The sequence below is a fragment of the Miniopterus schreibersii genome (assembly GCF_964146895.1).
Source record: "Miniopterus schreibersii genome assembly, chromosome: 19".
NCBI classification, from domain to species: domain Eukaryota; kingdom Metazoa; phylum Chordata; class Mammalia; order Chiroptera; family Miniopteridae; genus Miniopterus; species Miniopterus schreibersii.
This window is the reverse complement of record NC_138119.1, coordinates 15,329,648-15,473,826: the sequence shown is the minus strand read 5'-3', so window position 1 is coordinate 15,473,826 and position 144,179 is coordinate 15,329,648. Positions and strand designations below refer to the sequence as shown.

Here is a 144,179-nt window from a genome sequence, read left to right as displayed (position 1 = left end):
TTTCCTTCGTAGTCTCCATGTGTCTGTCCCAGAAGCTCTGGGCCCAGAGAGAGGTTGGACAACCCGTCACACACACATCAAAGGAAAAATGGATGGGCTCAGTGTTCATGTAACCCAGTTAGGAATCTATGGTTTTGCTGCAAAATGTGAGGCCAAAACAACTTTTTAACTTTAGGGACGAGGGATGGGCAAACTGGAACTCTCGATTTCCTTTTAGAATAACTCTTTCTGACAGTGATCCCCAAAGTCTCTTCCTTTGGCCCCCCTCTAAGCTCTTCCTGTAACGAGTCCTATTGTTCCTATCTTGCTCTCTAAGTCAGGGCCTCCCACATTATCAGATGTTGACCCTGCTTCTTCCTTATTCCCAAATATTATATAAAACTAGCCTTGTTTTCTTAACCCTTACTATGATCCTTTCCTAGACTTTTAGTGTTTATGTTTCCTTTTCACTTTGCCTTATACTCGAACTTTTCCTTGACACGCTCACGTACCTGGAATCCCAGCCCCCCACTCCTCTCCATACTTACTTTCTGTCATCTCAGTTTTCCAGAAGTCCACACAAAAATTCCCAGAGCTTGACACCGGAGTCCTTCCTGTCTGCACTTATGCTGGCCCAGAATCCAGGAAGAAGAGATAAAGGCTGGCTTCACCATCTCCTAGGTTTAAAGTATGTTTATTGCTCTGGATCACAAGGAAAGTCAGCTTGGTTTCCAAAAGAAACCCTCCAGGGTGACTAGTGGACATCGCAGCAGAAGCTCCTTCCTGTGTTGGGGAATTGGGCACCATATAGGTTCTGCTCCCAAAGACCAGATACCTGTTTCTTCCTGTCCCTACATCCTGGGGGAATAACCACCTTTACAGCATAAAACTACAGCCTTGTCATGAAGATACAGGGACTGTTTAGAATCTGCTTTCATGACCATGATGGCAGAATCCAGTGTCCCAGACTGGGCCTGTGGCAGCATCTTCTGGACACTGGGCTTCCCGTCTCAGACCTTGCCCTTTGGTCATTCCATCAACCCAAGAACTACCAGGGACCCTTCCAATCACTTCCTTTTGGCTTACGTTAGCTAATCTACATTTCTTTTGTTTGTAACTAAAAATCCCAGAGTGACACATTTTACCTCTTCCCTTATTTCATTCATGTCATGAAATGGCAGAGTCATTACAGTGAGAGGGACATGGGATAGAATTCTCCCATTTACTTGGTGCCAACCTTGAACAGTTAAGTTGGCATCTCTGAGCCCCAGCCTTCCCATGTGAAACAAGGGAAAAACAACATCAAACTCATAGAATTATTGAAGGAATTAAATGAAACTTTGTGTGGAAAACTCTTGGCCTTTTTAAAATTTTACTGAAACTTGACTCTAACTTTCAGGAACTTACAATGTAGTTGGGAAGCTATGGCATGCACACATATTAATAACAGGCAACGTTTACATGGACACCTAAAAATATCTCGTGCTATTGATGCTGTTGCATTTATTGGCTCACTTCACCTTGGCAATAACTCTGTGTAGTAGGTGTTAGTACTCAGGTTTTATAGTTGAAGAAACTGAAGCTTCTAGAGAGGATAAGAACTAATGAAATATCACACAGGTGGAATTCAAACTCAAAGCAGACCCAGGGACCCATCCCCCAGGGCCTGTGACCCTAACTGGCTCACCCGTATGAGAAGTTTTTCTGCTTCCTGAAGGTCGCATAGAAGGGACGAACAACAGGCGCAGGTGACTCATTCTGCTGAGCCCACAGCACAGAAGAGAGCACTGTCCCACAGGCTTTGTAAGAGAAAGAGGCCACGTTTCTAAGACATCAGGTCACAATGGTACAAGAATCTCAGGCTATTGGACATGATGTTGTCAAGTGTTTTTCTTCTGTCATTTCCTTCCCACCTTCCTTATTTATTCTGAAAACTCACCCAAGCACCAGTCCCTCTGGAAAACCTCTGACTTTCACTGGCTGGGTCAGGCACCTCTTCTAGGTTCACCCATATCCCTACACACACGTCCTGTGAGTAGAGGCTCATTCGTCTGCTTACAGCCAGTAGTCAGTGGGCCCTATGAACACCGGGACCATGTCTGTCTTATTAATCTCTCTACTCACAACATCAAATACAGTACCTGACACCCAGGAAGCTGTCAATCAGTGTTTATTGACTGGATGTGGGGTGAAATCCCCAGCGGAGAAAACCAATGCAGACAAATCTTGCCGAAGATAGACTGTTTGGAGCAAAAATCTTTTGCAGCTTCACCAATGTCAAAATGTCCTGGTCCCTTCCAGAACTTGATTGCAAAAATATAAATGATCAAGATAATTAGAAGGCAGGCCAAAGCAAACTTGGGGGGGGGGTATAAAAGAGATAAGAAAATGAAGTTTTATGAGCATGTTTAATTTAAAAAAAACAAAACAGAAAACTACCACCTTACCTCACTATGATCACAACCAGTCATTTTGAACAGATAGTGGGAATTACAAGCTCCGTGCAGGTGTGTGTGTGTGTGCACATGCGCGTGTGTACACGTGTGGTTATGTGTTTGTACATTCTTCTATGACATTTTGTGATTAATTGTTTTGTAGACAATTGGAATTTCATGCACACTGGTATTTTTGTCCTAAGCTATTCTCCCGAAAGTCTCACACTCATAGAAATAATTTTGGCTCTTTTTTCGACATAACGTTTTGATTACTCTGGCTCCAGCAAGTCTGGGGTTTGTCCTCTATCTGCATGCTTTTTGAGGACAAAGCTTTTTGGTCATGACAGACCAATATATGCACCTGAAACAGTTTTTGAATAATCGAAGTGTTAGACTATGTGGTAAGAAGAAGGATACGGGAAGAGTTATAGGAGTTGAGACAAGGCAGGGCAGCCCTGGCTGGTGTGGCTCAGTTGGTTGGGCATTGTCCTGTCCACCAAAAGCTTGCCTGTTCGATTCCTGGTCAGGGCACATGCCCCAGTTGTGGGCTCCATCCCTGGTAGGGGCATGAAGCAGCTGATAGATATTTTGCTCTCACATTGATGTTTCTCTCTCTCTCCCCCTTTCCCTTCCTCTCTCTGTAAAAAATCAGTGAAAAATTAAAAAAAAAAAAGACATGGCAGGGTAGTGAGCTGGAATTATTAGGAAAGTCCTTCTGGGTAGGAGAGTAGGGGTCATGAGTGCCTTTGGGTAGCAATTTAGTGAGACAGAGAACAACATGCCAAATATTATGGAGCAGGTAGAAGAAGTGGGTGTGGACCACTTTTGGAAGGGATGGCAATGTAGCAACAGAATGGAAAGAACAGGATAGCATTTGGTGACACAGAGGGCCTGGGAGGGTGCTGGTTCTAACATTTTTTTAATTATTAACACAGTAAAACTGACTTTTAAAAAAATCCTCACTGAGGATATTTTTTCCATTGATTTTTAGAGAGAGAAGAAGGGAGGGAGAGGGGGGGAGAGAGAGAGAAACATCGATGTAAGAAATACACATCGATTGGTTGCCTCTTGCATGTACCCTGACCGGAGCTGGGAATCGAACCTGCAACACATATACATGCCCTTGACTGGGAATCGAATCTGCGACCCTTAGGTGCACAGGCCAATGATCCAGCCACTGAACCACACTGGCCAGGGCAGTGAAATTGACTTTTTCATGTACAGTTTTATGAGTGTTCACACATGTGTAGATTCATGTAACCCCCACAACAGTCAGGACAGAGAGCTGTTTCATCACCCCACATACCTCCTTGTGAGATACCACTCTGCACCCACTCCCTCTCCTCATCCCTAGCTCCTGGCAACCACTGATCTGTTCATCACTATACCTTTGTCTTTTCAAGAATATCATAATAATAGGGTCACACAGTCTAAACATCTTGAGACTGGCTTCTTATTAGCATAATGTCTTTGAGATTCACTCAACTCATATATCAATAGTTTATTCCTTTTCATTGCTGAGTAGTATACCATCATATGGATGTGTCTGTCCATTCAGCTGTTAAAGGACAATTGAGCTGTTTCCAGTTTGGGGCAATTATGAATGGAGCTACTACAAACCCTCAGGTACAGGTTTTTGTGTGAACATGTTTCATTCCTCTAAAGTAAAAACCTAGGAGTGAAATTGTTGGGTCATATATGAAGTGTATGTTTAACTTAGTAATAATTGCTAAACTGTTAGTAGCAATTAGAGGGGCTGCACCATTTTGCATTACCAGCAGCAATGAATGAGTTTCAGTTGTTCTGTATCCTTGCTACCTATGTAGTGTTAGCTCATCATAATTTTAATTTGCATTAACCCAGTGGCCAAGCATGTGAAAGCTTCTCTCATGTGTCTATTTGATATCAATGTATCCTCTTTAATGAAGTGTCTGTTCAAACCATTTGTCCGTTTTCAAATTGGGTTGTTAGTGCTTAGACTGTTGAGTTTTTAGAGTTCTTTATATATTCTGGATATTTCCTTTGTCAAATATGTGATTTGCAAATATTTTCTTCCACTCTCTAATTTGTGTTTTCTTTTTACATGTCTTTTGCAAATATTTTAAATTTGATGAAGTCCATTTTACCAATTTTTTTTTTTTAATGGATCATGCATTTAAGTATAAGTTCTAAGAATTTTTCCCCTAATCCTAGGGTACAGAGATTTACTTTTTTACATTTGGATCTATGAAGCAATTTGAGTTCATTTTTTGTAAAAGGTACGAGGCTAAAATTGAAGTTCATTATTGTTTCGCATATGATGTTCAGTTGTTGAAAAGACTATGCTTTCCTCCAATGAATTGCCATTGCACTTAAGTCCAAAAGCCCAAGAACCAGGAGTGCCAATGTCCCAGGGCAGGAGAAGATGGAGGTCTCAGCTCCAGGAGGGGAAGCAAATTCACCCTTCCTCCACCTTTTTGTTTTATTTGGGCCCTCAAGGGATTGGATGATGTCCACCCATTGAGGAGGAACACCTGCTCTACCAAATGCTCATCTCTTCTGGGAACACTGCCACAGCCACACCCAGAAATATTTCCACCAACTATCTGGGCATTCCTTAGTGCAACTTAACCCATAAAATTGACCATCACACTGTATTTTCTTCAGGTTCCACCAGTGCTTCCTGGGCCTTTGAAACAATTTCTTAAAAGATCCAAGTTTTCAAAGTTCTGAGATGGTCTGTGACAAAGCAAGGGTTTTTCTTGTGTTTTCCTCCTTTAGAGGGATGCTAAAGTGGCTTTTTCTTATGACACAAAGTTCTATGAAGAATTTAGCAGCCAGATCTCTCAGTTTTATGCTCTACTTAATTTTTGCTCTAAAGTTCAGTAGAGATTTTAAGTTGGGAGACAATTTGTACTGATGGACACCAAACTCTATTTAGGATTTTTTTCCCCTTTACAATAATCAAGTTTTTATTATCTGATCAAATGTATTACCCCTGGCTACTTCTTCCCTGAGGATGCATTTTCTTCCTAATGTCTCCTCATTTCCCTACAAAGAATATATTGAAATCATCCCACCATTTCCTCAGACATGCCAGAAGATTCTGAAGTACCCAAGCAAGTAGCTTTCTGGTAAATCTCTCTTATCAGTTTGCTAATCATTTTAGACTTCCACTTAGACTCAGCTGAGATATCCTCCAAACAATTTCATACAGTATTTAACATATGCCTGAAACATCTTAGGGAGGAAAATATTAATACTGTTAACTTCCAGGCAAGAAGACTAAAGCTCAAACTCATTAAGTAACTTGCCCAAGGGATTCCTAGACTTAGGATTTAAATGCAGAACTTGTGACTCTAAATACTATTACTCTTTCCATCAAATCATAAACAAAGTCTTGAAAGTCATCCCCCAGTGTATCATCTGCCAACTGGTCTACCAATGCCGGTATGTTCCACCATTCATTCAAGCTCCTCTTGCTCACTGGCATATGACAAAGTCAGAGCAGGTTCTGAATACAGGTCTGCTTGACCACAGTATCAATGCATTTTTTTTTAATATGTCTTTGTTGATTTCAGAGAGAGGAAGGGAGAGGGAGCGAGAAAGTTGAAATATAAATGATGAGAGAGTCGAGTCAGTGATTGGCTGCCTCCTGCACACCCCCTGCTGGGGATCGAGCCCACAATCCAGGCATGTGCCCTGACCGGGAACTGAACCGAGATCTCCTGGATCCTAGGTCGATGCTCAACCTCTGAGCCATGCCCACTGGGCTCAATGCATTTTTATATAGCAAAGAAATTAAGGTCAGGGACATTGTAGCCACAAGGAACCCTATTTAAATTCTACCTCTTTCACTTACTTCAATGGATTTCTTAAACTCTCTAAGCCTCAATTTTTATGCAGGAAATAGGGATAATAAGCAATACCCTATAGAACTGAGTAGGAAAGGAGTCAGCATGCACAGCTTTTAATCCTCTCCCTGAAATGTATCACGCCCTCAATAAATGGCCATTGCTATTGATTTATTAATTACTTATTATTATATTTTGAACATATTAGGTAATATAGTAAGTATATAGTTGAGCATATTAGATAAATTGTATTCAATATATCTTCTCTTTTATGAACAAGAACACATTATCTTGGGTAATAAGTTTCCACAATTCACGTGGTCTCCAACATTTGCAATTAAATCAATTTTGAAAACAGCACTCAGGATAGCTCTAAATTGGAATGCAGGGTAGGATTCAGGAAATGAGACATAAAGAAGAAAGTTTCCTCAAAGAAATGAATTAAAATCTGGTTAGGATTTATGCCATTCAGGGTGTATTGGGAGTGATAGAGGATTAAATCTCAGGCATCCTTACTCCAAAGAAATATATGAAGCAAAAGTTAATTTCAGAAACATTTTCATTTCAAGGGATTATTTAAAGAATTTCATTATGAGCATTCTCACTCTGCTGCTGGTAAGTAAAATAAAACCATCAGCCCTGTCCCTTATCAGCTGTTTGCTCTCTTTAGGCAAATGCTGTAAGTGAAGGCTTTCCCCAGGGCACGTTTCCTTCTTCTTTTCTATTTTTTGGGAAGAAAACAACAGATTAAGAAACAAATATCCCTTTTCCCAATAGTCATATGTAGTGACTATAATCATTATAGAAAGATAATGTTGAAAATCAACCCATAAAGAATTTATCAGGTGAACTCATTCTCTATTGAGCAATATGGTGAATTTAGAACAATATATTACAGAGCATTGCTTGTCTAGTTAAGACAGGACTGGAATGCTTAAAGCAATAATAAGAAGGATTTTCTTTTTAATAAAGCACTAGAGATGAAACATAAAAGTAACACAAACTGATGGCCTCAGACCTCCATGGAGCTAACTTGGAGAGATAGAACCACTCCCTGACCAAGTATAACAAAACACACTCAGGATGCTGTGTTTTTAAAGGGAGAAGATGTCAGTCCGAAGGGATAGTCTGTTGGGTCATTGGCGTCTGAAGGCACAATGGGCTGCATTGGCTTAGGGATCAGGCAACAACACCAAATGGATAACAGATACATTTCCAGTAATGACATCTTTCTCATATGCATGTCTGTATCTCCAGCTCATAGTGCTATACTTGGCTCTGGGTAGATGCTTCTTCCAGGTACTTTAGAAGGCTCTGAGGATACAGAGCTGAACATGAGAGATAAGTTCCAAACTCTCATGGAGCTTAGATAAATAAAGAATATATCAGATAGTGATGAAAGCTATAAAGGGCCATGTTATTAAAAAAAAAAAAGGGGGGGGGGAAGGAAGATGATCAGGGTACTTACTCTGAGCAGATGACAGATGTCCTTACTGAGACCTGAATGACAGAAGAAGCCAGCCAACCAAGGGTCTGGACAAGTGCTACAGGCAACATGAACGCCTAATGTGAAGGCCCTAACAGGGGACGAGTTTGGTGTGGTGGTGGAACGGAAGGAAAGCCACTGTGGATTTAAAATAGACAGCAAGGAATAATATAAAATGGAGTTGGAAGCAGAGCAGGGGCTATATTGCTAGGTCCTTATAAGTTGAAGTAAATTATTCTAAGTGTGCTAAGGCACTGGGCATTAGGCAGTGCCCTGATATTAATATTTTTAAAAGACGACTCTGGCTGATGTCTGGAGAATGAATTATAGATGGACAAAAGAGAAGGTAATTGGACTGTTCAAAGGGAAAGCTGATGGTAACTTGGATAAGGGTGACGATTTGTTGCATAAATGAGGCCCTGAATCTGAGAGATTTAAATGTTGGGGCCCTCAACGCACAGAGATGCTGGTGATTGATGGAGAATATGTAGAAAAACAGGAATGATTTGCAGGATTGGGAGTAGGGCTGAGGAAATAATGAGAGATTCAACTCTGTGTGACTAAACCATAATTCAGGAGGGATGTGGGTAATGGTGCACAAATGTTTTCAAGTTCCCAGCGCCTATGAAGGCATACGATTCAGTGCTTTTAGAGCAATAAATTCAAGCTAATTATTAGGATAAACTTTCTGACAGTGTTATTTGTTTTCTTTGGGAGATAAACTGCTCCTAGCGTGGAGAAATGGGAAAGGTTAAGCCAAATACCAGCAGAGAGAAACACATTCTATAATGGGATAGGAGTGTGTTGTCTAACACACCATCTAATGGCAGGCATGTAGCTCTGAAACCCACATTTACTGTTGGGCTGGTTTTCACATGAACCCCTGGGCATGGCCAGGTTTAGGAGGAAGTAAGGTAACCGTACAACATCCTCCCTGAGTGAGGCCACATCTGTAAAGAGGGAGGAGTAGGTTCTTCTCTGACTCATCATGGGAAGGTCCTCCAGGGAGGCATAAGCTAGGAATGAATGTGGGTGAATGTAGAAGGAATCCATGAGGCAAGAATAGCTTCTTGGAGGCCCAAGATTTTTGGTTGCTTGTGCTTTTGGGTGACATTTTGGTGCCCACTTCCATCTGGCACCCGGATCTCTGAATTTCATGGGGATATTGCATGTCTCCTGTTAACACCTTATTTTTAGATCTTCTCAGGTGGCACTCCTAAGTAGCAGTAGACAGATTTCTGAACACATCTTGGATTTATTTGTCCCTAGCAGCAGTCACAAGTCCAAGTCTTCAGATTCTGCATCCACTGTTATCTTTGTAGCATCTTGGGACTTTTTCTCCATTCCTTGTGCTTAAGAATCTTGGGCTGCCAGTATTGCTTGATTTAGTGTGATATCTTTCTGACCTTCTCTTGGGATATTCCTTTACAAGGACAGATCTTTAATTCCTTTCCTGTATTGTCCAGGCTCAACTATTCCAGATTTCTATAACAATCTCATGTGTTTCCTCATAAGGTTCCTTTACCCATGCAAATCAAGTAAAAAATAGCCTATGTTGGCAGAAATACCCATAGTGAGAACTATCCATTTAAAAAGTGGCAAGTACTTTGGGAAAGTAGGGAAATGGGAGACATGTAGTCTTCTTAGACTATGTTATGGACAAAACCATATACTAGTCATGTAAAGACGAGTAAACAAGTTTTAAATAGACTGTGTCAGTTTAAGTCAACATATACTTCTTGTTTATTAATATACACAGAGGGGCAAAAGTAAGCTTACAGTTGTTCATATGCAAAATAATACAATAATAAATAATAATAAACTCTGTTTCACACACTCACAACTGTAAACCTGCGAGAAAGCCCCTATTTCTTTCCTAAACTCAGCAATGCCTTTAATGATATATCACATGTTGACTTAAATTTCTGTCTAATGTACTCCATGGGTGGTTTCTATAACTCAAATTTCTTGATGGAGAACAGGATACAGGGAAGTCTGCTTTACTGTAATCACTGAGAGAAGGGACTTCTTCTGATTTACCCATTTAGCTCTATTTCAATTCTGCTTTGTTCATTTACTCAAAGAGGTTCACATCTCTTTGTGTCTCTAACTTTGAAATATTACTAATGCTCTTCTCTAAGCAGTGCAATCGGTACATTCTCTCTGATTCTTTAATCCAACTTCAGGCTGTGTCAGCTGATGCAGCCAAGTTAAACTTCACCTTCAAGACCAAGCCATACTGATTGGGACAGGCACTTGACAGTTTATCAGTCCACTAGTATTCTTGGAATTCTACCAACGGTGACTTTTCCTACTTAAAATGTATCCCTTATTGCTCAGAGCTCATTCATTTGATTGGCAACACTCCCCACTGTGACAGTACTCCTTAGTTTTGCTTTGCTTGGCAGAAGCATTCACATTATTTGACACCATATAATCACTAATTTAAAAATTACAGTCAGAGATGACACACAAAGATTTGAATTCTGTAGCAGCAACTCCAGTCATTAGCTTAGATCTTTGTTTCCCTTGGAATTCATCGAGTTCTAAATATTCTGACCAAAAACTTAAAAACAGAAAAAAAAAAATTCTCTGTGGTCTTCTTTGCTTACCAACAGATAAATGTTCATTTTAAATGTGTAAGTTGAATAATAGCTACCAAGCCAACAGTGGAACGAAATCTAAACATGCAGGAAAAATAAAATCCGTGTCTGACCAGCTTGTTATTTGAGACCATGAGAACCTAGATGGTGCCAAATATGAGATTCTTACTAACCTTACCACATACCTGACATCAGAATAAGTCGCTCAGAAAGAGTCTAGCCAACACCATGACTTTCTCTAAACATTTCTTCCATGCATCCTTTAGTGGAAGTTTAAGTTTCACATCTTCAGGCTAAAATGAAATTCCTTAAATCTTTCCTTGCATGACTTGTTTTGAAACACAATAAGCTTTCTCCTGATTGACCAAAATAATTATGCCTGTGTGCACTTTCCAAGATTTAAATTGGAAGTAAATCTTTGCAGGATAAAATGTCTGGCACTGTTCTTTGCTGGGTATTGAGGAGGGGTGGGGTACGTGCTCTTAGAAGATTTTAAAGAGATTTCAATGTCTTGGGCACTGACTGCCCCACCGCCTCTAGAGTGCTTCTGCCATCACTAGCTGGGCATCACTCAGGTTTGAACAATGCCTGAGCATTCCTGTCCCCCCAGCTAGCAGGGGCATTTCATTGACTTCATGCTTTAAAAGACTTTTTTCACTCCCAGATATTTCCTGTACTTTCTAATTTTGTAATGGTTCCCCTTTAAAAAACCCTGATTTGCCCTACCCCTGGTTGACTACTATTTTTACTTTATAGGTATAGAGATTTTTAAAAAGTCAGTAGTTGAGCAGTCAGACTTCTAAGTAACCTACTAACTTACGTCAATCAAAGCCTTTACTAATGAAACAATCTAAGTAACTACCTCAGGGTGCAAGGATGGTTGAAAAAGTCATTTAAGCTCCTTATAAAGTATAAAGTGTTACATTACTGTGAAATAGTTTTAAAAATGGGAAAGCCCTTGTCACCCTCCTCTCTCCATTAAATAAATACACTTCTCATCCCATACTCATGTGTCTATTACCCTAAACCCTTCATTCTCTGCTTTCCAGAGCGTAAAATTCTCCTCAGACCTCCATTTTCATTCCCCAGAGCTTTGTTTTCTGTTAAAATTCTCCAAAGGGGACCTTCACTTCATGTTGTTCTAACCCTTCTCTGATGGGAGGGAAAGACCTGGCTTTGGAGTTGGACAAACCCAGGTTCAGACCTTGGCTCGGTTACTAGTCATGGGTGGCGCTGGATGAATTACATGGGCACCTGGACCCCGCCCCCCGCCCTCCGCCCCCCCGCTGCCCACGGGGGTCTCTGAGACCCAGGAAGATTAGCACTTCTCTGTAATGGGAAGCTGCTGTTTATTGTTGTGCGATTTCGCTTGATCCGTAGGCTTCAGACTCCTGAGGTAAGCTGACAACAGAGATAGAGAATAAACCCGTATTATCAGAGATCCTGGAGTTGGAGGTAGACGAAGTTTGGGGTCGTTCATCTTTGGAGAGAAGATGAATGTATTTTCATTGTGGAATATTTACATAAGTTAGACCAAGGCATTATTGAAAATTTATGTATAGGATTAAAAATGTGGATATCTGGATAGCCAAAGGCATGGAGTATGTGTAAATTTACCGTCTCTTTCGTGTAGCTACTACCCTCCATTTTTTCCTGACAACACTCTTTTACAGTTTGATGGAACCATGGATAAAGATGCTATATGTTCCTCCAGCTGGAAGATAATCAGAGAATCTAAATTAGGTTATTTGGATATAAACTTTCTGGAATTTGAATCTTGAGCTCATTGGCAAAGGCTGAACACTGAATATCATGCATGGAAGGGCCAGGATGCTAGGAGAACCATCCATGGCATCTTGGAGCTGCCCTGATTCCTGCCCTTCCCAAGCCCGGTTCCGCAGCCTTCCCTTTGGTTGATGGGCTGCCCCCATGTTCTCCCAAAGAGTTCAAGTTAGCCAGAACCAGTTTCTATAACTTGCAACAAAGGACCTGCACTCATAGAATCTTTACTTGATAGAAGTGGAAGCTGAAGCTTTAGAGGGGAAGTAACCTGCACAAGGGTTTCACAGCTAGTCCATGGTAGTACCAGGATGTGAACCCACAGTTTAATGCACAGCACTAGCCTCCTTCTGTTGCTGACGCTGGCCACACATGCCACATCTTAGAAATACTTCCTCTCTTTCCTAGACATCCCTTTCTGCAGGATGCTTTTCTAATGTTCAAGTCTCACCTACTACTAAAACTGGAAACAAATCCCTCAACCGAAGGTTCTCCTCCAGCTAGGGACCTTGCTCTTTCTTCCCCTTCACAACGTTGTTCAACATTTGGGTTCTAAACTCTAGTTGGAATTGATCTTGTGTATGCCTTGAGGTAGAGCTATAATTTTATTTTTCTCTTATATGAATTCTAACTATCCCAGCTCCATTTATTAATAGTTGCTCTTTTCCCATGGAATTTGTCATGCCACCCCTATCATGCATTGAATCCTCACAAAGGCCCAATGAGATTGCTGCTATACTGTGTTATAGATAATGATCTGAGGAATAGTTAGATTTAGCAACTTCCCCAAGGTCACACAGCTAGCAAGTGGAGCTGGGATTTGAACCCAGGCAGTCTGGCTGAAAAATGCTTTTGGTTTGAGAGCTTTTTCATGTGAATGCTCTTGCCAGTCTTTGATTTATCTTCCAATCTTTGCTGTGTTTGCATATGTTAATGTGGAACCTCTTCCATTTAGTCTCTTAAAAACCAACTCAGAATTCACTTTATCCTTTGAAACCAAAAGCACAAATGCTAATACTTATTCATTATAAGGTAGAGAAATGCCCCCACACTCTTTTCCATAAATTTGAGCAAGCATGCACACAGCACTGAATTTCCTTCCTAAGTCTCACGACTGGCTAAATATTTTGCAGGGACCACTGAAAAATGCAAACGCAGGGCCCCTTTGTTAAAAAGATTGTGAAGAATTTCTAGGTGTCGACAGCAGAGCACTAAACCAGGCGTGGGACCCTTTCTGAGCCCAGGGCCCTCCGCAGCTGTACAGGAAGCACCCCCACGAGGCCAGCCCTGTGAAGTCTCCTTCCTAAGACACACGGACAACAACCCCTGTCTACAGGTGACAGTCATTTACAATGCTGCTTAGTGTTTCTGTGCGTAAGACTGAAAATTCTGTCCTCTGCTTTAAAACCAGACCTTTACGTTGTTGGAAATGGCAGCCCTCACTACCACTATTACAGCACAGAACCTGGGTAATCGCACTGGGAGCCCAGCACACATAAAGTACCTACGTGATTTACCCATCAAAACGCCTCTTTTGCAACTCATGTGACAGAAATGTGTTCCCATTTTACAGATGAATATACAGACAGAGAGTAATTTCTATAAGGTCACTTAGCTAATAAATTTGAGGAGCTACTAGTGAAGCCCAGAGCCACCTGCCTTCAAAGACCATGTTTTTTCCATTATACCAACTACTACTTTTGCAGCGATGGAAAAAAGGACAACACCCTGTCAAGGATTAAGAAGTTGGATTCTGAGACATTCGTTTTTGCCCTTAGCCAATAGGACCTTCCTCTTATTTGCTCTGTGTATCTTCCCCCTCAATCCCAAGTTCTTCAACTGTGTGCACATATGCACAAGGCAATGTATGATTTTAAAAAAGAGCAAGGCTATCTTCTGAGACTTGGCGAGATCCCTGCTGGGGTGCTGTCGTGGTCACTCGCAAATATCAGGGGCAAATGCAGACTATTAGGAATTACAAGGCCAGCTGTTGTGTTATATCATTAGACTTTTGAAACCAACTGGGAAAAATCTACTTCTGCCAAGAGGCAAGTCTCCAGGCTCTGCAACAAATATCAATTCCAATTTGCTTGAAGTTGTGCAGGGTTATTATTATTTTTTTCCTGTTTCTCATGGTTCCAGGAGTGATTCTCTGCACATTGGTGGAAGCTTAACCTGAAGTATGTCATATTTTTTCATCTAGATTGAAGAGGATGGGCATTTACTCATGCCCTCTAAAACAGTGCTGGGCACACATTTTCCATTTAAATGTCAGAAAATATGTGTTTATTCCTGCCCTCTAAACCACAGCTGGGCATAAAACTTGTTGGGACTTGGAGCCGAGAACAGCGCATAATTTGCAGAACCAATCCTCTGGCCTTAGACAATGGAAAAAAACAATTGTAATTTGTTATTCTCTCTTGCGAACAGTTATATTATCCAGTTAGGGTTATTAGCCATCCAGAAATTCACACGTGGCTCTCCTTGGCAAAACTCGTGTGCGGGTCTGATGGCAACTCTGATGATTTCATAGTGTTTTAGAATCATGAAGTGTTACCATTGGAAAGGATCTTGACGATCACATAATCAAAATACCTCATTTTGCAGATGAAGACCTTGATGTTCAGAGATGTTTCAAGGTGGCTGAAGTAATAAAGCCAGCATCTGAGCTGGTCCTGGAAACCAGAGCTTCGGATCCCACTCAAGTTCTCTTTCCATTACCCCGCAGCTGCCTCAATGGACTTAGTCGAGATGTCAAACTCTATTTTCTTTTACTCTGCCAGCAATTTCCAGTTAAGCGGGGAAACCCTTTGAAATACGAACACGTAAACGAATCAAGTTTTTTTGAGGATATACTTATTTTTTTAATATTAATACAGCATTCAGTATGGTGCCTTGTCTATAAAGAGCCTTTAATTATTCTTCTATTTATGTATTTAGTCAACATATATTTATTGAGCATAAAAAATACCCATAACAAGTGCTTATGAGGATGGAATTCATTGTGCATTTCTAGGAAGGTAAAAAAGATATCCCTGTCCTAAAAGAGCTTACAGTCTAGTGGGACAGAGAATAAGCAATTAATAATTGTTTAATTAATAATAATTACATGAACATATATTCAATAATAAAGACAAGAAAAACACTACAGGAAGAAAGACAAACTTGGCAAAGGCCTTACTGAGTAAATGGTATATGGAGTTGCATAATGTTCCAGTACAATGAGATGTGAAGGATAGCCCTGGAGACAGGAGAACGCATGACCGAAGGCACAGAGCAGGAAGGTCACGCGATGTTCTGGAATCTTGGAGGAGGAGAGGCTGCACAGCAGGTGAGCTGGATGGTTCCATCAAGTTCTAAAATAACTCTGACGTGGCACAGTCGGCATGATCGCCGGACATCTTATCCTAATCCAGTGCCCTTTTAGTCTCCTTTCTCATCTTTCTGTAGAAAATAGAGCTGCTTTTCAAAATTAAACTGGCCACTGCAAGAAGGCATAGCAAAATCTTGAATAATTTGCTATAACTCAAGAGTAAGGGACGTGACTGCTCAGTATAATAAACTATTTTTTTAACAGATTTTTAAGTTCGGGTGGTAATTAACAAAAAATAAGTTTAAAAGGTGTTCAACACTGGTATTTCAGTGGTCTATTTTAATTAGCATGCTATTATTAATTTATAAATACATTACATTGATACATAAATAAGATAGTGTTGCTATTTGAATATTCTTTCTAAAGTAACTAAAAACTGCTTTCTTTCTTAAATTTCAAACCACTTGCATGGGCTCTGATCTGCCTCCTAGTCTAGCAGGTGGGCATTTATGTATGCGTGTGCATGAATTATGTATGTAGTATATGTGTTTATCCCCTGTCTCTGAGCATGCCTGGAATGTGCACTTATTTCCCAGATTCTGACGCTGCCCCGCCTGTGTTTATTTATGGCCATCAGAGCTGTGGAAAAGCTGACCGGTGGTGCTCAGTGGTTAGAGCGCTGGCCTGTGCACCAAGGGGTCTCGGGTTTGATTCCTGGTCAAGGGCACCACCTGGGTTGCAGGTTTGATCCCCGGTGCCCCAGGACCTGTGCAGGAAGCAACCAATCGATGTTTCTTTCTCTCTCCCCCCCCCCGCCACCTCCTACTCTCTCTAAAAACCAATGGAAAAAATACCCTTGAGTGAGGAGTGGCAAAGAAATAAAAGGAAAGGACAAAGGGTCTAGAAAGGAAGGATGCCATTTTAATGCTTCCTTTTTAGTTGAATTTTTGAAAAAAACAATACTGCAGTCATAGGTTTCGAAATGAAAAATATAAGCAAATGTAAACATTCAACAAATATTAAGTATCTGCTATGTATTGGGCACTGTTCACCAATGAACTTATCTTCCTGTCAATGACTCTGAAGTAGTTTTGATCCCAGTTAGGAAACTGAGTCTAATAAGAGCTTTATCCACGGTTTTGCTTTCTGAAGTTTCAGTTATGCGTGGTCAACTGTGGTCGAAAAATAGTAAATGGAAAATGCCAGATATTTTGAGAGAGAGAGAGATCATATTCAACTCATATAACTTTTAATAGAGTGTATTATTATAATTGTTATTGTCATTAATCACTTACTGTGCCTGATATATAAATAAAAAGGTATGTATGTGTAGGAAAAAAACATTATATATATGATTTGATGCTATCTATGGTTTCAGGCATCCAGTGAGGGTCTTGCAATGTATCCCCATGAGTAAGGGGGAACTGCTGTACATATTTTTCCTAAGGTCACACAGTTAACCCTGAGACAGGCTGGTGTCTCCCAGGAGCTCTTTCCCCTGAACTAGCCTGCCTTTCAGAGATGGAGGAGACAGCCCTGTCTTCCATGGATTCACCACCTACTGGGCAAGAAGGACAGCTGAGTAATTACCATACACACCTAGTGCTAGGAGCAGCTACCTACCTAGGGACCATCAGAGAAGGCCCCATAAAATAACCATTCAACATATTTCTTTGAAATATTTAAGAAGCTATTTCTGCTCTTCAGCACATTTTCATTCTTAGCTGCACCTGCTTTTGTGAAATTCTCAGAGCCTTGGAGAAAGGCCTGCCTGGGGGAACTGGCTTAGACGCCTTGTCCTCTCCGTGCAGTTCTCTCCGGAGCCACCGTGTGGTATTGTTGTTCAATTCAAACATCTGCTGCTTCTCGCCATCTGGCCTTTCCCGGGACTGGCTCTAATCTAAGGAGTGTCTTTTCTGAATCATATCTGTCAGTTCTGTATAGGTGCCTATATTTTCCCCCTGAAGTGGGCCTTTTCAGATCTCCTTGTTCTCAAGTTTCTCTGGAAGCCGAGAGAAATGGCTGACCCACTGTGTGTGTTCAAACAAAGCCAGCAGGGCACATTTGCCCATGTCACTGCTTCAAGGAAGGAGGACAGCTCTATACTTGTTGGCTGGTCACCTTTCATCACAGCACCCTTGGGATAGCAGTGCTTGGCTTGTGGTCCTGTCCAGGGCTCCCCATGGCTGGGCCTGGGTAGCACCATGTGGACACACGGTCGAGCTGCTTCCTCAATTCTGTCCAGCTCTTCCTTCGTGACAGCCACATAACAGTGTTTGAAAAATCAGGCCTCACTTGATAACTCCATAAGGCAGAACTACCACTGGGGGAAGGCCATGCAGTAAAAGGAGCATTCTGAGTTTTGGAATTTACATCAAAAGTCCTGGAATCTCCTTGGAAACCTCTGGAATATTTTCAGGCCTTGAATTTTCCACCTGTGCTTGAATGATCACCATTGTTTCCTACCTGCCGCCATCATTACTGTTTATTAAGCTTTTATCGACATAGTATTTTGCTGTTACCTCTGACACCCAGAGGACAGTTGCTCAGATCCCACCTCAGCTTGTTTGTGAAGAGAGCTGACACACGCGTGCACTAAGGCAAATAATAATGCCCTCGTACTCTGGTTTTTCTAGGAGTTTTCCAAGTGCACCTCAAGCATCTTCACAGCAACTCTGCAAGGAAGGTATTGCTAATTACAAACCAGGAAACTGAGCCTCTGAGAAGCTGAATGACTTTTCTCAAAGCACCAAGCGACAGAGGGAAGGTGGAACTCGGGCTTCCGATTGTCAGTGCGCCTCAGCCACACCAAACTAGGAGGCAAAATACTACAAACAAAACTAATATTTCAGATAACGAACAAATGCACATTCAATAAATAGAGTTTGGGATCAAAGACAAAGACATAACAAGGGGTGGGAAATTCGGGAAACAGACTTCCATGAAATGAGTGAGATTTTAATCATCGAAATGTTGTACATGCTTTGAACTTCCTTTAGGCAGAATTCTTATGAACAAACTAGCTTGGAGGCAGCAGGCAAGTTGATTCCACAGCTTTAAAAAAACCTCTCATCCGCTAATGTTTGTCATGATGTCTTTCATTTGAAAATGTGCTTTGCACATGTGAGTGCCTAATAAATGCTGGTTGCTAATGACAATGAAGACTGATGAACTGAAATCACCTTTGGCACCGAACTTGTCAGCTTCCCCGTGAGGAGCACATGAGGAAGACCGCTGCATCCCATTAACAGCTTGCTGAGTGTTCAGGTCTGCAAGAGTCACTTTTTGAACCCACTGCGGTGGGGGTCCGAGGGCTGATAACACAAGGCCATATACGCACCATGCCAATCATTCCAATGAAAACTGAAAAATTCCGTCAGTCATCTGGGGTTTTATCCACATGACGCCGAACATCTGGATGAGTGAGTGTTTCCAGTTTTCACCGGGATGGTGCCATGTCGATGCTGACATCCACTCTCAGAGACCAATAATGCTCCAAGAGAAGCAAACATTTACAGAGCATGGCATGTTAGGGGCCACAAGAGTATACCTCATGCATTCATTCCCTCAGTAAACACGTTGGTAGGAGGGAGTGCCATGAGTCGCCAATCGCTCTGTTGATACAAGAGACCAAATGTGCACAGAGCACTCCCAGTCCAATGGAGGAAGATAGTGATGCCAATACAAGGTCATAAAGGCTGTCACAGAGGCATAAACAAAATGCCAAAGGAATGCAAAGCAGAAACAAACTATCTGTGCCTAAGAGAGTTTGCGAAGCTTCAAAGATGGAATGGCATTCAAACCGGTTGTATGATACTTGACAGAAGTAGGTGTGAGTGTCCTAGGTGAAGGAGAAAGGCAGATAGAGTGATGTACGTGGAGACAAAGAGATACTTAAAAATACTTTCTAGGGGAAAGGAGAAATTAGGAGGGGGTAGAACGAAGAGTATATCTGTTTGAGATCCTGTGCATTACAGGGCCAGGCTTCGGTTTCAACTACACACCTTCCATGAAACAAGAGGTCCATGGGCAAAAGGACATGATCCCCCAGAGCCCCTTTCTCCCTTCCCTTCTCTCCACTTCTGCCCTTCGCAGACCACAGTCCGGTTTCCTAGGATCCAGAATGCCTTGCCCAAATGGCCCCCCAAATATGCTTGAGAACCTACACAGTTCTTGGTCCCCATATCCATCTTCCAAAGGTAGATCGTGCTACTGATGTGAGTTTCACCTACACAGAGTTGAGAGTAGTGAATGAGCTTGAATGTGTGAACTGGAGTCCACAAAGTGTGTATGAGGTCCTTCACACGTGAGCTGGAGCTGGACATAGTGAGGAAAGGGGAGCAGGCTGTGACCTGGGCTGGGAGCCAGCGATCCCCACCCCACCATGAGCAAGAGTGGAATTCCCAGGAGTCCAGGAAAGCTAAATTTGAACCTAGCCTTGCAGATTGTGATAAAGGTGGTATAATCAACATTAGGATTGTACGACATGCATTATTTAACACTTTGTTATCTTGCTTCATAACTTTTAAATATCTAAATATATGGTATGTGAGCCTCTGTTGATACCCTTGACCTGGGTTTTGTAAATTTTAGGGACAGGTTTGTATTTGGGGAAACTGGTTAATGAAGAGGCTGGGGAGAGATGATGACACTAGCGTGGGAAGGGTTTTACAAGATAAGCTCAGCATAGACATTTCCCAAACTAGATATATGAGATTTTACATGGCTCAGATCTTTTCATTTCACGTTCTCTCCAACTGCTCCTGCCCTCAGACATGCCTTTCTTTTCTAAACTACTGTTATAGTTATTGTCCATGACATGTAATTTGGTTCTTAATTATGGAATATCTAATGTATTAATGAATATCATCTTAATTCTCCAACCTGACTATAAGCTCTACTATAAGATAAGAAACATATAACTTTGCCCTGCCGGGCGTGGCTCAGTGGTTGAGCGTCGACCTAGGATCCAGGCAATCGGGGTTCAATTCCTGGTCAGGGCACATGCCTGGGTTGCGGGCTCGATCCCCAGTCAGAGGCAGCCGCTCAATGACTCTCTCATCATTGATGTTTCTATCTCTCTCTCCCTCTCCTTTCCTCTCTCTGAAATCAATAAAGACATATTTTTAAAAAGAAAAAAAAAGAAACATATAACTTTAAAAAGAAGTCTTCCATGCATGTCTTGCATAGTTTTAGGATGGTGGTTTGCTAATAACTGCTTAACAACTCATTGCAAAAAGTTGTTGATGAAAAACAAATTTCAGGGTCAGAGCAGAGCCATGTTACGATGCCAACCCTATTATATTCCTTTATCCCTTCAGGACTGGCTATATAATTTGCAGCACCTGGTGCAAAATGAAAACATGGGGCTTCTTGTCCAAAAAATTATTAAGAATTATCAAGGTGATAGTAGAGCATTAAGTCAAGCCTGGGGCACTTCTGAGAGTGGGATCCTGTGTGACTGACTGCCCGGGTCTGTTTCCCTTTACGCATTTAGGCTTTGTTATTAAACTCGGTTGAAATGATCTTTATAAGTCTTTCCCAAAGGGTGGCCCAGTAGGAGGCGAGATGATTTTTGATGGTATGCAGATGGGCATTTGTTTAGTGTCATAGTTATGTACCAATGTGTTAGGATATATGTAATAGTTATGCAGATGTACTCTGGGGGAATATAATTTGCACATCAATCAATAATTTCATGTTTATTATTGTTTGGGACAGGACTAAGTTAAAAAATGGACTGAATTAAAGAAAAATATTAAGTAAATAAGAGTACGAATGGTATGCAGATGTTGTAGTTGTGCTTGAATCACTGACGTTTGGAAACAGTGGAAAAACTGGATGGTTAAGGTGGCCTAATGACCTGAAGCATTTGCCGTAGTAGCATTCTTGGGCCACATCTGACCTTTGGTTTTCTGTTCTGGCTGATCCCTTTTTTGTGTTTGCCCTTTCAGCTGGCAAGGTGTTTTAGTGTTGAAAAAGAAAGGCCACTGAATTTAGGGCTGGAGAAGTCAGTCACTAGACATCTCCAGGACCTCAAAGCCCATCAGCCGTTTGCCACACCCTTTCCTGATCCTGTTTTGCAGATGGAAAAGACTAGGAGCGGGACACTTGAAACTAGCCACAAAGCTCTCCGTACTGATTTTCCAGGAAGCCCACCACTCCAGTTTTTGCTCTTTCCAATTTTATAGATGTGCATGCAAAATTTAGCAAAGATTATTTGAGATAATTGCCTGAATTTATACCCTTTTAAAAAATCTGAAGTGCATAAAAGGGTACAAAGTGAAATCCTAATTGTATTTGAACTTTTCAACAATCCAATAAAGTATTAGTATATTCATACTGCCAAGTGGCTTGCCCAGGGTTGCTTAGAGAGCAAGCCTCTGAGGGAAGGTTTATACTCAGCTCTTCTAATTCTCAAGTTCAAACCATTTGCACCATTCTTTGCTAGACCACTGAACACCAGGGCCCCATTACTCCATCTGAAAAGGATGTTTCTTCCTAAGTTCATCTAAGACTAGTGCTCCAAATTCCCAACATATATCACTTGTAGGGATTTAGAAACAAGAAGTCAGAATTCCTGGGATATTTTTGGAATTCCCAAAGTCATGTTATTCTTAAAATACTCCCAACATTCTTTATGCTCTTTACTCATTATTATGGATGTCTAAAAAATGTTCGATAAATATATTTATTACCAATTATGAATTTATTATTAAAAAATAATAGATATTAAGTCTGGTAGTACTAAAAAGAACTATAGCCTATGGCAAATATTCAAACACTGGAAAATATCAGAAAACATAATGGGTAATATTTAAATAATGTAACTTTTAGATCTTCTAATAAGGTTTACAGCAGTACACAAAAATCACATGTCAATATTATCAATGTAAAGACTTACTTTGCTTCCAAAATCTGTTATTTTTAGAAACTCTACTCGCACGCAGAATTTGTATAATTCCATGTGATTAAACTTGCTATTATTTATTTTATTTCCAAGAATGACTCACTATTAGCAGCACACAGAGCCACGAGCACACACTCGGCATGGAAATAGCTGCAAGCAGGACTGACAAGGCCGTGGTCTCTCCCATGAGCTCCTGTCCTGGTCTAAAAATGCCCACCTTAGACTCCCACACCACACCACCATTTCCTGCAATTCCTTTGACTCAGCAACTTCTCTGTGTTGTTTATTCATTTTAATTCTCTCGGGAGATAATACTTTTCTCCCCATTTTCCTCATTTCTTAGCTATTTTGCTTGGGATTCAGGATTTAGAAGAGAATATAAAGGTGTGAAAGGAATGCTGGGAAGAAATTTCCACGTGGAAACACGACCTTGGACAGGCAGCGATCTGGGGTCATGAGCATTTGGGTGGAGCAGTCAGGTCAAATTATTTGTGTTCCAACAAAGAGGGGAAACAACTATGTAAGGGTTTTCACAGCACTTCCTCCGTTTTGAAATAAAGAGCCTTTTAAACTTGATATTAGGCAATGAGCATTCTACATGGATTTAAAATTCACTGTCTTCCCAAGAGGAACGATTATTTAGGAGTTAATTGCTGGCTGCTTGTTTAGTCTTTTCTGTGGCTGTCAGATTACTGCTGAGTCCCCACTCACAAACAAGACACTTCTTAGCATGTCTTCTCCCCACCAAACGGACATGTGTTTCCCATTTAAGCATTTCATTGCCCCAACTGAAAACAAATCAGCTGTGTCTTTGGGATCTTACGGGGAGAAGGTTGGGATTTATTCCTGGACAAGCCTGAGGAAAACATTACCCTAATGGATGAAATATGCTTGGACTAGAGGTTTCTTAAAAATGTTCAATGGGTCTTTCCCAACTTGATCTCCTCTTCCTTGAAAAGGCAGAAAAATGCAGAAAAGTCCATTGGTATTATACTAGCTGTGTCCTTAAGTGAGGAGTAATGAGTAAACCTTGCTTTGGTTTAGATAAGCATCAGCAGGACTAGTCACTATCTCTAGAGATTACTCACACACCTTGGACGGCGTGGTCTAGACCTCTGCTCTCTCTTGGCTGGATACAGCAACAGAAACCCACTTCCTGTTTTCCAAAGCCAAATTCCTTCTTCAATTCAATTTTTCCCAAGAAGGCTCTCTCTGATGTCTCAATGCTCAATGTGGTCAGCAAGAAAATTGGTTCTGGAAAAAATATTTGACTTTCTGCATAGAAAATAATGGCCTCCTTAAGACTGCAAGCCCACTGTGGAGAAATTTTGGCTTACTTTATGTTTTGTACCCTGATGGGGCACAGGAAATAGGAAAATAGATTATTTTCCTTGGCACCCCAGGATGTGTTTGGTGTAGCAGTTGGACAATTTTTAGAGCTCAAGCTGGGCAGCAACAACATGAAGCCACTCTCAAAATGGTGTGTCAGGGTCTGAAACATAATTAGGAAAATTCATCAACACTAATGGCTTTATTCTGAAATCTGTATGATAAGAATGCCCAGTGAGCAAAATGTATTGGTGTTGTGTGTGTTTCTTAGTTTGATTTTGCCATAAAATGTTTGGAAACTCCCACTTGAGAGTTGGCATACTCTACAGTGTACCCAAAGAACAGCCAGCTAACCAGACGCTGGCATCTTGCTCATATTGGTGCCATGCCACTCAAGTACTGAAAATACATTGGGATGGTGGGAAAAGTATATTTAAAAATTAACCTCAGATAGATATCTAATTCAAATTTGGAACGAAATGTAGACATCCCTTCTCTGTCGCTCACATTGGTGAGCCTCCATCCAGAAAGAGTACAAGTATACGAGTCATCCTGTTTTTAGGTGCAGCCCTTCAACCAGCCTGTGTCTCTTAGCAAGAACATTTCAACAAAACCATTATTCTGTAGTTTTACCTAAATTATTTTCTAGTTTTCATATTCCATGGTTTGAAATCCTTTTGAATTTTAATTTTTATCCTTTTGAATTTTAATTTTTAAAAGCAAGACCCTAGGTTTCCTTACAATTGTCATTCTGTGATGTCAGGTGACACCTTACTTGACACCATGATTTGCATTCATGTGAAATGTAAGCACGTTATCAAGTTCATTAGCTATTGTCTCAAGGCTGGGTCATTTGAAATTTTGATAAGCATAAAGTTTTTTTCTTTTACCTTTGCACAACTAATTGATTAAAATATTGAGCAAAGTGGACCTACACAAGGTTCTGCAGTATGCTAATGAAGAAAGACAGTCTTTGGCTATGGTTATTCTGTCAAAAATTATAGCCAATGATATTATATTATTACCCGTCTCAGATTCCTCTCTTGCTCTCTCTTTTTCTCTTTTGAGAAATGAGAAACTTATTTAAAAAACCCCTCTTAGACATTTTCAATTTTCCAGCTACCCACCTGAGGATAAAACCATGGAACAGAGTACAGAAGTCCTGCTGTAGTGAGTTTCCTAATTTTTAAAAGGCTTCCAAAAATGAAGATGACTTTGTACTTTAGAATATTGTAATCTACCAGCTTGCTGATCCTGACAATTTAAAGGGCATAATGAACACATCCTATCCTCTTGGGACCATATTCTTTCTCTCTCCTTTTTTTTTCTTCCTTAAAAAGCATCCATTCAGTTGTTTTCTGGGAAGCAAAGTCATACAGGACTTAATTTCAGCAGGGCCTTGGACTAACCAAAAGACCACAGATATTGCTTCAAGCTGGGTTCACTTTTCTAAAGGATCCTTAAGGAAGTTAGTGCTATCAGGATACACATTTTCCAGGACAGATAGAAGGACACATTTCCACACTCTGAGAACCTGTGTAGTCATGGGTTAGACTTATAGCGTCTGAGTGTATGAGGATAACAGCCTTCAGGAAGCCCAGCTGCTCAGGTTCAGTCTTATATAGACCAGAGCAGGCCTGTGCATAGGCTGATCTGAATATTTGCTTGAGATCATCAAACTTATTGTTCTACAATGTATTATACAATATGCTGTATTATTATTATTATCAGGTACAGTTCAGTACAGTACATTCAGGCATCTCCCTCGGCCTCTATGGGTTTACGTGCATTTGGTCCAGGTATGTTCCTGAACTCAGTAAGTGGGGTAAGGACAGGGTCTTCAGTCACTGTTCTGTAGAATTTCCCTCGGGGAAAGGGGCTTCTAAACTCCTGAGGGCCAGTTTTGTATCCAGGCCAAAAAACACACACACAAAAAAAACAGGAAAAACAACAACCAACCCTCAAGTTTAAGAGTAGCCAGGAAACAGGAAAAACATCTTGTGTGTGCTACTCCCGGGAAGCAGGGCCGTCACACACCTGCTACACATTCCTTCTTTTCCATCCTGCATTTTTCCTCCTCTCGTTGCCACACGTCCCTTGCCTTTGAGTTCCTTCTGCTCCAATGCCGCACAGAGAAGCCTGGGTCTCCTGACCTACATCCCAGGTCTCTTCCCAATGCACCTGAGTGGTCCTTTGAGAGCATGGAAGAAAACGGAAACCCACGATGTGATTCAAGTAGTTCGTTCATGCTTTGTGTATGTTGTCTCACTTAATCCCCCATCGGTTTATAGTGTAGGTATCATTTTACAAAAGAAGAAAAAAGATTCACAGGGGATAAGCAACTTCCCAGGATTACCCTGCAGTGACAGTTTAAGCAGGGACTGGAAACAGGGTCCATGCTTTCTTATTACATCACCTTATCCCCTGAAGTGGAGTGCCCTTGTTGTTTGCTACTCTGCAGTGGGACCCCCGTTCCCCACATGCATACTTTTCTTTTGCCCCCAGCTCATTCTTCCCAGCTACATCCTTCCTGTTCCTTCGGGACCAGGCGGGAATGACAATGGCCAGTAATAACTTCAAAGTACCAGTTAGTTACCTGCTGCAGCCCAGGTAGTGGGAGACTCCTGGAAACCCAAACTGTGAAGGCAGGAATTCAGGAGCAGTAGTTAAACACGGGAGATATTTGTGGTAGATGTTTTCTAGCAACATTGCCTCTTCTATGTCTAGAAGCTTGTTTGGTGAGTTAGGTTATAGGCAGGAGTCTTTTCTCTTTTTTTTTTAGTCTTCTTAAAAATGTATTTAACATACTTCCTCCGTCCTTGGCTGTGGTAAAGTCTAGGGTTACACAAACACACCCACCCTGGCCTCACACCGCCCTCTGCTGAGGTTGCAAGGTATACATGCCCGTCCCTCCCCCCCCCCCCCACATTTAACAAATTTTGAAACATAATAAGCACAGAAAAGTACAGAGATAACTATCAGGAACATGCTGTGCTTACTACCCAGCTATTGTCAAACTTTAATATTTGTCATCTTTGCTTCCCATATTTTTATCATTTATCTTCTTTTTCAAAAAAATTTATTTTTTATTGTTGACAGTATTATAGATGTCCCCCATTTTCCCCTCTTTGCCCCCTTCCACTCGACCCCCACCCCTTCCCAGGCCTTCACCGAACTATTGTCTGAGTCCACGGGCTATGCATATATGCATGTAAATTCTTTGGTTAATCTCTTCCTGCCCCACTCTCCCCTCCCTGCCTTCCCTCTGAGGTCCCTCAGTCTGTCCTATGTATCCATGTCTCTGGACCTATTTTGTTCATCAGTTTATTTTGTTCATTAGATTCCACATATAAGTGAGATCATGTGATATTTGTCTTTTTTTGGACTGGCTTATTTTGCTTAGTATATTTTCGCTTCTTATATTTTTAAAGAAATAAACATTTCAGATTTATCTGAAGCACCCAGTGAGCCCCTACCTCGTACCTCCTCACTCAGAAAATTTTTCCCCCTGAAATTATTAATCTGAAATTGTTTTCGTTCCTATTGCATCTTTTTAATATTTGCACTACATAGATGTTTACAAACAATATGTGATATCAGTGTACATTTTCACATTTTATAATAATAGTATGATATATCCTTCTGCAATTTGTGTTTTGTTTTTCCCCTTCAAAGTTATGTTGCTGAGAGGCCTCAAAATGCATGTGTGTGGCCATGCTTCATTTATTCATTTTATAAATTTCTGAATCATGCTCCACTTTATGAACATATCCCAGTTTGTTTATTCTTCAGCTGATGGACATTTTGTTTGTTTCCAATATTTAGTTATTGCAGACCATTCCACAGTGAGCACTTCTGGTCATGTGTTCCTGTGCACATGTGTGAGTTTCCCTAGCTGTCCAGTTTTTCTAGCCTTATTTTACCTCTGCTGAACTGAGTGACACTAAGCAGATAAATATGTGTGACTCCACAACATAGTTTTCAGATGCCTTCATTTTGTAGATGACCTGGCTATCTTTGTTTTAAGGATTCTCTCTTTTTATAACTAGAATAACATTTTGAGCTATTTTGCAGGAACTCTATAGACTGTCAGGCATTAATTTGTTGAAAGTGTTAGTGTATTTATTTATGATAACATTCAATTATAGTACCCATTCACTCTTCTCCGAAGGCTATTTTAGATCCTGGCAGATCTGTTTCTGAAGTTAAAAGAGAAAAGAACCAGCAGTCTCAACCGTACATAACAAAAGACAACATGTGGTATCCTTGATTCTTTTTATTGAAAAGGAATCATTTCTATTCTAGCGCAAACAATGTATATTTTACATCATAAAGCAAGATATAATTTACATATTACATTTCTTATGAGATCTTTATACCTAAAATGTCATTCCCTTTTTTATTCAGTCACCTCTTCTGGTTCCATTTCACCTGCCACATATCCCACAAATCAGGCATCTATCTTGTTTTGGAAGGACTGGGGACACAGACAGTTTGCATGTATTCATCTGTATCTGAGTTTAGTGACAGTGAGGAACTGGGGTATGCCTCTGAACTCTGTGGCCCTGAGGCCCTCTATTGACTAACACGTGGCTCAGGAGCCAGAAGGCTACTCCTCCAAATCACACATGAAACTCCTATTTATGTCAAGTCAGTAATAAATGAACAACACTGAGTGCTTATACCATGGGTATACTTCTCAATCAAGTGCTTAGATAATAGATGCTTGTGGTATACATTCACCAACAATGCCAGTGCCCGTGGCTGACCAATCCTGGTTCCTCTGTGATATTCCCAGACATCACTTGCCCAGGCATTGCATAAAACTGCCCAGTTTCACCTAGCATTCGGGTTATGGGTTCAGACTTTTCTGTTCATCACTGAACATGGATGTGAAGATAGAAGCTGTAAATGACTTTCATATGACCCTCTATCTCTTGGCTGCCTCTTCTAAGATTCCGCCCCTTTTAGCAAATTTTTTCATGTATAATTTCTGTTCCCCGCACTGTAATCCAAATCCTCTTTTAGCCTTTCTCCCCAAACCCCAAACTCCAAAAGTTCACTGATTTCTTGGATTGCACTGACTTCACAAACAATGTTTTAATCTGTCTGGATGTACTGTTCCTTTGAAACTTGATAATCCACAGCAGCTAATGGGACAAAATAATTAGTCCAGGGACTCTTTGGGAAGCAAGTAATGTGTGTTGTTCAGCTAGCCTACGTGAACCATCTGGTAAGAAATGTTTGAATAGTAGGTGAAAAGAACAGGGAATCAGTTGATGAGAGCACAATGCATCAGATGGGCTTCCTTCTTGTTACAGAGAAAAGTAAAGAATCAACACTGGAAATACATTTTCAGATTGGTGGCTGTTTGACTGAAAAGATACCACCGTGAGTTCAACCTGGTATGCCAAGACAAATAACAAATCTGTGCTCAAGGTGCATCTTAAACTCCCAATCCCTTGCCTGTCACCGAAAGTTGACATATTTGGCCAAAATCAATCTAAAGCTTTTTAATCACTGATAACTAAAATTATTAGAACCAAGCTGGTCAGGATGAAAATGTAAGTTGAAAGTGTGCCTTAAATTATTCTTTAGTCAAATGATGTGAATTCTGAGGGGGTCTGTAAATATAAACCCATTTCTCATTTCCAAATGCAAAATTATAAGCATTAAAAGCAAGGTAGCATTTTCTTGCTAGAAAACAAGGCTCCCAGATACGTATCCTCCCATTAGCCTTGACTACTTTTATAGTCCCCTTCCTTTCATGGCTACAAAGTGCTGGAAATACAGAGAATACAGGAAAGAACAAAGGCGCAAATGAATAGGGCCTCACAACACCCCTGTGAGGTAGGTAACTATTGTTAAACCCATTTTACAAAAAGGTAAACTGAGGCACTGCATGGTAATGGGGTTTGGTCAAATCCACCTGGCAAGTTAAAGCACAGCTGGAAACAAAGAGAAACAAACAAAAAAAGGTCAGTCCTGGCTCCCAGCCCTAGTCACTAACCTTTATTTCAAAATATTAAAAAATAAAAAGAGCCCATAATTGCCTTTTTTGAAATTTAGACAAACCTTTAAGTATTCCAATAAGCATGTGTCTTTCAGATTCCTGTTGAGTAGAAAAAGGGCAGATGGCCAAGTGGCTTTTCCTCCCCTCTCTAAGTGTAATTCCCATGATAGATCAGGACGGATCAGCATTCCACCAGAGCTCAGGCTCCAAACTCAAGGACATTCTTACAGCCTCACATTGTTTCTCATTTATTTAAAGCCCTAATGTGAAAACGAGACCTGTTCTCCAACAGCTGCCCTATCAGTTGCTCTGTGGCCTTAATGAGAATTTTGTGGAGCGCAAGAAAGGAAACAAAATCCCCAATAAAAAGTCTCATCACTGCAGAGAGAAGGACAGTGGTGATGGTGTGAAATTTGCTTTTTGTTGTGTTTGAGAAACTGCAAACTCAAGCTTGCAAGGATATTTTATATATATATATATATATATATATAATATATAAATATATACAGTATATATATGTGTGCATCTGATGACCCTTCAGGCACCAACGAGACATAGACAATGCCTTTCATAACTTGGTCTTTGTTTTCTGAGAGAAATTTCTCTACCTCATTCAAATGAAGAAAATATATTTCTTCTACCAAATAGTCCATGATAGCAAATCTTTCAAGAACAACAAATATCTTTAAGTTAAGATGGCTGTTAGGATGGGGGTGATGGTGATGTCGTCTATAGCTTGGAGCTTAAATCTAGAGCTTAGGTCTAGAGCTTATTGCTTAGGACGAGCCAGACACAGCCAATCCCGCTGGATCAGACAGGCCAATGACCAGATGTTGCACATGACTGCCCCCCCCCCCCAATAGCTGATGGAAAAACCTTCCCATGACCAACAGAGATGGAGACAGGGAGAAAGGAATTCATGTCTGGCACAGATTCTTTAGGAAGACTTTGGCTTTTCAGAAGTTCCTCAAGCTTCTACACAGAGAACTGGGAAGAAGGATGGGGCAAGGCACTGAGGTTTCAACACGTCAATGAGGAGACTATAGGCAATTATTTTGAGATATATATATGGTTTCTTTGGCTGCTGTAGACTTTTTAAAAACCCATACAATCAGGGAGGGGGATGTGGGCTGAACCCAACTGAAGAAGCTTGGAGTATATGAAGCAAAGCATGGACAGAAGGAAAAACAAAATGAACACACCCAGAAACAAGTGGTGCTGGAGTCCCAGAGGGAGGAGGAGCGTTTGGTAACTAATTTTCATTTGGCTCCTCTCCTGCTCTTCTCTGCCATGGTCCCAATAGTTTAGTTCTGTTTTTATGGTTTGTTTGTTTTTATTATTATTTTTTTCCAGCAGATGAAGAAATGACAGAACAGGATAGGTGTCTTATGGTTTTTTTGATTTCTTCTTAGGCCTGTTTAATTATTTTTTTCCTCAGTTGACTGTTGGCACTTGGTTCCTCTGTAAACTATATTCCTTGGCCTTCAGTCTCAGGTTGGCAATGCTGTTGGCCATGTTGATGCCCTGTGCAGGGCTATTGTTGGCACATGTGGCAGAATAAGTAGCCATGGCACTGTAGGGACAAAGGAGAGAGCAGGGAGAATACAGGCATTAGTTTCATGAAGCTGCAAGTCTGTGCCCTAGGTGGGTGTGACTCTCAGGACGGGGGCTGGCAGGGGCAGCTGGGTTGGACTAGGTGACCTCTGAGGTCCCTTACAGCCCCAAATTTCCATTAGTCTAAGGCACTTGGAAAAGGGTGGCAGTGTTTGGAAGGGCAGGGGAGAGCAGTGGAGAGTGGACCAAGGGACGGGGGAGGGAGGCATTCGCTGTGTTGGACTCAGTGAGTCACAATTTATTTCTGGGGTGAGAGAGAGAGAGCTGCTTGTGCTGAATAGCAGGTGTGTGATCAGCTGACCAGCTGAAACTGTTTAAGCCCTCTTCCTGCCTACATCCCTGGCACGTGGGAGCAACGAGGAAGGAAAGGAGGCGTTTGAAAAGAAACAGTTTTGCCTTCCTCACTCTAGGAAGCTTTCATTCTAACACATTGTAGATGATCAATAAATATTACCATATTAAATACCATACTTGGAGAATCAGTTAAACAACCAAGATAACTTCTGTGCCGTTCTTCATACCCTAGTTGATAGTACCAAGCATTGCCCAATCAAGAGGGTCCCATCGCGTTTGGTCTTGATTTGATAACTTCTCAAAAGGACGCCAGTAGCTCTGGACACTGCCTCTTTCTTGGGTCAATCATTTTGGACATGTTTAAATCCCCTAGATAAACTAGCAAAGACCTCAGTTGCAGGATTCCCAACCTGTTTCTCACTGTCCACATTGCTGAGAAAAACCTGAAGTTTTGTTTTTCATTGTCTGAGATTGTAATTAAGACCTAGGAATACCACTGGGAAGAAATTTGTAATTGGTGGTTTTTTGTTACTTGCACCCATGAATTTCTGTTAAAGGAAAAAGTAAGGGTTTCTTAGACTTGGATGCAAATTATCCATTACTTTATATAAACAGTTAAAAGGGAACTCGTTTTAATGAAATGAAACTGTTTCTAGTTGTTTCTAAGATTAGCAAAATCCCTCTCAACTGAGATAGACTTACAAATGGAATGACGTGTACTCTTCCACTGCCTACATTCCAATGCAATTTTGTCAGCCACACAGGAGTTTGTGGTTCTGGGGATCAAGTGACAGACCAGAAAGAGAGAAAACTAAAGCTATTGCACAAAAATAGAAAGGCTATATCATTAATACTTATTTGGAACACTGCATCGTCAAGACTTATAGTCAAGACCCACAATAGCCTATTTCAGCTCAGTTACTAGCAATTAACCCAGGACAACTAGGTTGAAGAAGTATAATTAGTCCCAGGTCACTAGGTCTTTCCAGAAATACACATCCTTAATGTAAAGCCTTTATAGCATTGCTGTGTGTGTGTGTGTGTGTGTGTGTGTGTGTGTGTGTCTTACGGCAGAAGGAAGACGATTCAGAGGGTTATAAAAGATTCTTATGTTCTTGTATTTCATTTTCACCTGCTTTGCTCTTATTCATTTCTGGATTGATGATTTTAACCATCTACACAAAATTAGGTTCTCCTGTAGCTCCCTGGATGTTCCCTCTTAGCACTTATTTTAATTCCTCAACTGTAAGTTCCACAGATGAGACACCACACCTGCCTTGTTCACCTCTGTCTCCCCAGGTAGAGTTAACATCCTATCTACCGCACATTTGGCATTTGAGAATGTATTTAATGAATAGACAGGTGACTGAGAAATATCTAGATACAGGATGATTAAACTGATTTCAGCTCAGTGTCACTTTGCTCTGCTGTCATCCTACCGTGAGTAATGATTTCTAAAAATATTTCACCAATATGCTTTTTTTCTTAGGAACTATTCCTCCCTGTTAATTTTGCTATCTTAATAGAATGTACAGAATCAGAAGGGACATGACAAAAGCAGGGGCTGGTGATTACATATCCATAAATCCATCAAAAGTATCTTTTAACAGTAAAAACCTGGACAAATATGAATGCAGGTTAGACTAATAGAATAGACTATCACTTCTACCACTGTCTACCAAAGGCAGAGGCAGAAAAAGAGACCCCAGTTAAGGTAGGTTTCAACTAGGAGTGAGATAAGTGATCAGAGCAACCCATTAAAATCAAATAGGTTTTTTTTTCTTTCCAGTATACCAAGAAATTTCATTTTTCAAATCCATATGTGTATATCCATTTAGTTCCTATATGAATTGCGGGCTTCCATTCAAGAACCTGCCAGAAATATATGTGAATCCATAAATTCTCTATTCAAGGAAGTTCAAGGATACACTGAAATCTAGAATTTCAAAGAAATCAAAGATCTAAGTTGGTAAGAAAAGATGCTTGGATTGGGGAATTAATTGTACCTAAATCACAGATCACAAAATCAACCAAATCAGGCTTTCTCCATCAGATTTCTGTGACAGAATGAAGCCCTGAAGATGGTACAAGGAACCATTTTAAATGCAGAGCAGAGAAGCTGGAATTAAGAGTTATGTGTATTATCTGTTAAGGACTGAGAATGAAGTTGGATGGTTTAAGACTAAAACTTCTTGAGAGAGCACTTATAAAACTGAAATTGCTATAGTTGTGATTTCAATTTTATCTGTTATAGAACCATTTTCACTATAGTTTCTGCATAGTTTACTAATATCATATGACGGTCTTCTCTGAAGACTGACTATGGTAACATGTCTTGGAAATACTGAGAGTCTCTCATGAATGCAGGCCAGGTATTCAAATCCCAAATAAGATGAATATTGATCCACTTCCCATCCCAAAACCAAGTTAGTGGCAATTAGGGTTCTGTCTTGCACAGGAGGGGGGATTTTCACTCAGATGGTTTCCCTTAAATGGCAGCCCTGCTGTCAGGGTTGAGAGCAGCATCTTGCGCGATTGTACTGCGGGCTGTTATAAGGACATCGCTGTATCAATGAGGCCTCAAGCTAGTGGGGTCTGAGGATAAAAAAGCGGTTGATGTTCATGAGTGAGTTTTGCAGTTTCCTAGGAGCTTGGCAAATGATAACATTTGCACTTGATAAATATTCAGGAAAGTTAGAAACTTTCAAAAATTGATCTAAAATTATGCCAGCATTGTATAGCCATAAGAAGTAAACTAAGAGAGACAAGTCTTAATTCAGAGACTCTTGACTCTTAACAAGTGTTTAGACTATCAAACTGTACAAGTAGAGACTATAGTGAGGCTTTGTGTACATATGAAAGGATTATGAGTCTGTTTTCCCTGAGTACTTGGACACAGGTTCAGTTTCTCAACTTGAACTAAAAGTGCCATGTAGGCAAGCAGGGAGCAGTCCTTTGACATGCCAGTCACAAACAGGACTTGTTACAAACCAGAAAAGACAGAATTAGTGAGTGGGTGCTCCAAGAGCAGCTTAGTCATGCTTTAAAAATGTCATTAGAAGTAAGATGGAGAGGACCCGCTTGCAAAAATGACAACAGGTGCAAGAGAACCTTGAGTGGCTGCCAATCGGAGTGTTCACGACCACCTGTTTCCCATGCCATCAAAACTTCTAATGCTCTGTGTTAGGCAAAGAAAGAGAACCCTGAAATGTTTTCTCACAAGACAGGCACCAACGAGGGCAGCAAGCTGTTTTCAACTAAATTTATAGGACCACTTGAACTATGTAAAGTGCCCCATCCTTCCTATGCAGGATTAAGCTTCCTGGGACAAAAAGATGAGATGGAAATGAAATGATTTGCATAGATTAAGCACATGATCACACCAAGAGCCTACTGACCAACACCCAGAGATCCTGCCCCTTGGTCTTGCTTTATCAGTAAGAAGCACGTACTTCCTCTAACATGATATGCCCACATGACCCTGGGACTGGGGGTTCATAGAGTTTGGATCAAGCAACATTTCTATTTTGTTTTTAAGAATGTCAAGTTCCTTGTGTCCATGACTAAGACACTACATTGCCAAATAAAGTGCACTGAAGAATTAGAGATGAAAAGGAAATGCCCGTATCCCATCTGTTGACTCAGCAAGTCTACCCTGAGACTCTCAGAGTAGACACATGGGCGGGAGCCTGATCACTTTCCATCTCCTTATTCGGAGATGCCTGACGGATGGCGCTCAGGCAGACACTGCGGCGTGCTAACCATCATCAGGGGCAGGGTTCCGTTTTCACTGGGGACAGATCATTTTTGATGACTTCAGCCTACCCTGAGAGGTTGTCATGAGGAAAAATGTGTTACAATGGCTGCCAAATGCCAAGGAAGTCCGGGAGATTCTATACATGATATGATTTTAAAGCCGGGAAACTGGAGGGCATCTGCTTCCTGAGCACCCAGAGTGTAAGTCCCACAAGTCACAAAACAGTTGAGAACAGTGCAGGGAACAATAATAACTGACTCAGTTTTCAACTCTAGCTTTGTTTTTCTATTTGGCCCTTTTGGACAAATGATGACAAGTTGTTGAGAATTTCATTCCAAAGACAGATCGGTTAGCCCAAGACGTCCATGTGCTTTCTGAGATCCTAGGGTTTCCCAGCTCAGGAGTTTCCCAAAGGCAGTTTGCACGACTCTGTCTGTGACTTGTAGAGGTTGGAGACCATCTCTTAGGTTTGTTCATTTGTTAGTGAAAGAGCAACGGAGGTCTACATGCTTCAACTAAGAAAATTCAATATGAGTTTTCCTAGGGAAGTTTACTCTTAGAGAGGGACCCATAAATCCTTTGGAAGTGATCTTTTGTGATTTAAATAATCATTTCTAACTTCTGTTTTTAAAATCCAGAAGTAGGTTTTTAAAATTCAGCTCTAAGTGGACACACTTGGACCCTATTTCATTGGTAAGCCTTCAGTTTGCATTGCATGTTCAGGGATCCTTCTGCCATTTTTAACTTTCCTTTCTACAGACGTGTTATGTCGGAACCTTGCATTCTTCCATTGTCTCAACAATTTTGGGACTTCCTTTTTGAAATGCACTTTGCTTACCTATGGGCTCCAAACGCCCTGGGGAGGCAGGTAATAGGAAAACTGTAACTAGCTCCATCTTAGATGCAAGGTTACATAAGAGATAGATGATCCAACTGAGGAGCAGCAAGCGCCAGGACAAGAACGTAGTTCTTCTGACCTCTGCCCCACACCCTTACGGTCACCTAAAGCCTCACTATTCCAATTATGTCCCAAGTGTCAACAGTGTGGCATCACATGAACGCCTATTAGCGCCACAGAATCCAAGTCAGCATTGTAGCATGGTCCCTGGCAATCCATCTACACAGTAATTTTTGAGGAGCCCTGCTCTAGGCTCTCAGACTTCCCTTAACTTTACGGACCCATTTTCTTGCAGCTCCAGTTGGTTTCCAGCGGGATTCCCCACCTAAGGACCTCCCTGCTTTCCTTTCTAGGACTGTCAGCCCCGCTTTCTGAAACACTTACTTCCCACTTAAACCCTACCCCCAGCAGCCACCCTCTTCCCCCTCTGACAAGTTACCTTTTCAGTGTCTTCCGTTAGAATCCGTTATGAAGTCCCTCGTGTAAACAACATCTTGGGAGGGACGAGGCTCTATTTTTGAAAGTGTGAAAGGGAGACATGAGCCAAATGCGTTCAGCAGATGTCAGGCAGCACGGTGACCACGACCAAACGAGGGGGGGAGGAGGAGGAGAAGGTTAGAGGAGGGAAACTGTGGACAAGGGTAGCTGGTCTCCCTTTTACTTGTCATCAGTTCTCTTTGAGGCCCAGCCCTCCCTCTGGAAACGGCCCTCCACACCAACGCTGCAGAGCCAGGCCATTCTCTAGCTCTTGTAGGAAAGGGCATCTCTGGGGAAAGGCTTCTAGACTATTCTATCTAAAACAGCAGCCCAAAGTCCAGGACGTGGTTAATTAGTGCTACCTGAGGCAAAGCACTACAAGATAGCAATACTTAATAGCTCTCGTCCTGGTGCGATTTTCGCCTAAGGAAAACAGTTCTAAGCTAAAGAGTGGGCGGACGTGTGTGCCAAAAACAAGCTCTCTTCCGCTGGCTGCCGCTCGGTGAGGAAGACACCTGCCAGGACAGCGGTGTCCGTGTGAGGGAGTAACCTGGTTGCCTGCCTGACATCACCACCTCTAACATGCTCCAGGGAATGAATGAGGTCACGACATGCTAAAAATAGCTTGAACCATATGTCCCAGTTTGCCAGGGACAATCCCAGTTTAATGCCTGTTATTCTAGTGCTCTTATTAATGGCACTCCCCTTCCACTCTCAGAAGTGTCCCAGTTTGGACAATAAATTATACAGCCACCACTCTAGATATGGAAGACACCCAGAAAGAAATGTGTTGGCTATTTCCCGTCCCATAATCCTGACTATACACACACAGTTGCTTTGATTCTTGGTTTCTCCTCTTTTCTCCAGGGGAGAGCTGTGGAAGTCAGCAAACTGCCCTGTCTGACAAAGCTGTCTGCTCACCGCCCCTGGGTTGCATGGCCAGACCCCATCAGTAATCCCGAGGGGATGTCCACACGCCTCAGAAGGCGGCCTCTGCAGGCGTGCTTCACTGATCTGAGACAGACCTGAATCAAAGGGCGTGTTTGCAGTTTCCCAGTCTTATACTGTTACTATTCTCAATATAATGTTGGGCTTAATTTAAATGAAAATATGGCCATGTGTCCTAATATGTTGGACGGAAACAGGGATCATGCGCACTGGGTCTAATTCTGCTTGCTGAGGCTTAAACTTGGGTGAGTGTTCAGTCTCTTCTTTGGAACCAGAGCAAGGATAGAGCTACCACACCGGAGCGCTCCAAGGATTAACCAAGAGAAATGCCTTTTAATGAAAGTCACATGGGAGATAACTAAAGATATAATAGTACCAACAGATATAGCGAGTTAATTTTCTGTACACAAAAGGTCTATAATTTCCTTTGCTTTTCATCACTTGCTTTTCTTGTATCATTCCTTAACAAGGCTTATATTTCCTACCAAGCTTCAAAATGTGAAATTATAAAGTATTTTGGGTCTAAACATAGCAGAAAAATCTCCAAGGAGCAGAATAGCTTTTGCCACTTTTAGAGATTATTCAAAACAGAAACACTTCAGTCAACATTGGGTCAAAAAACATTATTATTGATTAAATTACTGCTTTAAACCATCATTTTTCTACTTCTATCTGGAGAGTAGCTTATTCTTCATACAGAACATGAACAATCAGAGTCTATGAATTTTTTAATGAATTAGTTTTTACAAACTCTGTAGCTAAGAGAGAAATGATATAAAAGTATACTGTGAAATGAGTAAAAAGTAGTAGGTTATATAATTTTAAGTGAAAAGAGCAGAATACAAAATAATATGTACACTAAGTCTACACTATATAAAATACTGAACTCTAATTGCAAAAGTAAACAAAACTAGTTATGTCAAGATGGTGGAATTATGAGTATTTTTTTTAAATGTATCTAATATTTCTACATAATCTTTCAAGTTAAAGTAGAACATTTTCCAAAAAGGCACACATAAATTGCTTGTTAATGATTTCAGTTAGATGCCCATATACATAATATATTTGATGCTGGCCCTGGGGTTTGAACTTCTGCTTAGGTCCAGGTAATCTAACCCAATATAAATTCAGGAAGGATTTCATCCCCACTCCTGCAGGGGTCTGCCCTCAGCCTCTCACTGGTAAGGACCACTGACAGCCATCTGGATTGTTTAGAGCTGGTGTGAAAAGTTCCTACGTAGGACCCAGGCAGAAAAGGGAGCAGGACTCCCTGGTTGTGACCAAATTCAAACCAGAGACCTTGAAACATCAAGCTTGGAACCACATCCATTTCCTAAGACATTTAGCAAGTCTATGAGCTATCAATATTTATCAGAGAAACAAAGCCGTCTTCTACATATTTAAAAATATTAAAGACCAGGTGATTTCACAGTGGTCTTCAAAATGTGTCTTTAGTAAATTCTATGGGAGAGGAGTCTGAATTTTAAATGGTACACCACGATATGACTAATCTTTTGAAATCAGCAAGGCATACCATGTCGGAGAGCAAGAAGAATTTCCAGTTTCCTATGCAGGGGTTCTCTATGGACTAAGAGCAAAGTAATTCAGGCTAATTTCACAATGGGGGATTCAAAAGAGATTTCCAAATGCATTTCTGGTGTTTCTTTCAAGGAACTGATTTGGAAGAAGAACATTTAGGTGAGGTCTTTCCCTTTGATTAGAGTGGTCAACTTTTGAAACATTTGCACTTCACAAATGTGGCATTTTACATCTGGAGTTCAGCTTCCACTGGGGAATAATCTCCTATAATTAATTTAAAACATCTCCTTTACCCATTAGTTAACTTTAACAATAAAAAGGTAACCAAAGCACAATTAATGAATTTGTAAATAGTTGTTTCTCCACTGCAATCAGCCAGAGATAACCTTGATCTGGTTTCTAAAAGTACCCAGGTTTAGGTCCAAAGAAAGGCACTTATACCGATGACAATGCATTAGGCACTTGCGTCTTAGCTTCCCTCTGGCATTGGCCTGTAGTTCTGAACAGCATAAGAAATGAAGGTTCAAGGCCTCTCCAAGACATTGAAATAGTACTCTGTTATTTACTTCTTTAAAAATATTCGCCTTTTTAATATAAAAGTTTAGGGTAAATTATACATTGCTTTTATACTTCAAAAAACCTACACAAACAAACTGACTTCCGAAGAACTTCAGATAAGTAGATAAGAATTAGCAATAGAATAGGAAGGCATTTGGGATCCTAAGACATCTCCACCTACTTACAAAGAACTGTGGCCCTGAAACTGATCGAAATGATTTTGGATTTTCTTTCTTTCTCACTCTGTGCCTCTCTCCCTTCCTCCCTCTCCTCCTTCCCCTCCTTTCCCTTCCCTCCCTCCCTCCCTCCCTCCCTCCCTCCTTCCCTCCCTCCCTCCCTCCCTCCCTCCCTCCTTCCCTCCCTCCCTCCCTCCCTCCCTCCCTCCCTCCCTTCCTTCCTCCCTTCCTTTTTCTTTTAATTCAAAATCAGTTTTACTGTGAAGTTGGCCCTTGGTCCTGCATTTATAGCCTTAAAAATTCAGTTCCTATTTGAGCATAAAAAAAAAAAAAGGATCTATCTTAAATTTGGAAATGGAGTAAAGTTTTGTTCCAGAATGGTTGCAAGGGGGACTCTGAGCATAGCTTAGTGATCTTTTCTTTTAGATTCTTCCCCATCTTTGAAACCTTTGCAAGAGTTCCTGAGTCCAAGAGGAGATTGCTGATGGCCTGCCCCTCTCTCTTCTGCCCCAAACCCTGCTCCTGGGGCAACTAGTAATCTGTTGTGAAAATCTGGGGATGTCAGCACGTTGAATGTCTCTGAAGAGGTTAACCCAGTAACAAATGTCAACCAGCTGCACAGGCAGCTTTGAACGTGACCGAGCGCTGAGAAACAAGTAGAAGTGGAGCAAGGGGGAGTGGGCCAGTCATTCACCTGTATGGAGAGGCCGTCCCCCAGGAGAAATAATCGGTGGGTCTTGGAGCAGGACGAGGTACGATGGGCTGCTCCACGGCAGTCACGTCTCCTGAGTAGGATTTGAGGAGGGAAGCATTTTTGTTGGCCAGCATGGCTCTCTCGTTCCTGCGGAATTTGGCTCTTCGGTTCTGAAACCACACCTGGAAGATGGTTGGAGGAGAGGAGGGCAGAGGAGGGAGAGGAAGAAACAGAAGAAGAGGTTACACCCATGAAGTCCTGGTGGATTTTACTAGACTGTGCCTTCCTTGGGAAGGTATAGGGAGGCATGGACTTCTCCCGAAAACAACAGAAATATGCCATCATGCTCCCCGGGTGGGCCATGTCAGAGAGCTCTGAAAGGTGGAGACTCATAACACGGCCATGAGGAGCTTCCACTAACCAAGACTCCAGAGGTGAGATCTGTGACTAACCCACAAGATAGCAAAATATGAGTTATAATCCTCATTGTAATTACAATCAAGAGAAAGGAGAAAAATCTCATTAGACGTCTGCCACAGAGATGATGACATTTTTTAAGTTCCTTCAAAATGTGAAAATTTCATCTGCTTTCATAATACTTATTGGCTATGTAAAGAAAATTCTTCATCTTCCCCAAAGTGGGCCCCGGGACAAGGCTTTAAGAAGGAAATGGTTTATTTGGGAAATGCAGGGAACAGTGGTTGGAGAGTGAAGATGTAGCAGAACAGCCATGGAAGGGTGTGCTCAGCACCACGGCACAGTAGGGACTAGCACAGGACACGGACTCCCACTGAGGGACATAGACTGCCACTGAGGGTGAGAGAGCTGAGGATTCGCACACCATCGCCATTGGTTATCAATATTCCAGTGCTTCTGACATGCTGAACACAGGCCGGACAGCCTCCTGAACTTCTAGAGAGAAACATGTGAAACAGCAATGAAGATGCTGAAGGTTGGAAGTTGAATGGAATACATTCTATTGTAGGGTCGGAGGGATATGGGTGGTGCTGACAGCATCATTTATTACGTGCTATCAGGGCTAGGAACATACGTAAGCACATAGCATACATAATTTTTAGTTACGACAATTCCATTTATTAGGCTTCATTTCTATTTCAGAGTTGAGGACACAGGTTCAATGATACAAAGCCATCTGTTGAAGTTCACACAAATAATAAAGGGCTGAATTTTTTATCTCAAGGACATCTGACTCATGATCCTACAATTCTCTGGATGGCCATGGGATTTTATTCATTCATTTACTTATTCAAGAAATCTTTATGTGTTGCAGACTCCGTGCTTAATGCTGGGGACAGAGGGATGAGACTTAAGCAGCTCACAGTCTATTGGAAGAAGGCAGACATGGAAATTTGAAATACTACAAAACAAGAGTTTTAGGTGCAATTACAGAAATGCACAACAAGGTATGGAAGAAAGAAAATTCTATGGTGTAGAGTGGGACATTTGCATAATTCTAGGGAGCAACCTTCACAGAAACTACCATGGGATGGGTGCCCCATGGAAGGCCTGGGTGGAAGTCAGTAAAAGTAGAATCTGGACACATCTTTCTTGGCTGTGCAGACTCCCAGCTCTTTTGTTTCAATGTGCCCTTCACATTGCTAATAGAGCTATCATTTAAATGCACATATAATCGTACTAACACCCTGCTGTATACCATCTACTGGTTCCCCATCACTCAGAATCAACCCAAAGCATCTTGTCATAGAACAAAGACTGTTCGGGAATGAGCTCTCTGCCCACCAATCTAGCCACACCCTGCACAGATCTTCTGCACTGACCCCCTATCTTTCCAACTCCTAGCCCAGACTCACGTCTATTTACATATTCGGTTATTTCCCACCTACATCTATTCACACCCAATGCTCCCTCTGCCTGTAACATTCTTCTCTTTTGTCCAGTGTCAAAAGACATTGTCTTTCAAGGTTCGACTTTAACATTACCTCCTTCGTGAAATGTCATGGAAAGAACATGACTTTAACATCTAACAGAGTTGGATAAAAACATTGGCTATAAGATGTTAAAGATTTGTGCTTGGATATTTATTTAATTTCTCTGATCCTTTGTCACCCAATCAAATGAAGATAATGATACCTGCTCACAGGGTTGTTGTGACAGTTGGCACAGTTTCAGTGTTGAATATATGTGGCTTCTCTCTCCTTTTTTCCCAGGCAGATTTGATCATTCCTTCCTCTGGTCTATCACTAATTTTTTTGTTTTGTTTTATTGCTTTTTTAATCACTAATTCTTTTAAAAAATATTTTTATTGATTTTTAGAGAGAGAGAGGAAGGGAGGGGGAGAGAGAGAAACATCAATGTCAGAGCAATACTTCAATAGGCTACATCCTGCACACCCCCTACTGGAGATCGAGCCTGCAACCCAGGCATGTACCCTGACTGGGAATCAAACCAGCAACCTTTCAGTGCATGAGGCAACTCTCAACCAACTGAGCCACACTAGCCAGGGCTTAATCACTAATTCTTGAACATTTCTTTAGTGTGGGGATTATCTTACTACGTCATAACAGTATAATATGCACATCTGTCTTGTCTACCCCCAGTCTGTGACATCCTGAAGGGAGGCCAGTGTCTTAGTCATCCCCGGAAACCCCAAAACAGTTCCAAGAACATAATAGGTGCTTGATAAATGTCTGGGGTGGGGGGGGGGGGCGGGGGAGTAGAGGAAAAAGATAAATTGTGCTAAGATAAGATATGGCTTCCATCCAAGAAAACATCACAGTCTAGTTGGGGAAGTTGGCTCACATACAATTCAATATAATACATGTCATGTTGTGATACATGCTGTACATATAAAGAAGACCAGAGCGGGAAGGGTGTGGTTCAGAGGGAAAGGGTGAGACTTCCTGGAGGAAGAATAAAGCCGAGGAGGGAGAATTCTGGCCTGCTGGCACAGGAAATGTTTGCAGCTCCAAAAGCCATTAGAATATAGTTGGGTGAGAAAGGAGGAAGAGAAAATAGTTTCTACAGAGAAGAAAGGCATTTAATTATGGGTTTAAGGGGGCAAATGGCTCTCAACCCCAAAAATGGTGCTTTCACTTTGTTTTCCATTTCCAGCATTGCCCTGGCCAGGTTTCTTTATTTAAAATTCAGATCAGCACAGTAAAAGTGGTACTTTCAGGTACTGTGGGTTATGGGTCTAAAGTTATGCGTTATACCATTGCAGGCCAAACCCTGGGCATAAAAGATAGGGAGGTTTGAGGGAGAGAAGGTGTGTGAGAGTAAAAACAGAGCATGTTTGCAGAGCTGTGGTAAGCAGCAGGAGGAAGAGGCTGTGGAAGGCCAACCTCAGAGTTCTGCTTTGAGTGGGAGGCTGGAGAGACACAAACACTGAGTTTTGTCCCCATGATCACTCTCACCTGAGCGACAAGGATTCCTGAGCAGTGCCTCTCTCTAACCTATCCTCCGGGCCACCACGTCGCCCAGGTAACTTTTCCCGTTGTCTCCAACATTGTTTCCCCCTGGAGAGCACTTGTAGGTGAGGTCCCTGTTTCCCACAGGGACAACTCTTGTACCCTTTCTCTTCAGTCTGAAGGGCCTCCAGGACCCTCTCCCTCAACTCAACAGATGTTTCTCACAGTGCACTGTGCTTATGGCTCTTAGGGTCACTTAAGTGCCCAGCAGGCTAGAGGGTTTTTATTTGCAGGAAGAAATCCTTTCAGCCAGACTGAACACAGGTGTACGAACAATAATTTCTGCAGGAAGATAAAACAGATTTGGCCCACCCCCCTGCTCAAAACAGGCCACCTGGAGGATAATAAGACAGTGACTTTGAGCAGAGAGCAAAGTGCTACTTGAAAAAAGCATTTAGTAGGGAGACTTATTTATTCAAAGTTGTGCTTAGAAGCATGAACTTTGGATCTGCATGTCTGGGTTCAAATCCTGGTTCAGCTACTTCCTGTCTGTGTGACGGGCAAAATACTTTCACCTCTCTGTAACTCAGTTTCCTCCCCTGTAAGATGAAGAATACTGGCCAGGTCATTAAGTTAGTGTGGGGATTAAACAGATTTGCTTAGGTAAAGAACTTAGTACGCAGCCTACAAGGGCTCAAGTCCTGTGAGTTCCAGGACCATCATCACTACTAATCGCGGGTGGTGTTCTCGCTTGCCGTGGATGTGTCGTGGCGGCAACGTGAGACTTATTCTCTCCTTCCCTGTCTCACACGCCCTTACCCTTCTGCACGCCCCAGAAACTCGGATCCTCCACTTGACTATGCTCTTCACGCAGGCTCCTAAGCCAAGGTCTCCCTGTGATCACCCCCCTGCCCAGTGTTGTAATCCTGTGTATTCATGGCACGTTTCTGGAAGGTTTGCACATTCCCAGAGTCTGGGGAGGAAAGCTGAGCTGGGGTCAGAGAGTCCATGTCTTTGTCGGCCTTAAAGCTCAAATTGAATCAGGGGTGCAGAGTCAAGGGCTGAGCTGGGTAGTGTTTATATCATGAATCTGAAAGGGTAGGGAATGAGGAGGAGGGAGACCTGTAGCAACTAAAGGCATTGCCCCCCCAAAGGCATAGTCCCCCTCTCCCCACCTAAAAGCTTTGTCGTCCCCCCCCCCCACCTAAAAGCATAATCCTCCTCACCCCACCTAAAGGCAATCAGTTTGATTTTTAAAAATACTATGCTGCCTAAAGAAACACGGGAAACTGCTGCTGCCCTCATGCCGTCCATTTATAACCCTAATTGGTTAGGACAGCCCCGTCTGCCGCCCCCACCCGCGTCCTTCGGCCCCCTCGCGCCTCTGAGGGGAGCGCGGGGCTTACCTGCACTCTGGCCTCGGTGAGGTTCACCCGGCGGGCGAGGTCCTCTCGCACGAAAGCATCGGGGTAGTGGGTCCGCTCGAACACGCGCTCCAGAGCCTGCAGCTGGCTGCTGTTGAAGGTGGTCCGGTTCCTCCGCTGCTTTCTCTTTTTCTTTTCCTCTGAGTTGAGCTGATCATCTGGAAGGAAGACAAAGACACCGATGATAAGGAGCAAAAGTCACATTGGGGGGGTCCCCCTTTACACTTCTTCACTGTGTATCTACAGTGAGATCTTGTTTCCTTTGCTCACAGCTTTACCAAGGTGCTAGAGCCAAACACCACGTCCTCTGTGCAGGTGTGGGCATAGGTGCTCATTAAGGTCCTGTGCCAAGAACCGCGGAGGTTCTGATGCTTGGTTGCAGCTTTGAAATCTGGGACCAGACCTGAGCTGTCAGAGGGACGTTTCTCACATGCTCCGTGAAGCCTGTTTTGTCAAAGAGGCTAAAGGAAAATTTCACTGCTGCCCATGTTCTCTAGAGCTGGGGGAGGAGAGAGTAGATGGCTTTCGACCTTATTTGTCTCAGACAATATTATGTTCATTCATATAGTTTCATAATCAAGGAGACCACCTCTCCCCTGGTTCCCTCTCCTCCACATAGCGACCTAAACAAATTCAGAATTATAGAGGAGACGCCACCTTCAAACTGATTAGAGAGAGGGGTTTCTGTTTTACTGTGCAGTCACTCCTGGAAACAGCCAGTAATCCCCAACTGTATTTGCTCAAGGCTCTGTGCCATTGCTGCAGCCTCAGCCTAGGGCAGGGCTAGTGCGTGCTGCACCGTCGACCTAAGCTGACCGTGGCCTGGGACTTGCCCTGTCATGCTGTGAGAACTCAAGAACAGGGAACAGCACGGAAAGATCTCTCACAGTTTTACCCCCAAATTGAGGTCTAGGGCCCGAAGACCTTAGTGTCCTTTGGAGAATCATGACCCCAAGTTTTCACTGTCCAGTTTCCTCCTTGGTGTCCTCTGAGTTCCTCCAAAAGTACCCCGGCAAGCTGATCATCCATCCCATTTACAGCAACCAGAGTCTCATGTGCTCCTGTCTTGCCACCCCTGCTCAGCCCAGTGGGGTGAACTGAGCGGAAAACCAGCAGTGCTAACACCCCATCAAGCTGTCACTCCAAGGACCATGCCACTCCCGAGTCTGTGCAGCAGAGATGTACAACATGAGCTGCTGGGCCCTGGTCCTGTGCCTGGCCTGATGAACTGGACATCCACTTCCAAAAGCTCTCTCTCCACAAAGAGATCAGCCCAAAGAGAAATGGGTGGGGTAGGAGAGGATAGAGAGAGGAGCTTGGCTACGTGCTCCACATGCCAGAGGAAGGCACTATCGGCTATTTTTCCAACGTGTAAAGTCTCCTGATCCTCTCTGACTGTAAACACACGACACACTCAAGGAGACCACTCGCTCCAGTATGATGTCCCAATAAAATGGCGCCTACCTGAGCTCTGATATTATCCTTATTACAAATCGAGGGAATGCTGTAGATGTGGGTGTGCATTCAGAGTGTAGCTTAAATCCAGGAGCTCCCTAGCCAGGTCTCTCAGTGCCTAACAACTGAGACTTTTAAATCGTTCTGGTCAGAGACCTCTTCCTCCTGCAGGCTGCCCCACGAGCAATGCCCTCAGAGCTTAGAAAAGAGATGGTACATTTCTTAAAGCATCTAGATATAGTAAGTGCTTGAAAATTTGTTTTCAGGGAAAATGAGAAACTTTTCTTGTCTTTGCATACTGTTTCTGCAGGAAAAAAAACCACCTGTATGATCTCAACCACTTTCCTCTCACTCAGCAGCCCCGATAGTCATCTCTTGGCTTCATAGTCGGTCTGGCCCACCACCTCTCTGGTTTCCTTATACCTCAACTAGGAGATCTGCTTTGAAGTCACCACTGTGACACTCAACAGCAGGGTCAGATCGGTGGCATCTTGAGAAAGGAGCCAATTTAATGATCATGATTTCTGGGATCTCTCAAGGCCTGGAATATTTTAACCAACATCCCCAATTACACCACTGTTTAGTTATCAGCAAAATTCATTTACAACAATGTCAACACTAGAATCTAGAATGCCAGCACCTAGGATCAAACACCTGTGAGCAGTTCATTGCATTGCATTTGTATTTTTCTTCCTATTTGCATATTTGGAGTCATTCCTGGTGTTCCCATTCTCTTTCCCAAATTTCTTTGTCTACAGTTCTGTTTGTCTCATACTTCATGCCTCTCTGGGTCATCTGGGCCTTTACGACAACACCACAGCCTGCATTTCATGTTCCCCTAAGACAGAAGTCTGCAAAAAATCCTTAGCTTCCATACCTACCCTAGACTGAGACCAACAAGACCATAGGCTATTGTTTTTAACCGTATAGAGGAAATCCCTTATTAAGCCAATGCCATGATTTGTTTTTTTCCCTCAGAGAAAATGCTTTCTCCGGAATAACCACAAAGTCACAACCCTTTGTGCTGTTGTGTAAGCCCATTTCTCGGGCTGTCAAACTGTGATCGCGAACAAGAGTATTTTATGTTTTGTTCTTAGTTCCACGACCTGCTACAGAATCTCTCGGTAGTTGTTTGACATCTTCCACTGTTCACTCAAATCCCACTGACTGTCCACCGTCAACCACCAGCTCCCCTGAGTGGGAGCCAGGGAAATGGAGAATTAGAGTTTCTGACAGAGAGTAACTAGCTATGATGACCTGAGACCATTCAGGCAAAAGTTTCCCAGCAAATGTTCTTGTCGTTTTTAACAAATGAAAACACCAGTCCAGATCATGTCGAAGGTGAGAAAGACACACAAATGACAGGGGTCCAGGGAGTCTGGGTCTGGCCAATGTCCTTCAAAGTGTGAGTGTAATAGAAAGAAACAGTGAGGGGGCAACAGGGACAGCTTGAGCAGCAGCTCTCGGCTCGTCTGTCTTTGCTCACGAATCATAAAGTGTGAGTCCCCATCTTCCTGCATGAACACACAAGCACAGGGCCCAGCACAGTCTCTGCAGCAGCGTGAGAGGAAACTAAATGCTGTAGAGGTTTACGAATGGGGCATCGTAAGGACCTATGAGAAGCTCATCAGATTCTAGACTGAACATAAGTACTGACGTCCAGTCAGGAAGCAGCTCATTCCTTGGAATTCAGAAGTGGGTAGGATTTGCCCAGCTGCAGAATAACCACAGGGGACATGGGTGCATCTTTACCAGAATCATAATGCTTCAAATCCAACATGTTTATGGATTTTATGGATGATTATGTATGTTACAGATGACAATGAATTGCAAGCATGACCAGGTGCAATAGTGAATCATAAAATACTAGCATGAAATGAAATCAGAGAAATTGTCTAATTCAACCCTGGTGCTTGACAGATGAGGTGAAAAAGACCTAGAAGGATAAAGTGACTTGCCCCAAATAACAATACAAGGTGTGGCTGAGCCAGGACTCCTAATGCCACTCCACTCTCAAGAGCAGATGACAGTGTATGTGCTGCGCATGAGAGGAGCACTAGCTCCAGCCTTGGCTCCAGCATGAAATTCACTCTGGACTCCACATGGGGCTGCCTGAGTCGGTGGAGAAGACAGTGGGAAGTGCCATCCTCATGACTGAGGACCAGGCAGCAAGCCGTGATCCCTACTCAGGAAGGCCTTGCCCTCAACACGTGGGCTTCAGCTAACTCCCCAAGACCCTGACCCTCTTCTGCTCTCTGTCATGTGGGAGGAGCCCTAGACAGTCCAAATTGGGATGCCAAGTATAATTTCAAGGTACAGCAAAAACATATTTTAGGAATAAAATCTGAAGAGCAATGTGTTGTGTGTGCCCAAATCCCGTCAATTTGGGGAGAATTCTGATGCAAGAAGATAAAACGCCAGCTTCAGTAGCAGAAACCAGCGGCCACATCAAAGCTTGTCTCCTGCCTTTTGGTTGAAAACATGGCAGGCGAGCGGATCTAAAGAGCAGCCCGCTGATCATTTTATGGGCATGGAAGAATGTTTTCAAAGGACCTACATTGCACAACAACTACTTACTTTAATGGGATTTGTGTGGTTCAGGCCCTGTAACCTTAAGAAAATTGAAGGGAGGTATAATTGCAAAAGCCACTAAAAACCATTTTAGCTTTTATTGCAAGGCCTATGAAAAGCAGCAAGATAGAGCTGCGGCATCCACTTGCGTTTCTTTGGTTACACTAAGTTTCAGTTGCAATTAGGACATCATCCTTTTAATATGGGCCCCGGTGAGTGGCACGTGGGTCGCCTAACTGGGCTGACTATAGATGGAGCTTAGCGCATCACAGTGACCAAAGCCAAGGTCAGCAGCACATCCATACCTTTCAACAGCACACCTGGCATCGTCCACCACTGAATCCTCGCATCCGTTGAAGGGGGCCAGGTCTCTGCCTGTACAAATACCCAGCTTTGCACCTATTGTCAGCCAAGGGTGCATTATCACCTTATAGGGGCCAGACTCGGAATGTTACGTTATGCTTTTTGATGTGCATATCTTTTTTTTCCTTCTTACTGTCAACTTGGCCTAAACATGGTTTATTTTTAGTCAAGTATTGGTCCTAAACCTTATACAATAGCATTAAAACACCTTAAGTGTAATTTGGGGAACATATTTTCTTGGGAGAATAAAATGCTGTAAAAAGTGCAAAATTAACTATTTTGAATGGTTTTGACCACAAAGATGAGTCAGTAGCTCTGGCTAAAGCTAACACAGTTTTATGTCGATACAGCTCAAAGTTGAGCTCTCTCAGTATAGCCAGCCTTCCCTCGAAACAGAAAACATGGAAGAATGTGAGATAGCGTATTGCGGTTGGCACTATGTTTGAGTTCATCTCACGTTTCCTTCCACCTCTCTAGGACCAATGTGTTCCACAGAGCCAAAGTGTTAGCACAATTCATATCGCCTTTTCCTCTTTAACTCTCTTAAGACATTCTTCTGAAAGGACTCCTAATCAGAAACCCCAGGACCTCCAACAACATACAGCAAGCCTTGCATGCAGTCCTCTCTTAGAGCCCTAACTTTCTTCTGGGGCTGTGCTGATCATTTGCCCCATGCTGGCTTGTTCCATGTGACTCTGTTTTAGACCGTAACTTTAGAGTACAACGTTTATGTTTGTATTTCATCGAAGCTCTTAGCAATGCTCAGTAAATACAGATGAATAATCAGACATAAAATATTCCTATATTGAGATTACTGTCATAGGAGTTCAGTTACTGAACAGACTACCTTCCCTTTTTGATAATCATAAAATTCTGGCTTTAGACATGTAATCTACTCCCAATTGGATAAATCACTTATTGACTCACTTTTCAATTCACTTCTGGAGGTCAAAAAAAGTGAACAATAAGAATGTTTTAATCAGACCCAACTAAACTATAATCGGGGAGGGGAGCACAGTGGAATAAAGTGGAAAGTTAACTGGCTTAGAAATCAGAAGGACCTGTCTTTTCCTACAGACCCTGAACTTACTAGCTGTGTGGTCTTGGGTAAGACACTTTGCTTCTCTGAGCCTCAGTTTTCAAAACAATAAAACAAAAGTAAGACTACCTACTTCCTAGGGTCATTTGAAAGTTTGATGAACACAGCAGGCAAATAGTCTGACACATCATAGGCCTTTGGTCAGAGGTGCTACAATTTCCCCTTGGACATGGACTAGTCAACATCCCTTGTTCCTTGTCTTCCTGTTCACTCTGTTGGTATTTAACTATTCAGTAAGATTCCTATCACAACATACCTGGGGAGAAAGTAAGACAACCATTCAAATATGTTGATATGACAGTTTGGATGGAGAGCATAATTGATATCTAGGGAGCTTGAAAAATGAAAAAAGCTTTAAAAATCAAGAACTGAAACATGGAAAATTGCACATGGAAATTATGCCTAGAAGTTTGTCCAAAAAGCCCCATTTGGGACACTTTTCTGCTGCTAGTCAATCCCTGGCTTTCTGACAAGCCAATTTTTCTTTCTCAATTTAGGTTTTGAAAAGAAACATTCAGAAAGCAGACAGATTCTAGCCCTCGAAAACAGGTAAGCAATTGATGCCTCTAACAAGTAGCCTCACGAGAAATATTTTTTTTTAAAAAAGGCAGGAAAGAGAAAGAAGGCCAAGGGCTAAAACCAGGCTATGAAAATTCAATGATTTCCCAGCCTATTTGCCTTGGGTTGACTAATTTGGTTGCCACATGTGTAAAAACACAAAAGTTGGGTCATATTACTCAATATTTGTTCAGTGAGGGTTTTTTCCCTAAATGTCAGAGTGCTTTGATAAATTCCAAAGGGATACAAAGAAACCCAGGAAGGCAAAGTTCTGGGAAAAGAGTGCATTCTGACCGAGGTTTTAAAAGCTCTCTAAACTTGCTGTGTTCCAGGTGTGTGGTCCCCTCGCAAGTGCCTGGGATTTGAGTAAGATACAGAGCTCTAGATGAGCCATGCAGCACTGCCTTCTTCTGGTAGCGGTTTCCCTTTGTAGTGAGGCTGTTGTCATTTTGTACAAGACATAACATCAGTCTTGACATCAGCAGTAGAAACTGGTGTCTTCATGGGAGGCGACCGCCCTAGGTCATTTTTTTTTTAATGATTCACTTTTAAGTAATAAATTTTAATGTTCTAAAGACAAATCTGATAAAAAACAGATTTTTAACAAAAGAAAACAAAATAAAACTGAAAGCAGATAGCAACGGAGGAGATGTGCTTAATGAGTGAGTAAGCTCAGCTTTCGGGAGGCCAGTGGCGACAGAACAGGACTCTGTTACTCAACTATGAAGACAAGTATGAGGCATCTGAATGCTTGAGAACAGAAGCATGACTTGTGCTTCCTTATACTTCTTCATCTCAAGTTAAAAGGTCGAGATGCCTATAGCAGAGAAAGCCACAGGGAACAGAAATTAGCCTTTCATCACAAGAGGAGATGGAGCCAAGGGAAACTGGAGTAGAAGAGGAGGACTGAAGGGGAAATGAAAGCCCCTCTCAGGTGTTACTCCAGCCTTCTGTAGCAAACTCATATGAAGACAGAAATATGCTCAAATGTGACCATTTTGAAATGTGACGTAAGAAGCTTGGCATTTTAAAAATAATGGTTAAGTGAAAGGAAATTGAAATTCTCTTTCAAGAATAAGAAAAGCTAAAGCTTCAGCCGCAGTTGAAAGCTGGACATTTTTTGAGGAACATACAGCCCTATAACATCTCTGGGTTTCAACTTTCCTGTCTATAAAATGGTTTGCTTTAAGATAGAGACGATACATGGTTTTACAAGTGTAATGACTGGGTATCCACATTTTCTTATTGTTTTGCTTTAAATTCTATTGTGGAACAAATGTGGGAAGAGCTTTGGATTGGCAGTCAGGAGGCGCAGGTTCTCATTGAGAAGGATTATGGACCAAATCTGCAATGTTAGGCCACAGTGGCCTTCCTGGCAAAAATTATAGGTTGGGCTAGGGTGCTAAGATCTCTTTCAAATCCAGCATCATGGTTTTTTAGGATTGTTTTTATGTTTTTTAGCAGAAAACTTTCAATAATTATTTGTTTAACGAAACAACTGAATCATGCCCTTCTGTTGCTATGTTTTTGGTTTTGCTTTGTTTTGTTTTTGTCTTTGTTCTAGAAAACATTTGGCTAGAAAATATATCAGATGAGAACTATACTCTGGAGAACTACACATGCCTGGAGAAAGCTTAGGTGACTGATCTATTCCTTCATGCCCAGAGCATTCTGCACAGATGAGTCTCCAAATTGAAATTAATATGTTTATTTTAAATTAGTTCACATTTAGATGTGTTCATCTAAAAAGCACAATCTAGAGAGAAAGGAAACCAGAGAGGTTTCTAAGAGACAGTAATTCTAACCTTTAAATTGACTAAACAGAAATGGGAATAACTGCTCTTTCTTTGCTTTCTTCAACCAGCCTTGACCTCGTAACCATGGGTTAGGTGACAGTAGTCTTGCTGAGAACACTGTCTATATCAATTAGGCTAGTCCCCAAATTGGTGCCCCTAACAATGGTCACACTCTGTTTCACACCTCTCGCTAACACCTCATTCATCCATTTGAACAAATATTTATTGAGCATCTACTGCATGCCATGCAAGTAGGTGCTCTAGAAATGTGGAGAAATCTTGCATGTAGCCCACCTACATGCAAGGGACTCTATAACTGACTTGGAGAATGAAGTCACAAGCGAGCCCTGGAAAAGCAAAGTAACAATATATTGAGACGAGATATTCCAGTAGATGTGGTGGCCATCAGAGCCGCAGTGAGCGAGGCACCAAAGAGAGTGGGTGGTCAGATGGCATGGCCAGCACGGGCCTCTCTGTCTTACTTGAAGATCAGCGTCCATTTTTCAGCTGCACTGTGACTTGTCACTCCATTCACTCTTCTCTACTTGTGCTACCGATGGTGGTGACAAAAACACATTTTCCTCGTCTTTCATTTATATTCTTCTTTGACCTTGTCTCTTTTTGCCAAACAATACATCCTAGGCCTCACCCCATCCACTCGCTCCTTATATTGATGGCTCCTTCTCCTGCCCCAAGTCTTGGTTTACTAGTCAGCTCTTCATAAGGACCTTCTCTGGTCACCGACCAAAAGCAGCCTCCCCCTCATTACTCTCCTTCCAGCAGTGGAACCTTCTGCTTTATAACACATGTGAATCTGTAATTATTGATATTGTCTCACATTAGAGTATGTGTTTCATGAGGGCGGGAACCTTTTCTGACTTGTTAACGGTGGTATCCAGCATCTAGCATTAGTGCCCAGCCTCCTTCAGGCACCTTTCTGTGAATGACGAAATGGATGTGTTAACTGTGCTTGGTGAAAATTCCTATTGTTCACACCCTGGTCATTCACACTCAGCCACCAAACCTGGCAGTGCTTTCAGGGATGCATTCCTGTAAAGTCTCAGCACACAAGTGTCCCTGTTATAAAGACCTACTGCATTCTCTCTAAGGCATGTAAGTTCCAGAAGCATGTGTTACCCAGGTCTCTCATGCACTTTTCCTTGTGCATGACTTTGCACCAGTAATTACCTCCCCAATGAGAGGGTAAACCTTGAAGCCAGGTGAGCAATGTATGTGCAATAGAACCCTGTTCATCTTAGTAGCACCCAATACATCTGACTTTGATAATGATGACGCATATGGAATTACTGGCCATTTAGACATGACCTAGTACAGTTATTTCTGTTCCAAAAAATATAGGTTTAGCTTTAGGTTGTATCATCTTCTAGTGAGTCATTTCTAGTCACTGAGTCTTCTATCCCCTTTCATTGCCGTAGGAGCTTGGGTAAAAGCTGGCTAATTCGTTCTCCAACATACAGGAACATTACTGCCTGTCAACCACACCTAAACCTTAATCATATGGTGATTTCCTCTCCAGGGATATGTGACTGTGTAAACTAGCAAGGAAGATGATGCACTAAAGTCATATGAGAAAAACAGTTTTTGGGCAAAACATCCAAAAGTCCATCCATATTCCACTGAATCATGTCCCCTGTTGCTGAAGAGCCCTGAAGAACTCCTTGTTAGTAGGTGATTCTGTCTGCCTGGAGTGGAAACCTATGAGTAATCTGTGTGTCACTGTGACTCATGTCATGGCCTCCACTTCCAACTCCCATCATCTGAAAGTTGGCATGAAGAATTCATACTGCTCAATTCATAACAGGAAGCAGCCAGGATGGAGGAAAGACCTAATATGTTTTATTGATGAAAAAGAAGATTTAACTAGAAAAGTTAACCAAAGATAAGACCAATGGCTTTTTAGTCACCACCTAAATCATTCTTATCCTTGGCATCTGTTTCTAACGTGCCTTGAACATCAATACAGGTGTTCTTCCCCTGCATCTTTGCTCAGATGTCCACTATTCTAAATTTTTTCCAACTTTTAAATTACTTTCAAGAAAGGACTTTGATGGCAATATGTCAAACCAGGAGGAAGAACAAACTGGGACAAGCTAGTCTTTGATTTCACTTCCCAACCATTCCCCAACCATCAATAGGACTTTCATTTGCCAGCCTTCTCCTCGCTTCTTCTCTGCCTCTGCAACTCCAATTAAAATGGCACAGTATTTGATGACATGGTTATTAACCTACTGGAAGTCAGCACCTTTAGCACAAAGTATCTTAGGAATAGTCTAGACAATTTTACAAATTCAGGAACTCATAAAAATCATCTACTGATTGGGTGTGTAGGTAGAAGAAGAGATTTTAGAAATGAGATTTTATAAACACAGTGTTGCCATAAATTGGTTAAAGAAAGTGTGTGTATGGTAACTGATTTGGGAAAAAGTGAGGGACATGGTAAGCTGCAGTTAAAATTTTTTTATTTTACCAAAGAGGAAGTTACCTAGAAGGAAAGCTGCCCCCTTGCAGCTATTCAGATGTATTTTGAAGACCCCTGCTGCAGTCCCTTCACTTTGTTCTATGTGGTTACTTCCATACTAAGGTTTTCTAGGGGTAGTAGTCAAACTACCCTTGATAGCATCATTAAGTTGCTTTCTCTACTACAGATCTGTTAGTTTGGGGCAAATCTTCTTGGCTAGAGGATTATTATGATTTTCTTTCCTGGAGACTTCCAGTTTCAGCACCATTTCTAGCTCTTCTCAAAGCCAACAGGCACTAGGTTTGGTGGCCAAGTGATGTCAGTATGGTTAACATCTTGACTTGGGAGAACCCTTTTTTTTTTATATCAAAGACTATCTCTAATTCGTCAAAAGCCACAGATCAGATTTACATAATAGTGATTTTATGCTCTTTCCTACATTTTCAACAATCCAGTGTTTATAAAAGTTTTTTTCATAGAATTTTATCATAAAGAAAACTTTATATAATGGTGGGGAGAAAAACAAACTCCAGTGGATTAGAAGTCAAACAGCCTGGGTTCTCACTCTGTCTAGACCTAAAAAGTCACGTGATTTCTCCCCTTCCCCCAGTAATGTGATTTTAAGCATATAACTTTGCCAATCTGGGTTTCCATTTCTATGGCTGTAAAATGGGGCATGGTATTAGAATGTTTTTAGTATCTCTTTCTGATTTTCAATTATAAATTCCTCTTCAAATACTTGACCAGTGAATAATCTGTGCACTCACAGAGGGATATACTAAAAAATAATGTATTTATTTACTAATTATCTCTTATTTAGAATATATGAATTTAACAATGGATTAACTATGGATATGCATTTCTGTAGTTAAATCTGCAGTGTTCTTAATGCTTTAAATAATATTACTAATTATCTTTGTGGATATCAGGGTATTTCAATATTGCATGGATGCTTATTTTCTTTGAGGTAATTTTTAAAGAAAACGTTCAGATTTAGCAGGTTTCAAACAATGGAGAAGGAGCAAAGATGAAAACTGTTTTATAAAGTTCTGGAATTTTAAAATAATCTAACATTTAAAGATGGGAGACATATTTCTCCTAAAACGTTTGTGTATATGTGATGATGTGGATGTGTGGATATGTGTCTCTGTGGGTGTACATGTGACTCAGCTCAGAGAATCCCGGGTTGAACTGTAACAGTGCTATAAACATGAGAACTAGAAGCAGATCTGATTGCCCACAGTGGAAAAGACCAACCCATGGCATTGGGAAACATTTCACTTGTTTGGGCTTTCTGTATAGCCCACTAAAAGTGCTGAGACATATCATCATTACCTAGTCTCATGCCAACTTTATCTGGTAACTCACTTTGACATATTAGTTTCTAGGTAGGAGCTTCCAGACAAATACTCATGTGATATTGGTGCCAGCTGGACTCAGCTGTAAACAAAAAATAAAAAGTATTTTAAATAGATATTTCAGATGTTTAAAATTTAAATAAACCAAAGCAGAGTGTAAGGTTCCAAGTGAAGTTGTGCTGGTTGGTACAACCAAGAACTATATCAGTGGGGTCTTAAATTGCAGCATAATGCAGACATGGAGGAGGGAAAGTGGCAAAAAAATTTAAAAAAGGAACAGGGGCATTAAAGATGAATCACTAGGATGGTCTTCATACATTGACACCAGCCCACTAGGACCCAAGTAATATATGAGACTTTGGAACAATTACAGTATATGTTTCAAAGTCCAGAGCAAAGCCACTGGGTAAGTTTTATGAGTCTCTCTACAAAAGCAGCTTCTTGTCAGAGCTGGAAAAATAATGTTACTGAGGATCCAGTAACAACAGAATCTAGGCCTGTTCATTAGATTCCAAGTTGATGCCTCTTCCAAAAGGAGAACATCCAGAAAAACAATTTATTTCCCAGAGCCAGAGAGAACGTCTAATATCAAGGATTGGGAGAAGTCTGGTGTATAGTCTATTAGCCACAGGCTGCAGATCTGCTGGGGCAAATCTGTCTACCATTTGTTTCAACAAAGACATCACGAAGGTGAGTTTCTCCAAGATCATTCCTTGTGGGAGCTCAAGACAGGAGACAGGAAGATATATGCCACTGGCTTTCCAAAATCTCTCTTGCATCTCCAGGTCCTTTAAGGATATAGCACAGCTGAGAAGGCAAGTTAGCATCCAGTCCTAGACAATGACTGCAGTGATCAATGGCCTATAAATCAGTTACATCTTATGTACCCTCCTTAACCTTTGGACATGATGAATATTTGGAGTGTGTTTTTTGTGGGTTCAAGCCAAAAGTTAACCACAGCCTACAGATTTTTGAACCTCAGGGAAAGAACTAGAAACCTATGTCCTCTACTTTATTCTCAGGGCAGTTGGAAGGAACTGAATTCTATTAGCCAGAGACAATGCAATTGAGTTAATAACTTCTGAGGGTTGAGAGGTTGCATTTCTAAGGTGCCTTTCTTCCAAAGATCATAAAACACCTCACATATGCTATTTCATTTATATTCCAAATGTCTTTATGGTATAAGAGAAAAGCACTTAATACAATTTTATGATTTAATAGTTTAGCAAAACTAAGGAAAGCAACTTTTATCTAATTCAGTGTAAGGGGAAACCGATGTTGAGTAACATTTTATTTTTAATTAAAATTTTATTTTACTTTCCCCAGCTTCTCTAGATCACATTAATTATTCTAATAATTAAATAACTAATTGCCTCAGGTGCTTGATTTTTATAACTTAGCTCATTGTTATACACGGTTATGCTGTCGTCTTTGTTTTCTATGTATTTCAGTCTCAATAGCTACCCAGAGGGAGAGAGTGGCATGTATTAGAGATGAAAGTAGGTAGGAGACAGAGCCCTGATACAGTCCCATTTCTGTCACTCACTGTCAGCAAACTCACACATCGTTCTTAAGCTCCAGTTTCTTTACTAACAAATGAATAAACAAAGTCCTAAATGTCTTATAGGATTGTTATGAGATGATATAATGATTTTTCTAAAAATGCTATGCATAGAAATAAGACATTATTAGATAATTGTTATAGAATTCTATTATATGATTCATATTATATGCTTATATAATTATCATATAATGTCATAACTCTGTGAAGGCAGAGACAATATTTTGTACCTTTCTTGTGTACTTTTCATCAACCATGATGTTAGGTTGACGTGATTTCCCAAGTTAAGTACTTAAGTATTTTTAATAAAACAATTTCTGAGTACTTCCTATTTGCCAGAAACCACTGTTAGGTGTTTATTTCATATTTCACTATCCTGAAAGGTCATGCTATTTATCATCCCCATAATGCAGATGAAGAAACTGAGGCTGGGAGAGGTTGAGCAGCCTGTCCAAGGGCACACAACTGACACGTGGCTCCCGTTCATTTGGCTACAGAGGCCAAGTTCTGAAAAGCTTTACTCTAGTTGCTTTTCATAGAACCAGAGATCCTGAGAAAATGTAGAGATTATGAAATTTCCTTCCTAAAACTATTAAAAAAATGGAGGAGTGTGTTGGGTATAATTTTAAAGCAGAAATTGAAATAGATAAGTAGACCAACTTCTCGATATGATTGGGTTGCATTCACGTGATTTTTCACGGTTAGTTTGGAGACACACTTCTGAGCATTCAATTTAGCAAAAAATTGAGATTTGAACTTATAGCCCACAAGATATTTATATTCTTCTACTGATCAACTAGTTATAAAACCCTCCCAGAATGGTGGGAGCATAAATCCGATTGTGCATAAGGTCAATGGGAACAAGATAATTGTGTAGATCTAGGACCCATCTGATACACTCAGCGTCATCAATCACTAAGCTGCCACAGCCTCAGCTTTCAGGAATCCCTGAGTTGTTTAAAATACTCTACTATTGCCATTTATGGAAAAGCCACATTATATTGTCTTTGCTTAAGTGCTATCAAAATAAGTAAAATTTAAATTTGAGTGTTATCCTTCAGAGGGTGCTCATGGGTCAGACCAATGGAAAACACGAGAAAACAAATCAAAATGTGATGTCTTCCAACATGAACTCAGGCAACCACATCAGTGTAAAGAACTGGTTAGCCCCATTAAGAAACTAAGTTGGGTAGTTCTCTTTTTAGTCCTTTTGCGATGGAAATTACATTTGTTAGCAGAAATGTGAGTCTGCTTTACACTCACACACACTTACACACACACACCCCAACTCCATAGGGGGAGTCCGACAAACGTGTAATTCTTGAACGAAGCAAGCAAAGCATCTGGCCTGAGTAGAGATGGAAGAGTCAGATGCCCACAAATTAAACTGTGACTTCATGCTCAGGGCTTATATGAGACTTTAGACTGTGGGATTCAAATGACGAATCAATTCAGATCTCCTGTCTTGTGTTTTCTTTCTATTCATGCAACATATGTTTATTGAACACCTACTGGTTGGTGTGTATGAAAGGTCGATGGCCTCCACCTCCCCAAGTCGCTCACTGTTTAGTGAGAAAACCAGGTATACAAACGAGTAACTTCAGAAAAGAATGAGCTAAGTCAAATAACAGGGCAAACACTGTAAAAAGTGGCACAAAGGAGGGATCAGCTATATTTTAATACGTGAGAAAAGAGTCACAGAAAAGGAATACCTAATTGTGCTGGATTTGGGGGGAAAAACCACAAACCATACATTTTGGGGAAAAGGCTGTTAGTAATGGATGGAGTAGAGAGATAGAAAGCAGAATTACTCGTTGCCAATAGGGGATTTTCACCTCACTTATTCCTCACTTCAGCCCCATGAAGGAGCATGTCACTGTGCTAATTTTAAAGGTTTGGAAAAGTAGACATCTCAGCATTGCAGGGCTGGTAAGTGAAATGATCTTGACCCTCCTGTGCTGCTGCAGCTGAGTATTTGGGAGCCTTGAAAAAAGAAAGACGAAGCCATGAGGAAAGCAGGGCCAGGTAGGGAAGGGCCTCTTACAACACGCACTTGGACTTCATCTTTTCACGCAGGGGAGTCAGGAATGGAGTTTTTCAGCAGAGGAGTGGGTGTCTGGAGCAGTTTTGCCTTTCAGATAGCATCCTGGTAATTGCATGGAGCTTGGTTTTGGCTGGGCATGAGACAAACCATGCTTTATAGACTCGGAAGGTCAGTGCTAATAATGTGGCCCTGCCTGCTACTTTTCATGGTCAGGATGCCGGGGCTGCTCTGATTCTTAAGACTTCCACCCTAATATCTCTGTCCATCATCTCCCACTATCTCCTCTGTCTGGGCCTGTTTTTAACTTTCCTCATTTTTTTCAATCTATGAAGTATATGTGTATCCAAGTTACTAAAGATACAAAGTGCAAATTCAGAACATAAAGAAGTATGATTTTTTTTTTTTAATGTATAGGAGAGCTCTGAAGGACTTTCCAAGTGGGCCAAATAAACACCCAAAAAGTCCAGGCACCTCTCTGTGAGGAACCTGCAGTCACTCAGCCCACCAAAGACTTTCTGCTGAACTCCCCAGGCTCCTGAGAAGCATCACTTTAAGCAACCTGATGCATAAGAAAGGAAAATTTCCAAAAACATAATACCAGATAGGACCCCAAAAACTGACCTTAGGATATTTAAAAATTGCTAACTCCACTGGTACATTTAACATATAATTACATACATACAAAACTCCCAGAAACGCATCCATTTGTACTTTGAGGCAAACTGGTATTTCCCACCGTCTTTCTGTGTTGCTTTGTTTCATTTTTAAAGTCAGTCACCCCAATTCAAATCCAAGCCAGCCTGCCCCCTTTGGAGTCCACAGGAACCCTTGTTTCTGTCCTGTTGGCCGTTTTCCAGCCCCGTTCACTGTAGTTTTCCCTTCAGTCTTGAAGTGGGCGGCCCCCTCCTGACCCTCTTCCCCAGTCCTATTGCTCATCATACAGTTTTCTGCAAACTGCCGAGAGTCCGCTTCTCACCGTGTAGCTGGAGAAGCTGCGTGCAGACCAGAGCTCCACAATGGAACAGAGAAAGAAACGAGACACAGTTAAAAACTCAAAGAATCCCTCACATGTCCAGAAACCAAGCATCTACCTCTCTGAAAGAGTTTTGTAAAAGAATAAAAATTAAAAGCACAACATAAAAAAACCCACACACAACCTTATTAATGTTTGCTGGAGAAACAGGAAAGCTTTTTCCACCAGAAAAGTCCTTTCTGTACGAAACTTGGCAGCCAGACGGCCTGAGCATTTATCTCCTGCACAGAAAGTGCTCTGTCAGGCAGGCTGTGACTAACAATAAGCTGAAAAACACGCCACAGACTTCCACTGTATTTTATTTGGCACAGAGGAATTATTCCTCAGCACAAAGTATTTGCAACTGGCATCGGTTAAACAAGAAATTACAACCTTTAAAAGGCCTATTTATCATTAGCTGCAAAAGTGCAGACTTCACCGTCAATTACTCTGACAAAGGATTACAGAGCGTCAACACCGCGCACAGGATAACAGCAGCCTTGGCGGCCAGCGGGCCCCTCTGAGGGGCGGATTAGAAAGTTAACGGCCTGGAGCCCCTTCTCCAGAGACCCCCTCCATCCTTCTTCGCCCACCCTGTCCCCCTACAGACGGACTCTTCCAGCTCGAGTACTCTCCCTGCGTTCAGCTCGGCCAGCAGAGGCGGGTGGGCCAGCCAGCTTTCGGCAGAACGCGGGTCATGGTCGTGCAAGTCGTTGCTTAAGAATCACCGGCCAGATCGAGTCAGCGGCTACGCTGCCCCAATCCTGCTCTGAATGTGTTCTGTTGATAAAAATGGAAATGCCAAGATTGATTTCTGAAAGCTAAAGAATAATACAGTGTTCTTTCTCCCAGTTGCTTCATTTAGAGGCTAAATGGTCAGAAAAATCGTGATTTTAATAAGCCAAAGGCCTCCGCTGTGATTGTATAACACCCACCCAAACCCTGAATGGTGCCTGTGTGTCCTGGAAGAAGCCTTTTTGCATTTCACCGAGCCATTAACCCATCTTTAAATGATTGCTTTCTTCAAGAACACAAAAAGCCATGCTTTGTTTCCCAGACATTAAAATAAAAATTTAGAAAGTATGTTCAAATGCTTATGTAAGTTATAAGACATATATATGGATCTGTATATATATTCTTACTTAGTTTTAATTTTTCAGAGAAGTATGAGGTCATTATCCATGTTACTACCACCTTGATACCAGTTAATTAAAGAGTTGAAGTTTGTCTCAGAGGTTTATGAATTAATATTACTAGTCTCTTCAATATTGTGGTTTAATTGGCTGTATTAATCTCAGTGTACAAACATCTCTCATGTGAATGAAGTAAAATAACATAAATCTGTGTACACCACTTAGACATGGTTCCTAGTGTTCAACAAATGATGATAACACTCAATATAATGTTGATAAAGATGATGGGGGAATGTGTGTTATTAAAAGTTATGTTTTATAAAGATTTTTTAATGATATGAAAGAACACTTGTGAATATATATGCCCACATATATATGAATGCAAGTTATACATATGGTATGTTCTTAACTATATAAAACAATATTGAGCAAAGAAAGACCTGAAGGAAAGAAATCAAAATGTTAAGAGCGTTCACCTCTGAGTGATGCAATAATGGATTATTTTCCTCTTACGGTTTTTTGAGACTCTTGAGCTTGTCTTACATTATTCTGAGAAAAAAATAGAAAAGATACAAGCAAGGAAAAACCAAGACTACAATATTATATGTGTAAAGTGACTGTGGATGTGTAAACTTTCTCACATCCAATATGATAACCCAAGGGAGGCAGTCGTTTCCATTTCCAATAAAGTAACCGAGCTTCAGAGAGATTAAGTGATTGGAATGGAAACAGGTTAGGTGCCAGGACACAAACCAAGTCTCAGCTTATTTTACTTCTAGGCCTCTGCTTTTCCTTCGTGATTGCGGCTTCCTGGACTGGTGTGTGTGTGTGTGTGTGTGTGTGTGTGTGTGTGTGTGTGAGAGAGAGAGAGAGAGAGGTTAATGCATGCTTAAGAAGTGGGTCTATTCATATATGAGGCTCCTGCTCTCTCCAATCAAAGGATGTTCCTTCACATTGGGTCTGCTAGGTTCATAAAAACAAGCGCAGGGCTATCGCTTGTGGGTGACCTCCAGAAATTACAGGAGCTTGCACAGCTTTATTTAGCTCTATTAGGTTCAAAGAATGTGCCAGGCAGATTCTCAGTCCAAAAATAATCTCCTTTTATTGGTGCTCCAAATGAACTCACGGAGGAGTGAGCTGAGCTAAATTAAAGCCTTCGTGCCGCCAGGCCCAGGGCTTTTTACTGAGTGGCGGACGTTTGCTCCCTCTGTGAGAACTTTACTGTTTCCTTCCTCTGAAAGAGGCTGTGCTTAGATGCAAAGAAAGTCGCTCAGAGCAGATCTTCCAGGAGTCATTTTATTTGACAAAGACGCTTAGTTTAAGCCCCCGGTGTGGAACATTTAAAATTTTTATAGGTTTTTCCTAGCTTTTAAAGCAATTTGCATTTAAGTCAAGAGATACTAATCTCTAGTGCAAATTGCAAAATGTGTTCTTTGCCCTTTTTTTAACTGGAAAATCTGGATTCATAAGAGTCACTGGGTGAGGTAATTTTCCCTATAAAAGACTTCTAATAGCTTGACAAATCTTAACCACATCCCTCCTGGACTCTGAGCTACACCTTATGTTATCTTTTCCTGACTATTGCAATACTCCTCTCTGGGAGCTGAACACTAGGAAATAGGTTACGTAAGATATATGAACTTGAGATTCAAGATGGCCCCTTTGTGTCTTAACATGACACCGCTGGTCATGGCTAGTGATACACTTACTATCATTTCTGCGGTGTGGGAGGAACCCCCACTGAATTTTCCAAAACCATAGATGAGCATGTCTTACTGCCCTAGACCCTGGAATTTCATGTCACTCCCTCCTTTGCTCCTGCCCACCTTGCACCTTGAATAAGGGACCAGGTGCAGGCGTGAGATGTAGGTCCTCTCTGTCTATCCAACTGTGGCTGAGAATCTCACACATGCACATAGTTCCAGCATGAGAGAATGACCTCTCCACCCAAGGACATAAGAACAGACAGATGACACTAGCATCAAATATATTCCATAAAGGTTTTGCTATAAAAAGGGGGGAGGGGAGGAGAGCACAACTGATTAAATGCTTAGGTGCGTAGAACTTACATAGCATCTTCATTTGAATGGTGACAACCACAATGCAGGTGTGGGAAAGCCGCTGGTGGAAGGTAATGAGCATTAAATGGGAGCTCACGTCTTAGTCACAGTTGTGCAACTAGCGAGCTGATCTTGTGCAAATCACCCTTGTTTACTCATTTTGCAAACAAGAGGTTCCAAAGGACACCCTCTCTAGCCCCTTCCAGCTCTAATTGTCTATCGGGTGCAGTTATCACCCTGAGCCATTCCAATATCAGATATGGGGTAAGTCAGACATCCGGAGACCTCCCAGTGGGTGTACTGGGCCCTTCCATTGCAAGTTCTTACAACTACATGCAAGGTCAGAGCGCCTGGGGAACTCCTCCAGTGACAGGATTGTTGGGTCCTGCCAGCTTCCCAATTTATTGCATGAACAGGCTGAATGATAAATTAGAAGAACTGACGCCTTTAGCTACCTCTTAGTTCCTACAGTCATTGTTATTCTAACAGCAAAAGATTCTCAGATGCTATCATACTTTAATTTGTATCTATAGAAACACTTCAAGTACAGCTGTTACTCATTAGACTCCAGTACTACAGGAAAAGGAAAAATAAATGGGTAAAGTTTTATTTACAGTCAGCTCTCATTGTGAAACAGAAGTCCCTGAATCAATAAGAAGATGTGCTTGGTACTAAAAGCATAAATATGCTTTCTTAATACAGTGCTAAATACGGTGGGCATGTTTCCCGGGTCGTAAGTACTATTCCAATTTTCTTATTTTCCCCATAAGTATGCTCACTCTTCTTAGCCCATGGGACTGGCTTTTGAATAAGAAAATGCAGTTACACAGGGACTAGGCCTCTTCTAAATGGGCATGTGTAGTATACATGCACATCAGCATATGCATGCATGGAATTTTCGTATACATTTTATAAAGATAATTTCCACCTTGCGAAAGCAGCTGTTCTGTGAGACAGTGCACTGCCTATCTGTGAAAATCTTTAAGCAAGCCTGCGTTCTGTCTGCCAGGAATACCGGAGGAGGAATTCCAGATCCCAGAACAGGTCTGATGCCATCACTTAGAAGCTCTCTTTCAACTCTGAATTCAATGATTGTGTGCATTACTGTTTCCGCCCCCCCCCCCCCCAATTCATTTAAAGAATTGACTCTACGTTTCTACTGTGTTTCATGTGTTGGCAGGTACTTTAGCAAACAAGAGAGAGAAACCGAATGACAAGTGAGAAGGTTTGCGGTGCTGACATTTGGATACATTTACACCTGGGATTTTGGACACGCTTGCACCTGGAAACCAAAGTCTCTGGTAATAAAATCCTTCGTGGCAGTGACTGTGCTTTGAGAAAACTGCACATGCTTTGGAAAACTAAAACTGTTTGCCTCATGGAATTTCTGTGTGGTGAGCAATCCTGTTCCCACTCCTCACAGGCAGAATACATGAAAATTAGCAAGCCAGTGTTTGTAAATAAGATGGAATTAGTGCTCCCAACCATTTGACTTTGTAGGCAAAAACCCAACCTGAGTTTTATACTCTGTAGACTCGTTGCTTAGTTACTAGTTCCTACCTTCCTCTGGTAAAATCGGATTTCTCAGAGAATCGAGTTTCCTTCATCCCCTGTCTCAACTCAACATTTAGTTCAATTCAGGACTTGAGTTCCTCATCATTTTTTTAAAAAAATATATCTTTATTGATTTCAGAGAGAGGAAAGGAGAGAGAGAGAGAGAGAGAGAGAGAGAAACATCAATGATGAGAGAGTCATTGATCGAGCCCGCAACCCGGGCATGTGCCCTGACCGGGAATCGAACCCCGATTGCCTGGATCCTAGGTTGAAGCTCAACCGCTGAGCCACGCCCAGCTGGGCCCAGTTCTTCATCATTTTTATTCAATTTCCAGGAAATAGCAAGGAATAAATTGCCCTGTCAGCCCCATTGCTCTTCCTACATCATACTAGGAGCAGTGTCAGGCTCCTTGTTCCTAGAAGTTTTCATCTTCAGAGCCTGGCTGAGCAGAGTTTACCTAGCAACACAAAATTTCAAAATTGTTTATGATGGTGAATGTGGAGTTTAGTGGGGGCGGGAGACAGGGGAAGAGGTGATTGCAGCCCAGCAAGCAAGTCCACGGTTGTTCTTTCTTGGTCCCCTTCATAGGGAAGGCAGTTCTGCTGCACTGAATATCCTGTTTCCTGAAATCCGGCCTCTGAGATCAGTATGCTCAGGAAATAACATCATCGCAGAATTCGTTCACACTGACCCTAGGTGCACCCATATTCCAGCATGTGCCCTCTAACCCCACCTCCTTAATCACATTTGCATGCTGTCTCCACTCTTTTTAGTAATATTTAGAACCTTTCTGCTGCATATTCCAATTTGCAAGTCATTTATCAATGCTAATTCATCTCTTCTCACCTTTATTCCTTTGAGGTAAGGCCCTGTGATTAGTAATAATAACAAAACCATGGTATTTGGCTTTTCTATAGCTTCTGTCTCCTGAGAATGCTACAAATATTAACAGCACACAGCGGTGTCCCGGCACGGCTCAGGTCACAGAAGGAGGGGGAAGAGAATGCAGTGACTCGCCAGAGTGAGGTAAATTGAAGGTTGGGTTGGAGCTGAATCAAGATGCCGGTGTTAATACGCCTGGCTATTCAGGAAAAGTTCCAGGATTTCTTAATGATGAAAGCAATAAGGCTGTCAAAATTTGCCTGGAATATATATGGGATTAGACCAGCTCCTAAAATTTTCCATGGTGCCTTGGGGTCAAGGGCTTTCTGCAGAAAGTAAGCCTTTTTTTGATGATATAAAAATTCCAATAGCCCCAGATACGGAAAAATGCAAGATCGGTAGGTGTACACGTGGGGGGGGGGGAGGGGAGAGAAAGAGTTAGTTTGTTCCATGAAGGTTCTCTTTTGCACCCATTTCAATACTCAATAGTTGGTATCTTGAGAAAATCATGATTCTACAACCAAGACAAATCTGACTGTCACTCACACAAAAGTAGGGAAGGAAAAAGGGGGGAAGTGGGGAGGAGGAAGGGGGAGAAAGGAAAGGGAAAGAAGGGAACAGAGGAAAACACCATAATTCAATGTTCCTGAAATAAAAACAGATGCATGCAAAAGAAGGAAAGGAGAAAAGGAGAGATGGAAGGAGGGATGGAAGAAGGGAGGAAGGGAGGAAGGAAGTTAATTTCTTCTCAATAATGCCAGAATCCACTTGAGGAGCAACTCTGTAAAAACTAGTTGGTTCTCATGACTTATGTGAGTTTGGCCTGATTAAATCCATCAGCAGCTTCTAAAAGACATTACTTTATATTCACTCCTAGGTTGGCTAATAAACATTTTAACCCAAGTTTTGCTTTCTGGCTGGCACCCAACCCATCTGCTTTATTTCATTTATACATTCAAAAGATACTCTTAGCAATGACTTTCCAGATCTGTGATTGGTACTAAAAAACAGTACCCAACAAAACACATCTTACCCTACTCTCTCCAGTCACCTGAACACCCAAATTAATTCTATCATCCATCCCCAAATTTTATCAAGCAAGCACCTTTTCTTCTTTAAAAAACACACACTTTTATTGATTTTTAGAGAGAGAGGAAGGGGGAGGGGGAGAGAGAAACATCAATGTGGGAGTGTAACATCGATCAGCTGCCCCCTGCAGGCCCCCTACTGGGGATCTGCCTGCATCCGGGCATGTGTCCTGACCAGGAATCGAACCAGCAACCCTTTGGTGCACAGGACGACACCAAACCAACTAAGCCATGTCGGCCAGGGCAAGCAAGCACCTTTTCATCACATTATCTTCTTTAGACTCTGCCTAAACAAAACCATCAGGATCTTCTCCCTGAAACCAAGCCTTTTCTAATGGACAACCTCTGATCAACTCATGCAGTCCCTTGTTCTGATGCTGATGGCAGTGCCTGCATCCAGCCAAGCTTCTACTCTCCCCCTAGGCTCTTACATTTCCATCTCTCCAAATAGTTTCTAAAATTGTATTTTATTCATACTCTTTCCAGGATCACACTTTCAGGACCTCTTGGGAACATGATCCACGTAGCCCATATCTAATCTTGACCCAATAAAAACATTTGAATATTTAAAGTCCAATTTACATTATAATTACTCTTATCACACAAATTCTTATATATAAGGAGTGGTGAGGAAGTCAGGTTTCCCCAAATGTATATTCTCTTGAATTTTCACATTCAAACACTAGGCTACTAATGGTAACTACTGATTGTTTTGGATATATGACTATAAATCAAAGCTAAGACCCAACCCACCTTTCTCATCCATACCACACACAGTTGAATTGTTCTTGGTGGCAAAAATGACTATTAGAATAATTCCCCTTCCCCAATCTATTCACTGTTCAGCTCAAAGTTCATGGCTCCCACTGGTGTGGCAACTCCATCCTTTGTGACTCTTCTTTATCTTGCCCTGATCATGACTCCATTCTGGAACCCATAATGCGTTGCTGACTTAGGATTCACATGTCTGCTTCTAGCATATTTCTATGCTTATTACAGTGCATAGAACAGTAGGTTCTCTGCAAATGTTGAATGAATGGAAGGAATGAGAGGAGGGAGAATCTTATATATAATGAAATACTAAGCAAAAATGGCTTGCAGGAGCTAGATACCTCCTGGTAGCTCCTGAATTTTCCAAGTGAAAAATACCTTCTGGAATCAGGTGAGAAAGGTGTTTCACTCAGGTGATGAATGCCAACCTGCTCTTTCTCAGCCACATGTAACCACAGCTTCCCCTTTTTGGATCTCTCTCTCTCTCTCTCTCTCTCTCTCTCTCTCTCTCTCTCTCTCTCTCTCACACACACACACACACACACACACACACACAGTATTCAATCTGATCACTTTGTTCTCCAGCTCTCCACATGCTTCCTCTTTTGCTAGGACCAAATCCAACCTCAGTGCCCCAAGCTCCCCACACCTCGCCCCATATCGCCACCTGGCGTCCAAAAGCAAGAAAAGTACCTAGGAAATGAAGATGATTTTTTTCTTTATTTTTAAAATTTTTCAATTACAGTTGACATACATTATATTAGTTTCAGGTGTACAACACAGTGATTACACATTTCTATGCCTTACAAAGTGATCACCCCGATAAATCTAGTACCTACCTGGCACCATATATAGTTATTACAATACCCACTACATTCCCTATGCTGTACTGTACATCCCCGTGACTATTTTATAACTGCCAATTTATACTTCTTAATCCCCTCACCTTTTTAAGCTAGTAAGTATCAGGACCCTGGGACCATACACTGAAAGTTTTTTGGTATATATTTCTGGTCACAAACATAAAGATGAAATGTATAAACCTTCCTCAAAGCACAGCCTTATTTCCACTCACATCTTCATAAAAAAAAAAAAAAAACCAAAATGAATGTTCTCAATCTTTACAGCTCCATGGACTGCCTTCCTCCATAGATTCCATTTTTTAAAACCTTTCCTACCAAATAAACTATATTTTGTCATTTGCATTAGGTAAATTCTGATAGCCAGGGATGGCATCATTCACTCATGCATTCATTATGCTCTTTAATCAATTTGTTCTATGTTCCAAGAGCTCTAGAATCACCCTAGATTAATATCAATCCAATAAAAATATCTTAAAGTTTCTTTGTCTATAGACAATAAATATTCATTAGGCTTTTGAAAAAACAGAAAATAGTAAAGGTTCGCTATTACTGCCCCTAAGAAGTTGAGGAATCTGAGGTTTGGGTACCAATGGATTAGGGGAAAAGTCTCCTGATGGATTCAGTACAACTTCAAATCAGTAATTCCTGGGGGAGGGGAAAGCTCTCAGATGACTTTGTTTAGCTCAGATTATTCTTCATCTGGTTTGAAATGTGCACCGAGGATAATTTTATTGTCACAGAACTAAGAACCAAAACATGCGAAGCTAAAGAGTAATGTGGATTTTACTTGAACTTGAGTCAACACAAAATCATCAGAATAGTTTCAGTGATAAAATCAGCCAATTATACAGTGAAGCTATAGGAGGCCAAAAAACCCCTCAATCAGAGATTACCAACAAAGTCAGAGTTTTCAGGTTCCAATATAAAATGGGGGAAAATAAGTACAACACAGTGAGGTTTTCATAAGTTAAATGCACCCATTTGCTTAATTTGAGATTGCAGTCATTTTATTATTGTGGTGTTCTACTGTCCTTTCCTTTACGAAACGACATAGTCAGAAAATGGTAGGAGGTTTTTTAAATAAATTGGCTAAATAAATAAGAGTACCAGATTTTTTTTAAAAATAAAATTTTATTAGCAAATACATTACCAAAGCCTGGGTAACCCTGAGAAAGACTCTGAAATTAATTTTAAAGGGCTAAAGCTGGAAACCCTTGAAACATACCTGACTTCATATTATCTTGAAGATCAAATTTTAAAACCCAATTTCTTTTTCAAATGGATCGGTTAAATAAAAGCAATTTTTAAGAAAAATAGAAAAAAAAAAAAATCAAGTACCTTAATTTTGCCACAAGTATATCCCGGTTCCAGAGATATCTACCAGTACCCGGTAACAGTACATTTTAGTGACCCACATTGTACTTTGAGTATTATTGTTTCCTTTAATTCTTAATTTACACTGTTCTCTAGGCCCAAAGTCAGTAGGAGTTCTAGGTTTTATCTCCAATGATCTCTAGGTTAATAAAGTTAGTACCAATAATTATAATCATAATTCATTTTTAGAGAGTTATCACAATGGATCTAGAGGTCATTCTGCAAATAAATGGATGTAGAGCCTAGGTGCTTTGACTTCTAAACCACAGAGTAAGCAACATGTTGCTTCTCAAACAAAATATTCTTTAGCTTTAAGCAAAACCTATTTCTCTCCCACCCTTTCTCTTTTTCTCTCTTTTCCCTTTTCTCTCACCACAAAGCTTTCGGGATTGAGTAGAAGTATTTGGTCACTTGCTCTTTGACCCCAGAGTCTCCTGAGACTATATATTCATTTTAAGACTGAGTCCCTTTAGTTACCTAAAGTGTCCTCAGACTAAATCGCTTCCAGATGTTTACAAATATTTCAAGGGCATAGCCACACAGTTTTTATGGGTGAGTGAGAAAGGACTCCGCAGTGTCTGGTCAACTGTAAAATAAGGATCAAGTACTTATTATAAAATAACTTCCATTTGGTATTTGCTACATGCCAGGCCCAGTGCCAACCACCTTGGATACATTATCTCATCAAACGCTCACCATAACCCTAGATGGGCAGTGTTGTGACCCTCATTTTAGAGGGAAGGAAGGTGAGGCTTTTCGCAGGACAAGCAAGCGAGAGAAGGGGTGGCTATGCCTAGTCCACGCTCTCGGTCCCTGGGTCCTGCCCCTGTTTCAGCAAAGCTCTTCTACTGTTGTCTTAGAAGACTCAAGAAAGCAAAGAACTCACCGAAGTTGTGGGGCAACCCTAGGCATCCAAAGAAATTTCCTTTGAGAGATGAGGGAGGGAAGTCTGGAGTTTCACCCAGTGCCTCCAATGGACTCGCTCACTGAAAGTGACTTCCACAGACTGGAAATGTCCGATGCCCAGATTTTCTCATTACTTAAAACCAGCTTTCACATAGGGCATTTCAAATTTGCCTGTTTAGTGCTGGTACTGCTCCTTACACTATTCTAAATGGTCAGGGTGACCTTAAAAAATAAAAAAAGGCTCTCCCTATCATAGAAATCATGCTTTTTGTTTAATGCTCTGTGACTCTGAGAAGCTACTGTTAGTAAGAAAAGGTACATGGCTTGCATTGGGGGTGGGGATGGGGAAGGGCCCAACCAATTCCTGATTATTCTCCCTAATGGAGAGAAGCAAGCCATAACCATTTATAAGGTATTCAGGCAGTGTGAGCTCCATTCCCCAGACCACAAGGTAGTCAAAAAGCCGCCTTTCTGTATCTGTGCTTGGGAAATAGCCTACAGTTTCTTTGTTTCCATTTACCCAGGAGACAGACATTTCTAAGGAGCTTTTCCTGGGCTTACTTTCCACTGGAGTCCCTCTGATACTGAAGTGAGGGGACTCTCCAGTGTGCAAGTTAGAGGTGCCAAGTGCAGATTTTAAAAGAATCCACCAAGTGGGAGCTCCATGTGCAGGCAATTAAGAGGTGACTGTTCTGGACATGTCTCCCTGGAGTGGACTGAGCAAGCTGCTGCCGCCGCAGTCCCCTCCCGATGTTAAATGTCATCTACCCATGCCACCTCTTCCTCTGTTCTCATCACACAGCTACCTCCCTAAGGCTAAAATTTGAATGAGTGTCAGAAATTGCTGACCTTGGAAAGTTACATTTTCCTCAGTTCTCTCCCCAAGGCACCACAGAACTCTCAGACTTTTGACCTTGCTGAAAACCATGGGATTGTTTGAATGAGAAATTCTCTTCCCCACTTCTCTTTCTTCCCCTTCTGCTCCCCAGCCCCCACCACAGGCTCTTTTAAAGAAAAAAAGCTGGCTATAAAACACAGAGCTGCCCGCCTCGCCCTCTTGGTCTTCCAAGCCAGCATTTTTTCCAAGTTGCCATTCTCCACTCACCAGACCTTATATATATGTGCATATATAAATATATATATATCTGGAACACAAATAGCAACTTGTATTTTGTACCCTTGACTAAAAATCAACCAGTTCTGTTGTTTTTTTAACTACGTCATGTTGTTTCAAATCATTTTTAAGTGAGTTTAATGCTGGTGAAAGGTGCCAGATTGACAGCCTGGAGGCGGAGGTCCATGTTTTTAACTTGTAACAGAGTGAAGCAAAGTCAACTCTGGCCAAGGAAATTCACAGGCGTCCCCGTCCTGCTTGGAAGGGCTCTTGTGGATTGGGCAGGTACACGTCCATTTGACATTTGCTTGCTTACTGTTTATATTGTTATTAACTCACACTAATTTGATGTGTAAAAATAGAAGTTCAAGTCTCGTTCAAATGGGGCCTCTTCCCCGAAGCTCTTCCTCGTGTATGAGCTTCCTGCTCAGTATGAAAACACCACCCTCCAAAATTCCTACTATTTTATTATCCTCTTACAGAGTTTTATAGTCGGGTTGATCAGACCTCAAAGCATACACATCCTTTTTCCATGTTCTGCCCCCTGCAGACCACATGATTGACAAAAAGATCAGCCCGGCTGGCTTGGCTCAGAGGCTGAGCATCAACCTAGGATCCAGGAGATGGTAGTTCGATTCCCAGTCAGGGCACATGCCCGGGCTGCGGGCTTGATCCACAGTTGGAGGCGTGCAGGAGGCAGCCGATCAATGACTCTCTCATCATTGATGTTTCTATCTCTCCCTCTCCCTTCCTCTCTCTGAAATCAATAAAATCATATATATAAAAAAAAAAGATCAACAGGGCAATATCATTCCACTTTATAGACAGGTGACAGATGCCCAGAGTGGCACACATAGGCAGAAATAGAGACAGAGTGGAAATCTCTGGTTCTCTGATTCCAAATTCCAAATTCTTTTAGTTTCCACCTATGAAAACAAATATTTTTAAAACTTGCTCATCTGGGTCAAATCACTGTAATTCCCAAATTACCTTCCCTCTAAGTGTCTCGTGGATTACCTTCACAGCTCCCCTGGCTGGGAGTCAGCCTGCGGAGGGCTGCTGAGCTGTGCCCAAGTCCATGGCTGGGCCAGACGTGAATCACCCTGTGACAGGACTTCCCAAGCCCAAGCTGACCATGACGGTGCTTACCCACCTCTGTGTCCCCTGCATCGGGACATGTGCCTGGCTGGTGGTTCCAGCCACAGTTGGTGTAAACTGGTTTATCCTCACCCTGTTTCCTCTGCTCTGTTTTTCTGATTCTTAATGAAGACATTAGTAGAAGCTCAGAAAAACAGGTAAGCCTAATAAAACTTTAAGTAAGTCCTATGGTAAAGCCAATATTTCAGCCCTGGGAGAAATATTGATTAAATCCCGTGTGCTAAGAAATTAATAAGCTGATTGTCTCCAAGTTGGAGTCTGGAAGTCAGGGGACTGTCGTTTCGTTCCAAGATTCATTTTCTATGAAGTCTAGTTTTTCTTGTTGAATACTGAAGTTTTCTGCATGAGCTGCTTAATCAATTGCATAATTATAAGTTTATGCTGACTTGAACTTATCATTTGCCAAATTTCTTGAAATATCATGAAAAATGTTGGAATAGTTAGAATGCTGAGAAAGAAGAGCTAGTAAGGAATTAACTCTCGTGGTGCTGCAAGCTTCAAGAATCTGGGGTTTGAAATCTTTAAAAGCAGGAGGTATATTTTCAAAGTTTCTTCTGATAGTTTTCCAACGAGTGGTTTCTAACAGGTGAGGAACTCCTCCTACAGGCTGGAAGGGGTCGTAGAAATTTCCATCTGTAAGGAGCTACAGGGAAGGACCAGGCGCTTGTGAGACAGCATGTCCTAGAGGCAGGCCTGCAGAATGAAAGATGGGAGGGGTTGGGGTTGGGGTTGCTGTTTCAGTTTTGAGCTGGTTCCACCCGGTAGCTTGAGGTACCATTGAATGACAGGTTTGGAGTGTCAATGATATCAGGATTGGACATGTTAAAATTATACTGGTGGTGAGCTATGTGAGGGTTGGGAGTCATCTCACCAGTTCGGTGATTGGTTCTTTTGGCAAGAGCCTGTGGCAGAGGCTTCTTAGTGTTACCCAGGATGTTTGGCACATGCTGATCACAATATTTGTCAATCCAGTGATCGGTGTAGGTAGAATATTCTGATTTCCACTCATGAGGTATGATGACTGTTTCATAGTTTGGAGAGAAGACCTTTGGCTGTGACACGCATACGGGGAGGTACTGAGAACTAGGAAATACACAAATCACTTCTCAAGGCCTTTCCATTACCCAAGTCTTCACAGAGCTGAATTGTAGTCGTTAGCAAAGCTGCCTTCCGATGTTTTGCTAAATTACAAAGAGGCCGCTTTTGCAGAACTTAAAACAGAACCCTTCCTTTCTGGGCAAATTATAGGCAGTACCTGAATTACAGGCTCTATCTCTTCAAATAACAAACTCAAGAAAAAATTGCTCCCATCTCACACCCTGCTCCATCCACCCAACTCCCTCTCCTTCGGCAGCTGCTTCCAGGGACCCGGCCAGGGAAAGACTGAGTTTGAGAGAAAACCCGGGTACAGAAACACAGAAAAGATGAGGCTAAGAAAAGTTAAGTGTCCTCAGCCAGTCCTCTAGGCAAGGCCTCTTTCATCTACCAATGCAGCTCCCATCCCCTGCTGTCACACTGAGTATATAAGCCCAGCTCCTCACTGGCCCCTCTATATCTCTCTGACCTCATCTCCCAAACTGCTGTCACTTGCTATCTTCCAGTCACACTGACCTTCTTTCTTGGACATATCAGCTGTGTTCCTGCCTCAGGGCCTTTGCACTTGCTGTTCATGCTGCTGCCCGAAAGGCTCTTCACCCTTATATCCTTCTTTTCCATTCATATCCCTGCTCAGATAAGCCTGTTTCATCTCCTTTATGGAACTCATCATTATTTATAATTGAATTATTTATTTAGTTGCTTGTATATTTTCTTGTTTACGGCCTCTCTGTCCCAGGAGAATGTATGGTTTATGAGAAGCAGTTTGTGGAATTCAAGGAAGCCGGAGTGGCCACTGGCACACAGCAGGGATTCAATCCATATTTGTCAAACTTATAAACGAATGAGTGAGAGAAAGGGACTGGAATGGGAGTCTGTCCTGCGATCACAGCAGACCCAAACCAAAGTCTCCAACTGTGTTTATCAGCAAATCCCAGAAGATGGGGCCTTGGGGTGCCTAAGGTTTATTGAGGGTTTGTCCAGATGATGACAATTCAGTAGTACACTGTTTTCCATTCAGCTATTGTTCCAAGTATTTATCTTCCTCACTGGGACCTCTAGGAAGAGGGCTGAGTAGGATGCTCAAGGCACCAAAACCTCAGTGGCATCTTTAAGAAACCGTGCAACATGACCATGGCACAAAGGGACGTGAGAACACACGGGAGGAGTGCCAGATTCAGACATTAGTGGCGGGGGGGGGAGGGGGGGGTTGAAGAAGGTTGCCCAGAGATTAATTTCATCTAGTTCTAAATTTTTCTCTGCACTGGTCCTATACCAATAAAGAGGAAAAGACATCCCTGTCCTCCTATTGAGCCACTTCTAGGATTCAACACTCTGGCTGCTTCCATTGTCACTAGAGTTCACCTATATCATATGTTTCCTTGTCTTTTGGAGGCTTCCTGGGACTCTAATCAGCACTTATAACGTTGCATTTGGAAAAATGAATTTCCTGTTCTGAACAACCAAATCAGACTTTCTGATTTAACCTTTAACAGGCTTATCGAAAATATATTGTTGTTTTTCCAATTTCATAGGACGATTGAGTAGGGGCCTGGGTGACATGCCAAAGGCCAGAGCCATGATCAGAATTAACTGCCTATCTTCAGGAGAGCTTTCTGGCCCACCTAGTTTCTTCTCCAGGACTACTTCCAACTCACTCTTCCATTCAAGTTCACCGAGCCCTGTAATTAACCTCAATTTTGCTGCTTAGCTGTTGCTGAGTACCCAGTGCCATCGGGGCTTTTCTTGGCAAAGGTATAATTTTCTGAAGGATTATTTGCATTCTTTTCATTTGTAATCCCAACACTACAGTCACAGGAGTCCTGTGCTCCACGGAATATACATCACAGAAAAACTATTCAACTCAATCACTCCTTCCAGTTAGTTTTCTAGCCACCAGAGGGTAAATGAGAGGATAACAGAATAGGGGGTAACAGAGCGCTGAAGACAACTTCTGCTTTTGTCTGTACTAACTTTGAGGCTTCAGGCAAGTTGCTGAGCCTCCTCTGAATCTCAAAGCCCAATTTGTAAATGGGGGGAAAGGGTACCCAGCACTAAGCATTCTTGTGAAAATTTAAACAACGTAGGTAGTAGAAATTACCCAGCACAGTACCTGATCATGATGGGTACTCGATACATCTTAATTTCTCTCTTTAGCTCCTTTTCCCATTGAAAGACCCAAGGGCATTAGATAAGTAAGGTCATCTCTGAGCTTCAGGGCCAAACAAAAAATATGGAGACCAATCCCGATTCCCTTTGCTAGCCTAGAAACCTTCGCTGTTATCTGATGTGTTTTAGACATTCCTCCGGGTTGACAGGAACAGAACCACGCTTCACAGTTACACTATAGAAGTCGACACCACATGGGGAATGATCTTTCTATGCAAGCATTATGATTACTTACTTCGAGACTGTATTTAAACTAGGAAGCCCCACTGTCTTTGGTAACTGTTCCCCCAAAAGGAAAACTCACTGAAAAGGTGAGCCGGCTGGGATAAGTTTAGGACCATCCCCACCAAGGCCAGCATCTGCAAGGCCTGAACGTGGGATGTTATGACACTTGGTGAACTACTTCTGACGTACTCAATTTTGCAACAACAAGATTTGCAGGAGCATAACCACAAAGCTCCCCTGGGTACGCTGCCAGTGTGCTCCACAAATGATTAAATACAAAATAAACAACAGCTAACTGTGAATTATGCAGTTGTAATTCCACCAAGGGGGTCCCAGTGATGTCATAAACCGCCCGAGCAAAGATCATGTCGCAGAAGGATCCCAGAAGGACCTGGAGGCCTGTAGCTCGGCAGTGGTCTCTGCCGCAGACGTGGCTCCGGGAAAGCATTTTCCCACGGGCTTGGCCCCCTCTCATCTCTGGGAAGGCCTTCCTTTCTGTTCTTTCCCTCTGGGCTTTCCAAAATCACACTAGCCCTTCTTTCTTAAATGGAGCTCCTTTCTAATTAGTTACATCGCCTGTCATTTAACAGGCTAGCCCCAGCCCAGTCCCATGCACTCTTTGGACAGCAATCTAGGAATTGCATATACTTCATTTAAAAAAAGAAAAAAGAAAAAAAAAAAGTCTGTTATTTAATAGAAAACCCATTTAGGACAAAAACCCTGGAACATACTTTAAAAGGAGATATTTGCGGTGCAGCATTAGCATGCGCCAAGCCTAGTACCCCACTCACGGCATAAATGTGCCTTTAAACATGGCCAACTTGGAAAGGTTAGGCTGAGATCCCAAATACAACCTCCCCCAGTCTGTGTCTGAACGGGAGGGGATTAAAACCTGGCTCTCTCAGACCACGTAGGAGATAAGTCAACCAAATACTGAACTTGAATTTCCTAAATGAGGCATACTTCCATCTGAAGGCTCACTTAAAACTAAAGGTCAACTGCAAATATTCATACCTGTGTGACGACTGCCCCTCCTTTGGCACGTGCGTTTCTTCTAGAATAAGGGCTGAGATAATGATTACCTGAAATTAGTCATAGGATTTTTACAATCACACATGTGCCTCTCCGCCCTGGTCTCCACAACCTTACGCCTCTGGTGGAAGAGAGAAGAATGCTTGGGGGGGCTGACGGTGGTGCGCAGGAGGTACAGCGGAGGGCACGAGGAGATGCATCCCTCGGTACCAGTTCCGACGTGAGCACGCCGTCTGTGAGGATGTTTCCCAACTGTTCAGGATGTAAACATCATCTGGGATATTTTAAATGCACGTGGGTTGGGAGATTCTGAATCACCCACTATGGGTGGGACCCTGGAATCTGCATTTTAAGACACTTCGTTCTGATGCAGGGGAACTAGGCATCCCACTTTGAGATATACAAGATCAGACTATAAGCACATCAGAGAAAGAGTCAGTTTGTTTGTCATTTCTTTTTATCAGCTTATTTCTTTTTATGACGTTTCACAGTTGTCAGAAATGAACCACGTGTGGGAGAAACATAGGAAGAAGTGAAGGCAATAATGACCAAGGGAAAGCTTTCCTAGATCAGAAGGACTCCATGCTCTCTAAAGAGTCACCCAGAGTAATCAACACCCCCAATGTAGAGACCCTCCAGAATCTTTTAAAATACACACAGCATTTTTAGCAAACATACACTTTCCCATACGTCAGAACTCATCTTCCCAATAAAGCTGTGCCTCTAATCTCTGACTAATATCCACTGGCCATGTTTAAGAGATGACCTGACTCTCTCTTGACACATAAGACACATGGTAAACTGTTTCTCTAGACACGAATGCACTAGTCCTGCAGTAAACACGGTGATCCATTTCCTTCACATGTACCACAAGTGTTAGGCATGCTGACTGATGACCAAAGAATGCCAGGGAGATTTAACTGTTAATTGCTTGGCAAAAAAAAAAAAAAAAAAAATTATAATAGAGCCCCAGATGCTTCACAATATAGAAATGCAGTCTGTATGTCTCCCAGGTTTATCAGATTTCAAAGCCATACATATGAAAGCAGGTCACATGTCAGACTGAGGATAGAATGTTTATCTTACTCAACTGGCTAGGAAATTTAAGTTGGCAAAACAATGGCAACTTTATGTATAATCACAGTTAACATGGTGAGTATTATTCATGTACAAAAAATTAAGCAAACCACACAGAAATCCCAGAAGAGTGGTGAGACAGCGCAGTGTTAGAAACATTCTACTATGGAGGAAAGTGAACGGGGTTGGTCTCCTAGAAACTTGCTGGCTGTGTCAGGTGTGGGATAAGAGGTCTTGACACCTGATGTCCTAAGCACAGGCCATATATCCTCCACTAAATTCAGTGACTAAATTGGGGGAGGACATTTGTCTTCAGTCACTGTCGAGTCCATAGTTATGGATGAAGCAAGTGGAAATACAACAGGTTGGTGCCATCTCAAAGTTTTATAAGATGTGCATCACTTTTCATGCTGAAGAGGGGAAGGGGAACCTGAAAGATGATCATAGCCAGGAAGTTCTGGGCCAGACTCCTGGCTCTGCTGGGCACTTATGTGTGGCCTTATGAGTGTCACTAAAAAAATCACAAGGCATGAGGTTCTAATCATAGATGAAAAAATGGACATCTACTCTGTCACTCAGTGAGTGACACGCTCTAAGAGTGTGACTTTTGGAGTATGAGAATATTCTCAATTTTAGTAACATTAAGTGGCATTAAACATCGGTTGGGAAACCACATTGAATATATATCGGAGCCTGGAATAAGTGATCCTTGTCAGAGATGTGGCGGCAATGGGGCAGGAAAAGGGGAAGCATCTATCTGAGTGCCTTCAATGGGAAGGAAAATAGGGTACTGAAGTCTTTGTTTATATTATCTAATTATTCCAAACAACAGATCTGTCTAAAGTCAACCAGCAAATATAATAGCCCCCCCTTCTCCACAGGCAATACGTTCCAAGACCCTCAGTGAATGCCTAAAACCATGGATAGTAGCGAACCCTATACAAACTATGTTTTCCCTACACCTACATACCTTTTCACGTAAAGGAAGCACTTTCAAGCTCTGGTTGGCACATTCAAGTGGCCAGCATCACTATTCTTGTGCTTGGGACTATTAGTAAGTAAAATAAGGGAGAGTTGAACACCAGCACTGTGATACCAAGGCAGTGGATCTGATCACCGGGACAGCTGCTAGGTGACTAACAGGTAGTAACATTGACAGTATGGAGCTTGACAAAGGGATGTTTCATGTCCCAGGGGCACAGAGCAGGACTGGTGGGATTTCATCCAGCTGCTCAGAATGGCATACGATTTAAAATGCATGAGAACATTTTCGGACCACAGTTGACCACGGAGAACTGAAACTAAAAAGTGAAACCGTGGATAAGGGGGTCTACTGTATATTGCACAACCATAAATTCACACAGAATTCTCTGAATAGAAAGTGAAGTGCTTTGAAACTCCTAAGGCCCTTAAATCTAAACTAAAGAATCTTGCTTTTTGAGGGCTGGGGATACATTTATTGAAATGTATTCTTGGGTTTTAATCTTTATGTGATAATTTAGAAAAGTCTCTATTTGGTTCCTTATGGTAGAAAAACGTACACAAATTCAGTCCTTTATTTCTCAGATATTTCTACAGATGCACTATCTTTGTGGTCTCCTCCATTCCCATGAGGAAGCTAGACAGAGCAGTGACATGCCCACTTATAACCAAGGATACGAGCTAGAGGCTTTAAAAGAGATTGTGTAGCACGGCCATGTGTTGTGAAGCAGCAGGCTGGTCTCCCTCTTCTCAACTCCATATTGTTTCACTGGACTCTAACATTTAAAAGAACTGGGCTGACAGCAAAGACAGTGGGATACAATAAAAAAAGTTAAAGTGGGATCAGGAGAGAAAGACTAAAGTCACCTAACGGTAAGCTCTATAAAATCCTCCAAGCCACAGTATTCTTATCTGCCAAGTGAAAATAATCATGCCATCCCTACTGGCTTCTTAAAATTGGCCTTTTAAAACATAATAGCGTCGGTAGGTGTTCTTAGAGTTTGTGAAGCAATTTCATATTTAATCTCACATTGCCATTCATACTATTATTATTAATCCTTTAAGACAAAGTAATGCATCAATTTATGCCAAAAAAAAAAAAAAAATCAGGGAAAAGAATTAAAGAAACCAGCAGTGAGTGTATTAATTCAGCTAAAATGATTGTACTTAAGGCCTACCCAAACACTGCTGGAAATTCCTGGCTGTTCAAGGTAGCCCTGAATCTCCAAACCAAAAAAACAAAACAAAACAAACAACAGCCCTGAAACATTGCAGACAACAGATGCTCTCACCACCCTGGGAAAGAAGAATGTTGGAGTGGAGAAAACAGAAAAGAAGATATAAATGTAAATAGCGCTCCATATATTCTGAGTTAAAATGACCACACCCGGGAAAACCTCCTTCCCCGAGAGGCGCTGAGAACAGACGGGGCAGTCAAAGGCGCAGCGAGATTATTGTCTTTCTCTTGTCAGAGGGAGTCAGCCTTTGAAATGTGTGTAGCAGCACTGCGGATTTCAGTTTTCGTGATTAATGAACTAAATTACGTTTTATTTCTAAAATGTGTTGAGGATTCGCCCCGTGGTCTTTCCTCGAACTTGGGGATTAGAGCACTGAGCGGCACATCTGGGTATAAGCAAACAGCTCGCTGGGTGGTTCTTGCTTCCCTTAGAGACAGGCGGTGTGGGGACCGGCAGGAACTTTGATTGGGCAAGTGTGGTTTTTAATCCTCAAAAATGCTGATTACCCTCTCTGCTTCCCCTTTCTCATGAGAAGGAGAAAGATGAATTATTATGATACATCTAATTCATCATTTAAATTTTCTTTCTACATGATTTCATACCACTTGTTAATACTTTTCCCTAAAGAAAATATTTGCATTCATCAAGCAGATGTTTTAACCTCAACTAATAACAAATTATATTTTCTCCATAATTATCGTGTTACCTAAGGGCTGGGCCACTACAGATTTTCGTATCTGGATAAATGCATTGCCTTTGATTTTTATAAGTGCTCCTTCCTCCGTGAAAACATACTTCTGCATCCTGGAATCTGTCACTGTCCTACCTGATCACCATTCTACCAGGAACAGAGAAAAACATGTCGTTACACATTTGAATATTTTCTTAATAATAAGTTTGGGGGAAACACAAACTTTGAAAATGGGATTAAAAATTCCCCCCAATGATTAAAGAAAAATCAGGAATTGAGAATGTTAATACAAAAATTAGTAAAATTCAAAAGAAAACATTTTAGCACCAAACTATTAACTGTGTCTACCACAGTTGAGATATAGATGTCATAACTTCCATATTTAAACTTTAAAATGTAAAATAATACAATTCCTAAAATGAACAGTATTGCACTTTGGTATTACTCTAATATTCAAAAAATTACTTGCAGCTGGAAATTGCAAAAACAGCACAACCAGACGATACCAAAAAATTCTGTTTATTTGCTTACTGCAGCTGTGCTATACACACTATAAATACGCATCCCCCTGCCCCAATAAAAGTCTCTAATCTTAAGAAATTCTCAAGATAAATGAATAACCATAGATATTTAGAAAACAATTGAGCAGTACCTGTCGACATGGGGGATATTTCTACAGAAAGCACTGAGAAAGGGATTTGCGTGGTCTGGGATGAAGCAGGTGAGGGAGTGCATTAGGAACAGGTCTCATGGATAAGTTTGCAGAAGGGGCAGGGAGCAAGGACATTTCAGATCAGAAGTCAGAGAAGCAGAGAGGAGACTGGAGCCTCAGGAGCATACGAGGGCAAATAGGGAAAGAGCTGGATCTCGCACGTGTGTGTGAACAGGCAGGTTACTGGGGCAGGGATGGAAACATAGACAATAAAAGGTGATTTAAAAAAAACAAAAGAACAGGACTAATAATTTGGTCTTGTTGTAGGAAAGAATGAAAAGCAATTGTGAGTTCTAAAGAAGGGGAGAGCAATGGATTTTTAAAAGTGTGTTTGTAAAAGAACATGCCGGCATTCTTCATTCATTCATTCAGCAAATACTCTTTGAGGCCCTAATATCCTCTCTGTTCACTACCTTCACGCAGAGGAGGGAGAGCATGGATGCAGGGAGACCCAGCTAGTGAGGAGGCTGGTACAGCAGTGCAGGTGAGATATCGTGGAGGTTTAGAAAGGAGATGGATTCAAGTGATTTCAGAAAATAAACTTGGGATCGGGGGATGGATTGGACAGAGGCAAAAAGGGCCGAGGCCAAGGATGAAATTCTGAGTTTTACGCCCACATGGGGTGGTGCAGGAAGACAGGGAAAGCTGTAAGTGGGTCAGGTTGGGGAAAGGGAGCTCATTTAGTGGCGTGTTTTCTTGTTTTTGAGGTCAAAGCACTTTTACAATGTTCAAATGGAAATGTTGCATAGGTAGGTAGCTGCGTATATGAATCTGCAATTCTAAGGGGACCTTGAAGCTATAACCTGGGAGTCGTCAACATAGAGATGGTTATCGACATGGGCGGCCCTGCGGAGATCTCCGAGGCAAAGGGTATGAAGTGGAAAGGGGAGGGGGCCTAGAACTCAGGCTAGATTGGAAAGGGGGTCCACTGAAGATAGGAGCTTGTTCTGTCCCTAGCTGAGCACGTACTGACACAGACAAAAGGTTGGCTGCTGTCCCAGCAGTATGTGACTGCTGTAATTCAGACCAGGATTTAGGGAAAGAGCACTGGTAAAAATGGAAAGAAAAGTCACAATGTACATAGTTATTTAAAGCCCCCTCCCAGTGTGGATTAATGGTGATATGTGTCAACGCCCAGGTATAAAGGTTTTGATTCAACACCTATTTCCTTTGGAACTTTCCACTTCATATATTTATGAGTTACCTGGAAAACAAATAGAACGGCAACCGGGTCCCCAGACCTCAATTCAATTCCCAAGAAGTCGCTAACTAGGCTATTATAAAATGAATTATCAGAGAGGAAAAGTATGTGAAAAGACCTGGTACATGACATGTCATTGAGCTCAACAGCCTTCTCCTTTCCTGAGGACTCTGCAAAACAGTATTTACGGGACTTCTGCGGCCTCCAGGCACCAATTTCTCTGCAACACAGAGGCCTTGGACAGCCATTTGGGGCACAGAGAATGCAAAAAAGAAGGGGACAGGAGACAAGAACAGGAGGCTAGGACATTGAGTCCCCTACCACCTGCCAGGCCCAAGCCAGTTCTACCAAGCTCTTTGCAGACTAGCATGAATTTATGTGGGTAAATACAATGGAAACTTGAGAAAATGTGGTTCTCTCTGCATATCTGAAGTGCTGGCTAGCCCTTTCCCTTTGCCCATAGCAAGCTGATTAAAGTTAGCATATCCTGGCTTCAATTTTGATTGACTTGGGCCCCTTAGCCTTGAAGTTGTATATCTGAATCCCCTTTGAAAAGATTTGGCCTCCCCATATATATTTAGAGTACTGGGAGAGTGCCGGTCTGTTTTTATGCTTATTTATAACTATACCACCTTCCAGCACTGTGAGGTCCTTTAAAATATAATGACATGACTAATGATGAGAAATTAAGTGACGGGGGTGAATGTTTTTACTCCCAGACAAATGTTTGTGGGAAGGCAATTTCCTTTACCATCCTGGCCTCCCGCTTCTGTTTCTAGTGAGCACCAAACTCAGATTATCTCGGAAGGTCTGTAGTAACCACCACCTACACTAAGAAGACAGAATTTTCATTTGGCCACTTTGCTGCTCCCAGGGATGCCTTGTTTCGCTGACCTCCAGTGTCAAGGAGTGGGAAGAAGAGAAGTAGAACATTTCAAGATTTACAGACAGGGATTAAGAATTTACCCCCATATGACCTTTGGGACTTTTGAAACTCTTTCCCCAAAAGGGAGGATCAGTGGAGGCCAGGAGTCAGATTTGGAGTTTGCAAGTGGCTTTGGGTGCCCAACTTGGCACAGCCTATTTTTCTTCCTTTGAGGGAAAGAGGGTTACCCTAATCCCAAGGATCATCTCTAGGGGGCTGGTGTTCTGCCTCATCTGAGACTCCTGGTGCTGTGAGAGCTTCAGTGGAAGTTGGGCAGCATCTCACTAATACTGCCAGCTCTCCATTTCTCAAATCTGCCCACTTTCTTCAAACACTGGGAGTTCATGTGCAGAAATGTCTACCTACCTCCTCAGCGACAAGCCCTCTCCTTCCCCATGGAACCCAGGCACCAGCCCTAGCACCCACTGAACAAGGGTGGTCTGTTGCCACTCCCCTCCTGCCCCTTCCAGCTCACCCTGGAATCCTGACCACCCTCATTTCAAAGAGGAAGGCAGAACGCCTACCAGCTATCTCCACGTCTCTGTAGCGTCTATTTATGCTGGAGTGTCTGCACAATATTGATATTTCCCATCTTTTGCTACTTGTGTAGAGTGTGGTCTTCCAGCATGCCTCTCATTCTCCTTCCTGGGGGAATCCAAGGGTTTTTGAAGGCAGGATCATCCCAGCCCGGCCTGGGAGGAATGCGCCCCCTGTAGGCAGGAGAAGGCAAGAAGAGGCGTGCCTGGCCAGGTTCGGGGTACATCCCACCCACAGAGAGCTGTGCCCCAGTGCCCTTGGAACTGGGAAGCCAAGGGCCAAGGGCAGAGGTGGGCTAGGGATGCTTGCATCTTTTCCCTTCCGACATGGAGATAATTAAAATCTAAGATACTGTGGGCTCTGTTTTAAAAGTTAAATTCACTAAATTACTGAATTAATTTCCCCTTGCCCTATTTTACTTCCTTCCCCTATCCCACTCCCCAAAATGGTGAGATTCGAAAAGGCCCGCTGTTCAGGCCCCAGAGATCTCTATTCCTGCCTGGGAGTTTCTGTGTAGTCTCCCGGTGCTGCCAGCCCTTAAGAAAATTTCCAATCCCTTGCAAATAACTCCATGGAAGCAGACAAAATAGGAACCAGAGGACCTGTCCTTGTCCTTTCTCATAGCTCGGATCTTGGGGATTCAAATGAATACACATTTTTCAAATCTACTTCCCGTTTGGAGCTTTGTCTGGGGAAATCACTGATGGTAAAGATAAGCCCCAAAGTTCTTAGGAATTACAGCTCCCTCACTACTTGGTGTAGCACAGGGGCTGGGACACCCTATACCCAGGGCTGCATTCTGGGCATAACTCAGACCCCTATTCCTATATGTCCTATACGTGAGAACTTCGGGAATGACAGAATCCTTCAGAGTCCGGGTGTCCTCAGACTCTTCTGAGAAGTCACATGTGTGTGTGATTGATTTGTTCTGACATGTTTTCTTTATTTTCTTACATAAAATTTCCCTCGCTGACCACCCTTTGTGCCATGGTTCCCCTCCTGTCCCCATGGAGTGGCCACCACCCCTGTAATCAGCTTCCCAGGTATTTTTTTCATCAAGAAAAGTGGTTCCAGGACGAGTGAAACGTAGTGATTTTTTAAGCCTTAAACTTAAAATCGATAGCCCATAATTCTCTGTAAGACTACCTCCTCGGGGCTGCCTCACTAGATTAGACAAATGACACCAAGAAATGACTAAGATTAAGACCACTGTGGAGACTTCTTACTCAAAAACTTCTACACATGGAAAACAAACCGCTGACCCCGAACACTGAACACCGATGACTGTCCCTCCTCAGATGTCTCCTCGATGTGTCTCCGTATTGATTGATTTAATAAGAAACAGCATGTGTAGAGAAAGGGACGCCGTAGCCCTTTGTTGATACTATTGCTGTTTGAGACTTGGTTTTTAATTGAGTGTTGTTAGCTTGCTCTCCGAACTATTCGATTTTGCAAGAATCCAAATTCTTGAGGACAAATAATAATGTTGTTGACAAATGCATCCTTTTAGTATTGTTGAAAAGGTAGCTAAATGACACCTACACGATGGGAGTGGTACTGGGCCCCCGCATCAAATTAAAACGCGGAATTCGCAACCAAGAGCGCAGAGAGCGCCCAGTGATTGCAACGAAGGCCGGCGTGCGCCACAGGTAAATATTTGGACACCAAGAGGCCTCAAGGAGTTGTCCCCTTATCAAATAGTTCCTATAAATGCCTAATCTCTAGCTCGGCGGAATACTCCGAGGATCCTGTTGGTTGAATTTACGAATGCCTTGGAGGATGCTGAGCCCCCGTTTCACTTTTTCTTCCCGGGAGATTCTTTCCCCAAACACTCTTCTCCCTTCAAAAAAATAGGCAAAACGCAAACCTTATCTCCTCTACGAACAGACTGCCCCGATTTCTAAAAGTTGTACCTCCTAAGGCTTCTGCTGACTCCATCCCTCTGAAAGGGTAAAAGGGAGTTTGTATTCTGCGAACCGTTCCGCCGGCAGCATAGGCCGGCGGGGGTCGCGGCGCGCAAGCCGACTGGCAGCCTCGCGGTACCCTCGGGCCCCGCGCGCCTCTTCGATGGAGAAGGTTTTCCGGGAGCTGGGGGTCTGCTTTGGTGGGGTGCCCTGCTGAAGGAGGGGAGGAATTGTAAAAGAAACAATGTCTTTTAAAGTATGAATCAAACTGGTCTAGGGATCCTCCTGGTTGAAAACCTACTGATGCCATTTAAATGTGAAAAAGCATCCCGGAGGCGGCTGCCGGCGAACGGCGTTCAGAACTCAGATCTGAGCCAGTGGGGTAGGAAGATAAGTTTCTGAAGTTGTTGGGGATTTTTCACGCGGGGTGGGGTGGAGTGGGCGCGTGACATGTTGTTGGTTTGGAGATGATTTATCTACTCGGGTTGTAAAATCTAAAGTGAGGCCCTGGGAAGATGAAGAAACGGCAGGGACCCGTGTGACCCGCGGCTGCCCGCCCGACGCCGCTGCGCTCTGACCTGAGCGCGCGGGGGAAGGCCGAGGTCGCTCGGCCAGAGCGCCGGCTTCGCGACGCCTGAACTGCGGGACAGGCGCTCCAGAGGCTTGGGAAGGCCCTCAGCGGAGAAACGAACGTGGAGACAGTGACTGTCTCTTAGAGTCGGGGGATCTGGAGCAGGGTGTCTTGGCAGCCCGGGGCCTCGGACTTTACAGGCCCACCTTCCCGACGCTGCAAGCTCCACGCGGTCCTTGGCTCCAAAGCGGTGGGAGTCACCAGACTGTCAGTTTTCCAAAATTAATTAAGAGACAGAGGCCATCCAGCCCCTGCCCTTGCATGTAAGATAAACAGGATTCACCACCTCTTTTCTGAACTTGACTTTGGACTTTGGGGACTCAGTGACACCCCACCATCACCATCCTGGATTTCACTACCTCCTCTAAAGAGAATTTTTTTCCCAAGCTACCCTTAAAACGATGTATTTTCTTGACTCCCCCTTGAGCCGAGATAATGAAAGCCCAAATTCAGAGTGCCACACCCGCTCTAGGGCCCCAGGGTGGTGCCCCCTAAGAAAATTTCTGGCGCCGTAGGCGTCGCAAACGCGGAGACTCCAGGGAAACTGATACTCTGGTGCGAATTCCGACTAGGGAGCGCCTGGAGAAGGTTCCCGCTCCCCTGGGCGTTTATCTCGAGACAAATATAGTTGGCGGAGGGGGGCCCCCTGGGTGTGTGGCGGGTGGCGGTGGGGGTTGGGCGGGCGATTCCTCTGCACCGCGTTTACACCTCTCCTTTGTGACAAATCAATTTCCCGGGCCTCTGTGCTGCATTTGCATCCGCCCCGGCCGGGCCCCAGCTGGGCCCCGCGCACACTTAGCGCCGGCCTGTGAGTGTGTACGTGTGCGCGCGCGTGTCTAATTGACTTTCCGTCTACCTTTTTATGACTACATGTGTTTCCAACAAAAGGTCTTATTAGGACAATCTGGTTTCACTAATTTAGAGGCTGGGAACGTGGAAGGCAGGCTTTTTTTTTTTTTTTTCTTTTAAAGAGTTTGCAGAAGTTCAGATTAAGAAATGACAGCGGGATGCACCGTCCTCCTAGGAGTAGGTCTGCCTGTTTTATGACCTGTTCCTCTTTCCTTTCCGTGACTGCCCCCGATCTAACACCACCCCCCCTTCACACTCCACACTCCTCCACTAGCCACTGCATTCCTAACAGTGTTAAAGAACCGTTTCTTTAAACCCTTAAGGTATTTGAACCTAGAAGTCTGAGAAATTTACGGGCTGGGAGAATCGGTAGTGGAGAAAAGTCGTTTTACAGAGAGGCAAGTGGAGAGAATCTCAACCAACCTGGAAACAGACTTTCAGGGAGTGGGGGTGCGGAAGATCAGCGGAAGACCTCACTTTGGACAGGATACTTAGTTCCTCTTTGCCAAGGTTGGCCCAGGTAGTAATTAGAAAATTTGCAGTATTAATGATCTGAAATTGCAAGTGTAAATGGAGTCTGTTTTACTAATTTCAGCCCCAAAGAAAATTTTGGAAGGAGCTGTTTCCACACAGCTGGAAGAGTAAAAGGTGCCTCAGAGGTTCCCCATTTCTCCGGAGATTATCTTTGGTTCCCACTCTGGAGTAGACCCCCAGCAGGCTGCAAGGCGCGCCTGACTCCGTGAGGCCTCTGCTCCTGGCGCACTCAAAGCCCACGCGCTCAAAGCCCAGCTCTAGTCCTCTGCCTAGAGACTTCTCTCGTCTCTGATTCACCGTCTCCAGCGGACTGGAGCCCAGCCGGTGCTGGCTGCCAGGTAGCCTACCACAATTTCCTGGGCAACTCCTGATGGAGGCCCGAGAGCCCAGGGCAAGGGTCCTCTTGGACACTTGCTATTGCCCAACTTACCAGACCCTCCAATTCTCCAGAGATGGGAAAGGGGGACCAGGGAACGTTATTTCTAAAAGCAACAACTACTCGTTAGAACAGGCCCCTCGCCATCTCTGGGAAACCAGGCCTGTCACATGTGATGTGCGTGTGTTTTCTCAGCTACTTTCCCAGCCCCAGGTGACGGTCATTTTGTCCCAATCACATCGCTCTGCTTTCTGCAACCTCCTTCTGTAACTGTCGACCATCCTTCCTCAACGTCCTCTCCCTGGCTGGCCTCCGAACTTCCATTTCTTTTTGGGGTCCACTCCCCACTAAGCCTGGTTACTCCTTGAAACTCTGAGGTGTGCTCAGTTATCAAGTGGGCAGGTTGCTGTTCTCATCGCTTTCCCTCACGACACACTGTCCCTAATTAAGCCCTCTGCCTTTTGCATGTCCTCATGCCCCTGGCAGATGCCATGTGCACAGCAGCGAAGCCTGAGCAGCGCCAGGCCTGGGTCTCAGGAGCTGTTCCTGGGTCACTTTCTGCCACCTTGAGGGCTGCCTCCACCTGGGTGTGGGAGTGCTTCCCAGCCAGCTTCCTTGGCCCAGCCTTGCTCTGTAACCACTAGAAGGCCACCAGGAATCCGAGCTCCCTTCTTGTGGCATCTGCTGGGAACCAAACCAGGGGAATAACCGGCATCCCTTCAGCCCTGTAGCACACTGCACTGGGGCGCTGCTGCTGGCCTGGGCCCTGAGCTCGCTGTGGCCACAGGTCTTAGGCCTGCTCATCAAGCCCTCCCCTAGCTCTTGGGGCTGGTCTCTCCGGCCCCACCCTGCTCTTCTACGCAGCAGTTTCTTCAGGGCTCTGTTTTCTGTTGTGGGTCCAGCCTCCAAGGCTAGGAATAGTGGTAACTGTTGCGATTGATCATTAGCTGTGGGGGAAAACGGCGGAATGTGCAGAATCGGTGAAGCTGGGCGATAGGCACATGGACATGTGGAATATTCTTCTCCCTACTCTTCAATCGGTGAAGCTGGGCGATAGGCACATGGACATGCGGAATATTACTCTCCCTACTCTTCGTGTGTTTAAATTTTCCCTAGTAGAATCTTTAAAAAGAATATTTCACAGTGCATTTTCTTGGAGCTAAAAGTGTCTACACAGGCAATTAATTCTGCTGCCGGTGCACGCAGCAAGAGCAGCCCCCAGCACCAAAACCTGAGACAAGGAAGCCCCTGCCTCTGTGCCTAGCCCTTGCAAACACTTGGGGACACCGGGTGTTCATTCCTCAGAGTTGGCCATCTTTCCCTAGTGACAGGCCAGGCCAGACTTCCCTTCGCCCTCTGCCTCTGCAAGTACATAGGTCCCAGTTTGATTTTGGCTAAAATACACATTGGGGAGCCCAGGCCTGGACCAAGGAAGAGGGCGAGGGCAGGCTTCCTGCGGCCTGCTTTAGCCTCTCGGGGCTCCCACCACCACTTTGCCCAGGCCTTGCCGCTAGCTGTTTCTGGGTCTGGTTACTTTGTCTATTTTCTGAGCATCTGACATTGGCTATGTTTTTGAAAATCACAGAATGCCTGGTTCCACAAGTTCCAAATTTGAAGACAAAATAGCAGCCGGCAAATAGTGACCCATAAAGAGATCAGCCTCATTTTTAAACTTCCAGTAAAGTTTAGGCTCGTGTAGACCTCAAGGAGGAAATATCCAGCCCCATGTCACCTGGGATGAGCTGAGTGACAGGTCTGGTGCAGACTCAGGGACGCGGGCATACACCTGGAGTCCCGTGTTAAGGCATGGTTAACGCCAGGAAAAGTTCCTGAGGGCGCGCTACCAGTCGGGAAGGGTGAGGAAGCCAGACCGTGCGTGGAGTTTTCTGGAGGTTTTGGTGCCAATAGAGACAGCTCTTCCAAAGTGACACCGGGCTGGACACTGGAGCCCACGCTTGCCCTGCGCGTCTCGTGCGGGATCATGCGGGCCAGGAGCTGGGTTTCACCCCACTGAGGCCTTTGACTTTGCCAGGGTCTCCAACCCATTTGCAGGTGGAGGGGGCAGAGGGCAGCTCAGGAGGCTGGCCGGGCGCTCCAGCGCAGCCCGCGCCGCACGCCAGGCCTCCGGAGCCCGCGCGCCCTGCGCCACCAGAGGCGTGCAGGTCCCGTTCCCCCTGCGCTGCGCCCTTCGCCGCCTCTGTCCCTTCTGCCCCCGAACCGGCCCGCGCCGCCCGGAGAAGCCCCGCGGCTCTGCTCGCAGCGTCTTTAACCCGCTGCCTTCCCAAGCAGGGCGGGCTGCTCGAGTTTGCGCCCCTCTAAAACCCCTTCCCAGCCCTGCCGCCTGCGAGCCGGGAGATCTGGCCGCCGTGCCCGCCCCGGACGGAGGGACAGCCCAGGCGGCCTCAGCGACAGCCCGCGGCAGCAGAGTCCCTGACCCCGACAGCAGGGCCTCGGAGTCTCCCTCCAGCGTCCACCCTGGCGACACCCTCCGCCGAGCCCTCTTCTCATCGCCCTTCCCGTCTGTGACCGGCCCTTCCTCCGGCCACTGCCACCGCCTCTCCTCGCCCCCTACTTTCTCCCCCTGGCCCCGGGTGGGCTCCAGCCGCCCAGCCCGGACCCCCGCCCTTGGTCCGGGATACACAGCCCGGGGGGGGGGGGCTGCGCCCCTCACTCACTGTCCTGCTGCGGGGTGTCGCTGCCGCTGGTGAGTCCCGGCGACTCCAGCAGGCTCCGGCCCGCCTCGCCCACGCTCTCGTCCGCCTGCGCCGCCACCATGTCCCCGGCTTCCTCCAGGTCTAGCAGGTGACTGACCGAGAAGTTCTTTTTCGCCTGCAGGGTGTCGAGGTTGCCGGGGCTGTCCAAGCGGCCGCCCAGCGCCGGCTGCCGCTCCAGAACGTGCCCGTAGCTGGAGGTCATGGTCTCCCCCTCCGATCCCACCCACCCCCCTCTTCCCGCTCGAATCAACACCAAACGCTGTGGGCGCGAGGGGGGAGAGGAGCCGAGTGGGGAAGAGAGCGGGGGGAGTGGGGAGAGAGGAGAGAGGGAGAGAGAAAGGCAAAAAAACGTGGAAAGAGGGCGGGGGGACCCCCTTGTGCGGAGCTCAGCGTCCTCCCGCCGCAGCCTCTGACAGCCTCGGTTGCTTTCCTGAGGCCAAGTCCGGCGCGATCCAAAGAGATAATCCACACCAAAAAATAAAGTCAAAAAGTCACCCTACGTTCAAGTCAGGAGGAAAAAAAAAAAAAAAATTCCTTCCACCTCCCTCTCCAGAAGCGTCCACACGCACACACTAAAAATAATAGTCAGGGGGAGAGAGGCGAGGGGAGGCCAGCAGGGCGGGGGAGCCAGGCAAACACGGGAGAGAGAAGGGGTGGGAGACAAGAATCAAAGTGGGTTTTTTTAAGGTTAAAAAAGTTATTCCCAGGCAAGAGTTCAAGCACCAACAGAAGAAGGCTTGTTCCAGCTTTAAAACATCTTCAAGAAAACGTGTTCCCCCTCTCGGCACTCCTGTGGATTCTCAGGAGTGACTAAAGTTTCAGGAGGAGAGGGTGATGTCTTGCAGATGTACTGGAGAGCAGGATTCTCACTTTACTTTTCGTTAGGAGGGGAACAAAAAAAAAAGTAGGGCTTCGAGAGTCCGAAGGAGGGTGGTGGCGGTGGGTTTCCCCCCTTTCCCTTCTCGCTCCCCCTCTTCTTGCCGCCCAGCGCCTTTTCCTTCTCAGTTGGATCAAGAAGCTCTCTGGCACTTCAAAAGGCACAAACTGGCATGCAGAGGACGCTTTGTGCGGAATACAAGAAAATTGGAGACCCCTGGGAGGGCAGATCTCGACTTAATAGGAGCCTGTAATTACGTGGCAAAGCCTTTGTGCGGTGCCTGACGATTTACAGACCCCCTTTCTCCATCACAATCTCCTTCCTCCTTTCCCTCGGACCCAAAAGCAGTCTGATTAAGAAAAACCCCTTTGCCAACATCTGAGCTAGAGAGAGAGAGAGAGAGAGAGAGAGAGAGAGAGAGAGAGAGAGAGAGAGAGAGAGAGGGAGGGAGAGAGGGAGGGAGTGAGCGAAGAGAAAGCAGAGAGCCCCTTTGGATTTTTCAAGTAAAGGTCTAATTATCATTCCCCTGCAATAGTATCACAGGGAGAACCGGCAAACTGAAACCCGCAGTCACTTCAAACAGGCAGATTATTTTGCCTCGGCGTTAGCTCCTCCAGATTTAAGATCCTGTTGGAAAATCTCATTTGCATGTTTTGATAACAGCTGCAGGGAAACTTGTTGGAGAAAATCCACCACTATCTCAATCAAATTTTCTTCTCTCTCTCTGCCTTAAAAAAAAAAAAAATTTTTTTTAACGTTTCCTGCAGTTCCGACAGTTTTGGGGGTGGGGGTGGAGTAGCGGCTAAGAGAGCACGCGGGAGAGAGCAAAGCATAGGAAGGCTGCGTTTGGCTCTGCAGAGACAGCCTATTAAATAATGTAACAAAATAGCAGGAGCGATCCTAATGGGACTCTCCCACGCCTCTTCCGCGGACTAGGGCAGATTGGGGGCGATCTAGAAGGAGCCGAATCCATCCGAGTCTCTCGGCGCAGCTAGGGATGCCCCCTGCCCGGGCGGTAGGAAATTTACATATTTATTTAGCTGGAGGAAAGGATTCTAGGAGTCTATCATAATTGCTCCCCCGCTCCCCCCCCCCAATCTGGCCAATTTCGTAACCTTTTTGGTGCGGCCAAGGTCGCTCCCCCAGGCGGGGACGGTAAACCGAGAGGGTCGCGCTGCCCAGATGCGGGGCAGGCAGCGCGCTCCAGGGCCGGGGCTCCAGCGCCCGGCGCAGTCCAGCCGCGTGCCTCGCGCCTTGGGGGAGGGGAGGGGAGGGGGGCCGGGGAGGGGAGAGGCCCCCACCTAAGTCGTCGGATAATGCTCTGCCGTCTGTCTGCTGAGCCCTAACTTGACAGAGGACAGGGAGGTGCTGAGCGATTTTTTCATGTCCTGCTGGAATTTGGTAACAGCTTTAATAGTCTCATTAGAAATGAGTTACTATATGACGAGTAAGTAAAATATTAAGTGCTTATTTGTGGCGTTTTATGTTCTTTAAACGTACACACACACACACACACACACACACACACCCTCACTCGTAATCAACGAGACTTTTTTTCTTTCTTTTTCTGCTGCAGCCGAGAGGCTCGACCGGAGAGAAAGAAGGCTCCTAGTGTGCGTAAATGGTTTCTGGGCTCCAAACGGCCATAGTTAGCCCAGAACTTCCAGCCCTGATCTGGGAAAAGAACATTTGATGCCATCAAAGGGCTGCAGATTGAAACCAGATGTGCTCGCCTCGGTTCTTTCCATGCATTTAATTAAGGAGCCGGGATGGAGGAGACTTTTTCATCATTAGTCCACCCACTCCCCCCTCCTCTTTCCATCCCCTCGCCCTTCCCCCCCGGCCCGCTCGCACCCCCGACCGGGAGCCCAGAGCCCCGCCAGCGCCGAGCGGTGCGCCTTGCCCGTCGCTGTGTCTCCCCAGCGGTCGGGGCTCCGAGCAGTAAACATCTGTCAGCCGCCGCGGGGCCGGGCGAGCGGGATGCTGGTGGGAGGTGGACGCGCACCCGGTGGGCCGGAGCCGCGTAGGAGCGTGGGGAGGAGGGGGCTTCCGCGGGGATTTCCACCGCCGAGCCTAAGCCGAGCGTCCCACGTGTCAGTGCCACCGGCTCCAAGAGACGCGACTTAATCGCGCGGAGAGGTTTTCGCGGGGCGCCCTGCCGCGTGAGCCTGGGTGGAAGGCCGGAGGGCCGCTCTTCCCTCCCCTCCGCGCGCCGGGCGCTGCGGGGCTTGTCCCCAGAACCCGAGCAGGCCCTAGCCAGTCTCTCTCTCCTCCTCCACCCCCGTCCACACAGTTGCATTGTAACGTTTCTTTGCGTCCCGAACACTGCCCGCTGTGATAAAGGTCTGGGTAAGGGGCCAGGGGCTTCTGACACCCGGGGTGTGCTGCTTCCCCTGGACACCCAGCCACCTTCCCAGTTGGGAGGAGATGGCCATTCGGAGCAAGTTGCCTTGTCCCGGGTGGGCCGTCAGCCGGGTGGGTGACCGAGAGGTAGCGCCAGGGAATTCAGGTCGGAGACGCACGGGTGCAAACAGAAGCGGACGTCGCCACTTAGATTGCGCCGCGTTCTCGGGAGGAATCGGGCGCAGCCTGAGCACCATCCACTTGTCACTCACATAACACCACCACCAACCGATCTTATCAATACCACCTAGGATGCCAGCGGTTTCAACAGAAACACCAGACACGGCTGCTTGATCATTGTCGACCAGATATGTCCATGTCTACAAGTGATTATAAATTTCTTTGCACAGTATTTTCCCTAAACTTCTCTTGGACTGAAAGCTCAAATACCGGCGACTGTGTGGGGCTGGTCCAGCCTGGGAGCCCCTTTGCAGGAATGGCTGTGGCCTTTGAGGACTGTGGGGGACGAGGGGCAGGGTGTTCTCCAAGCCCAGAAGCTGGGACCTGGGGGCACACTCCCAGGGTGCCCAGGGAAAGGAAAGAGCCCGTGTTGGGACAGGGTCTCCAGGCAGACGGCAGGGCCCCTCTCGCTGTCCCCGAGCTCTTTCTTGAGAGAATCCTGGGGAGGCCACAGGAGTGCCAACGGCTTGCAGGGATCTTAACCCCTCCAGAAGGTGTCTCCTTCCCAGGGTGTCCTGTAGGCCTCAGCTGCAGGGACCCAGCCCCGAAGTCCTCCAGCCTTCGCGGGAGATCACCACAGGGAGTTGGCTAGGCATGGGGGGTGTGTGTGTGTGTGTGTGTGTGTGTGTGTGTGCGCGCGCGCGCGCGCGCGCGTGCGCGCGCCTGCGCGAGCCCGCTGGGAAGGTTCCCGAGAAAGCAGAAACTCCAGGCATAGACCCTACAGGATCGATTTGTGTTTTCCACCCTTTCCTTTCTTTTTCAATTAACAATTATTAGCGGATTGAATCCACACCCTGATTACGTTTTCACACAACATTTGTAATGTGTTGAGGTTCTGGATTGTAGTTTTAAAGCCATCAGGATAACCCTATGAACAGGGAGATTCAAGACCGGGTGGGGGGCGCTTTCAGCTAGTAAACAGCAAAAGCTGTGGGCTCCTGCTGCCCGATGGCTGCGCAGGAGAAGGCTCTCTCCCAACCCCTGAGCCAGCGCTCTAGCTGGGGCACTCAGAGGCTCCTTCTCAGGGCACCACGCGTCTGTCCCCAAGCCTGCCTCTCCTGGAGGGATGAAGGGGGAGGAAATTTGGTGGACCAAAGTTCTCTGGCTCAGGTTGCAGGAACCAGAAGGGCCAAGCACCTCTAGAATTGGAGAAGGACCATCTGGCAGAAAGATGCCAGGAGAGAAGCTGTGGCTGGGGCACAAGCTTATGTCCCTGCGTGCCTGTCCTGGGAACTTAGAAAGCCCCAGAGAACGGTGGCCTGATTAGTTAGTTCCTTAATCACTACTTTGTGACTTCCCCATGTGATTTCCTTTTGGGAAGAGATGGAAGGAGAGCATTTCTAACTCAGAATCTCTGAACGCGTGTAGATCTTTCCTTGGCATTTGCTTTCACTTCAATCTATCAGTCAGTACTTATGAAAATTTTGAAGCCCTGGGAGGTGTCACTAACCAGAACCCTCTTCCTTATGACCCTTCCAGCATCTGCCAGTGGCTGCCCAACCCTTACCCTCTTTAAAATAACTCCTGTTTTTGGATTTCTCCTAAAGGAAGTGGGAACAAAGCTGGGACTAGGAGGGAAACTTGCCAAGAGATCAGACCAAGGTAGGAAGGGGGGTTGGTTCCCAGCCACGTGTCCTTGGGTGGTCCTTGGGTGGATTGGTATTGATTACTGTCCAGGGTTTCCCTGGCACTGGAAGCTGGCAGAACTCTGCCCCATCTGGCTAGCAGAATGCCCCCCACCCTAAGCAGTTTCCCCTCTGAGGTTGAAGCCAGGAGTTATACTCTCACATGTTAATAAGCTGACATGATTATCACATGTGATAGGTCATAGATTCCATGACGCATAAATAAGACACTACCAAGTCCACGTAATATGCTGTGGGGTAGAAACGCTTTTCTGCTCATGGTTGACAATCTAGTATATATTCATTAATAACAAAACGAGGAGAGGGTGAAATGCAAGATGGATTGTGCAGGGTTCCCCTATTTTAATGCTTTTGAGGACACTTCATGCCAGACTTGAAAAGAAACTATCCTTTGCTCTTCCACTTGTGGTTCTTGTCATCATAAGTGGCATTTTAGGAAAGTTCCTCCTATGCATGGGTGACTGCTCGCCACCCACCCCATCTCCATCTAATAGCCCTATTGAATTATTATGCTATTTTGCAATAATCAAATGAAATAGGACTAAAACCACATTTCCAAGTAGTGAGCTGGTAATGGATTCTTGCTGTAACAGGCTGGGAGGCCCACCAAAGTCAGCTGGGACCTAGTGACATTCACTGGGGCTTCTGCTCTTCAAACCCCTGGGCACTAACTTTGCACCCACCCTCGAGCCAGTGACCTGCACTTTGGCAAATGCAATGAACACTCTCCGACCTTATTTTGCTAAAACACCTCTGCTGTAATTGACACCATGGAGCACTCTCCTTTCGAAATTTCTTCTGGCCTTCTGTTTCTCTTACCACTTCTCCTTATTCTTTGGAGAGTACTCCTTTCCCTCAGCTCGCTCCTTAAATATTGATATTCTCCAGAGTTCTGGCCTTCATCCCCACTCTCCTTTCCAATAAACGGGTTGTTGTGAGCCGAGCTCATTCGTTTTCATGGTTTTACCACCATCTGTGTCAATGAGTCTAAACTCTAAATTGCCTTGGGCAAACTGGACAAGTTACTTACTTCCACGAGCCTCAGTTGACTCATCTTTTCAAAAAGGCTAATCATGGCCCCTAGGATGTACATTTGTGAGTTAAATGAGAACGCATGCAAGTCATTTAACATAGTGCCTAGCACACGGTAAGGCCTGGGTGGGGGGGGGGCAGGGAGGGGGGAGACAGCTGTCTTCTTGCTGGACACTCACATTTATTGAGGAACTTTGAACTCAGCTCGTCCTAAACTGAACTCACCTGTTTCCCCCATGCTCTTCCTTTCCCCCCGGTTGGAAACCCAGGCATTACTCCGCCTTCCTCCCTCTCTGACACTACCTCCAGCTCATCTAGGTAATCACTAAGGTCTGCCTATTTTCTCTAGTCGGCATAGCCTGAAACTAAATAGTCAACAAGTGCTTGTCGAATTGGAACTGCAGATTCAGGAACAGTGGAGTAAATGAGCAGGCAACACTCCATGTGAGTGTGTAGCTATGGTCTTAGAGTGTGTGCATATTATGTAATGACATGTAACATCTAGTGGTCAGGTTGCCCTCAGAGGACATTTGTATGTGCGGGTGCCATACACTCTCTGTCCCGAGGAACTCAAGCTTTGCTCAGCAGGCAGACTCAGAGGGATCAGGATAAGAAAGGAAACAAAAGTAAAATGCCTTCCCACAGACAGTAGTCAACAGATGTTAATTCCCTTCCTCTGCTCTTCCCTTATGCTCAGGTTATAGGTTCCTCTGGGCTCCACAGAAGAATAGGAGACTAAATACTTGCTATCTACCTATTTTTGAAAAATCTTTTAGGGATGAACATATGCATGCCACTAAGAAGCTTAAAACTGGGAATGTTCTAGGCCAGCAGCAGCACCCAGAGCTGCCAGGGGGGCTACTGCTGACCCTTCATTCCTGTGCTGGAGGAGCTCAAGCCTGGTGGGTTTCTGTATTGCACTCTGAGAATGAGAACCTGTGTGCTCACTGGAGCCTTGGCCCTATATAAGGTATCTGAGCCGAGGTCGCAGGCTGGCTGGAGCTCTGTTTCTGAGCCAACCCAGAGTGGGATGGAATTTTAAGAACAGGCACAAAATGCTCTGGGCCTGGGTAGGTTGGCCAGTTCGAAGCCCATAAGGTGCTTCAGCTGACTTTAACGCTTATTTGTAGCAAACCCGGTGGGTGGGCCACTTTGGATGACCTTCCTTGTCTTGCTGCTCTCACAAAAATGGAGCCAAGCACGATACCTTCTCCACCTGCCCTCCTCTCTCGAGTCCTTGTGCAAATTCCTAAACAGCTGTCTCTCTTCTCTTCTCCCAGCCCTCCACTTTTCCTGTAGGACCAGTTCACAGGGGGACAACCGAGTGCACTGCATCCATCTCCTGTTGTTCAGTTACACTTGCTAGTTAGGCTAGGTATATAAATGACCTTCTTTTTTCCTGTTTCCATCATGTTTCACACCTGGATCCATAGTTTTGCTCCATAGTAAATAGTGGTAACAAGTTTCAGGGACAATTTTTTCTTGCTTGTCTCAAGAGGATGCTGAGATGACGTGCATGTGAGGCACTTCGAGTCCAGGCTCTGCTGTCTAGGAGAGCAGTTGCAGTTATTATTGCCTCCAGTTGTCACGCTTTCCTGCCTTTCTTCTCTCGCTTTTCATCACCACAGATAAGAAGGATGAATTTACATAATGGAATTTAGAAACCTGATTTTTTTAAAAGTCAGAAATAATGTATTATTTCAACACGTTGCCGATCATGCGTCTATTACTTCAACACTTGGTTAAGTCCCTGTTCACCTCTTTTGTACAATACATACCTTGGTTTGTCGTGAACCTAATGTCCAGCTCCATATATAAAGCACCAGAGCCACTTCTTCTCAATATACATGCTTTTAAAAAATAACCTCCTTTCCACACTCGCTGCTTTAGCTTTTCCACTTTCTGAACTTTTTCTTTTGAGCGTCTTCTCCTTGAAATCAGAAGTCTTCATTAGTTCCTTTAAAATTTGAAGGGCGAGATGTAGTCATCTCTCTAATTTTCATTATTGTTGGGCGTCTCACTTTCTCCATTAAAAATGATTAGACAGGATCTCAGATATCCAATTTTATGTTATTTTGGACCAAATGACATAAAGTAGGAGTTTACCATTAACCTTTAACCATTGCCAGAGGGTCTATTATGTCCCACTTTGAGCCTAACATGATGGAAAAAGTGGAGTCTTCAGAGGCCTTGGAAGTAAATTCCTTGGTTCTGCTTTTTAAAACCTTTGAGCAAATTACTTACTCCCTCTGAGCCTCACTCTGCGAGCCTTAGCATCTCAAACTACTGCTGAAAAATGTAAGGTAACATAGATAAGGATCTAACAGGGTGCCTGGTAAATAGAAAATACTCAATAAAAGTTAGTTTAGAATTTTCACATTTGGCTATGAGGCAGTAGTTTGTAGAAGACCAAAATGCTTCCTCCAAGAGCAACTAGAACATCTGAAATATTGTATTTCCTCAGCCCAAATATCAGAGAGCTTCCAAGGCAACCAGAGCTGGAAAAATTGTATTCCAGAGAAGGACACCCTTTGAGGCAGATCAGACTTTTTCCATTCCTGTTATTCTTGGGTTATCTGCCACATTTTGGCAGAGAGCAAGAGACTAAAAAGGAGAGAATACCTGCTAAGAAATAGAGACTCTGGCCCAGCTTTATGCATTTGTCTGGCCTCTTAGGAAGACAAATTAGAGTTTGGGATTACTGAGATTTCATGGAGAAGGGAGGAGGGGACTAATGAGACCAACCCTCACACCAGTTTTCCCCCTCAAGGTATCTACCGATTCAGCCACACAAGGTAAAAGGATCAGACAAATAACAAAATGTGAATAAAAAGCAGTCAGAGATTTTGGCAACCTGACAGGGCCAGGAAAACCAGAACTGAAGTTCGTGGCATAGCAAGGAGGAGAATCCACAAGAAACACTGCAGGCGCCCTGGTAGGAAATCTAGAAAGCTGCAGCCTAAGAATACAAGCAAATTAGATGTAGACTGAACCTTACTAAGACTGAGGTCAGTCCCAGATCAAATTGAACTGATTTGCCTCTCTGTTGCCTTCTAGAGGTCGAATCCTCTCCAGAGGAATATAACACTCAGGGTCACTATCATTTTCATACAAAATATCCAGCATTTGATTTTTAAGGAACCATACATATTAAGAAATAAGACCAAGAGAAGCAATACACCACAGAAATAGGTGGCCCAGATACTGGAGGTAGCAGACATGGACTTTAACTTGATATTTGGCACAGCTCAGGAGAGGATTAGTGATCTTGAAAACAGATCAGAAGAAAATATCTAGACTGAAGCATGGAGGGGAAAAATAATGGGAAGTAGAGAGGCTTCTGGGAAGACGAAGGAGTAGGAAGCACCAGGAAACTGTCTCCTTACCTAGACAACAATTGCACTGGCAGAATCTGTCTAATGTAATTAATTTAAAACTCTGAAGTCTATTGAAGGCTTGTAACTTCCAGGGAAAGGCTCGGACAGTAAATTGAGGTTAATTTTGGTCAATTTAGCTCTTAGCACAGTAGCAGCTACCCATCCTCCACACTCAGCCCTATGGCACGCAGCTGTGCACATGTTTCTGGAGCAGCTACATACAGGTCTGGGAGCCAGAGTGGGGAAAAAGGACCCTAACCTTCTACTCTCAGGGATCTGGGCTTCTAATTGCTGATTGTTGTTTCTGATCATAGAGGTGCAGAACAAGAGGGAGGTGGGAATTGTTGTTACACTTCCCCCATTGCTGCAAGCCTATCCCCTCAAGTTGAAGTGGGATTTAAATGGCTAGCACCCTACCTCTCCCTTCATTTTAATCTTTTTTCCCTTTTTTGGAGACCCATTAAAGGCTAGGACATTCAGAAGCAACTGCATATACGGAAATAATTAGAAAGTGCCCATGTATACCCAGGGAAAGGGGTGGGCTCAGAGAAGACCTGAGAAGATCCTAAGTTTATACCTCAGGCTGATCCTTGGACTAGAGATAGTCTATAACAATCAAAACAACAAAAACAATGACTGGGAAGGGGAGAGAATCTGATTTTCAGTCACCACATTATTAGATTCAAGTGTCCAGTTTTAAACAGAAAATCCCAAGGCATCCAAAGAAACAGGAAAGTATGGCCTATTCAGAGTAAAAATTAAATAGATAAAGATGTTAAAACAACTGCCTTGAAGGTGCCCAAAGAACTCAAGATGTGGAGAAAGTCAAGAAAATAATGTGTGAACAAGATGGAAATATCAATAAAGAGATAGAAAAGGTAAAAAGAAACTCTGGAGCTGAAAAGTACAATAATCAAAATGAAAAATGCACTAGGGAGACTTAAAGGCAGATTTGAGCAGGCAGAAGAAAGAATCAGCAAATTTGAACATATGTCAATGGAAATGATCAAGTGTGAGGAACAGAAACGAAAAAGACTGAAGAAAAACAAACATCCTAAGTGACCTGCAGACTATATCAAGCAGACCCTTTTTGCACCGTAGAGTCCCAGAAGAAGAGAAGGGGTAAGAGGCAGAGAGACTATTTGAAGAAATAATGTCAGAAAGCTCCCCAAATTTGATAAAAGACATGAGTGTAAATGTCCATGACAGTCAAAGAACTCCAGGATGAGCTCAAAGAGACCTACAACATTATACTCAAACTTTCAAAAGCCAAAGATAGAGAGAATCTTGAAAGCAGCAAGAGAGAAGAGACTCATCACATACAAGGAATCCTCAATAAGATTATCAGTAGATTTTTTTCATGAGAAACTTTGCAGGACAGAAAGTAGTGGGCTGATATATTTCATTGGCTCAAAGAAGAATAAACTGCTATCAAGAATCCTATACCCAGCATAATTTTCCTTCAAAAGTGAGGGAGAAATTAAGACATTCCCAGGTAAATAAAAGCTGAGGGAGTTTGTTACCACTAGAATGGTCCATATGCTCAAAGGAGTCCTGCGGGGTGAAATGAAAGGAAACTAGGTAATGACTTGAAGCTTTAAGAAGAAATGAAGATCTCACAAAGTTACATAACCTTGGAACTGTAATAAGAGTAACAATTATTATCATTTGATTAGTATTTATAATGTGCCAAACACCATGCTAAGTGTTTTATATCCATTATCTCATTTAATCTTCATAGTAATCCCAGATAAGTAAACCAAGGTTAAGCAGTTTCCCCAGGGAGGTCACCCAGCCATGATTGGAATCTGGTTCCCTCTGACCATCAGGCATGTGCTCTTTGCTACTTTGCTAAATGGTATATTGTGCTGGTATGTATCAGTGATTTAAATAAACTGATGAATAAAATAGAACCAGAGGCATGGAAACATGGAACAGACTGACAAATCTCAGAGGGAATGGGGGTGGGGGGTGGGGAGGGTGAGAGGGGAGAGATTAGCCAAAGAACTTATATGCATATAAGCATTGCCCAAGGACACAGACAATAGGTGGTAAAGGCCTGGGGTGGGGCGGGAACCAAGTAGAGGGTGGCAATGGGGAAAAAATGGGGGCGGCATCAGTAGCACTCTCAACAATAAAGATTCAATAAAAAGAAATGCCAATTCAATGGTCCGAAATGAAAAATGTAAACTTTAGTATAAAATTAGCCCAAGAATGTGCTTCCCTTCCCTTAGCCTCTGCTTCACCCTCACTTGACCTTCTTGAGTCACCCTGCATTATAGGGGAAATTTAAAAAACTAGAAATACCATGAGGAAGAAAAGAACATTGATCCCTTTATTTATCTCACCAAGTGTCCGTATCCCAGAATAGGATTCACCATTAATGTTTTGGGCCCTGTCTTTGCTTCCTTCTCCTGGGGATGGAGCAAAGAGGTAAGTTGTATGTCCAGACATACCATTTTTCTTGGCAGAACTATAGAAAAGAAAGAATTATCAAATGTATATTCAGATATCCTATAAATCAGAGGATGCTTTTATTTAGATTAATTTTTGTCTTTACCTTTCCACCCCCCCCCCCTTTTTTGGAAAGGGGCCAGCTTTTTGTTGTAGTGAAAGATCTTTCCCCAAGTCACATTGGAATGCATATTGTCATCAACATGTTCCTCAGCTGCCAGGAGCCAGACCCCTGTTTCTAGACCTAGGGAAGACTTCTTGTCATGACTCTGCCCTTGGATTGTGTTGGTGAAATATGTTCCTTCTGGAGATAACAGCCTCAGTTGAAAAATGAATCTGTACTTACACAGGTTGAAGAATTTTAGCAACCCTGCTGCAGCAAGAAGGCTAATAAAATCCTTGAACCCATTACTCATGAGAACAAAAGGAGCTTTATTGAAGAGCAAATACAAAGTATAAATAGTGAGTTAGCACACAAAGGGAAGATTCCAGCATTCTTATTTGCTTACATTGCTTTTAATAGTATTTGAGTAAAAGTTGAATAGAATTCAATACAATCACCCTTGTTAGGCTTGATATTCTATATTTGCAGATTTTAATTACTCACTCGGAGCTTCACTTCTCAACAAGATATCTGTTTTCATTTTAATTTTCAAGTCCGTTATCTCAAATACCAACCAGCAAAAGGCCTACTTTTAAAACAATAAGCATTAGGTGCTCATTCTTTCACTTACTCAACAAGTGTTGACTGCCCACTAGCCCTGAGGATTTAAAAAAAAAAGGTCTGCGCACAGTATGCTCACTGTCTAAGAGGGGAGATAAACAAAGTGATATTTAGAAAGTGATTTGTGTGCAGAGCTTATAGTGAACACTATACTTTTCAAATTAAAAAACGTATTTTCTTTGATTTCCAAAACTGATATATTCCCCTAGCCCTTCATCCATCAGGTCCAAAAGAAAAGCTTAAATTAAATAATTAATGGTATCTCAGATTCCTGAGAATTGAATGGTCTTTCAAAGATAACTCATATTTTTGAGGATGTCGATGCTCAATCTTTCAGCTTGTTTCCACCCCTCTGGCTTTCCTCTGGGATAGCATGTGAGTATATCAGGGAGGGGTTTCAAGTTTCAAAGAGTAGACTTGGGCAGGGGGAGTCTAAGTCCACAAATAAGATCCAAGATCTTATATCTTTTGAATTTAGTTGCCTCCGTATCTCAGGGCAGAAATGAATTAACTTGTTAATGAATGTGTAACATTATTTAACAGAAAACCAATAAGCCTTGGACAGTCAAAGAATTGGTTTCTGTGATTGGTTGAATAAAGAGGAGTCGGACTGGTTGTGGTTATCACAATCAGGTGCCACTTATTACTATAGGTTAAGCCAAAAAGAAAGCCAAAGGAAAGCAGAACTAAAACAGGTCTTTTCTGACAATAAAGTTAGAAATTATCTTTAAAAAGTATGAAAATAAAGTACAACTAATGGAAAAAATTTAAGTTTGTAAAAATGTATGAACCTCAGTATAATTAAAACTAGAATTACAAGATATTTATAAAATTATATAGACTTCTGAGAAACATGGCAGGGTGAGTAGGCAAATCCAAAACCAAGGGAAAGAAATCCCTAGAGTCAGAAAGGAGATCCTGAAGAAGACCCATGAAAAATAACTTCCAGCCCAGCTGGCGTGGCTCAGTGGTTCTACTTGTTTGTTTTATTTTTTAGTTTTTAATTTTTAGAAAATTTATCTTTATTGTTGAAAGTATTACAGGTGTCCCATTTTCCCCCCAATTGACTCCCTCCACCTCCCTCCCTAGGCCTTCACCCCATTTTTGACTGTGTCCATAGGTTGTACACCCTCCCCCCCTCCCTCTTTCCTCTGAAATATGATCGTCTGTTGCATTCGTCAGTGTCTCTGGATCTATTTAGTTTGTCAGATTCTTTTGTTCATTAGCTTCTTTTTTTAAAAAAAATATATCTTTATTGATTTCAGAGAGAGGAAAGGAGAGGGAGAGATAGAAACATCAATGATGGGAGAGTCATTGATCAGCTGCCTCCTGCACGCCCCAGACTGGGGATCGAGCCCGCAACCCGGGCATGTGCCCTGACTGGGAATCAAACCCCGACTGCCTGGATTCCAAGTTGACGCTCAATCACTGAGCCACACTGGGCCGGGACATTAGCTTCTTCTTAAAGAAGACCCTTCAACATTTCCTGTAGTGCTGGTTTGGTGGTGATGAATTCCTTTAGCTTTTTCTTGTCTGAGAAGCTCTTTATCTGACCTTCAATTCTAATGATAGCTTTGCTGGGTAGAGCAATCTTAGTTGTAGTTCCATGTTTTACATCACTTTGAATATTTCTTGCCACTCCCTTCTGGCCTGCAAGGTTCTGTTGAGAAATCAGCTGACAGCTGCATGGGTGCTCCCTTGTAGGTAACTAACTGCTTTTCTCTTGCTGCTTTTAAGATTCTCTCTTTGTCTTTAACCTTTGGCATTTTAATTATGATGTGTCTTGCTGTGGGCCTCTTTGGGTTCCTCTTGTTTGGGACCCTCTGTGCTTCCCGGACTTGTAAGTCTATTTCTTTCCCCAGGTAGGGGAAGTTTTCTGTCATTATTTTTTCAAATAGGTTTTCCATTTCTTGCTCTCTTTCCTCTCCTCTGGAACCCCAATAATACAAATGCTGGGCCTCTTGAAGTTGTCCCAGAGGCTCCTTGTAATATCTTCATATGTCTGGATTCTTTTTTCTTTTTGCTCTTCTAGTTGGGTGCTTTTTGTTTCCTCATGTTCCAAATTGCTGATTTGATTCTCAGTGTCCTCTACTGTTGATTCCCTGTAAGTTATTCTTCATTTCAGTTCATGTAGCCTTCATTTCAAATTGGTACTTTATTATGTAATCGATTTTCTGAGCTATTTTCGTAAAACTCTTACTAATGTGATTGAGCATCCTTATAAACAAAATTCTGAACTCTGTATCTGTTAGCTTGCTTGGATCTATTTCATTTAGTTCCTTTTCTGGAGATTTCTTCTGTTCTCTCCTTTGTGACATGTTTCTTTGCCTCCACATTTTGGCTGCTTCCAGGTGTTTGTTTCTATGTAGTAGGTAGAGCTGCTGTGTCTCCTGGAATTTGTAGAGTGGCTTTGTGTAGTAGGTGTTCTGTAGGGCCCAGTGGCTCAGCCTCCCCAGTCACCTGTGCTGGGCCTTCTAGGTGCTCCCCTGTGTGGGCCGTGTGCACTGTCCTGTTGTAGTTGAGCCTTGGTTGCTGTTGGTGTCCCTGGGAGGAATTGACCCCCAGGCCAATCGGCTGTGAGGACCAGCTGCAACTATGGCCAGAGAGCTGCTATACTGGAGACACACCTATGGATCAGGATTTACTTCAGTGGAGCTTTGGTGTTCACCAAGTGTGCCCGTTGAGTGTGTCACTCGTGGATGTGGTAGGGTTGTAATCCAGCGTGGTCGAGCTTGACCACAAGGTGCACTGTCTTTGGGGCCTCCCTGGAGGTGCAAAGTCAGCCTCTGCCAGTGCCTTGCCCAGGGCCACCCAGCATGAGCTACACAGCAAACCGTAGTTGGCTGCTACTTGTGCTGGGTTTGGAGGTGCCCAGGAGGCCAAGCTATGAGCCAATGCAGCTGCCGCTAGTGCCAGGCCTGGGGCCACTTATCAAGCACTATGGGGCAGCTGCTGCTTGTTTGAGAGATTTTAGGAACATCCTAAGCATGAGGCTCGAGAGGCCACTTGCACAGAAAAGCCCCTGGAAATGGCCTGGATGAGCTGCAGGTGGGGAGGGGCGGGGCCTCCGGGATCACGGGGCGGGGCCAAAGGTGCGGGTCAGGTGCTGGCGATTCAAATATGGCGCCTGCCTGCCGGCTGTGTGCGGGGAGGACTCGCCAAAGGAGCCATGGCCTCCGCCAGCCCTTCTGCCCGGGAGGAAGCCGCCCTCCGCCCCTCGCCCGGATCTCAGGCAGGTTAGTTCCTCCCCGAGTGTCCCGGGTCCTTTCAGGCTGCTGCCCGGCGCTGGCTCAGAGGGAGCGTCCGAGCGAGTCCGTGCCGGGCCCTTTAGGAGGAGCTGCTGGGGCTCCCGCAGCCTCCGCGACCCTCAGGGACAGTCCCCACTGGTTTCACAGCCCAGAGTTGTGGGGACTCCTCTTCCCGGCCCTGGAGCCCTGGGCTGGGGGCCTCCTGTGGGGCTGGGACCCCTCCCTCTTCCCTCCTCCGGGAAACCTCCGCCGCCGAGATTCCCTCCCGGGTTTACTCGCGGCACCGGGTGTGGGCCCGCGGCCGCGTCTCCGGGATTCAGCCCCGATCCGCCCACGTCTCCGCCCCTCCTACTGGTCTCAGTGCTTCTTCGGTTCCCTGGTTGTAGGGCTTCTGTTCAGTCAGATTTCAGGAGGCTCTGAGTGATGGTGGTTCTGTACTTTAGTTGTAATTTTGATGTGGTTGCGGGAGGCAGCGAGTGCAGCTGTTACCTATGCCGCCATCTTGTTTCCTCTCCTATTTTATTTTTTAGATTCCACATATAAGTGAAATCATATGGCATTTGTCTTCCTCTGTCTGACTTATTTCATTCAGTACAATACCCCCTAAGTCCATCCATGTTGTTGCAGATGGCAAGATTTCATTCTTCTTTATGGCTGAGTCATATTCTACTGTATATATGCACCACTTCTTTATCCATTCACCTATTGGCTGACCTCGGGTTGCTTCCATATCTTGGCTATTGTAAATAATGCTGCATCGAACATATGGATGTATAATGTCTTTTCAATTCAGTGTTTTGGATTTCTTTAGATAAATACAGAGAAGTGGAATTGCTGGGTCCTTCTTTGTCTCATTATATAACCTTTGTTTTACAGTCTATTTTGTCTGGTATAAGTATTGCTGCCTCAGCTTTTTGTTTGTTTCCATTTTTATGAAATATCTTTTTCCATCCCTTTCAGTCTGTGTGTGTCTTTCACTCTCAATTTAGTCTCTTGTAGGCAGCATATATAAGGGTCTTGTTTTGTTGTCTATTCAGCCTCCATATGTCTTTTGATTGGAGCATTTAATCCATTTGCCTTTAAAGTAATTGTTAGTAGATATGTATTTATTGCCATTTTATTATTCATATTTTAAATCTTTTTTTTCTCCTTAAAGCAGACCCTTTAACATTTCTTGTAATACTGGTTTGGTGGTGATGAACTCCTTTAGCTTTTTCTTGTCTGGGGACCTCTTTATCTGTCCTTTGATTCTAAATGATAACTTTTCTGGGTAGGGTAATCTTGGTTGTAGGCCCTTGTTTTTCATCACTTTGAATATTGCTTGCCAATCCCTTCTTGCCTGTGAAGTTTTTGTTGAGAAATCAGCTGAGTCTTATGGGAGCTCCCTTGCAGATATCTAATTGCTTTTATCTTACTGCTTTTAAGATTCTCTCTTGTCTTTAACCTTTGGCATTTTAATTATGATGTGTCTTGGCGTGGGCCTCTTTAGTTTCATCTTGTTTGGGACTCTGTGCTTCTTAGAGTTATATGTCTATTTTCTTCATCAGGTTAGAGAAAATTTCCATCATTATTTTTCACATAGATTTTTTAATTCCTTGATCTCTCACTTCTCTTTCTGGCATTCCTGTGATGCAAATGTTGGTGTGCTTGAAGTTGTTCCAGAGGCTCCTTATACTATCTTCATTTTTTTGGATTCTTTTGTCTTTTTGCTGTTCTGATTGGATGTTTCCTGCTTCCTTATCTTCCAAATCTCTGATTTGACCCTTGGCTTCATCTACTCCACCGTTGGTTCCCTGTAATGTATTCTTCATTTCAGTTAATGTATTCTTAATTTCTGACTGCTTCTTTTTAATGTGATTGACAGGCAAGTACCGTCCCTATTTCACCCAGACTTTATCGGGCATGTGTCTAAACTGCAGCTTCCTGGCAAAGCTGCACAAATGGCATGTCCATAATATTTGGCCTTCCCTTTACTCCTTTCCAGTTATTAATAACTGGGTTCATTACAGTGGTATCATTAGGGCTTTCATTGAGCTAGATTTCAGGAGGTTCTAAATGATGCTTGTTCTGTAGTTTAGTTATAATTTTGATGTGGTTGTGGAAGGATTCGAGTACCACATTTACCTATGCCACCATCTTGACCAGAACCCCACTTTATTAACTTTTAAGTATAAATTTCTTCTCTTTTCTAGATCCAATGACTTTCTCTAAAGTTGGTTTCTTCATTTTTGGTGTTTGTGATTCTTTTTATGAGTAACTATAAAAATAATCCCTAAACTGGTGTAATTAAAAATCAAGCTTGACCAAAAATCTAAAGAATAATGGCATGGAAAATAAGAGTGTGGAGTTAAATCATTCTAAGGCTTATGCATTGTTGGTGGGAGTGGGGGGATATATAGATAATGATTAATTTTAGAGTTTGCTAAATTAAGTTAAATTAAGTTTATATGTTACAAATTTGAGGTTAACCACTAATTAATATAAATAGAATGTATAATTTTAAAACCACTTGGAAAAATTAAAGAATTAAGAAAATTCAATAATGTCAGTAGAAAGCAAAATACAAGAAAATGTAGAGGAGCATGGTAAATATAAAACACAAACCCAAGTACATCAGAGCTCACAACATTACAAACAGATTAAACTCATCATTAAAAGTCAGAATTGATCATACAGTAATTAAAGAAATTTAGTGATATGATACCAACAATAAACACACAAAGTAAATTACACCAATAAGATAAATAAATCTGGGGATGTAATATACAGCTTGGTGACTATAGTTTACAATACTATGTTTTATATTTGAAAGTTGCTCAGAGAGTTAATCTTAAAAGTTCTTGCCATGCCCGGCTGGTGTGGCTCAGATGTTGAGCATCGACTTATGATCCAGGAGATCACGGTTTTCCCCAGTGGGGGGCATGCAGGAGGCAGCTAATCAATGACTCTCTAATCAATGACTCTCTAATCATTGATGTTTCTATCTCTCTCTCTCCTCCTCTCCCTTCTTTTCTCTGAAATCAATAAAGACATTTTTTTTTTAAAAAAGTTTTTATCACAAGAAAAAAATTATAACTAAGTGTGGTAATGGATATTAACTTATGTATTATGTTAATCATTTCACAATATATACATGTATCAAATCATTATGTTGTATACCTAAAGGTTATACATTGCTATGTCAATTATATCTCAATTAAAAAAGTAAATTAAGCCTAAAGACTGAACGGTTAAAAACAAATGAGCCATCCATATCAATATGTATAAATATATCAATCAACCCAGAGGCCCATTAGCATAGCTTTTGAAAATACATTGTGCATAAAAGATGCAGAAGTATACATCAATATGGTAGTATTTATGTGCTTTAAAAACATGTAAAACAATACTGCATATTATTTATGAATTTGTAGATTTGTAAGATTTAAAAGTGTAGAATCAATTGAGTCACATCAAATTCATAATAGTGGTTGCCTTATGGAAGGAAAGAAGAAAGTTGTCATGGAACAAAAAAAGCAAAGATAACTTCAACTTAATAATGTTTTGTTTTTCACCATGAAAGAAGAAAAAGCAAAGAATATAATAATAAATACAACATTTAATAAAGTAGCAATAATAATAGGTACACTTAACACATTCTGTGTGCCTGATCTATAGATGTAGGTATATAATATATGCACTACTATAGATTATATATGTTAATAATGTATAATGTTTTATATGCATATCAACCTGAAGATGCAGCCAAAGCTGTATCCAAAATGAATCTATAGATTTAAATACATTTGTCAAGAATGACAATTAATTGCCTACAAGAAGCTATGAAAACAAAATCTCACATAGCTAAGGAATATAGAAGAAAGGAACTACAAAAATAAAAGCGAAACTTAATAATTTAGAACAAAGAGTTAATGAATAAATCCAGGAGTTAGTGGCTTTGAAGAATAGAAAACAAAGATAAAACACTAACTACCTTTATTTAAGAAAAAAGGTAACAGTCAAAAGGAGTTATAATTATTGATAGAAAAATGTAAAATAATTATAAAAGAATACATCCAACAATTCTATGTTAATGACTAGAAAATAAATAGACAATGTTTCAGGAAAATAAAGATAAACTATATTGATCCTAGAAGAGGTAGAAATATTTACTAGATCAAAATTCACAAAAAAATTCAAAGAAATTTATTAAAAAACTGTCCCTTCAAAAGACACTGGCGCTAAGTAATTTTACGGGTGCATTCATCCAGACATTTAGGGAACATATAATTCTAGGCTGTTTGAATTGTTCCAGAACATAGAGAAAGAGGGAATGTTTCCAACTTCCTTATATATATGCATAGCCAACACGAACCCGATACCAAAATCTTATAGAGACCACATAAAAATCAAAGTACTCACCAATTTCCTAACAAAAATGCTAACTAAATAACCTAAACTATGTATTAAAAGACTAAGCTACCAATGACAAAATAGGACTTGTTCCAGGAAGAAATGAGTGCTTTGATATTAGGATACACATTACCATTAATAATGAAGGAAAGAGCATCAGAAGAGAAACTGACGAGGCATTTAATAAAATTCAGGATCTATTCTCAACCAAACTTTTAAAAATAGGATTAGAGGGTGATTTTTTAACATGTAAGATGCATAGCTTAAAATAATTGAACAATATCATGCCTCATGATGTAACCCTCCAGAAATTCCCATTAAAGGCTGGAACAGTGAAACAAGCCTATGATCGCAAAGATTGTGTAAGACTGCTCAGGAAATGCCAGCAACACAGTTAAATAAGAAAACTATGTAATGGCTTAAAAATATTGGAAAAGAGAAAGTGAATTTATCAAGTGTTATAAAATGATATGATTTTCCACCTGAATAGCCTGAGAAAATCAACAGGGGAAAAAAAAAGCCTTTAGAACTAATGAGTTCAATAATGTAGCCAGTTGCAAATTAACTATTAAAAGTTCCACAGTTTTCCTATATTTCAAATATAGTCAGAATATATACTGTTTAAATAAAATACACCATTCATAATGGTAATAAAATGTCAAATACCTAAGGATAAAATGAAAAAACTGTGTAGGGCTTACAAAAAGGCAAACTGCAAAGTACTATTGAAGGAAATTAGAGTCTTGCTTTGATGTAGAGAAACATAGCCTGTCCCCAGATAAAAATACTCAATATGTTAAAAATGTCAATTAACCCTAAATTAAGCAGTAAATTTAATGGTGTCCCATTGAAACTTACATTTTCTTTCTTTGCAATATGCCAGAGTTGTTTCAGAGTTCAGCTAGAACAACAAAGGTACGAGAAGAATTCAGTTTTCAAAAGGGTATTCTGGCAAATTGTATCAAAAGCACTTGAAAGAATTGTACTCTTTGACATAATAATTCAGCTTTGAGGAATTATCTCCCTAAAACATAATCAGACAGGAGCACAATGATCTGTATACCAGAATATCCATAACAACATTTTTTATAATGCAGACATGTGGAAAAACCTCACAAATAATAGGGTAGTGATGAAATAAATTATTAATATAATTAAACACAATGCAGCTATTAAAGTAATGAAGTCATTGGCATATACTAGTTTGGGAAATGTTTGCAGTGTAGGTGCTTTGTGAAAACAAGGCAAAACATATTTATAAACTATGTAATTGCATAGAAACGACTAGAAGAATGCACACAAAATACTGAATAGTCATTAAGTGTTGTATTTTTTAGTGATATTGTTGTATTTTTTGTTTGGCGGTTGTTTATGTCTCCCCAGATCGCATGCATTTCTTGTATTAGAAGCAATAAATAAAAGACAGATAAAGCAAATAAAAACAAATCATTCTGTAGCTATAAGAGTTTAGGTCCTGTCAGTTTTCCTTCCTTAATAGCACTTGCATCAACCCCCTCCTCTGTTGACTTAGCCCAGCAGTTTCCAACCTTGTGGATAATACCTCTCTACTTGGCCAAGAAAGTGGATTTCCTAAAATGCAAACATGATCATATTTGTCTCTTTAAACATTATTGCCTAGGAGAGAAAGGATAAACACCTCCATATAGTGATGGCATGTCCATTCACTGGGTGAACCTTCCCTCCCCCCTCCTCTTCACATATCGGGACCTCTGTCATCTACTTGTCATCCCACGTACTTTACTTAAGATGCTCATTCTTCAGGTGTCAGTTTCAAAGTCTCCTCTCACAAGAGCACTTCCTGGCCTTTAAAGAATAATTCTGTCCCCCCTCATCTCCCTTTCTCTAGTTTATGTCTTAGCCTTCACTTTTTCTCTTTATAAGCATTTGTAGTTACCTTATAAATGAATTTACATAGTACTTACAAAATCTGCCTCCATCACTGTAGTCTCCAAGCAAGCATGGACTGAGCATGTCTTTCTTGTTCACTGTTCTAAAGAATTTGTTTAATAGATGAATATATGAATATACCCTTATTTCAAATTCAGCCAGCTTCAGCTCTCTGAATGTAGCTAGCTATTTCAATCTCTGCCTTCCTATGTTCAGTTGCCTGTCTGGAGCTTTCTCTGGAGAGTCTGGTGACTATCTGGTCGTGTTTCACAACTCAGCTCAAGCATTGCTTCCTCTAGAAAGGTTGGTGGAGTTGACCACTCCTGTCTTTGGGCCCTGCTGGAGCATAGTTCACCCTCTTATCATAGGATCTATCACATTCTATCGGTTTAAGAGTTCACATGAATATGTCCCCCTACTAGAATGTAAGCTCCTACTGGGCAAGGATTGGTCCTTGCTCATTTCTAGACTCCTAGCAGTTAGCACAACACATAGTTGCCCTCAGCGATCAATCAGAACTGGTTGGATAAATGAATAAATGAGTGTCTCTTAATTGCTTCATAGCATTTGTAACTGATAACTTCATTTTATTCCAAATGATTCCTATTAAAAATCACCACAGGATTATTTCATTTATAGTAGGAAGAAAAGACAAGAGCTTTCCAGAGGAAATTTTGAAAGACAATCCATATCTCTGTAATCAATAGGATTTGTTAAAATAATACCCATGGATCTCATGATCCTTGAGTAATACCACCAATAACTATAACAAGAAATAACAGTTGAAGGAAAAGTTAAATTCACTGGCCAGCCTTAGCCAAGGACCATACTGGATTGCAGCTGCATGGCCCTTTGAAAGGATTTAAATTGGGTACTATCTGGAAATCCCAAATCTTGGTTTATATTTCATTTTTTAAAAACTGCACTGACAATCTCTGCTCACCACTTCTGAACTGGAGGCAGTCTTGACCCCTAAGGGACCAAGCCTTAGAAAACTGGCTCTACCCCAGTGGGACTGGACGCCTTGCTCTTTTGGTTTAGGGATCATCATTGGGCTTTCTGCTTCCAGCCCATAGTCCTCACACAGTTATGCAAAGACAGCCTCTGGTGCACAGATGAGCTTAAAACAGCCATCGCTGCAGGTGCAGAAATGCTTTTATAATGAATTACAGCCTCCTTACTGGGAACCAGGAGAGACCTGCTGTGTTTGTCACTTTTTAGTTATTAGGCCATGTCTGCAGGCACCCAAGATTTCTATTCCATGCTTACCCTCTTCTGGAGCAGAAAGCAAGTGCTATAACAGCTGTGTGTGTATTTGTTTTCTTTGGGGCAGATAGAGGCCTAGGAAACCACAAAACAGACTGAATCCCAGCTCTTCCTTCTCTTACATAAGGATACAGAAGCAGGTGCACAGTACTTGTTTGTTCTGGGTGTATAATAAGGGCTCTGAACTTTTATATTAATAATTTATAAGCAGCCTTTCATATGTACATATGTACAGTCCGAGTGCTGTCTTAGCTCCATTATAGGACTGCTTTAAGAGACACACCTGATGGGTTTCTCTGCCCTGTACACCTGATTCATACCAGCATCAGTATTTCTACTCTCATATTTGAGGACACACAACATGAAGAGTCACAGCTACATGGAATGGGCAAGGTCTTTGTTTGACTGAAACACTCATTCCAAACATACTAAAGTCTGAGGAGCCCAAAGGGGCAAACCTTTTGAAGGATCATTTCACTGAATAAAGAATTCTAAATTCGTAGATCTTTTCTTTCAACACATTAAATATCCACTTTCCCTCGACTTTCTTCTTGTTCACATGGCTTCTGAAGTCTTAGTAATTCCTATCTTTGCTCCTCTGTAGGTAAGTCTCCCCCCCCCCCCGCCCCCGCTTTGGTTTCTTTCATGATTTTCTCCTAGTCTTTGATTTTCTACAGTTTGATATATGCATTGCTGTAGATTTTTGGTTTTTATCCTGCTTGGAGTTCTCTGAGCTTTCTGAATTTATGTTTGATGTCTATCATAAACTTTAGGAAATTCTCAATCATCATTGCTTTGTTTATTTCTTCTGTTCCTTTTTCTGTCTTCCTTCTGGTATCCCCATTGTCATATGTTGCTCCTTTTGTATCTGTCCGGTGGTTCTTGGATATTCTGTTGTCTTTTTCATTCTTTTTTCTCTTTGCATTTCCCTATTAGAAGTTTGTATTTCTTCAAGCTCACAGACAGTTTCCTTGGTTGTGTCCAGTCTATTGAAGGGCCCATCAAAGGCATTCTTCATTCCTCGCACAGTGTTTTTGATTTCTAGCATTTCCTTTTGATTCTTTCTTAGAATTCCCATCTCCCTGCTGGTATCATCCATCTGCTCTTGTGTGTTGCTCACCTTTTGCTTTAGAGCTCTTAGCATATGAATTATAGTTGTTTTAAATTTTCAGTCTAATAATTTCAACATCCTAGCCATATCTGATGCTGACTGTGATGCTTGCTCTGTCTCTTCAAACTGTCTTTTTTGTTTTTTAGTATAATTTTTCTTATTGACAGCTAGAGATGATGTACAGGGTAAAAGTAGGCCTCTTGTGTGAGGTTTTATGTGTATCTTACTAGGAGTTAGGCTGTGTTTACTGTTTGCTGTAGCTTAGGTGTCAGAGGCTAAGATTTCTTTTGGTGTCCTTGTGTTTACCTCCCCTGTTGTTTTTGGATTCCCCTAGAGATTAACTCTTAAATAAAATCTGAGGCATGCAGTTCTTTCAGTTGTATTCCCTGTTATAATACCAGAACCCAAGTGATTTGATGGTGAGGTGGGGAGAGGGAAAGGGTTCTATGGTCCGGTGATCAGCTCTGTCTGTTAGTGAGCCTGTGCCCCTGGCCTGTGACTTTCATGGGTGCCTCTCAGTCAACTCCCCCCCAACTTAGGTGAGTCTCTTTATGGGAGAAATACCAAAGAGTTTGCAGCCATGTTTTAAAAACTGCCATATGTGTTAAGTGTGTTGTGAGAATGAAATAACAAAATGATTAACTAAGATTCACTAGCTATATATTATGGTATGAACTTCACTTAGAAAGACTTGTGCTAGAATTAGGTTTCCAAGTTTCAAAGGTCGTCCAAAGAACATCTAGATTCATTCATTCATTCCAAAAATACTGACAATACTGTGGTGAAAAGACAAGATCCTTGACCTCATCACTCTTACATGGGGTAGTAGGACAGAGAGTGGGGAAACATAGTAAGAAGCAAAGGAATATATGGACAAGATGATTCAGGACATTGGCATATGTCTGAAGAAAACAAATCAGATTGACAACAACTTAACATGTGATAGGAAGTTCCATGCTAGAACTGGAAAACGGATCTAGCTTACTACAGTCACGAGAACATGTTATGTGAGTTATATAAGATCCAGAAAATCTACAGAAGGAGGGGAAAATGGAGATGACAGAGGTTGAGTGCTGAACAGCATTTTCAAGGAGCACAGAATATCAAAACCTTTAAATTAAAATGTCACATAAAAGATGAGACCTGGGGCTGAAGAAAGGAAATGAAACCAAGGATCAGAAGCAAGTTATATCTGGACTTGAACATGAATGGGATTGATAGGAAAGCAAATGAAATCGCTGTAAGATTTCTTTTGGGTCATTGACTGTGTATGGTGGATGGGTCTGCCGTGAAGACTAAAAATGGGGCATGAGATCAAGTACAGCAACCAGCATATAAATAATTTTGAAAAGAGGCATAGTGGAGGAAAGTTACTTGCAAGGAATATAACTGTCAGAGAATTGCTATCTAGAATATACTAAGAACTCCTACGAATTAATTTCAAAAGGTTAAACAGCCCGGTGGAAATATGGACAAAAGATATAAATAGGAAAATCACAGGAAAGGTCATCAATCTCACTATAATCATTGAAATGCAAAATAAAGTATACAATAAAACCAAAAAATAATAATGTAAACTATTATTGAAAGCCCCGCCCCCACATGAGTAGACCAAACTTAGTGGCTAGAATGATGAAACCAGATACGTATACCAATTTGGATAAACGCCAAAAACAATGTGGACTGGTCAAAACAAGTAGACGTGGATGGGAACAACATTATACCTTTTGGCTCAAGTTTTAAAATGTGTAAATGATACTACATAATGATTTTTGATACATCCATACATAATAAAGTATGAAAACAACAACAAAAGACACACACCAATTTCAGGCTCTGCTGAGGAGAGTGGAGAGGAAACTGAATTCTGGGGTAGTGGGTGGTGTTCCATTGAGGACTTTTACATGTATCTATGTCTCCTTTCTCACAACAATTAGATCTAAAGCAAACATGACTAGAAGCTAAGGTTTGTAAAATGTAACATGATAGTATACCATTTTCTATGTACTGTTTGAAATATTTAAGAATCAATTTGTTTTCAAATATTAGGAACACAAACTACGTGGAATATTAACATTGAATTCCTCTCTGTGGGACAGTCGGGGAAAGCCACTTGCTCGGACCTGGCTGAGGGACATGCCTCCGTCTTTGTCCAGTTTGGGTCATACTCTCCTTCAGTGGACTTTTCCTTTATCCATTAAAGGTTTGGTCCTGTACCTTATGATTTCAATATTTACTTCCTTACACCGAGATTTCAGTATTAACTACAGAACATTCTCAGTTTCTCCACTTTAAATATTTCAAAGTTTCTACAGAAAGTGCAGGGGTTCTTTGTTTTAAATAAACTATATAAGGAGATTTACTTACCTGGCAACAGGTACTTTTTGAAAGAATACTGACTATAAGTGTTGGTTCATCCCATAGCCATGCAGACTATGGGAGAATATACAAGAACACAGGGCAGCAGCCCCCTGGAGAGTATCGTGGAGATCCCACCCTAGCCTGAGCTCATATTTTGCAAAGGGTAGGTTGTTAGCTAAGAGTAGAGTTTGCAGCAATTTAAATGCCAAATCGAATGTCCCAGTATTAAAGTCAGTCCGTCCTTACCCTGTCTTCCTCCTAACACTCACAATAGTAACAATCATTTTGGAAATTGCTTCCAATAAGATTTTGCTCGAGTTATTACTAAAGTTTAATTTCTTCTTCTTGGTGACATCACATGCGTAGCAAGCAAGCACTCATGTTTCTGAATAAGCCCGAAGCTTTGGCTGGGGCAACCTGAGCCTCACTTTCTGCCAGGCTCACTGGAATGCACAGCTCACAATGGTTTCCAGATATATCAGTTCCCTTCCTGTCTAGGACATCGCATTGCCACATGACCTTTGCCAAGTCACTTCTTGCTGCTCTCCCATAACATAAGGTTGTAATTATGATGATCTCCCTCATAGAAATGTGATGAGAAGCTATTCATAACAAAAACTGTAAAAATCGCAAACATGATGGGAGAGGCAGATACGAAATGTATGAAAAAGCCCTAAATTGAATATTCATTTCCTCCCTGGCTCAGTGTGTCCTTAAAATTTATTTGGAAGGACAACAGTAGTGAGAGTACCTCATTAGGTCCCCCTGTTAATGCCATCCACCAAATATATATTTTTCAACCCCAAATGTGGCCTTGATTTTCAGACAAATGATCTTTGTGTGTGTGTGTGTGTGTGTGTGTGTGCGCGCACAAAATATATTTTCATCGTTTTCTCGCCAGCCACATGGTCTTTCTTTTTCCTTTCCCAAGAAAACTGTGGTCGTTTAGCTGGTTTTAAATTGGCAATGTGTTGTGTTCAGTGCCAGACACATGACACGTTCTAGTAGCCGTCTGGACCTGGGTCCGGGATCACATTCCCCTCCATCCCCAATCTGTATTCCAAACACTTGTGAGTGCGCTGGAGGGCAGGAGGGGGAAAGAGGTGAGACCAGGCCAGGCTGGCATCCACTCTGCAGGATTCGGGGACAGAGTCATACTTCAAAGTGGTGCAGGGGGTTGATTGACAACGCACCGGGACTGCTCATGGTAGGCGAAAGGGCAACAGGACAAAAATCAGCTGCCTGAATTTGCAGAATTTTTTCAAGTTTCTGTTTATCTTCCATCTGTAGACTCTTTAAGCTGCCTTCATATTTGGATGTGGACATTGAAGTATTGCTGACCAGTGCCAGGGTCACAGGAACACCCCACTGTGCTTTTGATCTTCCCGTATGATTAGATTTCCTGGATCATCCTGTGCCTGTGCGCGCACATATGTGCACACGGGAATCTTCTGGCACGTCTCCCAGACGCGTCAGTGCTGGGACAAAGGGCCCATCGGTGCTCTCAGACTGCAATATTGATCACTCTGGCTGGCTTAGAGCCAGGCTCAAGATGACTGCCAAGTCCACAGGCTCGTCTTGTTGCGACAGGGCTCCACCGGGCTTCCTGAAAAGCAGAGAACATTTTCAGACGCCTTGAAAAAAGTTGTTTCAAAATGGAACTTTGTGTTTTGCCAACTTTGGGCAGTGAGTGGAATTTGGCTCTTGTCTTTCAACCCTTATGGTCTGTGGTACATTCTATGTTTAGTTACATTAGACTTTCCAGTATTCAGTGGAGCAGGACAATCAATGAGTATCCTCCCCCCTCCCATGGTTTTGCACAATTCATTGTCTAGTACTGGTCTTAGGCTTCAAACTTAATGATAGTGCAAAGGTCAAATTCACCAGGATGAGGGGGAGAAATCTCCTCCTAAGTTTTCAAAGTGTACCTTTTACATACAGGATTATGAAAATTACAAAATCAAATAATTCAGAAAAGACCATGATGTCAATGTTTGACCTTTAAAATGATACAAATCATCAGTGACCACTAGAATAGAATAAAAAATTATGACTGCCTTCAGACTGACTTCCTTCAAATCAAGAACTTGGCTGCAAATTGCGACCCACTCATTGCAAGCTTCTCCATTACCCAAAGAAAAATATGCCAGAATCTTATTTTCTCCCCATCCTCCCACCCCCAACTACTGTGTCTAAGATTTGACCTGTGCAGGAGATGAACCAGAGTGTTCTCTCATTTCTAGAGTTCCATTCTTTTCAGCCCCACCATCCTCCACACACCAAAAATGTGTCAACTGCCTGCTCTCTCCTCTCAGAAGAAGGCATATTTCAGTAGTCACAGAATGCCTCAGTGCAAATTTATTTCATGTATAAAGCTTTCCTGTCTTCCAGAGAAATCTTTTTTATTTTATTTTATTTTATTTTATTTTATTATTTTATTTTATTTTATTTTATTTTATTTTATTTTATTTTATTTTAATTACAAAAGCGCATAAGGAAAGAACACTCAGGGCAGATCAGATATCATGACATCGATGAGAGGGAATGGCTGAGGAGAGAGCTTCCAGTCCTGTCATGATCTTTATTACAATAGTGACTTCCTGTCCCTTACTACTGTGGGGTGTTCTGCCGTGTTTGGGGGCAAATCATCTGTTTTCATTAGCCTTTATTTTATTGGACTCCTGAGAGAGAGGCCACAGAGCAGATCCTTAATCCAGGCCAAATGGAACTTCATCTGAATTCCAGACATTCAGTCGCAATGGAAAGAGCTCCAGAACCAGGTAGCGTGGGTAAGCTTCCTCACTCCGTCTCTGACGGGCTGTGTGATCCTGGGAAGGGTATCTCACCTCTTCAGACCTTCAGTTGCCCATGTATGGAGTAAGGATAATGGTACTTAGTCTGTGGGGTTATTACTTAGAGGGTGAGCGACACAACAGATGTGAAAGGCCTTGCTCAGTATCTGACACAGCTGATTCTGTAATACAGTAAAGAATGGTGTGTCCTTGAATGCAAGTAGTCTCCATCAAACTCCGTGGGGCTCACTCCATCATGACAGTTTATGTAATCTAAAAGCTCAAGCTGTGGTATTTTTAAACAATTATTTTCCATGGTTATGATATCACCAGTGTCAAATGCAAACTTGTGATGACAGCGCAGCTGTGAACTCTTTGGGTGTCACATACCTTGGAAGTAGGGCAATGTGACAGTCCCGGAGAAAATTGCCACGTTTGGCCTTCTTTGGGTTCACTTAGATTCTCAAATTCCCAGACAGGGCTGATCGAATCTCTTTCATTTACTCTCAATAGCACACCTCAAATCCTTTCTTTGAAAGTAGACATATGATAAATAAATGTGTGGTGTTGTTATCCTTTCTATGTTTCTATCATGTAGAAGTGGATCTTTTTTGAGGTTAATAATAGTCTGTTTTGAAACTCATGTTTCAAACTCTTTGAGAGAGAGACTTAATAACAAATTTAAAATTAGAGAGTAAAATGAGATGGGTTCAATGACAACTCCAGGATAGTCTGTTGACTCAATAGAATGATGCTTTTTTTTTTTTTTTTTTTTTCAGAATAATAACAGCAGCTTTGAAAGTCTAGACATTCATATTTTGACCCAGGAAGCTACTTACACTCTCCATGCCCTTGAGGAAACATGGTATTTTGCCACAATTGTTACGCAGTGTGCCTGGTACTATTAATCCCACACATCTTGATGTCGTCCAGGAACACTCAAAGCAGGTTGTAATTAGGAATAGAGCTCAGGTTAACACAGGCAGCACTATGGTGAACAGACCATCAGAGCCCAATCAAGGATTAAGTGGGCTTGCATTTCAAAACCTGGATTTTTGGCCTTCCTCCCTCAAATTTTGAAATCTCATGTCTGAGTTCTCATCGCAAGCACTTCTTCGGCATTATAATATTCAGACTCCATGACTGTAAAACACAGGACAATGATTTCATTGTTTTCCTTTCCCTACAAAAGTCTCTTAGAGAAACATGACAAATGGAAAAAAAAAAGTAAAGCCATCGTTCTGAGTTCATTCTCAGGCTCTACCTTGTTAGACTCGGCTTTGCATTGAAGTGGCTGTTAGACTATGAAATCTCCAAATCCACATGGTTGGAACAAAATTTTCTGTCTTCCTCATTAAACAGTAATCTAACTAACTCTTTGTGACAAAATATTCTGGTCTTGTAGAAAACTCATAATGGTACATTCTACTGACTTCACTACAAGCAATTTTGGGGAATTTTGTTCTGAAGACACCACACCTCCTCTCTTTCACATTTCAGTCACCACATTAGCAGCTTCCTTTACTGCATGAAGGTTTGTGTTCACAAAAGCCAGGCCAATGACTCTTTAGTCTGACAGTGGCACCAAGGGTGAGTCTCTTCATTCGTAAATATATATTGAGTGTCCTGTGTATACTTTGTGCTGTGCTTGGAACCCTGGGGAATGCAAAGCTCAGTAGATGTCTCTGCTCCAAGGAACTTGCCTAAGAGAAAGCAGGATAGTTTACCTCCAGGACACAGAACTTAGAAGTCAGAAGCTGCCATCTATCCCCCAGAGTACCGTCTACTCCAGTGGTCCTAACCTGGAGCAGTATTTACAAACCTTTTTTTAATAAGTCCTCAATGTTTTCAAATGGGAAGATATAGCGTAAAATTCTGGATTTATGACTCCTCTTAAAAAGTGAGGAGCTATGGCAACACGGGTTCTTCCTACGTGGAAATAATGGGATAGAGAGCAGTTTTTCACAGTCCCCATAAAAAATATGGAAGACACACACACACACACCCCCACACACACCCCCACACACCCCCCCGAGGGTAGAGTAGGAGTCCACATGTGAATGATGGCAGCTCTGGAAGAAGGAGGCACAAAAGGAGGTGAATCAATAAAAAGAAAATAATAGAAGATTTTCCCCAAGTTCAAATAAAGGTCTAATCTGCAATGACATAAGCTGAATAGATTTTTGAAAGAAAGAAAAATAGTAAGATGATTAAAGTTTTTCACAAAACTGCTAAAGGAAAAAAGAAATAAAGCAAAAATAGATAATTACCAGGACTTTTAAAACATTCATAAAAGATGAACAGAACAATAAAAGAGTATTTCATACAACTTTTAACAACAAATTTGAAGTGAAAAAGGAATAATTTCCTCGCAAAATGAAATTACCAAAGACAGCACAGGAAAACAGTAATGGACCAATTACCACAGGAGAGATTCAAATGATTAAAGATTTATCATTAAAACAGTACTAGACACAGATGAACTCATAACTAATTTTATCTAACCATTTAAACATAGGCAGTTCCAATGTTGGTGTTACTATTCCAGGTGTAGAAAAAGATGGAAAATTCCTCCAACTAAAATTTCAAAGCCTGCATGCCTTTCATTGTAAAATCTAACAAAAAATAGTGCAAAGGAGGAAAAGTAAGGGCCCATCTCACCTACAGGTAACGATGCAAAAAAATCCTTATAAAATAGAAGCAAATAGAATCTTGTGATATATGAAAAGAATAAACATTGATTTTATAGGTACAGTTCATATGGCATCTTATCATTGTTTTATAAAATGGAATATAGAGGTATCTATGAAGATAAACATTTGTATGCAGAAGGATGTGACTCCCCGGGAAGTGTGAATAGTACCACACTATATTATTCGCGTGCTGCAGCAGAGTTCCTCACTGTGTCTCCCTTTTTTCTCCCAGTTTCTTTCTTGTGTCTCCCAGTATTTTCCAACTATCTCTGCAGTTAGGTTGGGGCCATGTGACAAGTTCTGGCCAATGGATTATGAGTAAAATGAGGTACTTAAGAAATAATATGCCTTCTGCATCGCTCTGTTCCCTGCCTTGGAAAGCTTGGAAGTGACATGTTCCAGATGTCATTGCTACAAGTTCAAGGAAGACTGCCAATCCACATTAAATGTTGCATGAGGAAAACGAAACTTATTTTGTTAAGCCTTTAAGATTTGGGCATTTTTCTCTTATGGCAGCTACATTATCCTAATCCAGAGATTAATATTTAGAAATGAGGTATTGCTGAAATTAAAAACCTAAATTATATGCCTTGTATTCATGTGCAGTGATAAAATTGACATCAGAGGAAAGAAAGAATGAAATTGCTGTTATTCAATGGCTGAGAGAGAGAGAGAGGAGACCACCACTTGTGGTAACTTGGGCATTAGGCCAGACCACATGCATAGCAGAAGAGATTAGAAAAGATAACAGTTAGAAGTAAATATTGGCTATTGCTGATTGCTTCTATCAAAATATTATAAGGAAGTAATAAACTCAGAAAAATAGCCAACATGAAACTAGAATTTTTTTAATTACATAAAAAAAGAGAAATCTGGGATCATACAGGGATGGAAAACCTGTTTATCAATCTCGGAAAATATGAGATAGTAACAACAACAAAAGAAAATGTAAGGGTAAATGTCCCATCTAACCTTGTTGGCAAAAGTGATCACATTGTGATCTCTCACCTTGAAGCCTGAAAGCCTCCAGGTGGCTACGATTAAGAAAGACAAGTGTAGAGATAAGAAAGCAAAGATATAAAGCAGATCTGAACACTGTGCTTTAAAATGATTTAGGGTGTGGTTCCGAGCACATGGCGCTGAGCACATAGATGAGAAGCTGACTACACTTTTTCAGTGTTATGTCTACCAAGATTTCAAGGAACTACATTGCCAAACAAACTAGTGACTTAGACCATTGTGGGACTTTGTTCAAGACATGGAGACATCTATACCCCATCAAAATGGATTACCATCCCATGGAAACAGCTAAGAAACCAGAGGAAAAAAACATAGAAAAATGTTTTTCACATCAGGCATAAGGCAATGAAGGATCCTTGAGAGATGGGAGACAAACAAGATGAGCCCTACAGTTGTTCAAGCTTATAGGCCAGAGAACATTTCCAGTCAGGGCACAGAAGGGGGAATTTAGGAGCATGGTAGTCTCCTGGAGTTGAGGAGACAGAGCTGGGAGCCTGGGGACTGCAACATGGCTAGATTTTGTAGGCAGAGTACCAGAGAGAAGAGAGCTGCACAGAGAGAAAATTCTAGACGTCTGCATAGCGCTCTTCTTGAGTATTCAGCTAAGTACTGATCAACACATGCATGTAATGAAATACCCAAGACTGAGGAAGAAACCACCTGAAAAGATTAGAGGCAACAACCCCACTAGCCAGAATGGAAAACCTCATAATGCATGGAGCTTCCATTATGGTGCTCAGAAGGATTTTGTCTCAAGGTAAGGAAAAATTAGTCCCTGACTCAACACTGCTATCTTCTAGTCTAGCAAAACTTAAAAGCAAGACCCAAAGGATCAAACTGTTTCTAAATAATATAACAATGTCCCAAAATATAGCTCAAGAATATTTATAGGAATACAAAAAAACAAACAGGCAAACAAAAAATCCCCAGCTACCAACAAGTAAAATTCACAATGTCTGGCATCCAATCAAAAATTTTTAAGCATGCAACCAATGTGATCAAAAAAGTCAAAGACAAATTACAAATGACACAAAAGACAGACTTAATAAGCAAGAACATTAAAACAATTATAACTGCATTCTATATGCTCAAGAAGCTATAGGAAAGATTGACTATGTTAAGTAGAGACCTGGAAGATACAAAAGAGAACCAGATTGAACTTCTAAAAAAATGAAAACTATAATGTCAAAAATAAAAAATACACTGGACACAATTAATGGTAGATTAGACATTGCAGGGGAAAAGATTAATGAACTTGAAGACATAGCATTAGAAACTACCCAAAATGTATCACAGAGAGAAATACAAGGTACTGACAATGGCATTTGACCTATCCACCCTCTGTTTCTCTGCTTCAACTTGAGCCCCAACCTCTCTGGTGTGTTGGCACATCTGACACGAGAAAACAGGAAAGTACTTAGTTGAATACTCTGTCTAAAGGCATGGAACAAGCCTTTAAAAAGTAGTGATTAAACTCCCCATTATTTAGAGAAAAATGTATCACTTCCTTTAAGAGGACATACTATGTGTAATCAACTAAAATACCTAGAATGTAAAAGAAGTTTTGATTCCACCAAGAACGGGGATGGGGGTAAGAAATAAGTTTATCAAGTGAAGGATAAGCTAGGAAGTCTACCCAGGAAGTCCTCGTGGGGGAAATAACTTTGAGTTGTGGCTTAATATCTATCCTGCTCCTAACACATTGAGAAAAATAAGATATATAATGGAATGTAAATCTGTTTATTGCCTGAGATCTTTTCTTTCTATGTGCTCTACTTGGGACTTGGCAAAGTGGATTAAGCTCCGTTGGTTAAGGAGTGAATTGGAACCCAAAGGCAGTGCAAAGGGTCAGATTGTCCAGGATTAAATTCCTGACTTTGTCGCTTGAGCTGTGCGGACTTGGGCGATTTCCTAACTGCTGCGAGCCAGACTTCTTCATCTACAAACTGTGGGTAACTGTATGTACTTCATATGGTTGTAGTAAGAAGTGAAGTGTTTATGTTTGTAAATTGCTAATCCCAGCTCTCCCAGTGTAATGGGCTTTCTCTGGCTTCATGTGCTCCACTGCTGCTTCTGAGCACCCTCATCTGTAAACCATGCTCTAACCATAGTAAATAGCTGTGCATAAAAAATTTAAAAAATGCTTGTTGGATGTCACTGGTTATCAGATTTATCATCCCCTATAAAGAATCTCTGAGCGAGTTAAATTAGGTCAAGACTGAAATAAATGAAGCACAGCTCAACAGTTCATTCTAGGGACTGACACAGTCACCAACTTCCACTAAGAGTGCCTTTGAAAGAGTGCTGGACTTCCGCTTAGTGACTACATGAAAAGGGAAAAACAGGCAAAAGGGACCATTTCTCTTCTACAGTAGAGTTGCATCCATGGTTCTTTTGTATTTCTTTGTTTGAAAATAAAAAAGGCAGAATAATGCAGCAAGTTTTTCCAAGGGTTTAAAGAAAACACAGAAACAAAGGAAATGAGTCCAAGAGTAACATCTCACATTTTAGTCATCAGATGCTGATTAAATAGTCATTACTGATTCCCTTGGGCCCTCGGCTTTACCTTATTAAGGATTCTAGCTAGTATGACTATGACTGACTCTCTGGACCCTGGCGGTATGGAGAAAACTGTCTCGCTCCTTGGGAGCCTGTAATTTGGAGATTAGGAATGCCAAGGGCTCCCAGCAAAGAGTATGGATCTGATCCAGCTTCAGCGCCACTGAAATGGGGACCCGACCAGCACAAGGTGGGGAGGGTGTGTCCTCCTGCCGCCGTGGATCCGCACCTCGGTTGGCAGACAGCCGCCAGGGGCTAACTCTGTGAATCAGATCTTCATCTTGCCCACAAGGCCACAGGTAGCATCTTACAGAACTGAGCGGGTGGACATCTCTTGGCGAATTTGCAGGTCACATCCTCCTACTCTGGCTCAAGGACCAGAACTGACCCTGCTGATTTATTTTCAGACTTTGTGAGTGGGAATGGAATTTAAAAGTTCTAATTTCCGAGTGCTAAAACTGGATTTGATACACACGTATACATCCAGTTTTAGTGGCGGGGGAGGCCGAGGACTTGGACATTTTGGGTTTGCAGTAGCACCATTCTCCTCTCAAATGCTGACTTCTCTGGCCTCTCCTCTAAGCATCGCCACAGAAATCCCATTCACAGGGGATAGTGAATATCACAGGTTTTGTCTCCCTTCAGCACCTGGCAGCCAGGAAAACAAACAGCTAAACTCGGTTGCTGCTGAGCCTTGTAAGTAAGGATAATTATATATATTTTTACCTAGATGTAGAAATACAAAATTTACAAAGGCTTCCGGCCACCGTGTGTTGCTTCCAAAAGCCCAATCCATGTTTTCCCTGGGATGCATGTAAGGGATATCTCAGTTTTAGAGATGCCTGTGCCCCCCTGTGTTAGTTATGCCTTGCAAACGATTTCAGGGCCATGGCATCATTTCAGGAAAAGAGCAAAATAACAAAGGGTTTCCCCCCTTTTTTCTATGCTTATGCTTCCACATCTCCATATCCCACCTACGCGAGTATCAGGCTGGTTCTCTCCAGAGCCCGTGCGAGCCTCTCTTCCTTCTAAGTGGCTCCCTCCCCTCTGCCCTCTGCCCGCGCTCCCGGCTCTGACGAAGGCTGTGTTCCAGCCCTCTGCCCTTCCTTCGTTTGCTTGTTTGTATTTTCCCCGCCTGAGGCTGGGCTAACTGCGGGGCTTTCCGCGGAAGAGGCAGGAGTTTGGATAACCCAGCAGTTTGAGCAGGTTTTATGACCAGCCAGTGTAATAAAATGCATTCAGGGGTCACCTGAGGAACTTTAATCAGCACCAGGGGTCACTGGATAGCACTTCCAGACAGGAGAGACAGAAAGGAGGAACGGAGATTCAGGGGAGAGGGAGAAGGGGGGGAGGGGCCTGCGATCGAAGAGCCTCAAGTTATCAGAAGTAACTTTTGGAAAAAAAAAAAAAAAATCAATGTTTCGCAATCAGAAATGGCAAAAGGAGCCACTATTGCCGAGCGGAAACTAGAGATCTGCTGCAAGTTTAGATGAGAATTTTACCCAACGACTTAATTTTTTTTCCCCTTGTGCAGTTTTGCATGAAACTTTGGCCTTATGATTGGTCTCGGGATGGATATCAGATATCTCACCCTGAAGGAAGAAACATTCCCACCAAATCCTTCCCCAAAAGAAGAAGAAAAAAATTCTGCATCCAATAATCAGAGTTTGGGCAGACAAATTGGCACCACTTTCCGCCACCACCCCCCCTCCAGCCTCTCTTTTATTTTCTGTTAGAAATAAGACTGCAGACTTGAGTCACAATTCACAAATATTTGGTAGTATTATGTTGCAAGGAACTGGGGCAGGGGGAGACGACCCAGAAGAAGGTAATTCTTAAAAGCTTTGCCTTCACTCACGCAAACAAACTTTATGCTTCTCAATAAATCTCCTGTTTTGTAAGTGGCCATTAAAATAACAGATCATTCGATTAAATTTTTGTTTCCTTTTCACAACAGTCATTTGGAGTTTTGGGGGACCTCCAAATGTGGCCTTGGCCATGATGTCATTAGCATTTTATTAATGCATTCAAAAGGTTAAAAGCTCTTACTTTTTATAGGGCTTTTAAAAGCAAACATTTGATTGTCTCTTGCATAAACTGACTCTGAACCCATTAAAATGTGACAACAACTTCAGGACTGACCCTGTTTAAGAGTAAAAAAATTGATCAAGGATTTGCCACATTTTTAATTGCTTTGAATGATATGGAAACTGAACAGAGGCCAATATTTGGGAATGGAAAGAATTAAATCCAGTCCAACACCTTTTGATATAATAATGATATTTTTTAAATTAGGGTTTTTTCCCCCCTTTTAGAGTTGAATGATTCTTTATGGCACAAGAATAGTTTATAGTTTGAAAGGTTTATTTTTTTTTCTCTCTAGTTCAGTCACAATGCAGCCAGTTTGTCATTAAAAATAAGATGGAAATTTTAAAAATATGTATGTTTCAGGTGTCCTAGCCTGAAAAAAAAATTGCTTAGGGTGGCAAATTTGCCCTCGTTGCTTATTTGGCTGGAAAAGCATGCATAGGTTTGGAATGATGTTATCAAACTTTTCATTTTAAATTAGGTAGTTTGGGGAATTATGGAACAAATCCACTCTAAAATACTAAAACCAGTGTTGCTGGGTCTATGTAGCCATTTACTGTTATTTTTTATTTTGTCTCAATCTCATCGCACATATTTTTAGGTTGGAGTTCTCCCACTGAATAATAGTTTGATTACAAAAGAGAAAATTCCTGCTCCCCCAGCTTCTACTCAAAATAAAAATGTGCACGCTCCATTCTGATTTTTTCCTATTCTTCCATCATTGATCAGGAAAAGTTTTCTTTCTACTTAACTTGATAGTTTTATTCCTTTATTTATTTTTTTTAGTGACTGTTCTACTTTCTCACTCTAGTACATTTGTTTTTTTCGGAGCACATTAGGTCTTTATTATTTTTTTACCCCTCCCAAATGAACTACTGAAAAGCCATCTTCCTGCGCCTTTCTTTTTTAATTGCGTCTGCGCTCTGAGGCACTGGGGGGCTACATAACTAGCAGGAGCCGATCAGCAGATAAGCTTGCATAACACGCACTTAATTACACAAACAAGTCTTTCTGGAGAAAGTCTTCTGACAATTACCTCCCGAAATAAATATACCTCGGTGACTGTCAATAGTAATAAAACCCACACAATCGTTCCTTAAAGCTTTATTGTTTGCCTGTAATTAGCATGTTGATGTGATTAAAGCTGCATTTGACTTTTGATAAACCCCAGACTCCTATAGATAACATTTCCAGCAGTTCAAAGCTGCTTTCATTAGAAGCGATATTTATCTGATTTGTAACCAATCAATTGGAAATAAAACTTTCCTGGGGCATGCCGTTAAAGCAGCCAGCAGCAGCCCTGGTTTCCTCAAGCCCCTCTTCTTGTCGATGTCCTTGAGTGAGATGGATTCCATATGGCTGGGCGCGGGAGACTCGACAGGGATTGAAAAGGTGGAGAATGCAGCTCTGTGGAGAGTCCCTCCAGACATACTGCCTTATTTCTACACCCTGCTATTCGAAGGCACGGTAACTGCTGTAACCAATTTTCTTGAAAAATACACTTTCGTGTGGCAGCAGAAAAGCCTGCAGGACTGGAGGTTGTTAAGGGCATACTTGTGATGTTTACTCTGGGTCCGGATTTTTAAGTTACGTTTGATTCTTTTATCAGACCCTTTCCATTCTGACTTTAACTTTGCCCTCTTTGCTCTCCCCCAAGTTATCAGTCCCTGTTTCCGTACTCTTCTCATCTTCTGCCTCTTTTCTTTCTCCCTTTTCTTCTGTTTCTTTTTTTGCGGTTTTTTTTTGTTGTTGTTTTTTTTTTGTGTGTGTGTGTTTTTTGCGTGTGTGTGTGTTTCCTGTAATATTTGGTCTGCAAGCACGTAAACTTCCTTATTCAAAATTACAGAGCTCTAAATTTTGAAGTTTTGACAAATAGACAAACAGTGATCTTCAAAACGTTATCTGACCCAGCACATAGGTTAAGATGTTCTAAACGTCCCTAAGCGATAGGGACTCGAACAGCCCCTCCACATTACCTCTGGGGTGACAGTGCAGCCTACATCTCAATTTCTGTATAATTTCACCTTTGCAGGAAAGAGAGAAAGAAAGAATCTGTATGTACTTATTCAAAGCAATTCTTCCCTCTTAACCTCCATACTCCCCAAACATTTCATATTTTTAGAAACGAAGTAGAGAAAAGAAAATATTTTCTATAATGGAACCAGTGTTGAAATGCAGACCTTTATGGATTTCCAGCCATGCCTCATTAAAATCTGTCTTTAGCTAGATGGTAAACATGTGCACAAAATGCTATAGATGCCATGCTGTCTAAGTGGAGTCTAAAAGTGAGTGTAGTTAAACAAAATACTTTATTGCTATTAAAATGGAAATGCAAAATCTGTATCTGTGAATCCATTTCCACTAATCTGGACATGTTCAAAGGCTTTCCATTTTTATTTAATTATATGGTGTCTCAGTGCCCATTTCAAGTGTTTTCTCAAACACTGTATTTACAACTTATAACCTTATACGACTCCAACCTTATTTAAGCACATGTATGTCTTTGCACGGGTAATTCAAGTGCAGATCATCTTGAAAGCACTGACTCTTTCTAACCTTAAAGTGACCTCAATCATGACGTTTAATATCTTGGATATGAGTGGCATTTCATGTATATATCACCTAGAGGCAGTTGCATTTAAAAATTGAAGAGATAAAAGAGGGGGAATTATTCCTGTAAAATGAACAACTAAGAAGATAGCAGGATTGGGTGTGACAAGTATGTCTCTACTGGCCTGGGGTTTATGAATATGCCTTGTAGCCAGGGAATTTCTGGAGAACGCGAGGCTCAGGGAAAAGGTCCGCGGTACACTATGTGCCTCTTGAAAGAAGCTTTTATCAGAGTTTAAACTTTTTCCTTTCCATTTACTTTAGAAAATATTTTAGAAATCATTAAAAATACATTTTAAATAAGTTAACTGTAAAGTAGTCTTTACTTTAAATGCATTCTCTCATTTCTCCATCTCCTAATTAAAAGTCTGTTGGCAAATATATTATGCTACCAAAACACAAAATATTTATTCTCATCATCTTGATTCGGTATCCATTAATTTAAGATTATTAACCTCATGTTTGTTGGATAAAATTTCCATTTTTGTTTAAAAAAATGTGGTCTATTTTTGAAACTAAAGTTGGAATTTTTTTTTCTTGCACATAAATTATCTCGTATTTTGGCAACCATATGATCACTAAAAAAACAGGTTCAGAGCCTTCAGAACTTGAGCAGTGCCTTTAAAATATACTCTGCACATAACTGAAACCACAGTGATAATATTTCAAGTAATAGGAAAAAATGGTTTGCAGATTTACAAAGAGAAATCATGTACTTCTGCAAAGTTTTATTCTCGTAGGACTTGTCTGGCTTATAGACACATAAGCTCAAGATAATATCACATCAGCCCTGGCCAGGTGGCTCTGTTGATTGGAGCATCATCCCATACACCAACAGGCTGTGGGTTTGATTCCTGGTCAGGGCACATACCTATGTTGTGGGTTCAATCCCCTATCAGGGTGACTGGTGTTTCTTTCTACGCCCCACCCCGGTCTCTCTCTCCCCTTCCCCTTTCCTCTTTCTAAAATCAATAAACATATCCTCAGGTGAGGATTTAAAAAAAGATAATATCACATCAAACAACTAAAGGTAGGAAATGTTGCTTAACTGGATTAAAAAAAATTGGTGCTTGCTTGAGTATGGGTTTGCGTGTGTGTGTGTTTATGTGTTCGTGTACAATAAGGACACATAGCGACCATGGCACCGTGATTTAGCTGTTGGTTTTGTGTATCTTCTGTATAATTTACTTCTCTTGAATTACCTATCAAATATATAACTTCTTACCTTTTTTTGGTAGGAAAAACATACACATATCTAGCCACTGACTGTAGCTACACACTGACAACTGTCAGAATGAAAACTAAATTGTTTCCCTTTATAATGCCAAAGATCTGAGTGTCTGAAAAATCATTGAGGCTCTGGTCTAATGGTTTCTGTTTTTACCCAAGTGTTTGGCAACATGTAGACAGGCCACAGGCTCTGTTCCCCCTCTGCTGAGGGTCCTTGTCACCTGTAGATGCAGGATATTTCAAAAGTACTCAGCAGCGCAACTGCAGAAGTGATTGAAATGACGTTCTCCAGGCTGCATACTTCAAGAGGGGAAGGTCTGACCATTTTTTCTTGCTGGTAGTCAAGCCAAGTCATTGCAACTCACATCTCTCACCTTATACCTCAGGTGATTTTCTCCCATGTCAGCCTTGGCACTTGTGTGTGTTAATTCCTTTAAGTTTGTTTCCTGAAATTAACATGACTGTTTTTAAAACTTCTCTACCCAATGGAGATTTCGATTTTGTTCATAAATCCTATGTGCGTCATCAACAAATGGCTGTGTTTCTGTGTTGCTCTGGGGGAAAAAAATACCACACAAAACTCCTGACAGAAAGGAAAAAACTTATTTCAAGTTCTACCTGAAGACAGAGTGGGCCTCATGCTTCACAGGAAAGTCTTTCAAAGAAGAAGAATGTCCATGAACTTGGACAGGGCCTAAACAGGAACAAAGAGTTCTACTTCTGCTGTCCCACTAGACTACCGGGCTAACTCAAGTTTGAGCTACTCTCAATCTGTCAAAGGGATTGGCTTTACTTTTTTTTTTACATCCCTGATCTGCAGCACACTTACGAGTATGTTGTAATGTTAAGAGTTCTTTCCAAAGTCTGATCACACATTGGTGGAAATAATAACACCAGCTAAACCCACTCTAGCTCCCCACATGAAAAGAATGGCTGAAGATGCACCTGACAGTGTGTCTCACTATATATGCTGAGTATTCATGATGCTCTTTAAAACTTACTCCACACGGAACTGGTCGGCTTAAATTTAGATTAAAAACAACCATCTTCCTTTCAGATCTACAGATGGCTACGTGGATAGTGTGATTCCCTTTTTAATTTTTCCACCACTTGGACCATATTGTGACAAAACCAGTTTAAAAAGTGGTCCAATACCATGGAATGGAGCATAGGAACCTCTACTCTCTGGATCTCTCTAAAACTAGCTCTTAAAAGCCACTTGGAGGATTCTTCTGAAGAAAGAATTTTGCCCTCCACACAAAGTGGCAGCGTTGATGAGCAAGTCCGCTCCCCAGGGCAGGTTTGGGGAGCTGCAGGCTCTCGCAGGGAACGGGTCTCTGGAGCAGCACGGTCTCACGAGCACGCCTCTGGGACCCTCCCCAGCCTGCTCTTTGGAGGCTGCGTGGAGGCCCAATGGAGGTGGGCAGAGTGGGCTCCAGAGACGCGCCTGCCGTCTGCTCGGGTCTTGGCAATTTTTTTGCAGAGTCACTGCAGAGCCCAGAAGAAAGAACACTTTAAAAAAAAAAAAAAAAGTTTTGAAAGAAAGAAAAAGAGCAGAAGGGGGAGAAGGAGAAGAAAGAATAGGCACTCTCAGCTCCAATGGAAGCTATGCCAAGAAACAACTAACTAAAAACAGACCAAACCAAGACGAGAAATGAGGAAAGGAAAAAAAATGGTTTGGAGTCAGGCAGACGAATGCACGAGAGAAAAATGCACATGGCTTCGGAGCAGGACTTGGCATCCAGCTCAGAAATGTGTGTGCGCGCAGTTTTTCATTTTTATTTCTGGGGGAATATTTTGCGATTTCTTCTTACTGAAAAAGATGAGTTCCTTTCCTTCTTTGACAATAGTGGAGAGACCACCCTCATCTCCCTGCACAAACTCTGCCTCCTCTAGCTCAACCCAGTTTAAAAAGGTTTTCTTGTGCTGAACCACTAGATGATTTCCTACTGTCTCAAACCAGACAGAGGGCTAAAACCCAAATGTCTGTGCCTCCTGTTTTTTTTTCAACCAGTTTTCTAACACCCTCTTACTGGGAGACAGAGGACCACTGGCTTGTTTCGGAAGAAGGCAGGGAGCACCTCTGGCCAGTGTTCATTCTGCATTACCTCGACTGGTCTAAGCAGCCCCTGGGCTGATGGCTTGTGCACTAATGAGTGTCTGAAATGCTCATCTATGATTAGGAATTTTTCATGCTGTTCTCGTGGCCTCTGCTGCACTTTCCTGCTTATAAACGGAAGCTTAACACACTCCAATCATCCGTGGAACTCTGCGAGGTGGTGAGGGGGGGACACCCAGAGAGAAAATGGCCCACTGCGATGCTAATTTCACTCTCACCTTTGACCACGAGGGGTAATTATACATAATTTGTAGAAACAGTTCTCCAGGAAGGAGAAAACCTAAGGGAAACACGGAAGTTTGTTTAAACTAACTCGAATACCTTTTGGATAAGAAATGCAAATGCGGTTGGAACTGGATCATTCCTCGCTGTCTCTCGATCAGAGCCCTGGAGATTCTGAGCGCTCTGAAAGCCAGGGCAACAGTGTGGACATTCTTGTACGGACCTCGCTCTGCAAGTCTAGGCTTGATGAGGCAAGACCCTCAGAACAGCTGCCAGGGACTTTCATTTGCTGCCATGACAGACTTGTTCTAAAGGCACTGATCATGAATGACCGAAGGAACAGCATTCGAGCATCTATTTTCTGTGCTTTGCCCCTGGCCACTCCACTCTCAATTCCCACCCTACCACCAACCTTAGGCACGTTGGGTAGGAATAGGCACACCTGGAAAGGTGTGTGAGTGGCCAGCATTACTGCCCTGAGAACATCTGTGTAGCCTGCAAGTTCCTGCGTCTCTGAGAGAAGTCTCCTGAAATTCATGTTCTATCTTATGTGCCCTCATTTCCAGTAGTTTTTATATCAGAAGCGAGCTCCTCACAGGGGTGAATCTTTCAGCGGTGCGCTGAGAAGTCTGATGTGGACAACAGCGAGGACCCACTGTTAGTAGAGTGGTCACCGTGTTTCTGGGGTAGATGGTGGCAGCTGGAGGACATGTATTTTAACCATAGTTGAACAAGGAGGCAGAATGTTGGTATTTCAGTATTGATGGAAAGACTGTATCTATCCATTTCTATTGTTGATTGAAAGTTTTGGGTCAGTGGACATCATCTGGCCACTCCCATGTAGTAGAAATAGCATGACCTTAAAGTCAGACAGGTCTGGACTCACATATTAACTACACTTCGTATTAACTATGTGACTTTGACTTCCCTGATCCTCAGTCCCCTCACTGTAAAATGAGCACCATCTCAAGGGATTGTTAAGAAGCAGAAAGTGCTCCGTATGTTAAAGAAACAAACAACAACAACAAAATCTTCAACACTCAAAAAAAAAAAAGGTTAGCCCTAGCCAGTTTTGCTCAGTGGTTGGAGCATCAGCCCACGGACTCAAGGGCCCTGGGTTCGACTCCGGCTAAGGACACATACCTCGGTTGCAGGCTCGATCCCTGGCCCTTGTTGGAGCGAGTGCAGGAGGCAACCAATTGATGTCTCTCTCACATTGGTGTTTCTCCCCTCCCACACACACTGTCTCTGAAAAGCAATGGAAAAAATATCGTGGGTTGGGGATTAAAAAAAGGGGTTAGTTTCTTCTCCCTAAAAATAAAACAAAACAATTTTTGAAGTGAACCATTTTGTTGCAAATCATTCCAAAGTCTAGCTGTCCTCTCTCTTTAGTAGCTGATGGCCTTGCTCCCTCTGACAGGTTAGTGTAGCTGTAGGAGTTAAAGGACAATGTGTCAAGTGCTCAATATGCTTCTTAATCGGCCTTCAGTACCAAATAGTCACTAGCAGTTTTCTTCTGCTGTAATAATCATAATCTTACACCCCGATGTGGTGAGAGCTATAGATACGTTATTTCATGTATTCCACATCACAATTTTATCAAGTAATTATTCCTCTTTTACAAATGAGGGAATTGAAGCTCAAAATGGTAAAAATGTTTCCCACCACGCAGATGGTGGAGATGAAATTCAAACCCAGTTCTGTCTGGCTCTAAATCTCAACCTCGTAACCACTGGTGTCCTGCTTTGTGCTATTAGACCAAACAGGACAGAATTTCACCAGAGTGTCACTGCAGGTAACGCTGCCCAACACTCTGATGACAGGCATTCACTTTTCCGTCTCGGTAACTCATGCCACTGTTGGAGAGTTCTGTTTTCCTGCGTTTCTTTACTTTGAACCTGATGATCATCGTTGTGAAGCCAAGCGGGTCATTTAAACAACCGCATGAAAAGAAATGTGTTGTAACGGGGGGTAAAGAAGAGAAGCTGCTGTTATTACTCTTTAGGGGTCCCCTGGCCATTCTCCAGTTCCGAGTACTCTTCTCCAGGGCCACTAAGTGTTATTTTCTATTTTGTTGGAACATTTTCATGACCAGAATTTTAGAACTCTGTTTGCTACATGTGACTATTAAGAACTTGATATGTGGCCCTGGTCAGGTGGCTCGGTTGGAGTGTCATCCTATGCACCAAAAGGTTATGAGTTCGATCCCTGATCGGGGTGCATATGGGAGGCAACTGATCGATGTTTCTCACATTGATATTTCTCTCTCTCTCTCTTTCAAATCAATGAAAACATCTTCAGGTGAGGATTTAAAAAAAAAAAGAACTTGATACGTGCCTAGTCCAAATTGAGATGTGCTCAACGTGCAAAATATACACTGGATTTCAAAGGCTTCATATAAAAAAAAAAAAAAGAAATAAAATTCTTTGTTAATTGATTACATGTTGAAATGATAATATTTTTGATATGAGCTAAATGAATACATTATTAAAATTATTTTGACCTGTTTCTTTTTAAAAATGTGGCTACTAGAAAATTTTCAATTACACACATATGTAATTTGCAGCTTGTGTTATATTTCTATTGGAAAGCATTGTTCTATACCCTCAAGGATGGGATATACCAGAGGCTTAAAATGTAGTAAATCCACTCCTTGCCCGGTACAGTCTCAGAGATGAGAAAGGCAAACGCTTCTTTCCCCTCCACCCTAAGTCGTTTCAGCGCTTTGAGTGCAAGGTGCGCTGTAGCCTCAGAGAGATGGCTGAGTCCTTGGCGCGCGGCTAGTGCTACGGTGAACACCCCTTAAGCATCCTTATTTAAAGCTGACGGGAATTATTTCTTTACTTACACCAGAAATATTGCTCTTTGTGTTACAGGGAAATGTGTGGTCTTATCCCTTGGAAACCATGGAGTTAGCATTGGAGAAATGCAGGCATTTGTCTCAGCTTTGCTGGGTGTGGGGAGAGAGGTGTGGAGCACAGCACAGACGCAGAGCTCAACGAGGCCGACTCAGGTCTCAGGATGCTCGCAGGCCGCCCTGCACACCCATGCTGAGCACAAAGGTCTTTCCAAAGCCTAAGTTCCCCATCCGAACACAACAGAGTAACCAACCCTGTCGAAGGCCTGAGTCAGCTCTGATAACTGTTCCCTTAAAAATCTAACGGTGTGCCGACCCCCCCACCCCTCCCCAAACACCTAGACCTGTTTGTTCAGTCACAGAGAGGAGGCTACAGCTGATTTCCATCCTGAAGGAAGGAATTGTTCCTGCTGCCTCCTGCCCGCCCGCCTGGGATTGCAGCTGAGCCATATTTAGCCTCTAAAGCTGGATGTTTTAGTGCCTGGCTTTTTTTAACTGGCATATGTTAAGAGCTTTGAATTAACAGGTGCATAAAAACTGTCAAAAAACACTTAAATCTCAAGACAGACTGTCAGTTGTATTAAAAAATATGGTGTTACATAACCATGCACTCTCAACACGTCCAGTGTGTTACAGCTTGGAAAGCCTTTTCTCCATCCCAGCAACCCAGCCATGTTAATCCATCCCATGAAACAGGAGGCCGTGGTCCTTTAACCCCTCGATGGAGGATATGGTGTATGTGTGTGTGTGTGTGTGTGTGTGTGCGCGCGCGCTCACGTGCACAAGCATGTATGGGGGTGGTGTTGGATGAGAATCATGAAGGAGAAAGTTTTCCCTTCTGCAACTGAATCTTCTTTCAGTTTCCAAGGTCCCCATTTGTAAACTAAGCTAATGGAAGGAACAAAGAACTCCCAGAGCACTGGGAGGCACACTTGAAATTGTTCCTGTAAAGGAAAATAAACAACTTATCATGTAATAGGGTGGCATTTAAATTAAAATTAGCAGAGGATGGCAGAGAGAGGCAAAGGTATCATGAAGACTAAAGAAAGAATATTTGTAAAGCATCTAGCAGAGTGCCTGATAGGTAATGGGCTTTTTAAAAAAATGTAAACTTCAACTTTGCTCTTGTATTAAATGATAACCCTTCGTGTCTAAGGAGAGTTTCAAAAGAGAAAGAAGAGCTGACAAATATTAGATGGTCCTGGAGGTTAGTCCACAGATGAAAATGTTTTCCTGTTGTAAACTGCCGTGTTCCATTTGGGATCTGGGTTGTGCTTTCCTCCCCCTGAAGGATGTCATGCTTGTTGGGAGAAAACACACACATAGTGAAATGATGTAATCTCCCCCACCCCACAAGCACGTCATCTCACCTCAGCACCGTCCCCAGCTCCAGCATTAGTCAGCATTCACTGTTAATAAATAGGGACCGAGACAGGAGGTATCCTCCCGGCAGGCTCTTTGTGCCCGACTTGTCCATGAACTTGAGGGGCTCTCCCTAAGTCCCCTGCAAACTCCACTGACATCAGTACATTACGATGCATAGGGTTTGGGTGAGACAGAGAGGAGGAAGACAGAAGCGTTTAGTTATTTTGCCAAATTCCTTTTCAAAGATTAAATCAAGCCAAAAACACAGTATGCACAGTTCCCAGCACTGTTGTCCCATTAGAGGGTATTAGTATTGCTTGTTGTTTTATCCTTATAGATTGGGAACAAGTTTGTTTCTGTAATGGGCAAGGGTTTTTGCCAAAAGGAATTATCTTAGATCTTAAGAAAGATCTAAGTGTGGGTGTTTGGTCTGATGCACATTTCCTCTCTGTTTAAATACTGGGCCTTATGTTCTGTTTTGAAATTCCGGTGCGCACAGCAATAGTTGGGGGTGGTTGCTCACTATTTTCTTTTTAAAGAGAGAGAGGAAGGGGGAGAGAGAGAGAGAAACATCGGTTTGTTGTTCCATTCATTTAAGCATTCACTGGTTGATTCTTGTCTATGCCCTGACCGGGGATCAAGCCGGCAACCTCGGCATATTGCTTACTGTCTCCTTCCCTCTTCTTTTGCCCAGACAGCTTTCCTTCTGGCTTTTCTCTTGCTCAGCGTCAGCCAGTCTGATGCCACCATCATAGCAGGCCAGAGAAGGAGATGCGATGTCATAAAACCAGATCTTGTTGATAAATATTTTGATTTCAGAAAAACTGAAAAACAGTTGTTATTTCTGAAGCTGAAGGGCCAGGTTCAGGGAGGAAATTCCTGAAAAGGAACCTGGCCCTGGCATTGGCAACCTCTTTAGCTGGGACATATTTTTACCTTTGACTATGGAACGGGAAGATCATTTTCTCCAAACATTAAAATGAAACCGAATCATTACCCGCCCGCCAGCAACCTATAATAGAAAAGAAAGTCACTTGAGCCCCAACCACAGCTTAAAACTGTAACAGTGAAACAAACGACAAAGACCCAAACGAACGAAAACCGCTTTTTATTCCACTTGTGAGCACGAGGATCCCATCCCTCAGGGTGTGTTGATTTTTATTTTAGTTTATGTACATTCGGGCATTCGCTTTGCCTTTCTTTAAAAGAGTCTGAGGCGTCTAAGACACGAAAGTAGTTTTTCTCGGATGTTGGTGTTAACAGTATCATTCACTGTGTCATCTTGAGAATGTAAGGTTTCAGGTCCTTCGTTTTTCTCTCCTTTAAAGAAAGTAGGTAACAAGTCCCTGTGAAATATTAGTTAATTAAAACTCTATTCACTTTAACCCTTCGGTTTGGCTCAAAAAGGATGACCAATGGCCTCGTGACTGATTCACACCTGACACTTTGTCAAAATGTAACGGACTGTGTTTATGTAGCACAAACCTCCAAATAAACCAAGTCTTGCGCTGAATTACAGAATTAGGGGGATGGGGTAGCGTTGAATGCTCACAAGACTGTGGAGAGGGTGGGATGGAGGTGTGAGGAGAAGGTCTCGGGATGACCTGACATATTCTAAGCATCTCTCAAGATGCCCTCGGGGCCTCTCGCTTTCTGGACCCGCACCCCTTGCCGTGCTGTGCCAATTCCACTGCCCTGGTGGCTCCCCTGCTGGGGTGAGCAGTTCCTTGCTCTGCAAATGCCAAGTCCTCCCCCTCAGCCTCTCATACATCCAGAGTTTCTGTCTCCTCGCACCACTTTCAAACTTGGATCAGACAGTACAGCACAGGCCTGGTACACATGCTATACATGCCGTGGTGTCTGCCATGCAGCCACCAAGATGATGGTGTCCAGAAGGGCGGGGAGCCCCACACCTGAGGCAAACTTCAGCCAGTGGGCAGGGAGAAATAGGCGGGGACTGGCCAGGCGCATTCCCTGCTCTCCCTCACCCCCACGGCCGGCTCTGAAACATCGGCTCTGAAGGCGGCCTGGACCTGCCTGCTGTGCCCCCAGCTGTGTGTCTTCGCCGTCACTGCGGAGCACTGGCCGGCGCTGTATTGCTCCCTC

General features: G+C 42.6%; 1 protein-coding gene across 2 annotated transcripts; it reads right to left on the bottom strand.

Annotated features, from left to right (window-relative positions):
- Positions 1-27,928: 27,928 nt before the first annotated feature.
- PRRX1 (paired related homeobox 1) lies at positions 27,929-94,782 on the bottom strand. 2 transcript variants are annotated; one of them, XM_081121731.1, is made up of 5 exons: positions 93,501-94,782; positions 45,431-45,606; positions 40,636-40,817; positions 36,683-36,754; positions 27,929-31,253 (listed from the first exon to the last, which is right to left on the bottom strand). In XM_081121731.1, the coding sequence occupies exons 1-4, from the start codon at positions 93,739-93,741 to the stop codon at positions 36,700-36,702; spliced, it is 654 nt and encodes a 217-aa protein (XP_080977857.1). In that variant the 5' UTR covers positions 93,742-94,782; the 3' UTR covers positions 27,929-31,253; positions 36,683-36,699. The 2 variants fall into 2 exon arrangements, with proteins under 2 accessions (XP_080977857.1, XP_080977856.1); XM_081121730.1 differs by lacking the exon at positions 36,683-36,754 and having other exon boundaries at positions 93,501-94,781.
- Between the last annotated feature and the right edge of the window lie 49,397 nt (positions 94,783-144,179).

What these genes read in the sequence shown, in the direction of transcription:
- PRRX1 (XM_081121730.1), bottom strand. Translation starts at nt 93,741, where the DNA reads ATGACCTCCAGCTACGGGCACGTTCTGGAGCGGCAGCCGGCGCTGGGC. An exon ending in CGACACCCCGCAGCAGGACA is followed by an intron (nt 45,607 to 93,500) that starts GTGAGTGAGGGG and finishes TCTTCCTTCCAG; the next exon opens with ATGATCAGCTCAACTCAGAG. An exon ending in TCACCGAGGCCAGAGTGCAG is followed by an intron (nt 40,818 to 45,430) that starts GTAAGCCCCGCG and finishes ACCATCTTCCAG; the next exon opens with GTGTGGTTTCAGAACCGAAG.